Below are 144179 nucleotides of genomic sequence, written 5' to 3'. Positions count from 1 at the left end.
ACTCATTTCCTCCTCAACAGTGCAGGGCTTGTTGACATGGCCGGAGATGCAAAACAACTTAGTACCTGAGTTGTTCTTACGGCCAAAACTTGCAAACCACTCTGGACCCCGCCGCAGGATGGTAGGAGAAACGGCAACTGTCTCCACATTTGTCACTGTGGTGGGGCAACCATACAGTCCAGAATTGGCAGGGAATGGTGGCTTCAGTCTAGGTTTTCCTTGCTTACCTTCTAAGCTTTCCAACAAAGCTGTCTCCTCACCGCAGATGTATGCACCAGCACCAAAATGGATGTGCACGTCAAAATCATACCCAGATCCACATGCATTCTTACCCAATAGACCTGCTGCATACGCTTCCTGTCGTGCCTTTTCGAGAGCCAAGCGTTCATTTACGTATTCACCTCTGATGTAAATATATGCAGCTGAGGCGCGCATGCCTACACCTGCTATAAGACAACCTTCTAGAAGCTTGTGTGGGTCATGTCGCATGATCTCTCTATCCTTGCAGGTGCCAGGTTCAGACTCATCAGCATTAACAACCAGGTAAGAAGGGCGTCCATCAGATACTTTGGGCATGAAAGACCATTTTAGCCCTGAAGGGAAACCGGCTCCACCACGGCCTCTTAGGCCCGATTTCTTCATCTCACTCACAATCCAGTCTGTCCCCTTCAATACAAGATCCTTGGTGCGGTACCAATCACCCCTTTTCATGGCACCCTTGAGAAATGGGTCATGGATTCCATAAAGGTTGGTGAAGATCCTGTCTTCATCTTTGAGGCCACCAAAATGGGTCTTTTCTGGAGGTGGGGGTGGGGGAGGAGCTTGTGGGGTTGCCGCTGATGTGGCCCCAGCCTGTGTGCTGAACTGGGACACGTATGTGTAAAGTCCCTGAATGAATATGAACTGTCATTTTTGTTTGCACCTGATAGGATTTCATGATGTTTACTTATGATACTGGCATAATGCTCATATAAAAATCTTCAAGTTAAGCATGTCTTTAAAAAAAAAGAAAAATTGATACATCAACTGTTGTTGTGCATCTCAGCTTTTAAATTCAATAACCAATAATATGAATAACTTGCTTCAGAAAGAAAAAAAAAAAAAAAAAAGGAAGTACAAAACTCAATAAATTATTTTCTATTTGTTAATCAAAGCCTTAGATATAGCTGGAAACTAAGAAATTTCCACACAAGTCAACTAAAAACTCCAACAACAACAATTCAAAAGTAAATTGTGGTTTATTCGCTAACCAAATAGCAAACATACGTACCTTAGATATACTCAATCTTGCTTGAGATATTAACTAACAAATCATCAATATAAAGCCCAAATGGCTTAAAATATAACCAGATGTCGGCAAAAAACACCGCAAGACTTGGTACCAGACTTAGAGGTACTTAATGCCTTGCAAAGGTAAGAAGCAGTAAAAATAAATCTTAACATTAAACAATGACACAGAGATAGAACCGCAATTGATTGAACAACATATTCCACAATGATTCCAATCTGAGCTATTTAACATTTTTTTTTTTAAAAAGAGGCAAAAGCCCATTCCATTGCTGAAATTGAGTTAAATACAAAGTTACAAACCAGTCATGAGTTCTTAAGGCGCCAGTAACCTGGACCACCTCCCAAATGCAAAATAAAGAAAGGAAAACAGGTCATACATCAACCAAATCATAACAGACGCCAAGTTCCAAAAGTATTTAAGATGAGCTAATACTAAGCCACTTTGTAAAGGGCTGAGGCTACGTAATCTACTAGTGCAAAACAGAATCTTGGACTTCATCATCTACTGAGCTATTTAACATGACTATCTAATTATAGAAAACTTCATTCAATCTCTACTGAAGCAGCCAAGTATATCCACTTGACATCGTAAAGATCGCCAAGCAATTACCATGCAAAACTAGGGTTTCGAACCCAATTGTAGGCTCCCAAAAATCAAATCACAAAACAACTGTTAAAAGCAAAACAAGCTTACATAAGGTCCTAAATCGCTCATACTAGAAAAGGTCGAAACCACCTGCTATCCACTGTAGTAGAAGCATGGAAACGAAAAGGGTCATAAGAAAAAAGAATCAATGGGAAGGTTAAGGACTCGACCTGGTTGACGGAGGTCGAGGGAGATCGGACCGACGGGGACCGCGCCGCCACGGAGAGGTTGCTCAGAAGCTGTCTCCTGATCGCCATTGCCAGAGAGAGAGAGAGAGAGAGGGGTTGATCTAATTCTCTCGAGCTATTAGGTGTAGGCGTGGTAACGAGCGAGGCCGTAGAAGTGTGGCACGTGCAACGCAGGTGATTCTATATGGGTCGGTTCTGGGCCGTGTTAATGTCCAAATTAGATCTTCTCTTCTTCGTCATCATGAGCTACATAGTAGTCCGACCTGAGTCCGGATCCCCTGAGGTAACTCAAATTCTGAGTTTAAATCCAGATCATCCGATCAGGATTCGGACCATTCCAAGTCTCCATCTGAGATGGAAATATGGAATGTATGGGATCTATTTCATATTCGTGTCAAAGCAGATCGGACGATCCAGATCTAAACTCAAAATTTGAGTTACCTTAGGTGATAGAATTCGTCTGATCTGAGTTCGGATCTTCTGATGTAACTTAAATTGTGAGTTTGGATTCGAACCATCTGAATTTTTTTTTTTTGCATTGAAAACGGCCGTAGGCCTAAACCATCTGAATATCGATCAGAATTTAGATCAATTCATTCCGGAGTAAAATTCCAGAGCCCTTTAATATTTGTGTCAAAGAAAATTAGACTTGATCTCAACTCTAAATTTTGAGCCATCACTGGATCCCTCCAGTATTTCAGCGCAGTAGAACAAGCAAACGCATCAGACAAATTTCTAATTCAGTTCCAACGTATTTCTCAGAAAATATTATGTTTGTACCAGAGAATAGAATGTACCAGAGAGTCACGCAAATGCAATTGAAATGTAAAACTTAGAGTTTTAGTTCTATTTAAACAGCTTCATATCTTGTATCTGTAATCAATTACAAATGAATAAAAAGCAAGTTATAAACTTCTTCCTCTAGCCTTTATAGGGAGGATACAGACTTCTATTGTGTTTACAATATCGTATCAGTTAAACGCTTTTTGATGGAATTCATATCTCCTATCCCGATTGCAGACAGGTGGATTTTTAAAGGTTTGAGATTAAATATACACGAATCTTAATGCGATTGGATGGCTTAGGCTCCATGCTGGATGAATATTATTGTGGAACAGAAAAACCAATAATTTTTTTTTTTAGCTTTCCTTGCTTGTAGGCACCAATTAACACTTGGAAAACAGAAGGTACATTACGAAGTCACGTTAAGATCACATCAAGATTGGGACATTACATCTAATGACGTATTTTGGCACGAGTTAAACTAATTGACTAGAAACCCCTACTAGAAGTAGATGATGTCATCAGTTACAAGCAGACCAGAATATAAGTTAAGCAATATATTGGAGAAGTGATCTGAGGCGGTCCCTATACAGCTCTTGATGTGCCTCTGATATTCGAATAATTTGTTTTTTTTTATGATGGCGAACCGAACGATAAATTATTCGAATTATTTGTGAATTTTACGAACTTTTTCCAAATTTTACGAACTATTTGCGATTTTTTTTTTTGCTCCCTTGTGGGACTGAGATCTCCGGTTATCCCGAATTAACCCGAATTATTTCTAAATCACAATTTTTTTATCCCGTTAGATCGAATTTGAACAATTCATTTGCCACTATGATTAATATAGGATTGCTATGTATATTATTATTATCACCACATCCTTAATTGTGGTTATGCAACACCATCTTTAATCAGTGCCGTATATGAAACTTTATTTTTGGATTTCTTTATAGAGTAGGCGGGTTAGTTTTTTCTTAAGTATAAAATTTATTTAGACTGGTTATTAGAGAAGTCATGTCATTATTTTAATAATAGAATCTCTTCGTTTAGAAGTTTAGGTGGATATATTTCAGACCACATATAAGGAAGTTTGTACGGTTGATATCTCAAATGGAATTAATTTTCTTTTACTTGTGTTGTGCTAAAAATTTTAACAGATTAGTTTTGGCTTCATGCAGCGCAATAACCATATTAAGCGCTGTTTTGGTTCTATAGTCTGTGCGCTGCATGAAGATAAAATACCCGAGAAGGTTGGGAAGGGGGAATTTGATAAAATACCCTACTCTCTAAAAACATCAAACAAAATACCCTTCTTCTAAATTTTTTGACAAAATACCCCTGTGGGACCCACATTTACTCCTCCTTCCCCTCCCTCCTCTTTACTCTTGCTGCTTTGGCACAAAATTAAAAACTATTCTCTCGCTCTGTAATTCCAAATTTGATTCACCTCTTCCTTCTTAACTCCGTATCTCTCTTCCCCTTCTAAATAGATAAGCATCCATACTCATTGAATTCAGATCTGTAGTCATAACATGATAATTTGGTTAACTTAATTTGGAGTCCTTACCTTTACTTAGTAATTTCTAATTGCTAGGATGTATATGTCAAAATTAAATATTTTATTGTTAAATAAGTTTTTAAACTGCTTTTCTCGAAACAAAAGAAATATTATGTTGCTAAACCATAAGCAGTTTCATTTACATATGTTGATTAATATATATTATTTTATTTGTTTTTGCTCTTAGCAACTGACTATTTGATTAATTAGTTTATTCTGCATTAATGTGATTCAACCTTTGTTTGGTTCACCTATGTTTGTAAGGATATGACCAGTACGCCCACGACAATGGTATGATTTTTCACGGAACCCACCAAGAACAGAGTCATAAGAATAATAAAAAACAGGGTAATTGTATGTGTAAGAGAGATGATATGATTTTTCTAAACGGATTCGGATTCGAATCGCCTCCATAATTCAATTCATTTTCAATGCTCAATAGCAATAATTAGCAAATGCCTACCCATATACAATGCTACCTTCGCCACTATCTCGGGTAGTCTTAAGCATCCAAATAAAATTAAAACTGATCAATTAACCTCAAATAAGAACAAATATTTGGAAGAAAAAAGAGATGAAACCAACAAATTGTAATAAAAAAAAAACTTATTACACCAAGCAAAGCACATCATCAATGGAGGTCTAGCAAGCCCTAGAAGAGCCTTCAAACCAGAATGAGAGGGGAAGCAAGGTAATGGACATGAAAAAAAGGAGAATGATCAAAGAAAATGTTTGTTTTTCTGTGGCGACTCTATGCTAGGTCCTTGATGAACAGAAAAAGTTGAAATTGAGGTATGATTTTGTTCATTGGATGCAAATCTATTTAGAAGGGGAAGAGAGAGACAGAGTTAATTAACAGCAAAGAAGAAGTGAATTAAATTTAAAATTACAGATCCAACTGCGGGAGTAAACAATTTTAAATTCTGTGCCAAAACAGCAAGAGTAAAGAGGAGGGAGAGGAAGGAGGAGTAAATGTGGGTCCTACAGGGGTATTTTGTCAAAAAATTTAGAGGAGAGATATTTTGTTTGAAATATTTGGAGAGTAGGGTATTTTATCAAATTTCCCGTTGGGAAGGTTTCTAATAACAAATTACACTTCTCAATACAGAACTTATTGTATGTGTCTAAATTAATATGGATCAAGGTATTTTTCCAAAAAAAAAATGTTCAGAACTGACGCAGAATGTCAGAAGTGTACCATAATTTTATGAAAGCAACCTGTAACAGCAGTTCGTGCTTAAACATTCACTGTTATTCCTTCCCTTTTCACGTCACCATGAGTCAAACAAAAACATTCACTGTTATTCCTTCCCTTTTCACTTCACCTTGAATCAAACAAACGCCAATGCCACAATAACTAAAAGCCCCAAAACAAAAGCACAAAAGCACAAATTCAGGAAAATATATTTCCAGAGCTGATTTGACTTCATACAGTGCACTAGTCATATACCTTTTCATTTGACTCTATTATTCGTGCACTGTATGAAGCCAAATTTACTCCGTTAATATCTTTACAAATTCACTTTAGTTCCAATTCCCCCTCCTGTGTGTAGTCTACTGTGGCAGTTGTTGGAGGGTACCCTATGCCACGTCTATTGCAAGGGAACACCATGAAAGCACTGCTTGCTACGCTTCCGATCACCGGTGGAAGAACCTCGATCATCATCTTTTGTTGCACCAACATTGCTGAGTCGAAGCATGCGACGGTGTTCGTGTCAAGCACCGCAACCACAGAAAATACGGCCAATGATAGGAATGCATGCACAAAGTCTCCAAATTGCAGCTTGTATCTGCGAGTTTTTAGCGTCAAATTTTGTTATCATTTTTGAGGATTTCTGTTATTTACATAGAAAAAAGAATGAAAAATGAAAAATTCTGTTATTTTTTTTCATGATTTTTTTTCTTATTTCTATTATATATATACTCTATATGATTTTAGCCATATTATTCTGATACATGCCTTCTTGCATGTATGTATATATACTTTTATATGACCTTAGTTCACATAAAAGGAAAATTACTATACAATGAGATTGTACATAGCTCAAAATTAGTACCTCGATAGATCGATGGAACTGGCATTTGGATCAGAGAAAGACCAGAGCCCCTTCCTTGTCACCATGCCATAATAAAGCTTCCCGTCGGTACCGATGTAACTGTCGGTGAAGGAAGAGAAGCAGCAGAAAAAGCTACAAGCGAATAGTAGAGTTCCACCGAGGACCTTGTTCGTTACGGTGCATTGTCCGGAGTTGGTTAGCAAAGGGTTCAAGAACTGGAACACAAAAACTGTACCAGTTGGCAGAAGCTGTACCAGATCTCCAAGCCCCTGAAAAGCCCTCTCTCCTATGCTCTGGTTTTGATTTTGGTCTTTTCTTGCCATTTTTCTCAGTCTTGGTTTACTTTGCTATATAGGGGATTTTCTCTGACCTGTTATACTTGGTTCCACCTATATTTATACATAGATATTGTTATGGTTATTGATTATTAAATTATAAATTATGGGTTGGCGGCTGGTTTGGATTGCTATTAATTCATATTGGATCCGTTTTGGATCGGATTGAGTATGTATTGAATGAATTACATTAAAATGGGATTAGAGTATTAGACTTGGACACAGCTCTACTCATCTGATTTTTTTTTTTTTTTTTAAATAGAGAGAACTTTGCGCAGCGCAAATAAATTAAGTTAGCCAAAAAAAAAAAAAAGGAGAAATAAAGAAAACATAGAAAGAGTCAGAAATTATTAGGATAATAGATCTAGATAGACAAGTGCCTCCACAAGATCTATTAAAATAACTTTTATCTAGTATAATTTTGTATTATAAAAATAATTTTACCATCTAGAAATTTCGAAGGTATATTATATCTTAGCATAATTCTAAATTATAGCTGTTAATTCTTAAAAGATTAAAAAAAACATTTTTTTAATAATATCAACAAGAGAGTATCTTTGATAATCCATTAATCAGTCTAAATTTATGACCTCCAAAATGTTTTTCCATTAAATTATTCATCTATTGCAACCAATTTGTTTCCATTATCCAATAAGTGAACCGACATAAATATCATTTTTTTCTAAACCATATTTTTAAAATATATCAATTTTTCAGCCATTACATATGCCAAAATAAAATCTACTTTAGCATTTGAATGTATACTACAATCTCCCGTAAAATATATATATATATATATATAGAGGTTGGTTACTCTACTTCCATAAGCATATAAGGGTATATGCTTACAAGTCATTTTTTCGTTTTCAAAATCCAAAAAATCGATCTGAACCGTTAGATGTGATCTCTATATTGAAATGTGCTTGGAGATCAAATTTTACATTTTTCTGAATTTCTTTACTATTTATTAAGCCACTTTGAAAATCGCTGATCCAACGATAGCTTCTGATTTTACTATTTTGTTAAACCACCGTTGAATCAGCGATTTTCAAAGTGGCTTAATAAAACGTAAAAAAAATCAGAAAAATATAAAATTTTGGTCTCCAAACACATTTCAATATAGAGATCATATCTAACGGTTCAAATCGACTTTTTGAATTTTGAAAACAAAAAAATAACTTATAAGCATATAAGCATATACCCATACTTATAGAAGTAGAAACCTCTATATGAGTTTGGCTAGTATAACATCAGTGTCATTTCAGCCTATATAACACCAACTCTAAAACCTATAAAATCGACTTCGAATGACTAATCCAAACCGTTCAAATCGATCTACTTCATTAGTTGTGCATTTACATGCAAAATTTATAACTTTTCGAATTTATTTAGTATTAAGTCAAGCGATCAAATGTGTGAGTTTTTAAGTTAAATTTAATACATTAATTTTTCAATATTTTTACCGCTTGATTTGATACTAAAATAACTCGAAAATATAAACAAAAAATTGTATGTAAACGCATCACTCATAATCTAAATCAGTTTGAACGGTTTGGATTAGTCGTTCGAAGTTGATTTGATAGGTTTTAGAGTTGGTGTTATGTAGGATGAAATGGCACTGATGTTATACTAGTCAAACTCCCTATATATATATATATATATATATATATATATATATATATATATATATATATATATAAGGTCTGTCTAAATTGCTGCTGGCAGCATTTCAGCAGAGGTGCTACCGGGGCTATATTTAGCCGTGTGATGTCCAAACAACAAATCCAAACCGTTAGATGTTTAATCTATATTATAATCTACTTGGAGACCAAATTTTACATTTTTTGGAATTTTTTTACTATATATTAAGCTGGTTTGAAAACCGCTGATTTCAGTAAATTTCTGCAGCATTGAAATCAGCGGTTTTCAAACCAGCTTAATATATAGTAAAAAAATTCCAAAAAATGTAAAATTTGGTCTCCAAGTAGATTATAATATAGATTAAACATCTAACGGTTTGGATTTATTGTTTGGACATCACAAAATAAAAAAAACAGCGGCAGCACTGCCGGCAGAAATGCTGCCGGCAGCAAATTAGCCACAGCCTATATATATATATATATATAGGAATATGCTAGCATGCTACACATAGCATAGAGGGCCTCTGTGCAACGGCTCAATATTCGACTTTTCAAGATCCTAACGGTCGATCCGAACCGTTCATCTTGTTCTCCATATTAATATGTGTTTGGAGACCAAATTTTACATTTTTTGGAATTTTTTTACTATTTTTTTAGATTTATTGAAAATCACTATTTTTTTATGGTCCAGATTTGCATGAAAACAGCGATTTTCAATAAATCTAAAAAAATAGTAAAAAAATTCCAAAAAATGTAAAATTTGGTCTCCAAACACATATTAATATGGAGAACAAGATGAACGGTTTGGATCGACCGTTAGGATTTTGAAAAGTCAAATATTGAGCTGTTGCACGGAGGCCCTCTATGCTATGCATAGCATGCTAGCATATTCCTATAAATATATATATATATATATATGAGATCATTTCGGGTCAAAATGATAATATATACAAAAGTGGTCAAAATATTTGTCTATAAAAATATATTAGATCATTTCGGATCGGACTTGCTACAAGAAGTAAGTTGTTGCTTGCAAGGATCTATTTAGGTAAAAAGTTTAGTTTATATGATGACTCTCTTTTTTTTCTTTCTTAATTTTAGGTCCCAAGGGTCGGCTATTGTTACCTTTAAAGGGAAAGCTTAAAAAAATTTCAGTTGATGCTTTCAAGTAAAACCAAAGCCATATATCTCTGTTGTATTATTTGCGCTCACGCATCTTTGCTAATTCATGTCAAACATACAGAATATATAGCAAAGTAGGTAAATGTCTTTTCTTTTTTTTTTAAAAAGGGTCCAAGCGTTTTTGAACACAATCTTGGCAACTATGTAAAGCTTAAATTTTAAGTTGCATTAAGGAGCATCCGGTCGACAATTAAGTTAAAAAAAAAAAAATTTTAAAATAGTTTTAAGTATTAAAGAGGTGACATTAAGTAAGTTTGTTAAAGGAGGTTGTCTAAGGACGCAATATGTCAAAAAAAAAAAAATTTGATATAGGAGGAACCGTTCGTTGAACTTAAGACTCTTTAGAGCACTAAGGAGTTTTAAACTATAGTTGCCGAACAAACTAAAAGCACTTTTTTATATTTCTCTTTGTGTTTCATCGTAAGTATGATTTTTTCTTTAATTGATAGTCCATATTTTCAAATTTCAAGCAAAAATATATGAACCATTAACATAGCTCTTGCGTATTCATATTAGATAATTAAGCACAAAACATATGTTTTAATACAAATTGGATACGCGAGCTGACGAATCATCCAGATCAGGAAAGAGTCTGGATTCTCTGGAAAAACTCAAATGTTGAGTTTAAATCTGAGATGTCTAATCAGAATTCATACCAATCCAGTCTGATTCTACCGTGTTCTTTTAATATTTGTGTCAAATTAGACTGTTTGAATCTACACTCAAAATTTGAGTTACCTTAGGTGATATGAATTCGTCAGGGAAACCCTCTCCTTGAAAGTTTGTGTGTATTGAGCAAAAGTTTAAATAGTGTTTTGCGTCATAGCAAATTGGTTAAAAAAACGATGTTATGATCATATAATGTTATTATAGTGCAGAATAACACATTATGATACTAATATTGTTATAGCTTTTATGATCCGAAAAAATATAGCGCGCTATTTAAAACCCCGATACTAATTCATTGGATTTCATTCAGTTTGTGCCAGATGTAATTTGTGCGGTCCAAAACGTTGAACATTTTAAATTTGATTCCCTGTGATACAGACTGCGTAGCTATTACTGTTGCGAATGTAATTTTCTTCTCTTATTGGTGAAATGGTCATCTTTCAGCGCCGTGCTGCACATGTGAAGCCACATTAGAACGAAGGTGCACGTGGGTCAGCTTACTGGACCTGGAGCAATGGACATTCTGTGGACCACTTGATCTACCCAACCGGGGTACTGGAAGCTCTAGTAGTCCTTCGATCATATCTGCTCCTTTTCATTTTGTTTAAATTCTTATGTTGTATGACCCGTACAGCTAAATGTGTAGCAGATAATATTTACAGTAAAAAATGACTCATAACTCATAAGTATAGTGACAACTGAATAGTTCAGGTTTGATTCAGTGAAGTCAAAAATTAGTGATTCGGAAATGATTCAGTACCACAAAGAAGCAAAAATAAAAAAAATCCAAAATAAATAAATAAATAATTTAAAAAAAAATCGTGTTTTTTTGCATTTTATTCGTGAATAATTCTTGATTTGCATTTTATTCTCAAATAAAACGTATAATACGTTTTTTTGCGTTCTATTCAGTGTTCGGTTCAAAAACATCAAAAAAACGCATTAAACACAAATTAAACACGAAGTACACGCGAATTAATCACGAATTATGTTACTATGCTCATAAGTATCATGCGTGGTCCTTTTTTTCTGAAGAAGCCACAGAAAACACAAACATATCTAAAGAATTACAGTTAATAAGAACTTGTACGTTTTTTTTTTTTTAATTCCGTTTCTATTGTGGATGATTTAGTTTAGTTCTTTGCGTTGTAACATTAAAAAAAAGGTGATTTATTTTTTTTATATTATCTTACTCTGCATTTGCTACCAAATGAGAGAAACGGAAACCATACTAAATTTCAGCAAAATTTATAACATTTGTTCATAATCATTTAATAGTTTTCAAGATTCTAAATAGCGTTTATCGCGTCATAGCGGGAAGTCTAAAAAAAAAACTATAGCGAATAGCGTCGCTATAGCGAAAGCTATGCCACATAGCGTTTTTTTATTTTTATAAAAATTATATCATATATTTGTACTAAATATCAACATTATCTAAGTCTCATAGAATGATAAATAACATCAAATTGATTAAAAAATTATAATATTCATATTGAACCATTACAAAATCCAAATTGCGACTCAAAATATCCATAGTGATACTAATATCATAAACTATCGATCTTTTTCTATTCAAAATATATTCAGCATCATGACATAATCTATCTTTTTTCTACTTAAATTTCAAAATAACCTAAACATTATGGCATAATTAATTATCTTAATCTATTCAAAATATTCAAATTACCATATAGTAAATATCATTTTGTTATTTCAAAAAATATCTTAATATATTCAATCTGAGTCTTTATTTAAAGCCCATATAAATTGAAAAGAAAAAAAAAACAGCTCATGTTGCATAGCGCGCTATAGCTTTCTTATTTGATTTCGTTTGATGGATCTCTCATTTAATAATTAATAGTTTACTATAAAGCTTAATATGTCAATTGCACAAAAAAAAAAAATTAAGGTTAAAATCCAATCTGAGCATTTATTTAAAACTCATATAAATTGAAAATAAACAAGAAAAAACAGCTCATGTTGCATAGCGCGCGCTATTTGCGCTACACGCTATGCGCTATAGCGGACCACTATTACCGTTATAGCGTCCGTAGCTCAAATAGCGCATTTTGATACCATAGTGTAGAGTTTAGGGTCCAAAAACGCTATAGCGTGCTATTTAGAACACCGATTGTTTTTATTTGGTTGGTTCAGTTCTTCATAGCACAATGATGAAAAAGAAAATTATTCGAAGTCGTAATTATTTTCAATATTTCGCAGAATGTATTGAACTACCTATCATCACAAATGAATTCCACATCCCCTCAGAGCCTCTCAGAGGTTCCTTGAGGTACAATAATTAAATCTCGATCATTCTTTAACCTGGCACGAATCTCAAAGCAAACATATATTGTTACAATTGGCAATGCTTTTCTTTTGACCTGGCTGAAATTAAATCTGAACCGTTCCTTGCAACATTCTCCGTTAAAAAAAATTCTGAGATAAATGCTCCAATAACAAATCAGATGAGCTGCACAAAATGGACTTCTCCGTTAAAAAAAATTCTTTATAAAGTGTCATAAATATATTTTTGCTTTTCCATGGAACATGAAAGATAAGGTACCATAATAATTGATAATCAAAGGACTATATATTCTTTAAAAAAAATTAAAGGACTAAATAAATATATTGATATGAAAATTTTGTTTTCTAAATATAATGTATATATTACATTATACTAATGTAGAGACAAGACAGTGTTAATATAATTGCTACAAACCATTAATTTAAATAAAGAAATATCAAACCACAACATATTTTAATTTACTTCCTTAATTTCGGATGTCCTAATTCTCTGAGATTTGAATATTGAATAGTATATATATATAGTGTAGTGACTGTAGATAGAAACTTAATTTCTACAAGAACATTCTACATTTTGCTAGCATGCAATATTTGCTTGGTTGACCAGGTCACAATCAGAATTTGGAAAATTAAATGAATTCACACAGTTTAAACAATTAACTTCAAGCATTTTTACATAACTGAAGAAGCAAGGAAAAACAAATTAAAGCACTAAACCCACAATTTTTTTAAGTAAAAGTTGAAGATCAAGCTATTTAACTATTTAATACTTTTGTTATTACAATAACAAAAAAATTTATTATTCAGATTTGAAACTCATGACTTTTCACATTAGAGACCGTGTGTCTTTACCACTAGACCATAAATCCACAATTTACAATAGAATATTCAGCAAATTAACCAAGGCATCAAATTAACTTAATTTTATTCCAGAAGTTCCTTTTATGCAAAGCTTTGGGAACCTGATTCCAGTAAATCCTTGTGCAGATCCTTTTGTGTGAAGTTTTGAGTTGCCTTAGATGGTGGGTACCCAATGCCATGTCTGTGATCAGGAAATAGCATGAACACAGCACTGGTCATTCCGCCGACTACGGTTGGTAGGACCTTAAGCAGCGTCGCCTGATATTGCAAAAATGCGGGGTAAAAACACTCAACCGTGTTTTTGTCTAGCATCGCAACAACTCCGAAAATAAATGTCGAGAAAAATGCGTGCACAAAATCGCTGGTCCTCAACTTGTAACTGCAGTTTTTCATAGTCAAATTTAGATCCAACCGGGTCATTACGTTGATTGATTGTCAAAAAAAAATTAAACTAAACTGTTTAATTTATATATGTAATGTATGTTATTTCATTATACTAAGTTATTTATTATATGGTTTAATTCATTTGATTGGTGATTATATTATGTTATGTTATTAAGATTTTCTAAAGTTAAATAAAAAGATATACAATTAATTTTGTTGTAATCTATATTTCCTAGTGAGCATTTTTTTTGGTACTAAAAAATAGTTTTGAAAGCAAAACAAATATTCACTATTTACTCTTATCTTGATCAGATGGTCAAATTAATTATTAGATTTTAATTGTCCCATAAAATGTAGTATAATTGAGCATTGTTGAATTCATCTGCATCACTAGTAATCATTTAAAAATGATTAGATGTTATTCATATCATAACAGTACCTTGACAGATCAAGCGACTTTGCATTCGGGTCATAGAAGCACCAGAGGCCTGTTTTCGTGGCGATGCCATAGTACAGCTTCCCGTCAACACCGACATAACTGTCTGTAAATGACGAGAAGCAACACGAAAAAGCGCATCCTACCAGCAACAAACTGGTAAGGACCTTGTTGAAGTCATTGCAATTGCCGTTGTTCGTTAGCAAAGCACTGAGGAATTGGAACGCAAAAACGGTACCAGTTGGTAGTAGCTTTATCAGCGCGGCGATCCCTTTCAGGGTTTGTTCTCCTGTGATCTTGTTGAAGCACAACATTTTGTGTACTAAAATTATTTCTTAATTTGGAAGTGTTAAATTGTTTGTCAAGAGATGGTGGTTTGAATTCCTCTGTTGGTACCAGTTCATCTCCTTTTGTAGAGGTTGGAAACCTGGATTGGCATTTGGCACAAGCATGCATGTTGATTGGCAAATTATTTGGATCATATTTGGATCGGGTCGGTTATCATTTTATAAACCCAATATAAAATGTGGCATGTGAGTTTTAACATTATTTTATACATACTTGATGTAATGATGTCATTGTCAAACCATTGGAGCAAATAACATCCACCTTTAATAAAATAGATACAAAACCTAGAATTAATTTATGAATTAGGAATCGGATATTCCAGTCGGGTCGGGTTTAATCCAAGTGTGTTGCTTGCAAGCATTAAATTATTACATTAGTATGGTTATGAGGAGAACAAATATTTTGCTTGCACGATTTAGGAGATGAGTTCACGTAGGTCCCCTTGTTCTTTTTTTTCTTTTTCTTTTTCTTTTTGCTATAGGAGAACTCTTCAGGGTTCAGATGCACTGTGATTTTGTGTTCCAATATGCTCCACATCATTTATCTCCGTTTTTAAATCTCAAACAGTCAATTCAAACCGCTCAATATGATCTTCATTATAAAATATTCTTTCGAGACTAAATTTTATATTTTTTTAGAATTTTTAAATAGGTACAAAATCACTATTTTGAGAAGATTCTGGACCATTTGAAAATGTAATATTGTACCTATGTTAAAAAAATAGTAAAAAAAATCTAAAAATATATAAAATTTGGTCTCCAAGAATATTTTATTATGAAAATCATATTGAGCGGTTTGAATCGACTGTTCGGAATTTGAAAACGAAAATAAAGAATGTGAAGCGTATTGGAGCACAAAATTATGATGCATTTGAACTCTCCTCATAACTAAAAACCTAAATATATACATTCCTCATTTATGTTTATACTTGTATACTATATCAAACATGCATACAAATGTAATCCTATATAACAAAATATAATTAGTTCTTTCTAAATAATAAATATAAATAACAGAATCCGTCTGATATTAATTGAGTATCGAATATAATGTTTTGTTCGGAAGAATCAATAATTTAACAGAATAACAGAAAAGTTGCTATTAACTATGACTTCACAAGATCAAACATTCTCCTGTTTATTTTTGTTTTAGGTTGACACAATACCCATTAACTGGATAAATCAATATATAGCCATAAAAAGTATAATTTAGTTATACATGCGCACTTCAATATTTTATTACTTTAGGATAGGATTCAGGATTCATGATGATAAATTAACTTCACAATTTCGATAATAATTAAGGATAATTCAAAATTTAGTAGTCCGATAATTAAAATGTAATTATATATTATGCATTGAAGTTATGTTACTATGTATAGCGCATGTCGGTTTGTACTATGTAGTCATATCTTCATTTTTCAAGTCTGAACAGTCATTCCGAGCCGCTCAATATGATGTACATATGAAAATGTATTTGGATGTCAATTTTACATCATTCAAAAGATTTCTTACTAGTTTTTTAAGTAGGTGTAAAATCACTTGATCTCGAGGTATGGGGAAATAAATCTGCTGCGATTCCACATCCACCCCTGCATTTGCTTTGAGATTCATGCAGAGAAAATAACTGCTCTTTGAGATTCGTACATTTCAAAAAATGAATGGTGAGATATGAAATTGCAGGGACCCTGCGATTCTTTAGAATTGCAACAGATTTATTTTCCAAGATTTGAATTATCATAAAGTAGTGATTTTCTATCTATCTAAAAAATAGTAAAATAATTCTAAAAATATAACCTCCAAGTGCATTCTCATTGAGACATAACGTTGAGCGGTTCATATCAACTATTTGAATTTTGAAAATAAAAAATATGAATCCATAGTATAGATTAGAGGTTTGCTAAACCCCTAACGGGTGGAGCCCGTTTTGCCCGGCCCGTACCCGTTACCCGTGGTACCCGTACCCGTTGCCCGGGTACAAACGGGTAGACGGGTACGGGTAATAAACGGACCGGACACCCCTATTTTGAAATAAACCCATTGTACCCGTACCCGTCTACCCGCCAACCCGTACCCTCCTACCCGTACCCCTATACCCGCCTACCCGTACCCGTACCCCTTTACCCGTACCCCTTTACCCGTACCCGTATCCCTTTACCCGGTTGCCCGTACCCGTTACCCGTTACCCGTACCCGTTATCCGTTACCCGTACCCGATCCGTACCGCAAAATTCAAATTTTTTTGAATTTTCCGCCGGTTCAAGACGGGGCCCGGGCCAGGTCAAATCAAACCCGGCCGGACCCACCCGGGTCACCTCAACCGGTGGTTTTTTTTTTTTTTTTTTTTTAATTTCAAATTTTATTCCCTCTCCAATTTTTTTCTTTAAATACACCCCTCTAATCCTCTTCCTCTCCACACTCAAATTTTCAATCTCTCAAACTCAATCTCAAATTCTCATTTTTCATTATTCTAAATTTTTAAATTTATTGTTTGAAAAACATATGGTTGTAATTTAATTCATTTTACAAATACGCAAACGGAATTAGAGGTTCGCTAAACCCGTGACGAAATTACGAAGGTATCGAAATTACAAAGTTGTGCACCTCCCGCAAGATTTCTCCGCGAAATTTAAAGGTTAGATTTATTTTATGTTAGATTAATTTATTTTTGTAGAGTAATTTAAAATTTCATATTAGATTAATTAATTTTTGTAGAGTAATTTATTGTTGTAGATAAATGTATAATTTAAATTGAATGTTAGATTTAGTTTATGTTAGATTTGTTACATTTATTTAATTTATGTTAGATTTGTTAGATTTATTGAATGTTACATTTATTTAATTTATGTTAGATTTATTAGATGTGATTATGTGAACTTGTGAAATAATTAGATTTATTTTGAATATGTTAGATTTTATTTTTGAAATTCGGATTTATTTTTAATAGGTTAAAAAAATATGTTAGATTCATTTTTGTGAATATGTGAAATATTTTGAATATGTTAGATTTATTTTATGTTAGATTAATTGATTTTTGTAGAGTAATTTAAAATTTCATATTAGATTTATTGTTGTAGATAAATGTATAATTTAAATTGAATGTTAGATTTAGTTTATGTTAGATTTGTTACATTTATTTAATTTATGTTAGATTTATTAGATGTGATTATGTGAACTTGTGAAATAATTAGATTTATTTTGAATATGTTAGATTTTATTTTTGAAATTCGGATTTATTTTTTATAGGTTAAAAAAATATGTTAGATTCATTTTTGTGAATATGTGAAATATTTTGAATATGTTAGATTTATTTTTGAAAATGATAGATTTATTTTGAATAAGTTATATTTTTTGAATATGTTAAGTAATTGTATTTATTTTTGAATATGTTAGATTTTTTTTAAAATAGATTAGATTTTATTTTTGTTTTTTCAAATTCTTTTTTTTTCTGTTTTTTCCGAATTTTTTTAATTTTATTTTTTTCTGTTTTTTTTAAAAGAAGTTGTATTTGAAATTCATTATATAACTAGGTTAGATTTATTTGTTGAATATGGTAAGTAATTGTATTTATTTTTGAATATGTTATATTTATTTTTAAATAGATTATATTTTTTTTCTGTTTTTTTTTTAAATAAGTTGTATTTGAAATTCATTATATAACTAGGTTAGATTTATTTGTTGAATATGGTAAGTAATAAACCTTATTTTTGTGAATAGGTTTACATTTTTTAAAAATGTCATCTCATCGTGATTCGGTGCAAGAAGATATCGCGAGAATGTCGGCCGATATTTTTGGCCCCGAAATACCAACTACAAATTATCCACAAGATTATCCACAAGGACCACAACCTTATTTTGATAGTTCCTCTCAAATGCCGCCACCTAATTATCCACAACCTCCCCAAAATTATCAAAGAAGAGACCAAATGCTACAAACAAATTATCAACTCAACCCCCAAACGGGTGCACCGTATTATACTTCAAATGATCCAAACATATTCATTCCACAAGAATCACATCAACTACCACCACCGTATGCATATGGAGGCACTTCTTCTGTTGCATCGTCGAGTTGATAATTTGTTTGCTGTACCCGTGTCAACCGTCCCGTGAGGAAGTTGTTTTAGTTCGGCGAACAGGATCCTCTCCGACAAACGCAGTAAATTGGGTCCACATGTTTTTGAAAGACTTGTGTGCTTGAAAGATTGGATTAATGCTGACGAGCGCAACCAACATCAAGCTCAAGAATCATCTTCTGCAGCTGATACTGAAGAAAGCGTTACCGAGCCTCAGCCTCAACCTAATTCAGATTCAGACGGTGCGGAAGAAAACGAACAATGGTATATGAATCCAAACTACTAGATAGGTAGTGTCGGTATAATTTTCTAACCTCTTTTAATATTTATGGTTATTTTAAAAATTATAATTTCTAAACATTTCAATTAGTTTTTAAATTATTCATTTTAAAGAACAATTACTAACAAAAAAAAAAGTTAGAACTCCGCCTATGTTATTTTACATAGCCGGTCCCAAGCCCGGAATAAAGGAGGAGGGTAACTTTTATTTTTTAATCTATTGTTTTCAAATTATTCATAATTATTTTTAATGTAATAAATTAATTTAAGATATTATTATTTATATTTTATTGTTTTAATTATAATGAGAATTTGAAAATAAAATAAAATGACTTGCTTAAAGAAATAAATAAATAGATTTGTACTTAGCCGTATAAATATACAAATTTTCGTACGAATAATTTTTATATATAAGGTACAAATTTTATTCATTTATAAATTATAAAGACGCGAGTTGATAATTTCATGTATATATATACTCTATTTGATATCGAACTATTCATATTATAAAAATTCAATTATAAACACGTAATAATATTTATACGACACTGTAAAAAAAACAGAAAAAAAATATTAAACAAAACAGAAAAAAAAAACAGAAACAAAGACAGAAAAAAAAAAACGGAAAAACAAAACAGAAAAAAAAAAAAAAAAAAAAAAAAAAAACTGACAAAAAAAACAGACAAAAACCGGAAAGAAAAACAGAAAAAAAAAACGGAAAAAAAAAACGGAAAGAAAAACAGAAAAAAAAAGGAAAAAACAGAAAAAAAAAAAAAAAAAAACCGGGCGGACCGGACCCGTACCCGTCAACCCGCAACGGGTACGGGTAATAAACGGACCGGATATATGTTTTGGGAGTTTTACCCGTCTACCCGTTACGGGTTTTACCCGTACCCGTTGTACCCCTTTACCCGTCCTACCCGTTACCCGTAACGGGTAACCCGTTAGCAATTGACTAGTATAGATCAATGTGCGCTATGCATAGTACCGTCGCACTCTTGTGCCCATTGTATATATATGAAAAAAAAATATGAAACTTAAAACTTAAAATGTGGAACAGTTAATAGTTAACATCATTTCATGGATTATCAAATAAACACTCAAAGTGTTAAATAATGCACAACTAATATATAATACAAACAACACACACAATACAATGTAAATGTATTTTAGAAAAACTATATGCGTAATACTTGATGAATCTCTTTGATTTTTTGAAAAAAAAATTATGAGTGTGTAGAGAACATTTATTTGATATTATCTCTCGATTTCAGTAATCTTTGAATTGTAAATGTAACTATAATTTATTTAAAACATCAACAAACACACATTTAATAATTATATGTGTAATTCTTAATATTTCTATTTGTTAGCTTGTTTTTACTCGTTTATAAAGGTTTTGTTAAGATTATGGAGATAAATAATTGATCTCAATCTTTAAAAATATTTTCAACCACACTACAGAAGTAATTATTTTAATAAAAATGGGCATAGCCACCAATTTCATAGATGAAATCACAAGCTGGAAAGAGGTATCAGAAAATGGTACCGACTTCTACAGCTAAGTTCTTACATTATCCTAGTTATTACAGCGTACCAGCAAACTTATAACTTTTGCATATAAAATCAGATAAAGCAGAAATATCAGAATACCAAGCAAAGCAGTCCATACAAAAGAACAAGTACTAAAATACTGAAACTGTTGTTTAGTAATAACAAAAGCATGTCAGTCTGAATCATCTTCAATTCTTGAAATCTCCTCCATACATTAGACGCCTGGTATTGTTTCCAGCCTCCATACCTATGATAATATCCAAAATGTCTCCATGGTACTCCTCTGATTCCACCATGATCAGAAGAAGACCAAGCTCCAGAGGAAGCGCCAGAACTTTCTATGCCAGAGTCAGAGTTACCTGTTCTGATAAATCTTATCCTTATTGTCGAACAGCCCAGTAGAACTAATAGTATGCTTTCTAGAGACTTGGAAATTGGTCCTCTATTTCAGCTACCTCCATGAGAATTATTTCTAAATGACATGAGAGCTTAAATCCTGTACAATTACTGTTTAAAAGAGCCTTCTTTAGCTCCATGAGACCCACATGTCAGTGACTAATTATTTTTTCTTATTCTCAGGTGTGTTTTTGGATTGCGGAATAGATGTTTTGGTTTCAGACCCCAGATTAACTTTCGAAAGGCTGTCCAATGTTTTTTTCCTTTCCTTTTTTTCTTTTTTCTGAGTTCATTTTTTTATTCCTCAAACATTTTTGGCTCCCTGAATCACCATTTTATTTCATTTAATTTGATTTTACGGATGTCAACTGCTTCGGATTCGGTTGGTTCGGGGTTTGCTTATAGCTTAAATACCATATTATCATTCATGTCAAGTTGTCAACTATGCAATTTTCCACAACGCTTCCTAAATTTGTATTACTATTGTTGACCTTTGAAAGAGGAATATGCTCTGTGCCTCTTTGCTTGCTTATCTGATAAGTTTACTATTGGACAATCATCAGTAGAGTAAGTTAAATCAATTATTTTTTAATACATTATCTTTAATTTTGCTAACATTAATCAATTGCATCTAGATCATTTATATCATATATTTTTAGGGAAATATAAAATTAAATATCTATAAACAATATTAAAATCAAATTTCAAATTTGTAATAAAAGACATTATATTAGTTGCCAGAGCAAAAGTTGATTTTTCATGTAAACGATGAATATTACTTTTAATTACAGATATTCGATTGCTATTCAATTGCTATGCAGTGTCTTCACCTATCATTCAATATTTGAGTTATACTTTCATCTTTCATATAAAATCGCATGCACGTTGGGCTTTTATATTTTACTAATCTGAGATAAATCTAAACGGTTCCTCTTTTACAAAATGTAGAAGCAAAGAATGGCAATTTATTGTGCGGTAATAATTTCAGTATTTGAATAAACCTGAACTTAAAAATGCTTTTATTGCCAGTTCTTGTAGCTACTACCATAACTCGGATCCAAATCTGTAAGAAAAGGAGCACCCTGGTGCACCTTTTCTTTCATCTGAATCGTTCAAAATCCATCACACGGCTTCAACTTTTTTTTTCTTTTATATCAATCTAATCTATTGAAACGATTCAGATGTAATTGAAACCGTATAATGAATTTTAAACGATTTAGATGGAAGAAAAGGAGCAGATTTGGATCCCCATAACTCAACTGGAAAATATCAAAGACAAACATGTACACAATCGTACAGTATATACATGTCTGCATATTTGGCCTATGTTTTTGTATACTTGTATATATAGCAAAATTAGGGTAAAGTTGTGTGTACCAGTTGTAGGCAAGAACGAGGCTACTATTACCACCACCAATTTCTCACCCATTAGCAAAAAGAATAACGAACCCTCCCCTTGTTCATAAAAAAAAATGATAAAAATGTACAAATTAAACTCTATTATCAATACTAGAATTTAAGCCTGCATTCCAGAGAGGCGAATCCATGACCGGTAACGATGGGCCTCCATATCTCCGTAATAGTGATTTAAACTTTTCATTTCCCGGCCGGAACATTGCAGGTAGCGATAATCTTAACCCCATTCGCTTACACATTTCGTGCCTTGGCAGAATTCGATTCTCCAGGCTGCATGAGAAATATTCTGGAAAATCTCTCAGCTCTTCTAAACCTGGAAATGCAACTAGGATTGAGTCAGGTGTAAAATACACTTGAATATTTACTTCAAGAAATCTTTTCCAGTTCTGCATGTAGTCTCATTTCCTGGCATATAACAAAGATGTTGTTACTTTGTCAGGTCAAACTAGTAGCAATCTATTATCTATTTTAAATTACTGGCATATCCTTCTCAAACAAATCAACACTTTACTGCTCTTATATAATGCACCTATTTTAATTTCATTCTATCAATATGGACAACAACAATTTGTTAGCAGTGTATTCAGCGCAATCATTATCAGCTCTTGCATACATATCATGATCTTAAATGTAGTAGTTGTTGTTTTACACAGACTAATCCAGGAATTAGTATTATTGTTTGAAGTCCAAATGCACAGATTTGTTAAATCAAATTAAACTGCAACAACATATGTTCTAGACTACGAAGAACTCAGTCAAATTCATTGATTCCAGCATCACCATACTAAAGTTCTGTCCCAGTAATGTTTATTTTTTAAATACCTTTTTTTCAGAAATTATTGAGCACCATGTCACTTGTTTTTGTGAAATTATATAGCTATATGAATCATATCCTTTTTAACAATTACATACCAAGTCTTATTTTGATCAAATATACGTCTTCTCATTATGGCACCCAAGTTTAGTTTGTGCAAACACACTATACATTTCATACATCAAAACCATGTTATCTAATACTGGCTTGATGCATACCAATCACCAAAAGCAATCTGCTAAGTGGCCAAAGAAAAGAAAGGTACACTAGCAAGGGAGTCTAACCTCGTCTCATGTCTTTCATCAAGAATTCGTATTTTGGCCTCATATTCTTCTCAATTGAATATTGAAACAATACGGGAAACCTTCTAACCATGGATCTCGCCTCTTTGTGTGAAAACCCTATTTCTCGCAAGAAATCCAGTCTAGGTAGGAATTTATCTTCCACAGAGAAGCAGAGAAGAAAAGCGTAATCCTTAACTGGGGTCAGATCCAGCGAAAGTAGGAAGAAGAACGCAGGTCTCAACCTTGTCTTCACAGGAGATAGGAGGAGGCGAGGCCGTCGTCGTAATAGATGCGGAAGGTTCGACGGAGAGAGATCGACGTCAGAGAGGAGGAAAGAGATAGCGGCGGAAATGAGGCAAGGGCTCGAATGGAGGAGCTCGGGGCACATATCGGAAATGCGGCGGAGGTCAGACGGAGAAAAATCAACGCCATGGGAGTGGAGGAGGTGAAGTTTCTGGTAGAAGAGGGTTTGGGTAGAGGGTATTTTGGAAATTTCGTGTGGAGAGAGGGGTATTTTGGGTAGAGTAGGGGCGCGGAGGGTTGGCGTGAAAGCCGAGAGCTGGAAGCGGGAGGAGACGGGCTGAGGAGGGGTAAGTTGGGAATTTAGGGCTTGGGGGTGGAGAGGGAGGGAAGGGGATAGAGGTGAGAGAGTGCTCATTGGAGGGCAAGCGAAGAAAGTGATTGCATAGTGTAGTGGAGGGAACGGAGAGGGGTGAGCACCGAGGGTAATTTGGGAATGGAGACGATGAGATAAGGCGGTAACTGGAGGATTGGGAAATCGGAAGGATGAGGTGACATTGGTCACATTGCCCTACAATGATTTGGATAGAATTTGTACATAAAAGATAGGGACATTTTTTCTTAACCATGACTTTTCATTTCAAAACATTTTGATTTTTTTTTTAATTATCTGAATGATTTAAAAGTAAAGGACTGTCTCTAATTCTATTACTTCATTATGTGCAACAAAATATAAATAATAACTGGATATACTTTCTTTCTTTCTTTCTTTTTTAACTAAAAATTTGGCAAAAGATGATATGTTTATGTAAATTGATTGTAGTAATTAGTCCATAATAAACATCATTGTATATGATCACATATTTCATGTGTACGTTTAATCATTATACATTGTTTATAAGATAAAGGAACTAATGTTTGAGACATAACTAGAAAAACTTCATAGAAGCTAAAATTTAAAATGCACAATAAATAGTTAGTAGAAATTAAAATCAAGTTATCTACAATCACAAAATAAACATTAGATTACAAATAAACATTGATATATTATGAAAGAGTTAAGTATATAAAACGTTCTAAAAAAATAAAATTCAATTAATTTTCAATGTATATAATTAAAATCTAAAAGTTATAAGAACAGTTTAGCGCTCCTACAAATAAATGCATGTGCTATGAGATTTAATATGTGATAACTTATGTCATATACTAAAATAATATAATAAAATAGTAGATTCAGTCATTCAGACTCCAATTTATCACAAATATGAAACTACAACACTAACTGTTGTATTCCATTTGATTAGAAAGAATAATAAAAAAAATAAAAAAGACAATTGCGGGTTAGATATTCTACATTTGATTATTGTAGAGGAGGAAGGATCCAATAATAGAGACTATCCTGGTTGAGTAAGGTGATCTTCTGTTGCGTCTACTTCGTTGCCAATCTTCAAATGAGCTGTTTGTTGCGTTGGGCGCTCTCGGTCTCAGATATCAGAGTGCCTAGAAAACGAACGATGTGACGGGACCAAGGCGTACCAAACCCAGCATACGGATATTACACTACGTGTACTATAGAAGATCCAGTTTCCAGATCAGTTTGGATAAATGTAGCAGGACAAAATCTGTGTGGCCGGTAATGATTTCTTTTAAGGAGACCCTGAAGAGCCGATTTTTTTATTAATAGAAAATAAATTAAAAAAAATATCGTAATAGGGATTGTTTATTTTATTTTATCGAGATATAGGTAGACTGGGATCTTTTATTCCGTTCAAGGGACGGAACTAATTATCTCGTTCGATTTATTCAACTGCTAATTTTATACTAATGTTAATTAAATGGGACGGTAGGAATTATCTCGTCCGCAGCTTAGAAAAAAAAAAAAAATACAGGAAGCTAAGGAAAATTCCGTCCGCAACTCAATGAGTCAAATAGACGATCTTATATATATTGGCATTATGCATGTTGATCCCTGTTTACATGCCAATATATATGCTTGTATGCTCACCGATGTTAAAAAAAACAAAGAAGTGGTAACGACAAAACATACGTCGATCCAAGTGTAGATGTTAGTTCCAAATTTGTTGTCTTTGCATTTTTATAAGAAGTGGTGGAAATGGAATAGGGGTACCGGACGGTATAAACAAACCCGTCCGCAGATTTTTTTTTTTTTTTTTTTAAACTCCGGACGAAAATAATTGTACTATTTCCGTTTTTTTTTCTCTCCGCTAGGCTTAACAAGTGGTTGAGGTGTATTAAGCCGGACATGACAATTAGTCCCGTCCCTTGGACAAAATAATTGAACCCAGTCTACCTATATTTGAAAAAATTCAAAAACAATCTCCTATTCCGATATTTTTTTTAATTTTTTTTCTATTAATAAAAAAATCGGCCCTGAAGAGCTGTGACCAGAAGTTTGCGGAAGAGCGTTCTCAGAGTCTTTGTTTTAATGCTTTGTATCTACCCAGCCACGTTTTCTCATCGACGTGTTTAATTCTAGGTTTTTAGTATGTACATTTTTAAATACTTAAATAATTAGTTACTTCTATTATATAATAAAAAATATTTAATGGGTAATATGTTTCCAAATATTAAATGAATTAGTCGTAGCAAAATATTAATTTTATAAAAATACTACGTTTCTTATAAAAGTTATTATTTTTTTTTATTCATATGATAACTATTCGAAAGCCACATAGATGAACACTTTCACACTATCATGAGACACCTTAAAGTTTACAATAATAATGTTTATGTTTTTACTGGAAGTAACTAATTAAATGTTAAAAACAGGCGGTCACTCGATCAATTTTTTTTTTTCCAAAAAATAACTAGCTTATTATTTCAAACAACTAATTAAGTATAGACTCGTTAAATATTTACATCTAAAATGTGTACATTGGAAAGCAAGAAATTTTCATGTTAAAGACCAGATTATAAACATGCCAGTTACCAAAAATAACAGAGCGAGAGAGAGACTAAAATACCAGGAAATCATTAAGCACACAATAATATAATTCAAAAATAAAGAGTTACAATACCATTATGTACAAAACGGCTATAACTAGATGCAATCTTGATAATTATGTAGGATAGATAAAAACCGCAAAAAAATAACAAAAATATAGAGAGAATTGTACATGCTACCACATATTTACTCTCACCGTCTCACATTTGCTCCGCGTGACAACCTTTCTATTTCCTTAACAATTAGCTCTACCTCTTCTTCTAGTTGCTCATCTTCACCTATGAACAGACATAAATAAGCTCGCATGAAATTGAAATAAAATGTCATTGCAAGAGAGCAACTAATCACTCGGTCATGACCAATACTCCCCAGGTACCCTTTATATTTACTTTAAAAATGGCACACTTTTCACAGTTGGTTGTACAACTCAATGATGGTGCTGTTTAGGAAAAAATAAAAAATAAATTTCTTCCCTTAAAGCTAATGAATATTAATTATATGATATTGCAGTGCTGGGCTTGGTTACCATATAAAACCTTGCTATCGGTTCTTACAAGTAATAACTGGCTCAGTGCTGATTTCATGATAGGTAGGTGCAGTCGTGCAGGTGAAAACAAAAAAAATTAAAAACATAGTTTATAAGTACCTCTAGTCATTGGGAGATTATGTATTAGTTCTAACAACTCTTCGTGGTTTTCTACTAACACTGCTATTATATCCTGGGACTTGTTTGGATTGGCCACAAACACCTGTTAAAAGAAAAATAACAATACAAGAACACAAATGAATAGATGATGAATATTTCGTTTTCAATTTAGTTCAAAACACATGTAATTCAGTGACTTGAAACAGTTGAGTACAGATTATACCTTGAAAATGTGAAAGGCACAAATCTTTATATTTTTGCTTGAATCCTGTACATCAGCAAATGATAAGTATACATGCAAAAATCAAGAGAATCAGTTAAAAGACAATCAACTGATTCAAAAAGGTCACCGACCTTTGATTGGTTCCCTCTCAGGAACTTAAACTTTCATTCTGTTAGAATTAGAGAATAATAACCAAAAAAAAAAAAAATCTGCGATGCTGGTTTATTTTATTACGTGGATTTGATACGATCCACTCCGAATGTTTACAAAGGTGTGCATAGGGTCAGTGCAATACATAATACGGGGACTATTAAATTTGGGTTCAATTGGCCTGCATTAAACCTAACATTAAACAATAGAGAGGGCAGCCCCCGTTGAAGCAAAGTTAATATGAATGGTGCAAAATGGGGCTACTTCCAGACAGTTAATTCAAGAAGGCGGCTACTACCACTTGATTATGCATAAAAAACTAGGAACTGTGAAAGGGAAAGAATAACTAAGATGCTAACAGTACCTTGAGCAATGCCATCACAGGTTTTAAATACCGAACCTCCAAGATGTATCGCTTCATAATATGTGAATTGGGAGGCTCCAATAGAAACTCAGATAAAAACTGCACATATAATAAAATAGTTTCATAAGTTAATATTTTTATGGACAGTTTCATGTGTAAACGCAGAAACTTTCTCACTCCTAGAATGGGAAATACCATCCATACATTAAAAAAATGTCTCCAAACTTTTTTCTAAAAGGATCTCCATGCTCACTATTATTCTAATAACACAAATGAGGGTAAAGGACCAGATTGTTTCTGTGCTTTTAATCCCTATATATTAAAGAAACATTCAATAAATTTCTTATATGGGAAATGCTTTGGATAAGAGAAAGCATCAATAATCCAGATCTTAATGTTTCGCTCCGTAATTTGGTCTATCATACCATTATCAAACTTAATTACCACTTTGCAGCAGTTGTGATGGTTTTTTTTTCTACATTGTACTCCGAGGCTATAAGCAGATCAATTGTTATTGTGTTATTTACACAATTTTTGGAACTTCATAATGAGAAACATGTTATTTACACGTGGATATACACTATTTGAGGTTTCTAACCTTCACCGATTGTCTTCTTGTGAGATAATTTGTAGAGCTCAGTAACTTTGCATAAAGCTCAAAGAACTGAAATATTGAACACAAAAAAATGATCAATGCAGATTCAGGAGTAATTAATAAGATGCAGATATTATATAATTTCATTACGTTGCAGCAGAATTTATAATTTCAACAAGAGGGTTCCAATACCTCATGCTTTTCATACCTCATCATGCCTCACAATTTATATCTTCATTTTCAAAGTCCAAACTGTCGATCTAAACCGCTCAACATGATATCCATATTAAAATATGCCTGAAAACCAAAATTTTATCATTTTTGGAAAAAAAAATTACTATATTTTTAGATAGGTAGAAAATCACTGTTTTTGAACGGTCCAAAAACAATGATTTTTGTACCTATCTTAAAAAAATTCAAAAAAAATCCAAAAATTGTAAAATTTTCATCCCCAAACATATGTTAGTATGGATATCATGTTGAGCGATTCAGATCAATAGTTTGAACTTTGAAAACGAAGATATAAAATATGACGTATGATGAGGTATTGGAACCCTCAACAATATACCAAAACAAATAATCATAACCAACAAACTCTGTTCCCAATTTACTTGAAACATACTAGAAGGACCTTCATTCCTCAGAATATCTCTAAGTGAGAGGGGGGATCAACGTAGGTTGTTTGAAGACAACTTGGGGGGGCATGGATGACAGTGACACAAGTATTACATGTGATATTTGTTGTTTTTTCATGCTTTCTAAAGGCAATGAACAAATTTATTTATTTTTTGTTTCATGATAAAAGCTTGACATAAATGCTATCGGTACAAACCTGTTCATAATGGGAGCCCAAAAATTGAGATACTACCATCTCATGCTTTGTCAGCAAATCCTGTTAATTTGTCAAACAAGAACTTTCATACCAGATTTTGATAGTATATGGATTTATTATATCACTCACATACAGCATCAAATACCAATTCAGTGTGCAACTTATTATCATTACATTTATAGGGCTTAATAAGGTTTAACACGAAGTTCCTCAAACTACCACAAGGTCCACAACAGTAGCTCTACTGAATCATTCATGTATTTGTATATACATGCAGCATGGCAAGTACTGTGCATTCCAGAAACTTCGCTACCAATATTCAAATTTACCTAAATGAATCACAAACCATTGTTAAAATTTGTGAAGTGATCAGCTCAACTATATAGATTAACAAGTCAGGCAAATATAAAAGCTAATATAACATCAGTGTCATTTCAGTCTATATAACACCAACTCCAAAACCTATCAAATCGAGTTAAAATGGTGAATCCAAACCGTTCAAATCGATCTACTTCATTAGTTGTGTGTTTACATGTAAAATTTATAAGTTTTTGAGTTTATTTGATATCAAGTCAAGCGGTCAAATATTTGAGTTTTTAAGTTAATTTTAATACATTCATTTTTCAATTTTTTTGCCGCTTGATTTGATACTAAAATAACTCAAAAATATAAAAAGTTTGCATGTAAACGCATCACTCATAAAGTAAACTAGTTTGAACGGTTTGGATTCACCATTTGAACTCGATTTGATAGGTTTTGGAGTTGGTGTTATATAGACTGAAATGACACTGATGTTATATTAGCCATACTCATTAATGAATAGATAATGAAACTTAACCTTGAAAGTACAGAGAGCATCTGAAGCAATGTCAAAATTAGGCAGCTCGGCATACTTAAAGAATAACTCAAAGCTAGCTGACTCAAGTATATATCTGAAATGCACCACTAGAATTAAATCAATTTGATCAGAAATAAAATCACAAACATTGTGGCCTGACAATACCGTTGGCTAAATGTGGTAGCACTTATAATACACTCAGCAAAAACATGGATAAGTACCAATTTTCCTAGTTTACTTGCATTGGTTTAGTTTCACAAATCAGGGTACATTGAGGTTTATAAAGGAAACAAGATCGTAACTAGCACTGTTGATTGTGCAAAATTGGATTAAATTGCCACTTTGAAGCATTTATTATTAATTTAGGCCTCCTGTTAACAGAGAAAAACAAAAAATTAAAGGGTGAAAAAGATTGAATAAGAAAACACAATCAGGAAAATAAGAAACTTACTTAGCAAGAGATTCATGCTTGATGCACTCCCTCAACATGTTGCCACAATTCAATGCAATTTCAATATTATTGTAGCTGGCATATATACAAGAATTATTGTTATACACAATTCTTCTATAGAGTGTCTCAGGATAGTAATAGTGCATACACACCATCTTTTCATTTATTCACAAAAATCACCACATCATTTATTAACAAATATCATTTATGGGGAAGATGGATTTAGGGTTTTTTATTGTAGGATTTCACCATTTTAAAGGTTTTATTGTACATGCAAATATCTCAGAAGAATTGCATGTCAGATGCAATTAGAATAAATATTTTGTTATCTGCACATATTGCAAAAATGTTGGGTGTAATTAGAAAAACAGACATTTTGTACAAGAATAAACAAACTTACCATACAACTAGGAAATCTAGAAGCTCGACATGGTTCTCCAAATATTGAACACAACAACAGTTCAATCCTACCTTCTGCCACAATAAAACACACCAGCAATTCACCAAATCTTTTCTTGCCTACATGAAAAATAATATAATTATATTTAATAGTTGTGCAACAACAAAGATAATGTTCCAAGAGTAACCTCCCCCACTAGAACACCACAAGTTAGTATCCAGAGTTTTTGTGCATAAAGAAAAATCTTCCAAATATCTCACATCTGAACGTTTCCTAAAATACATTTCATTAATTTATTTCTTTCAACTTCAGTTGCTTTATATTGGTACTGGAAACTTGTATATAACTATCTGACTATACTTTTCTAGGTAGACTTGGTATCATTACCTTAAAGAATATTACGTGACATAATCTTCCATAGCATAGTATTTTTTGACAAAAATATAAGCATTAAGTTTCTTGAACAGAACCAAAAAATAATTATATTATACAAAAGGTAAAGGTGGTACATACTTCCCAACCCAAAGAAGGCAACTTGTGCACAAATAGAGAAAGCACATCCTCTTTGCAAATTTCAATGGCAATTTGCATGACTAATTCTTGATTTGGCTCAGTTTCTCTATCACCGACAAGTGTTTGTCGCAAAAAACTAATGTTCTTCTCTACATCCTCCAGTGCCTATAAAATTTACAGGCTGTAATATAAATGATGATTGAATTATATTGCAGTTAAAAAATAATTTCCAGTTCATATTTTTAGTGCAATCTTGACTAACCAGAAGTTTCAGACAACATAACATAATTATCAATCTATTATTTAATTTTGTTTGCGCTTAATTGCAAAATTGCATTAAAGACGGTGATTTAGATGAATTTAAAGACCTAAAACCTACACTTAAGGTAGGTTGTTTTTTTCACAATACTTCCAGTCCCAACAAAGTATTACACTATTACCTGAAAACTGGTTTTTCAGTGATGAACACGTCAACGGTATAATAATACCAGGTAGTTTTTAAACACCCATGGATTTCACTACCAGTCTGCCTCAATGTATAGTTGCATACCCAGTATGTACCAGTTTGACTTCTTAAAAATTTTCCTTTTTGTCCTAATTGCTCTGTTTTGACCTTTTATGTGCTTAATTATACAACTGACAGATTTTGAAGTAGTAAACAAACACCAACTAATTATACGACTTACAGTTAATGAGAAAAGTTGGGTACTAAAGAGTGCAAAATCGTTTTAAAGGGATTGCCATATGAATGATATTTTGAGGATTTGTATGATCTAATGATAGTAACCAAAGAAAAAAGCAAATCCACTAAGCTCAATCACAACTCACAACCCACAAGCAGTGAGCAAAGGAACTTCCGTATATGATCCAAGTAAAAGTTGAATCAACAACAGTAAAATTCTTGTCTAGGACGAGTATATGTTATCCCGACTCAAGTCACATTCATGGCAAAGATTGAAATTTACTAACAATTAAATTAGGCAGTACACTGGTTCATCATTGAAATTTACTAACAATTAAATTAGGCAGTACACTGGTTCATCTACTTTCAGAAAAGAAAAGGGAAGAGAGAAATCATGATCTAGATCTCACCCCATTACAATGACAAATTGCATTACAGAAACAATAGTGCACAAATCAGATCCCAATTAAGAATAACATTAGCATGATTTACTGAAACTGATCGAGGTATCATGAAGGGGGTAAATTGAAAAGGTTGGAAACCTTGGCAACTGTTTTAGTGTCCAGTGCGAGAAGGGACTCCTTGATTAGTTTCACGATCTCGACTGGAGAGGTGGGGCGCCCCTTGGACACCGCAGCTTTGAAGAAGAACGACATTGGAGAGGGAGGGAGAGAGAGAGAGAGAGAGCAGCGTATGGAGAGATTTGGTTGTTGAACCAAGGCTTTTGTTGTTGTCTGTCCCGTCTCCTTCACGACAGAAAAGTCGCTCTAAGGGTCTGATCGGAATCTGTGAAACAAGAAATGGAATTGCCGAATTCTGTGGGGTCTCCTTGTATTTATATTTCTCTCTCTTTGAAATAAAAATAAAAAAATTGGATAAAGCCCCTGGTTTCATTAAAACACAAAACGAAAATACAGGAGCTTTCACCTTGTGTAGTGATGTAAAGACATGAAGCAGTTCAACGTGAGCAATTTTCAGTATATATTCAAAAACTTTAATGCTATTATATCTATCTTTTTAATTTTCAAAAACTCACATATATATTCACGTTATTTACTCAAGATATGCATTTATTTTTCTATTAGAACTTATTTTAAATTTCACGAAGCAGGCCTAAAAAGTAAAGACTACATATCCAATTTAAAGCCCCACAATATATACTTTTCCAAATACAGCCTTTAAGCCCAGGCACAATATCAAACAATGGATTAGTATGATAGCCCAGTAGAAGAAAACTGAAGCTTAAATAAATGGCGTTTTTAGAAAATCAAATCTAGGCAACAGCCCAAGGGGCATTTGCCAATTTAATTGATATCGTATCAAATTCGGTCGGAATCCGTATCCTCTTAGGTAAGAGAATATTTCTGTTTGAATCAATAGAAATTCGGGCCGAGGTAAAAGTGTAGAACGCAAGGTACTCCTTTAATAATCGTGTAGATTTTGATTGGACGGTTCAGATCTAAGAGCATCTACATCCCTAAAACTCAAGAGGATTTCTAAATAACTGTTAACTACTTTTTAGAAATTATGGTCTCTAAAGTTTCTAATTCTCACATCCCTAAAACTCATTTTAGAGTTTCTATTAAGCCACATCAGCAACAAATTAAAAAGGAGAAACAATTTGAGCCAATCATTTAGCCAACATAGAGTTTATAAACAGTTTCTTAATAAGAAACTTTCATGCATAGTTTCTAAATAAGAAACTCTCCCACATCCCTAAAACTGAATTAGAAACTGTCACATCATATTAGAAACTCTAATAGTTTCAGGGATGTAGATGCTCTAAACAGAAATATTTTGTCACCTTAGGTGATACGAATTCATTCGGTCGGAGCTTTTTCAATAAACATCAATATCAAGATTTGTGCTGATTAAATGAGCATGGATTCTGACACAGATTGAACGACTCCAATCGCATTCAGTCTCATGTCGAACATGAGACAAAATTTGTCTCTGGTCTGATATCCAATTTTCGCTTGGGGCGTTTGCTCTTCTTCCTTACGAAAGAGAATTGGAGGCTATTTGATGGACATCAGACCAGATTTTGTCTGATGTCCGATTAAAGCTTTAAAATTCGTGTGAATCAAGTACATACAAATCTGCTTCCAAGTGTGCATCGGACTGCCCCGCTCACCGAGTGATGAAAAAAAACACTGTATTTTTCTTATTTTCCAAAAATATATATATATATTTATGCTTGTACTAAGAAAAAAAAAACTAAAAAAAATATATACCACATTCTAAAATTTTGCGCCAGATGTGTATTTCCTGCCTCTACACGAAGCTGGCCTCTTTGTTTATTATGAATAGTTATGCACATGATTTTTTCCCCCAAAAAAGCAAAAATCTGAAAAGTTGTAAACCTTTTGTGTGGAGTTTATAGCAACTGTAATGTACAGAATAAGGTGTTCTTTTCCTTCTTTTTTTTGTTTTAAAGAATCGCACGAACTCAAGCTCGAACAGAGACATTGCTATCATGACCTAGAAGCTAGTAGTACAAAAAAATGTTAATTTGCAAGAGTAAAGTGAAAGAAAAATTAACCTTTGCGGCATTTCTATCACGGACTGCAACAAGAGATTCCTTGGTGCATCTGACAATCTCCACTGGAGACGACGAGCGCCCCTTGGATGAAGCCGCCTTGAAGAAGAACGCCATCACAGTCACAGATGCGCGAGAGAAAGATGAGAGAGACTCGCAGAAATAATTAAATAAATAAATAGAGGAGAGATTTGGTTACTCGGTGACGGTGGATCTTGGAGAGTTAAGGTCAGAGCTGTGCTTTTCAGTTTTTAATATATTTCTCTCGAACGAAGAACAATTAATTAATAAAAGCATGAGTTTGCAGGATCCGGATCCTCCCAATTACTTGACTCAACACAATTAAAACGGACGGTCCAGATTTAATATCAGCTGCTGCCTGTTCGGGATGGCGTGGGGCAGTATTTTTGTGCTTTGAGATTTGTGCTAAGTTAAAAATTTCAATTTTGAACCGTCGCATTCAATTGTACTCGGTCAGTTAACCTGAGGTAGGGGTGAGTAAATCGCTCATAACTCGTGAGCCGCTCATAACTCGCTCATTAAAAGCTCACCTAAACTCGCTCATTTATCCGCTCATTTAAACTCGCTCATTAACAACTCGCTCATTTACTTAATGAGCGAGCATGAGCATGACCCAACTCGCTCATAACTCGCTCATTAAAAATTTGTCACATCTAATCCCTGTCACATTTAATCCTATGTAATTATGTGTAACATCAACCTTGCCTCATTAAAATTGATAGATAGTGAGCATAGTTTCATATTTAATCATGTGTAATATAGTGAGCACAATGTAACATTTAATCCTGTGTAATATACTAATATTCATAGTTTCATATTCATTTTTTTTTGTAAATCGGCAGAACCAAAACCTTTGTCTAAAGCCCAAAACAAATAATAGTCATAACAATTCATTTAAATGAATTATGACAATTGGTTGAATTTTGTTATGATGACTTTTAACAAATTTTGTTATGCGTGGGCATACTATATAATTTTGTTTTGAGTCATAAGTCATAACTCGTGAGCCGCTCATAACTCGCTCATTAAAAGTTCGCTCATTTACAACTCGCTCATTTATCCGCTCATTTAAACTCGCTCATTAACAACTCGCTTATTTACTTAATGAGCGAGCATGAGCATACCCTAACTCGCTCATGCTCGCTCATTAATCACCCCTAGTCCTGAGGGGATGTCAATTCGAGTTTGCAAGGGGATGCGTATCCTGAATTCGCATCCTCTGAGATATCTCATATTTTGCGTGACTTTTTGGAAAATCTCAACCGTTTTAATACGTTATGCGCGAATCTCAAAGCTCAAATAATAGTGGCCCCCTATGTCACCCCCGAATAGGCACCAGACACGTCGGTCACACAAAAAAGGAGATATCTCAGAGACCTGTTCGGCAAAGTTGGAATAGAGGAATTGAATGGAATAGAGTGTCTATTCTTGCCGAACAGTCAAAATGTGAGTTGGAATAGAGAGACGGAATAGAAGTACTTTTCCTCTTTTCTCAATTTCAGTGAGAGACTGGAATAGAGAATTGCGCTGAAAAAGGGATAGAAAAATATCATATTTACTCTCTATTTGACTGATGTGGCACTTCAGTCTCATTTTAATATTCTCCCGCTCACATCTCTTTCTTCCTCTCCTGCACATGCTCCAAAAGAGAAACACCTTTTTCTCTCAGTTTACTTTGATCAAAATTTCCAACGAACTACTGAAAAATCTGTAAAATGAAAACTACGAGATAGATGTACGCGATTTTATCTTTCATTTAATATCCCTCTCTCTTGACGAGTTTTATTTTCCTTCTTTCACCCTTTTTTTTTTACCAATTTAGTAGTTAAATTGCCATTGATAGCTTGCTTGTGCTTAAGCATAACCTGGTATTGTACGGTATTTGTTATTTGTTGCTTCCTCTTACCTATTAGCTAGTGCTTTGAAATTTGTACAATACTCATTCACCATTTACCGCGTAACCTAGAATTATTTCACTCAAATTGCTTTTAGATGGTGTCGCTTTGTTTAGAAATTAGAATTTAGGAGCATAAATTCGGATAAAAAAATGGATTACAGAAATCTACGAATTGCTTTATTTTTTGGGGGGTGCTTGATACAGTGAAGTGTTTTGACTGGATATTACAAATAAAGGTGTGAATTCCTTTTGTAATGTGCGCGTGAGGTGGGTTCTCAACCATGGCCCATTGGTAGGTGTCATTAGTAAAAGAACTGTATTAATTTACATTCACCATTTTATTGAATATGCATTTTAATCATGCACTTCACATGACGTTGGTGCACTAACCAAACTCAATAAAGATATAAGAGTCATTTCCAATTATTATTGTATTTTAATAAGTGTTCACTTTTATTATTCCAATAGTTGAGTTTGCTAAACACAATTGGAATAGAGAAAAAGAGTGGTCAATTTCTAATTCTACAATTTCTCTATTTTTCTCTATTCTCATACTATTTCATAGTTTGCCGAACAGGCCAAGAGGATACGCGAGATATCTCAACTTTTGCGTGACCAACGTGTACGGATGTCTATTTGAGGATATCACATTTGTACTTTGAGATTTGTGTAGGACATATTTGAACGTTTCAAAGTTTCAGATATTTTAGATGATACGAAATCTAATATTAGCACTCTCCTTTATTTACAATTTTCACACTTGTGTTTTTTACTTTTTATAATGATACACCGTACACATCTTCATTAGAATGAAATTATATATTTTTATATTTTTTTTACTATATTTTAGATAAATAAAAAATCACTTAATCTGGAAAATCTGGACCACCTAAAAGTAGCAATTTTTTATATCTAAAAAAAAGTAAAATAATCCTAAAAAGAAGTGTCTTAAGTATATTTTCATACAGAAAATATATTTATAATTCGAATTGATTGTTCAAATTTTAAAAATAAATGTGTAAATTTATAATACGAATTAATCCGTTATATGCATGTTACTGTAGCTTCACTCTTTAGTTTATTTACTAAAAGTATTGAATGGTAACGGTTGGAACGCATGCTTTACATAATGTTTTTGAGAACAAACCAATGTTATCAGAATCGGACCGGACATCGACCCGGTAATATTCCGGATCAATAGTTTACTGGTCAGACCAGTGGGTCAACCGGTTCAACCGCTGATTTTTTAATAACACTGAATTTATTAATAAATATAAAAGTTATTCTCCGAATAAAATAAAAGTATTAGCTCTTGCACTTAACTAAAATTAACCAACTAATATATAAAATAAAAGTCTAATTTATCTAATGGCGGAGAAAAAATTCAATCACTAAGCTGAAAGAAAATTGCCAATAATTAAGATGTAAAACTTTTAATTTTTTTTATAGAATTGAATAACTAAATTTTCAACTCCATATTTTTATGATATAAAATAACAGATCCAGATTAAATTTTCTGCAACTTCAATTTTTTCTAAGTAGAAAAATTAATATTATGATGACTTTTCAGGTTCAAATACATAATTATTTAGAAAAAAAGTTATTGTTGCTTCACAAAAGACAACATGGATATGCTCACATAATAATACATGGAGCTACTTTTACCTTTCTCTGCAGAAGGTAGGAATAAATGGGCCCCACTATTTTAGACTTGGGAATCAGAAAAAAATCAAAGAATCGGTTTGAATTTTTGGAAAAACCGGCCGAGTTGTTTATTTATTTCCCGTTTAATTTCATGTTCGGTCTTTAATTAAAACCGAACCGGATTTGCTTCCGGGTCCGATTTTTTTCCGGTTCACCCGCCGGTCGGTCCGGTTTTAATAACAGTGGAACAAACCAAAAAGGATTTCGCCTTTAAACAGTTAAAGCCAGATGGCAGAAGGGAACTCGCATCCTCTCAGATATCTCAACTTTTGCGTGTTTATATGGAAATCTCAACCGTTAAAATATATTCTGCACGAATCTCAAAGAAAAATAATACTGCCCCTGCGTTATCCCCGAATAGGCACTGGACACGTCGGTCACGCAAAAATTGAGATCAGAGGATACGCACTCGAGAGCAGGAGCACATTTGAAAGCAATTGCTATGAACTGTGACATATGTGTAGTCCAATAGATATGGACAGAAAGAACTGACAAACTCTCTATTGAAGCAAATTAAAAGTTGACTACCTCGTCCTCGTGAGCTGACAAATGAATTGAAGTTAGATGTCACTTGTTTTCCAAAGTCTAGTAACCTAGGCACAAATCTCCCCCACCCCCAAATAAAAAAATAAAAAAAAGCGCAAACCAACAAGGCAACAGTTTTTGTTAACTCTGCCAACAACAATAAATGAATCAATTATCATACACAACATACAGTACCGAGTTTAAGTTCTGCACATGGAACCTTGTTGACTTCTCAAACCTAAGCATAGCTAATGCCAAAAAAAAAAAAAAAAAAAAAAAACCAATTGCACAACAAGAGGTAATGTTAACCGGTGTTATAAAAAATAGCCGTTTAGCCCAATTAATCATCCAATTAGCTATTGACGATGACTAAACCATTACGAATCATCTATTTCCGTTTATATATTCAATTAGTTGGTAATTTTATTTTCTGTATGTATTTTTGTTATATGCATTATACTCTGCCTCGTCTTATTGAGTTTTTCTAAATAACAGTTTCATAAAAATTTATTAATTAACAATCAAACTAAGTTAAAATAAATTTATTTGATAAGTTTGATGAGTTAAATTAATCATTTTAATAATTACAAGTATATGTACATAATTGATAACTTTAATAAAAAGTTAAAAACACAAAATTATGATTATCGGCCGCATATCGATTAATTGCTTAACGGTACCTTGTCCGTCCAACGAGTGCATACTGTTATTTACATCCCTGATGATAACATCATAACATATCAATAGACAAACAAAGCAATCAAGCATTTCATCAAAAGTTAGCATTAGATTACACCATGTTTCTGTGCAACCAAAAATGAGGTGGAATCTGTGAAAACTAAATGACTCAGACTCCGACCTCTAGAAACTGCCAATGAATTACACATCACACCACCTAAGTTAGAAATACATCACTGCGAAAATTCGTGTTTGCCCGTGAAAAACCTCAAAATAACCACCACACTTAAAAACACCAATAAAACATATTATGCATTATTAAAGCCCTACAAAACTTGAGAATGATCACTCATCTCCTTTGAGCAATTTTGTTAAAACTCAAAATGTAGGTGTGTGTAGATATTTCCCATGCCACATGTGCGTACATAGGATATCTATCTTGTTTTGGAGATTGCCAGATTCTGAGGATATAGAGCGTACTTCAAATCTTTCTCTGACGCTTTCAATAATCCTTTTTTTATGAAGATGGCAACAAATGAGAAGTTCCTGAAAATAAAATTTTCAAAAAGCAAACATCAAGGGCTAAATTTATGTAAATGTAATATTCGGCCTTCTTTTGGTACAGTATGTCACAATAAAGAATCAGTAAGTTAACCAGTGACAAGTTCAATTTGAAGCAGAAATTGCAGCTTAAAGCAAAATAAAATCAAGTAATTTTCAGATAAACTAAACCCTGCCAGATCAAAAATGATAACGGATTTTTTCCAAACTATGATAAAATACAAGTCAAACATTTACCAAAATCAGAAGTCAAGAGTTCACCTAGTTCACGATTTGTTGCCAGCCGGAGATGAGACACCTGAGAGGCTGTGTTCCTTCGGGAAATCACTCAAAGGCAAACAAGAGTCCTTCTCAATGGAAGCTTCCGGAATCTTCTGGAGTGCAAACCCCTCATCCGTTATTTTTGTCTGAATTACTTGGTGGTGATTCTCAGAAGAACCTGACTGATCACATTAAAGTTTGTTAAATAATTTTTTTTGTTTAATCTACAAAACACGGAAGATATGTCCTTCATTTTTGTCATCTTTTCTTTGTAGTAGGTGTCTCACCACCAAACCATACTAACCAACTTTACAAATTCTTAATGAATAAGTTTCATGTCTAATAGTCCACGCCTACAAAAAGTAAGTGAACCACCCCATTTTCTTATTATATGGAAGAATAACCAAATTTGAAACTATATCCTACAACCAGTTACTATTCTTTTCCATAAACTGATCAGACTACCCTTCCAAGAGTGTAAATGATAAGACTACCTTTCCAAGAGTGTCTCTCTTAATTACATGAAAGGTCAGACGCTCACCGAACTGTTTCCGTGCTAAAACATTTTGTCAAAGAAAACTTTTCAAGACTACTCTGTGTGTGTGTGTGTGTGTGTGGTGGGGGGTGGGGGGGGGGGGGGGGGGGGGGCACGCCTGAAAACAAGAACATTTCCATACCAATAAAAATGCGTACCAACAGAAACAGCGTGTTAACTCATGATAAATGTGGTTTGAAAATTAGAAATTAGGTCAACAGAAGCCACTGGGAGTTTGTTGCAAAACTAAAGATAGTTTGATGAGGCTCAATCGAAACTAAGCCACCGTGAAAGAGATGCAGGGATTAAGAAGGTTTAACAGTTATAATTGGGGGTAAATTACTCATTAGGTAACTGGTAAATATGAAATAACAAATATTAATTTCCCCAAATTATTTAGCAACATAGAAGAAGTAAACATACTTCTGACAAGTCTTGGATATGCACAACTATTATTGTTATATCATCTGTTCTTGATTCGTGCTCTAACCAAAGCCGGTATGATTCTGAAACAATCTCTGTGCATGCTTCTCTCGGATCAGAAAATTTTGACACCTAGATCAAATAAACAAATGCTGTTAACAAGGCTGTTAAATTAAGCAAGAAAAAAAAATGACCACCAAAGAAGTGGGGTACAAATGCAAGTACACAGCACAGCTGGCTACCTACCTGTGCCCATCCATTTAATTGCATTTATTCTTTGCCTTTTGATTTACTATTTTTATTTGAGATGCTTTTTCTAAGTGTCTTCCATGTGTGCTAATTTTTAGTCGAAAGTTATTGATACTTGGCAAGAATTTGTATACCAAAGTGCAAAAGGCAAAAAAAAAAAATTAAACAAGATTATGTTTTTATTTTATTTTTATATTTTGAGAGATTCAGCATGGCCCCCTTAGTCCCATCACTTGACAATTAACATATATATAATTATGGAAAGAAAATCAATTGAACCAAAAAGTAAAGGCTTAGGGCACTAGCCGCACTGAAGTAAACACATAAAAGCAATCAATTAGACTGATAATTACTACCATATCAACAACAGCCTGGCTTGACAAAAATTCGAAGACTCCATCACTTGCCAGCACGAAAAAAAGATGAGAAGGAGAGATCCTGACCACACGCACCTCAGGATACGCTACCACACCGATCCCTTCAGCCGTCAAATCTCCTACACTCCTAGTGAAGGCGGTACCAGGGTACATTCCATCCCGTACCCAAAGCCTTGGAGGGTCCCCCTCGTCAGGCTCAGAACTCCCACCTTCATTTGCCTCTACCTCTGGAATGGGGGATCCGTCTATAGCTGCCGCCATCACTGCCTCAACCTGTCCAGCTGTTAGGACACGGGCCCCGCATTTCTTCACCCTCTCTTTCTCATCTTCTCTAAAAGTATGTTCCAAATGGAAAGCACTCAAAACCAACATTCCAATTTTTCCTTAGCTACTCAAGACTATTTAATATGATTGGTTTGACCTAATTTGATGTTTGATGAGACCAAACAGAAATTTAAACAAAAGAAAAAATTCCAAAAATGCCTGGAGATGGACCAACACTGATCTCGTGTTTGTTCCCCACATAATACATGTATATAACTACAGCTTACCTAAATGGAGTCTGATCACTGGACAGGTCCTCAGCCAAAACTGACTCGTCTCCTCTCAAAACACCAGCAACCGCACGGGAGTCACCCACATTTGCCACATAAAGTATGTCCCCACACACCAACACCACTATGGCAGTGGTCCCACTCATCGAATCATCTATATCGGGATTGTTATGGAGCTCTATATTAACTGTGAGGAAAGCTTCGTGGAATGACTTTTCGGGGTCCGCTTGTAAGGCAGCAGGGTCAGCACATAGGACCTCAGGTAGCCGGTCTCGCACAAACCTAATAATTCAAGTAGATTTTGACACGGACCTAATTCAGAAAGTTCCCAAATGGAAAGAAAACTTCAATTCCATTCAAAATTTATGTACTCCTGATACTTAAATTGATTTAGTTACAATGAATTGAATCTACTACTTGGTATAGGTAGCAACATTGATTGCCTTTCTCTTTATCCATCTAAAACAGTGTCGCCACAGAAGGCAACTGTCATTATATACATCTGATTTCCAGACCCCAAATAAAAATTGTCAGATTACTCAACTAAATAAAATTAACCTATCAGTCTCTTAAATAAACAACAATACAACAAAAATCAATGAAAAGTTGGTCAAACCTTGCACACTGGGTACCATGCGCACCATGGCCATCAAAAACTCCAAACAGATGCAAATTTGGGTTCGACAGGAGTTGGACTTTGATTATGAACGAGTCTTGATTCTCTCTCTCTGGCGAATCAGGATAGTGACCCTTATGGGAGAGAGCGGAGTATTGTAGAACAAGACCGTGAGAAGGGACTTGGGTGGAGCCCAGAGTGGTGGGGTCTGTGATGATCTGGCAACGGGAGGAGTTGACGTGGCCGGATGAGGAGGGGTTCTGAGAGTGGGACCCGCGACGACGCCGGCGTAAACAGCACTTGCCATTGACACAGCCCATTGACAGTGGAGCGTAATTAGGGTTTTAGTTTGGGTGTACCTATCCTCTGACCTCTGTTTTGGAAAGCACGACAGGTGTTTGGGTTTTTGCTTCAAAGAGAGAGAATAGAATTAGAGAAAGAGATAGAGAGGAACGGAAAAAGAGAGCGAGGAATCAGCGTTTCGGCGTTTCTTCCAGTGATATATTTTGATTCTTTGAATGTGGTACAGTACGACAACTGGTGTTACTTTCTTTTTGGAGGGAGAGAAAGAGAGAGGGGAGAGTTAGTTTTGTACGTTTGTTTATGTTTTCTTGCTTGGTACCTTTTTAATGGTCCTTTCTCTGAGTCAAGATGAAAAGTAAGATGTGAGGCAAGAGAAAGCAACCTGTAACTGTAAGGCACCAATAAGGCACCAAGGCCTAAGCTGTAACGCCGGAATTCGTATTCTAATCTTTTGAGTTAATAAATCTGGACCGTCCGATCTGTTTTAAGATCCGTACAGATTAGATTCACATTAATATTAAAGAACCCTTGAATTATAATATTGAATTATAATATGTGGCCGGATTAGCTCCGTTTAAAGTTAGATGGCCGAGATGTGTTTAACTCGAAAAATGCTATTTTGAGTCAATGCAGACGATACGGAGCCGCCTAGAGGCTGGAGGCTGGAGGCTGGAGTAGAGTTCATATCCTCTGAGGTAACATAATGTTTCTATTTAGATCCGGACCGTTCAATTATAATTCAGATCAATTTGATCTGAAATGAAATGTACGGAAATTATTTTAATATTTGTGCACATTTTGATCGGACGGTCCGAGAACGAGATCGGTTCAAAAGAGATTTTATAATTAGCTTGTTTGATTTTGATTTAAGTTATGAAATTGGTTTGGAAAGGTGTAATTAATTTGTTACATCCAGATTTGATTTAGTTTAGTTTGAACTGGTTTGATTCGTTTTTAATTCATTGTTGAGAAAACATGAAGTTATTTGTCTGACTTTTTTACTATATTTTTTGTACTTAACATGAAAGGATGAAGTTTTTTTTTTTTTTTTTTCTCAGTCTATAAGCGACCCGCAACATCAAATTCGATAATATTTTTATTTATGTGCGGTTTACAACACGAACAAATATTAACGAGTTGGCTCAGTTCATTCTAACACAGGTCGAATTTAATTTGAGCTTGATTGGATGATTCAACTCAGCTCGTTGACGAGATATTTGTTTTTATTAACGACAATAATGTGTCAAGAATCAGTCATTAATCTAGTAACAAAATAATATTCTTTATTTGAGATTGCAAATTTAAAATCTAAATAAAAAAAATTATTGTGAGTATTAAATAGTTAGATTGTTCAAAAAATAAAAATAATTTCAAGAAGCACGGTAAATATAAAATGTAATTTTTGTTATGAAGATATAATGAGATATCCCACAGTCACACAGTTTAGTTATTAAATAATTCATGTCTGTCAATTTTATATTTTACACGACAGTTGTCTAAAATATTTGTTTTTTTTTTTAATTTCTTTCATAATTCTTTAGCGATTGGCCATAATGTATAGGGGTATACACGGATACGGATTATCCGCTCCATATTCGCTCCGTATCTGCAGATTATCCGAATTCAGATTAAACGGATACAGATAATTACGGATACGGATACTATAGATATTTTTTTAATATGGTGAAATAATGACGGATACAGATACAAGTAATTTCCGTACAAATATTATATTAAACAGTTTAAATTTATTATTTAAATTTTAATTATAAAAATATGAATCCATATTACATACTGGCGTGCACTTTGCATAGTACCACAACCTCAGTCGTTATCTATATTTCAAATATATTATTTCATTTGTTCATATATTTGTATTCTTTTTGGCACGTATTACAGACGAATAAAAGCACCCAAGCCTAGCTCTTTCATTGGCATTTTTTATTTGGACAGCTGTTCGGTGAATGCATTTTAAGATATCCAATGCCTAACAAATCTTTTGAAAAGGACATTAAAGCCTTTGCTATATTTTTTGAACGGGCATAATTTATCCACAGATAATGCCGATTAAAAAAAAATGATGATCCAGATCATATCGGACAAAAAAATCATTAAATATGTTTTTATCGCTTAAAAAAGATCCGGATCAGCCAGATTAATTTCAGTCGAGTCAAACCCAATCTGATATCTGTTGAGACAATGAGTCCGTGTCACCTCAGGTACCGGAGGTGCAATTCAAAAAAATAGACGGCTCAGATCAATTTCATTCATATCAAATTTAATTTGGTGCATATTGAGGTGTAGGGGGTCTGCTTTGAGATTCGTGCAAAGTAAAATGAACGGTCAAGATTCACCACATGCACCTCAGGTGATACGGATTCACCAAACGAATTCGAACGGTCACAAGTACCCAATTGTACTAAGGTGTATGCTATGGATTTATTTATGTTTATTTTTTTAATTATGAATAAAAAAATCGGTTAATAGACCATAAGCAGACATACAAATTTGTCATCAGTTGTGCAATTAAGCACATAAGAAGCCAAATATTAAAAAAAAGTCCAAAATCACAATAATAATTACAAGTAGAGTTAGGCTAATATGACACTAGTGTTATATGAAACTAAATAACACCACATCTTAAACCCTTAGATCGGCTTTAAGATTCGTACTATCCGTTTTTACTGTTCAAGCACTTCATTTTGTACGAATCTTAAAGCAGATCTAAGGATTTAAGATGTGGTGTTATTTAGTTTCATATAACACTAGTGTCATATTAGCCTAACTCTTACAAGTAACAAGTACGATGTCATCCTTTTGATTTTTGTCCATAATTATTTGCAAAAAAATAAATTAAGATAAAAAAAGCCATATAATAAACAAAGTAAGGCCATCTCAATCACCTGGATCAAAACCAAAAGGTAAGACTCACAACTTTATATAATCATGCAAATAAGAAGTGAAAGATCATTTTATTAATTAAATCTTCAAACTATAATGTCAGACATTTTTCAGATGAAGTGATTTTAACAAAACATATGATAAACAATTACTTTTGGCTCTCCCCAAATAAAGTCAGCATCTTCTATTTCACGGAACTTCAAATAATCCAATTCATAACACAACTCAGAGAATTAAAATAAAAAAAGTTTGTTAATCTTTCAATAAACTTTCACAATTTTTAATTCAATATATGATTATTTAGTGTTTTGGTTTTTAGTCTGTATAAAGGATGATTTTGCACTGATTCAAACGCTGATAGATCAGATTGAGACTTTGTCTTTTACTAAAATTTGCGAAAAAACCCGTTGGGAAAGATAACAATCCTGATGTTGAGATACTGCATTTAAAGTTTTTTTTTATTTAAAGTTGTGTTATGAATTTGATTATTTGAAGTACCGTGAAATAAAAGAAGATGCTAACTTAAATTGGAGAGGAGGAATTTGAACCTATCAGTGATTTTCTTAAATAATATTATCATACTGTCAAGCATTTCAATAATTATTTTCTCAAATATTTTAATCACTAAAACATATTTAAATGTCATATATTTTAGATATAATTTGTTAGAAAAATTATAGCAGCTTATTAACATTAAAACCAAAAAACATAAAAATATATTCATTGAATTATATGGTATGTTCTATGTGTAAAAATCATTTTTATAAATAAGACAACACACAATAATCATTTAATCATATCATTTATGTTGTTCACCTAAATATTATTTATAAGCATACTGTTTTTCATGACTATAAAAAATTTCTTCATAATTATAGCATTTTCATACTCAAAGATGATGATCTAATTGTTAGTACTTGGCCTAGTATAACAAAATACGAAGCTCAATTAAGATCATGTCACATTAGATTACAATACAATATTTGTATTGGACTACCATTTATCATTCCACACTAGAGAGCATAGAATATTAGGTTAGAACTAGATTTTCTCTTATGGAGGCTATGCAAAGGATATAATAGTAAAATAACGAAGTCTCTATTAGAAGAGAAGAAAGATGTAAGATCTGAAGACGGTGTACATCAGAGAAGAGACAGCATAGGTGTTCTCTTTCCATCTCTCTCTATTACTCCATTTTTTTATGTCTTTTGTCTCTTTTATTGTTGAATCCGCCATGAGCGGCTAAACAACCCTTTTCTAGGCTAAAGAAAATCTAAAATATTTAATTTTGTGAAGAAATCTTGTTGTCTTTTGTTAAGGTGCAACATTGACTATTGGAAAAGACAGAGAAGTGGCATAGGTAAAATTCACAAAAAAAAAAAAAAAAAAATTGAGGTGCTGATGTATAACTAGTTAACTACAACGCTATTAAAAATAATAATATATATTTGTATTTTAAAAAGATTATAACTTTATCGCTATATGTATATACATACACGTGTAATGGAATGAACAGGGCTACAATAGATTTGAAAAAATAAATTAAGTATCTAACTAGATTCAGAATATATTTTTGTAAAATAAAATAAAAAAATTAGAGAAATACCTTAACAATTGTAGAAAGAGCAAGGTGCGTAAGCCAAATATATGAATCAATAGACGAGAATTGTGAGGAAGAATCTTAATATGGATTTCTGTCTTTTTTGAAAGGTAAAATTTTCAGTGTACCCATCAAAACTTTTAAAATAAACAATTTTTAGGAAATTATTTTAATATTTGTGTATATTTTGATAGGATAGTCCGAAAACGAGATCGGTTCAAAGGGGATTTTATAATTAGCTTGTTTTTGATTTTGATCTAAGTTATGAAATTGTTTTGAAAAAGGTATAATTAGTTTGTTAAATTCAGATTTGATTTTTCACCAGCGAGTTCAAGTTTGATTCGTTTTTTAGATCATTGAGAGAAGATGAAGTTATTTGTCTGACTTTTTCACTCTATTTTTTGTACTTATCATGAAAGGATGAAGTTGTTTAAAAAAAGAGTAAACTTTTTTTTTTTATTTAGTCTATAAACAACTCACAACATCAAATCGATAATATTTTTATTTATGTGCAGTTCACAACACAAATAAATTGTTAACGAGCTGGCTCAATTCATTCTGACACAAGTCGAATTCAATCTTAGCTTGACTGAATGATCCGACTCGGTTTGTGTACTTGAAAAATATATATATTTTTACTGAGGAGGGATCCAATTACATCTCTTTTAGTAACACTGAATTTCACTTTTTATTTTTAAAATTTTTAAATTTCAAACAATCGCTATATTCAGACCGTTTAACATAATGGATATGTTAAAATGTGTCTGCAGATCAAATTTTATATTTTTTGGAATTTTGCTTACTATTTATTAAGTATTTAACAAAATCCCTATATTCAGACCGTTGACTTTTTGTACCCATCTTAATAAATAGTAAAAAAAATCAAAAAAATGTAAAATTTGATCTGCAAGCGCATTTTAACATATCCATCAAGTTGAACGGTTTGGATTGAGTGTTTGGACTTTGTAAACATAGGGTGTAATCCGGTGTCACTAAAAAAATGTGTAATTGGATCCCTTCTCATTTTTATTAACGATAATAATGTGTGTTTTATTTTTAAATGGAATAAGGGAACAATGTCGAGAATCAGTCTTTAGTCTAGTGGCAAAAACAATGCCTTCTATGTTAGAGATCGTAAATTCAAAATCTAAATAAGAAAATTTACTGTGAGTATTAAATAATTGGATAATTAAAAAAATATTTTCAAAACGCACGGTAAATATAAAATGGTATTTTTGTTATGAAGAGATAATGAGATGTCCCCACACTCTTACAGTTTAGTTATTAAATAATTTATGTCTGTCAATTTTATATTTCAGACGACAGTTGTCTAAAATATTTGCCTTTTCCTTTCTTTCATATTTTTTTTTTAGCGACCGGAGATAATATATCGAATGAGTTGTTTTTAATTATTTTGAAATAAAATAGTGAACAAAAAACCATATAAATAATTACAACGAACAAAAGACGTGTAAAAAAGGGAGAACTTAGCATCTCTACTCAAAAGTCTCTAATTACAAAAGCGCCTGTATTTTTTTTAAAAAAAAGAGAGGTATAAATACTCATTCATTAATATAAAAAAGAGTCTTACAAATTATAAAGCCAAAAAAAAAAATCTTAATTATATGTCTCATAAAAAATCTATATTACCAATAGGTCTCACGAACACACCTAGCATCATCAATTAGATACTGAACTCTGAAACTGATCTATCCAAAAGCAGTATCAAGGCCTGTTCGGCAGCCCACTAGGAAATAGGAATGGGTATAGGAAATGAAAATTTTGAATTGGATTTTACTGTTCATGTGGGAAAAAAAAATTCAGTTTGAGTGAAATTTTTTTTTTCCACGTGAACAGTACTTTCAGAATTACTGCTGAACAGGACCTCAAAGTTTCAACTATTTTATTTTTAACATCATTGACCAAGGCATAAACTCAAGTACACCCAATTCTAAAACAAATTAAGAAAAAGGCACTAAACAGTGTGCCAGCAAATGCAAATATTAGTAGGCAATAACAAAAGCAACAACAAGACACTAATGGGGCTATTCGGTAACAAGAGATTATAGATTGAAGGATTAAGGTCATGTTTGGTTGTGGAGTAAAGTTAAACCGAATTAAATTTTTTACTCCAAGCTTCGTTAATCATGTTTGGTGGAGTAAGCTAAACCACCTCTCTAGGTGGTGTAAGTTACTCCGGTTTAGCTCAAATTTTACTCCATCTTAAACTGCCTATGTTACTCCTCGTTTGGCTCCTTAAGCGTGGAGTAAGGGGTTTACTCCACCTCTTACTCCACAACCAAACATGGCTTAAGAGCTTAAGGAGCGTAAGAAACCGATGTTCGGTTGTCTTAATTCGTGAATAAAAGCTAAGGAGACTAAAGGAAGGGGTACATGTGTCTTAAGGTCCGGGCAGATAATTAATATCCGGGCAAAAGGAGGCTACAAGAGGTGATCTTAATATGTGCTAAGGAGCCGGTGTTCAGTAGGAGTAAGCAGCTAAGGAAGTGGATTAAGCCTTAAGGAGGCTTAATCTATGGTTGTCGTACAGCCCCAATAAGTGTGCCAACAAAGAACTAGCATTTGGTCTCATGGCAAAGACACACGGTCTCTATATGAGAGGTCATGGATTCGAAATCCGGATAAAATAAATTATTTATTGTAACAACAAAGATATTAAATAGATAGATGACTTGACCTCCAATCTTTACTAAAGAAAAAAAAAAGACAAATGTGCAAACAAAAATTACTTTATGAAAACACCCATGATTATTACAACTAAGCAAATAAGCACAAAAACATCTAATAAGTAAAACAAAGGGTGTGAGTGAAATGTCATGTTTTACTACAAACACTGCCATCCTAATTGGCAAGTAACAATAGTACCAGTTAGGGGTGCACAAAAAATTCGAGATTCGTGATTCGAGTTTGATTTGAAAAAATTTGAAAAAAATTCGATTCGAAATTAATTCAATTTCGAATTCGAACCAGGCCCAATTCGATTCGTGTAGTTCGCGAATCTGGCCCAGTTCGATTTATACTTAATTGGCGTGAGGATTTTCGCAATAAATTGGCCCAGGCCCAGTTCGATTTTGTGTAGTCCAGTTCGATTCGAAAACCAAGGCACGCATCACGCTTGCGGAGTAAGAAATAAATCTGCTGTTATTCTAAAGGAATAACAGGAACCTATTATTCTGATCTCAACCGTTCAAATCTTTTCATATACGAATCCCAAGAAAGAATGTTTTTTATGCACGAATCTCTATGAAGATCAATCGTTGAAATTGCAATAACAGGTTCTATTATTCTTCTGGAATAACAGCAGATTTATTTCCTGTGGAGTAATGGTCCCCACTCCCCACTCCTTCTTCCTCCCACGCCTTCTTCCTGAAGTTACAAGCCCGAAAATTTCTTATCCCCTCCTCTTCTTTCATGAATTCGAAAATTTTAATGCAATTCGAACTAAGCTTTCCCTTTATGCTGCTTTAAGCTTTCAATTTAAGCTTTTTTTTTTCCCTTTAAGCTTTCAATTTCGAACTAATTTCGAATCAAATCGAACTAGTTCGAATTGTACCGAACCGAATTCGAACTAGCCTTTTAGGTTTGAAATCTATTTCAATTTCGAACTGAGTTCGGTTAGAAATAATTTCGAATTCAAATTCGAACTAGGCCAAATTCGATTTGGTTCTGTTCGTTTGCAGCCCTACTACCAGTGATACGCTAGTACCTATTTATCTCAAGATAATCCTAATTGTTTAAAAGTGGCTGTGAAAATTAATATGATAATTATAATTTAAATGTAGATATGTGAATTAATTATAATTTTATAATTTTTATTAGCAAAATGTCTAAAAGTGTCGATTTTATTGAGCATGTAAATTAATGTGATAATTGTAATTTATCGTTATAAGAATGTTAAATTTGGAGAACCAATCTTCAGTCTAGTGACAAAGGCAATGTTTTCCGTGTAAAAGATTACAGGTTTAAAACCTGAAAGAGAACCTCCAACATTTACTCAAAACAAAAGTGTTAAATTAGTTGGGTAGTTTCACATATCAGTTATACTGATTGTTATTAACACCACACTAGTCAATTCTTTTAGTTGGTGGGCGATTAAATATTTATTTAGTTGTTTTTCAGATAATGCAATATCTTTCTTTATTAATATTAATGTGTTGATTTAGTTTCTTTAATATTATATCCCGTTAAAATACAAAATCTCTTGTTTGAGACAATCTTTTTAAACATCGTAAATTGGATATTTTTCATATCTACATTCCACTTTTCCTAAACTTTGTACTCGGTTAATGACCGATTTTTTTATTTATATCCAAAAATTAAATCAAATTACAAATAATAACCGAAGCACTGTTGAAATTCGAAAACTACCCAATCCGGTTATCCAATAACCGGATTTGGGATAAATGTCCGGTTATCCAATAACCGAACTCAACAAATATAACCGGTTATTCACTAACTGGAAAGTTTTTTTTTGTTGGGGTTTCGGCGGTGCTGTAACCAAAACCCGTTTAGGCTTAAGGTGGGGAATGACCGTAGAACAAAAATTTCTACAGCCAACTTAAGCCAAGGATTAAACGGGGCATGTCAGGAAACTTTCCAAGGCGGTCAACCTTCAGTATTCCTTTGGCATCAAAACCCAATTTAATCCTTTTACAGATCTACTCCATGATTGATTTCTAAAACTTTAATCTACTTACCAATTAAATAGATTAATATAACATATTTATACCTTGTTTCCAAATCACAGTTGGAATGCAGACCGAGCGAGTAGAGCCTCACCAGGGAAGGAATCGACTCGGAGTATCACACGTGTGATACCTCTATCGGTTATCCACCAGGACTAACCAGAGAGCTGTTTATTTCTTTTGCCAGAAATACTATAAACCGCGGAATTCTGCAAAAACACTATTCATGGGGAAAAAGATGAAAACCCGTAAACACAAATTTTTGGTTGCTCAGTTTCATCAATATGCAAAACTGACATACCGCTAAATTCGGTAAAACACTATTCATCGATCCCGTAAATATTCTCCACAACAACCCGCAAGATTATACGTCAACTACGTATAACTTTCTTTTCTCAACCGAAACACTATTTGGGAGAGAAACCGAGAAAGAGAGAAAATACCGATTCGATTCTGCACGAAACGATACAAGTGAATTAGTGGTTTTTCTCTCTACATGCACCCCTCTATTTATAGGCTTTTGAGGAGGTTCGCAAAAGACTGAAATACCCCTCAACATATGCCTATTTACAAGATATGTCATCGAATGGATAAGGATGATGACATGTGGATAAGATCGATGACGTGTCATCTGGATAGGATCGATGACACGTCATGCGGATAAGCACGAATCTGAAAAGACCCGAATGCCCTCGGCCCGAACACAAATAATGTTTGTATAATTATTCTGAACAATTATATATATTTTTCTGCGGTTGTTTGTTTCGGTATCGATGACGTGTCATCTGGATATGATCGATGACATGTCATGCGGATAAGACGAATCTGAAAAGACCCGAATGCCCTCGGCCCGAATACAAATAATATTCGTATAATTATTCTGAACAATTATATATATTTTTCTTGCGGTTGTTGTTTCGGTTATTTATACAACGTGTCCTGCACATTTATAAATTAACCGGTTAACTTTTATACAACGTGTCACATACGTTTATAAATTAACCAATGTTTTTGCTTGTTATTTTTACATAACATTTATAATTTAATTATAACACGTATAATTAATTATAACCATCTTACTATTGATCATAACCAATTTATAATCAATCACAATAAGATTCTCCGATTAACTCCTATATGGTGTGACCCAATAGGATCTGTGTTATGTTGGTAAATAGAGTTAAAACTGTTTTAACTTCTATAATCATGAGCGGTATCTGGCAACACATCATGACCATCCAATTACACAGATGATGTTGTACAGTACAATATCACGATCCAGTAAACAATTTACTTGTGTCAGTTCTTTTGTCACATAGCTATCAGATTAGTTTCAAGGTAGGTGTGTGTCATCCTTGTAAACTTAATATTTTCTTGATCTTGAGCAGATTATCAAATATGATTACTCTTGTAATCATACCGCGCGCTGATAATCTTACTCTATCAAGGGGCCCAGTGATGCTATAGCTCGTATAGAGATACGAGGGACAATAGTACTTTTGGTAAACCATCACTACCTCAGCTAAGCCATGTATACCGAAGAGCTACCGTTATAACTGCATTTTACCGACAGCGTTTGATAACAATCACACATATACATTTCTTAGTAGGAAAGATGAATACCTCATACTTTAGAACTTAACACTGAATGAAAGCATTAATGACACGAACACAGTTCCTTATAATGTTTCATTCGGGGTCTGTCAGATATCATGTTCCTGGAACATATATCTATGTGATTAAAATGACAACTCCTTGTCTATGGTATGTAAAACTTGACCATCATTTAATCCATATACTAACCTTACAGCGGTAATTAGTGTTCCTGCTAATTACCTTGGTAAGTGACCTTTTAAGAGTATATATCATCTATATTATGGAGTTTCACAATTTCAGTCATGAACTCGAAATGATCCATAAATGCAATAATACTCAAGGCAACAAAATGATATTAATCATCCAATTCATGAACAAAGCTTTATGATAAATTATCGTATTATTGACTTCTAGATTATTACACTAACATTTTTTTGTTTTTTTTAAAAAAAAAAACCGGTTAATAACTAACCGGAAAGTAAGTTTTTTTTTTTTTTTTTTTTTTTAAAACAGAAATTTCGATTTTTTTTTATTTTTTATATTAAAATATTAGAAATATTGAATATATTTCTTTGAAAATAGATGAAATACAATATAATTTGATTTATTAGAAAGACTGCAACAAATAACCCGGATCAATATTTTTCAGGCCGGATTTTTCGCTGCTGTAAGAAAAATTAATATATTTCTTTATGTGCTATTGGAAAAAAATAAAAATGCTCAGATTCTGAGTTATTGATCCCGGTTCAAAAGTCACTTCTAGGTAATCTAGAAAATATTGTGATCCATCTAGTACATTTAATTAATAAAAAATTGTTTCTATTTTAAAAAAAAAATAAAAACTTTAATTTATTTAATAATTGTTTTTCAAAAAGAATTTTCAAAATAGAAACAACTTTTTATTAATTAAATTTACTAGATGGATCACAATATTTTCTAGATTACCTAGAAGTGACTTTTGAACCGGGATCAATAACTCAGAATCTGAGCATTTTTATTTTTTTCCAATAGCACATAAAAAAATATATTAATTTTTCTTACAGCCGCGAAAAATCCGGCCTGAAAAATATTGATCTGGGTTATTTGTTGCAGTCTTTCTAATAAATCAAATTATATTGTATTTCATTTATTTTCAAAGAAATATATTCAACATTTCTAATATTTTAATATAAAAAAAAAATCGAAATTTCTGTTTTTTTTAAAAAAAAAAAAAAAACTTACTTTCCGGTTAGTTATTAACCGGTTTTTTTTTTTTTTTTTTTTTTTAAAAAAAACATAACTTTCCGGTTAGTGAATAACCGGTTATATTTGTTGAGTTCGGTTATTGGATAACCGGACATTTATCCCAAATCCGGTTAATGGATAACCGGATTGGGTAGTTTTCGAATTTCAACAGTGCTTCGGTTATTATTTGTAATTTGATTTAATTTTTGGATATAAATAAAAAAATCGGGTTAATGATTATATTATACCTGAAATAAATAATTAAATTATATTTGGGATATATTATTACAAGTTTATATTTTATGCCTTTTTTTTTCTTCTACTATTAAATTGAAATATTTTCATTACTTAAAGATTGGCTTATGTTGATGAAAGTACGGGTTGACATTTTAATTTGAAGCATTTTTCATTACATTATTTTAATGAAGTTTGAAATTTATATGTTAAATCAAAGAGTGGACTTTTTATGGATAAATATTTGTTTTTTCAAATATAGATGAAAAAATATTAAAGTGAAAAAGAATTGATAGGTACACGTCCAACGTTTCCAATGTTTTTTTTTGTTGGATATTGAATTTGGAATGAGACCGAATTTCTGCCCCCAGTTCAAAAATTAACAGTGACTGATCCCACTCGACAGTAACCGAGGGAGCAGGTGATCACCTTCTATTTGGAATACTGTTTTTAAGTACACGTCTAATCGTTATAAAAATATTGATGGATATTTTCTTTCAGTTATTATATTTGTAAATGACTGTGCATAAAAATATCACTAGTTGATTACTATTATTATTATTATTATTATTACTATTATAAATGGAGCACTGCTGTTCTGCTACTTACATAAGCCATTTTGTATATGTTGACTCATACAAAATGTTGAGCACAATGATCATGAAAAAACAGACGAAAAATACCATGAAAAATAAACTATAATATATATTCTACATCAGAGTTTTAAATAGTTGTAGATTGAGGTTTAAAAGTTGGAAAATTTAAAGTCATCATAGAATTTACTTTTAAAAAAAATGATTTCAAAATAACTCAAAAATATTTCTTTATGGATCTCATTTGAAAGAGAAAATCGAGTAGAAAACACTTGTATTTTTAGATTCGTAAAATTTATCACGAATCGTTGAAAAAATATACGAGAATGATTAGAGAAAAATAAAAAAAAAGTGGGTAAAAAAAATCTTTTTTTTTTCTTTTTTAGTTGAAGACAAAAGTAGTTAGGAATTAAAACTACACATATTTAGAATTTAGTTTCTTGCAGGTAGATGTTTAAGTGCTTGCGAGTAGCATTTTAAAATATTAAATAAAACTTTAAAAACTTGAATTTGGATGTTGAAAATGAAAGTTAGACAAAATTGGAAGACTTTTTTTTGTTAAACTAGTTGAGGAACGCACTCAGGTATGATGGTTTGAGGGACCAAAATTCTCTTTAAAAATATCTAATCCCAAATAAAAGTTTTTTTTTCCGATATTTATAATCTAATTTAACATATTAACGAAGAGAGATAACGTTATTTAAAAAATAATTAAATGGGATATAATTGTTCGAAGTTAGTGTTGTATTGTGTTAATCTAATTTTAAATTTACGTTTTATCCTTTAAAATAAAAATAAAAATAAGTATTATGTATAAGAGAATGTTCAGTCTTTTAATAAAAAGACCATAAATAGAGTAAATTTAGCAGCTTTTGAAATTTAGAGAGATAAATATGGAATTATAAATTTTAGTGGGGAATTATATAGTTTCATGGTTTTTGGAGGGCTATATATAAAATATATATTAGATATACTGAACACAAGTACAATTCACATCACAAAAAGAACACAAGTACAATTGGAGCTATGAAGGTTTCCCGAAATCTTCCCGTCGATGTCGCCGAACCAATCGCCAAGCGCCTGAAGGTTTCCCGATGTCTTCCCCTAGATCTCGCTGAACCAATCGCCAAGTGCCTCCTGGCAGATGACGTGGTCGACTACATCAGCTTCCGCGCCGTATGCAAGGGATGGCGATCGCGGACTGCCTCCCCGCGGAGTCTCGCCTCATGCTTCCGCCCTCGGCACTGGTTAATGCTCACAGATGGCGATGCTAATCTCCACATGGCCGACCGCCGTCGCTTTTTCAACCTCCGTAGTGGCCGATCCCTCCTCCTCCGCCTTCCTGAGCTAGATTCTCATACCATCTTCACAACCACCGACGGCCTTCTTATCCTGGTTGATAATTCAACCCGGATTGTTCGGATCTTCAACCCCTTCACCCGCTACCTAATTGATCTTCCACCTTTGCCTACATTGACAAGTTCTTCAAAATTGGAGATTCTTGCAATGATTAAAAGTTTTAATATTTCAATCTCTGGCGGTGATTGCCCCACTGCCGTGCTATTCTCCCTATTTTGGAAAGCTGTCTACTTTGCTAAACCAGGAGACCTAAGTTGGGAATCTATTACCCTCGAACACTTTCCTAACAGCTTCTTGTTTTTCAACGACCAGTGGTACTTTACGGATTATCAAATTGGGATACATATATTTGAGCCAGACCTCAAGTCTGTCAAACTTCGGATTCCTAAAAAGATCCCGGATAGTGGTGGCCTTAATAATACTTACTATCTTCTGGAATATAACTCAGATATCTTTCTCATACATAGGAATTGGGGTGATAAGAAGCCCATTGAACATACAGATTACAAATTCAATATTTTCAGGGTCAATTTGGAGGCTAATCAGCTTATTTTGATTGATAATATTGGAGACCTAGCTCTCTTAGTCGGCTTCAGGGGACGAAACCTTGTTCTCTCTTCCAAAGACTTGCCTTCGATTAAAGGCAATTCCATCTACTTCTTGACTGGAGTACTGGCAAATCCCATTGCTGAATACAATCTTGATGATCGACAAATCAAATCCATCGCAATAGGCACTGTTTTACACGATGGTCAGAAACGGATTGGTCCTTCAATCCGCCCCTTTACCCTTTTTCATCATCTAGCAGCATATGGATCGACACTAATCTGGTAAAAGTCAAGTTCATTGTTTTCTGTATTTTGCAAGGTTTCTTTTATGTTTTCATATTATCAGTTGAACTAATGATTATTCACATTCCATATTGAATCAATGCTGTGCCATTTTAGAATTCCATTAAAAAACGTTATGGTAAGACGCTTAACCAATCGGTATTTACAAATTACTATCAATAATTAAAATAAGGTCTAGGAGGCTCCATCCAACAATAATATTTTTTTCTTTCTTTTTGGTGTTAAAGTATAATGTTTTTAGTGATTCTTCCACCTTATGTGAAAATCTACTTGAAATATCCTAAATTATAGAAAACATTAGAAGGTTATGGGTGTCATCTTTTTCTAATAGATGCCCTTTTCCTTCTCTTTTATCTGTGCCATTCTCTTTCTCCTCCTGATGCAGTTCCTCACGATATGACGTATATAACAGGCGCATTTCCATTCCCCACCTGATGCACTTTTTGGTCCCCGTGTTCTTCTTCCTGCTGTTCCTCTTGTCTGTCGAGCTGAGGCCGCCTTTGATATAATGGTTTATTGGGGCGAGTATCCTCTGTAGTAATCCACGGTGGGGCCCACTACTTTATTGTTTGAGATTTACTCTCAGCCCCTTTGAGATTCAGGCTAGCACAGGGGCAGTATTATTTGTGCTTTGAGTTTCATGCAAAGTTAAAAGAACGGTCCGGATCCACCAATTAGGGAATCATTCTAAAAGATTCCCTTGTGCGGGACCCTACTGGATACGAATTCGGTTTATTGACCCTCCTGTTTCCCCTCTAACATCAGGGCAGTCCTCAACTCTCTTCCTGACGAACTTAAAGTAACTTTCTGAGCCTCACCAGTAAAAACATTGATTAATTATCAAGCTCAAACCAAAGTCTTAGAATGAGAAGACAGGTCGTTGTTAGTTTAATGGAGAATTTAATAAAGTTTTGGGATAATTATACAAGTCCCCAACTCAGGATTTTTTCCTGCACTACAAATAGTTATCTGAATATAAGAAAGTCTGTTCTGTTATTGTTTCATTCCTCTTTGTTTTGAGCCATAACATACACTGAAGCTAGTCTTTTCAAAAGTAAAAAAGTAAATATTTTGCAAATGATTTACATGAAGAAAAAGAGCATTTTGGCTTCAGTGTGAATTAATGGTGAAAATTTACTGAAGGAACTCCCATTTCACTCTTTATTCCTCCGGCATTGTGTACTTCAACTAAATCACCCTTAAAGAGAGAAACCTTGAAACTACCAAAATAATCCAACTCAATCATGTCATTAATTTTTCCATACTAGCTAATAAACTCCACATCGGTGTGATCTAGAATGAATTAGATAGCATTTGCACTGTGCCTCGGATATTTAACTTAATTTTAATATGTACCTTAAAGACAGTAAAACAATTATTTGTGCTATATAATAAAGAACCTGAAATTTTAAACAAGCTTATACCTAAATTTTTATTCTGCATTTTATTGTTCGATGTGCATTCCCAAGGAAACTGATCATGCTTTATTAGTGTACTTCTGTAAAAACTAAAAACTAAAATTATATTATTGTTGTGCACGAGGTTTAAATAGCAGTTTCACAGTCCATGGCAGCTGTCCTAAAAAGAGCATGGTGAATAGCAGTGACTATTTCGGGAAACTATACTACATCAATTTCCATTTAAATATATTTTTGAAAAACACATACCACCGATTTTGATAAATATAACCAGAATGATATTTATAGTTTGTAATAGTCTTTTGTTTTGGAAAGAGTTCTCTGGTTAAATTTTTAAAAATCTTTTTGAATTGCAGGACTACTGGAGTGATGTATCATGAGTTCGTGGATTTTCCAAAAAGATGGTTTTCTCCTGGTACTGAAGTGGGGGATCTCCGAAAGAAGTACAGTCAATTTTAGTATATCTTGTTAATGCCTTCTTTGTAGGGCTGAAAACAGAGAAGGTACTATCTATCTTATTCTATGTTTATGTCCGCATATTATCAGTATTAATATCCATCCAAATAAGAGTTGTGCATAATTGTTTAAACTTTTTTAATTCTGCCCTAGGTTTAGTAAAAATAACAATGTTTTGCTAAAAGAATAAAAACCAAGTGTTGAATTTAACACATTTGTCCACAAGTTTTTCTGAACACATGCACCCAGTTTTTTGTATCTTCAGATGCGTTCTCCTAAATCATGTCCTGAACACGTGTGGTTAGAATTTAGACATAGTTTTGTTATTGATATTATAATGATATTATTGAGAAAGGGGAGGTAGCATAGTTGGCTAGGAAGAAGTCCTAGGACTGTTGGCTACCCAAAGGTCGAGAGTTCACAATTCTTCCATCAAGTTATCTCTCTGTCTCTCTCTCAAACTTGGCAGTGGTTGCCAAGAAGGACTCTATATGTTTGAATTCTTGGCAGCAGCTGCCAAGAAATCTCTCTCTCTCTCTCTCTTTTTCTCTCCGTTCAGAAACCTTGACAGTGGCTGCCAAGTCTCAAATTTCTCTCTCCCTCTCCTTCTCTCCCTCTTCTCATTATTTGTACTGAACTTCAAGCTATTAAGCTTCAATTGGCAATTATATGTCTTATTTGTATCCAACTCACCACTACACCCGCCACTCACACAGCACACCCAGCCCCACCCCGTGCTAACCTGCGACCTGGCCCCACCCCGCTCAATCTGCCCACGTCGCACACCCCCATCCTTGCATCTGCCCACACCTTTGCCTCCCGTTGCTCGCTTCTCTACTCTTTTTCCCCGGATCGGACAGTTGGAATAAGCTTAGGCTGATTTACTGATATTCTTGGCTATTAAACTGATTCCTGATTCTTGGCTTATATTTCCTAGACATTCTACATTATGCCTATTAAACTGATACCTGATTCACCTTACTTCCCACCATTCCCTTGCATTGCTTGAGTGCTTGCGCTCTTAATATATTCTTGTTGCCTTGCCTTGTTGAACAAAAATATAATTTGTTCTTGCTTATTGATCTCTGGTTTAGGGCTATTTAAACGAAATTGAGTTATGGCAGTAGCTGTGTGGTAATTGCTATTTATGGTCACGATCAGATCAATTTGTTTGTTGGTCCTTTCATTCGTTTACGGTTTACGTAGCAAAATGGCAAGGATGACAATGGTGGTCCCTTTTTAGTATGCATGCTACCTTAAGTCTAATTGACGTCATATACCTGTCTATAAGCTACATAGATTACATGGGTAATTTAGGTATTTTGATTAACAGAGGCTAATTTAATTTCTTCCATGGCATCACTCAAAGCAGAATAGTTAGTTCTAGACTCCTAATATAACAACTAAATTTGCGTTCTTAATGTGGTTGTTATATCTGTACATTTCAGAAAAGAAAAATGTTGACCTTTCTATACCATTTCAAGCTTTGTCATTGTCTACTATCTGTCTCCCCAGGCACAATTCTTAATAATTTTCCCTTGCTAGTTTGCCAGTAGAATCTTTGTCTCGATCTGTTGCCACCAGAAATTAAGTCTTAGGTGGTGTTTATTGCTTGTAGGGATTTTGTATAACTGCATGCATTTTTTATTAACTGGACAGAGGAACTGAAAGTACATGCTGAAACTTTGGTGATGTACTGTAGGTGATGCAATCTTTTCAATATTTTTAAGGTCTATTTAATTTATATGGTGAAATATACCGCCAGTGAGCATGAATGCAATTTCTACTTTTACGATCTATTTTTCTTTTCCATTGTTCCAGAAGGCAATTACCTTTCATCCAGTGGACTAGATGCTGTTGCTAGAGATATTTAAACGATTGCTGCTTGACCTGAGTTATTTAGTGTGTTATTAGACTTCATATTTATATGTTTGCGGAATATTTATTTGTCATTGTCATTGTCATTAAATAGTGTGTTATTAGACGCCATAGGTAATGCTGATTGTTATTCAACTTTTGTTTCCTTCTTTAGTTTGATCGGAAAATTTCATGTGGCATACGCCAAACACAATTTCTGCCAAACAAAATGAAAAGATTTACAACAAACATATCTCTTGTTTCACAATTTCTGCCAAACAAAATGAAAAGATTTACAGCAAACATCTCTTGTTTCACAATTTCTGCCAAACAAAATGAAAAATTTTACAAACATATAACAACGAACATCTCTTGTTTCACAATTTCTGCCGAACAAAATGAAAAGGTTTACAAACATATCTCTTGTTTTGCAGTGGCACATGACAATTGATGTTGTGCATGTCCAAAATTCTGATTTAAAGAAAAAGGGTGAAGTGGTTCCTAAAATCAGCTCCTGGGTGAACCAGAGATTAGGCCCGCCGTTTACAAGTACCTAAACACGCATTAATTTATTTACACATTAAATTTTCAATTAAACCAAGGAATTTCACTCAATAGACCTGATTTTTATATTCATAGAATTAAGAAAATATAAAAATTAAATCCGTGGCATCATTTTTATAGAATGACCAAAACTAGCAATATGCACCTTCTAAGGTGATCTTTAAGATTCAATGTTCTCTTAAATTACAAACAGAGACCAATAGCCAATTCATAAAACAACTTTAAATGTGGTTCCTTTGACATGCTATAAATGAATCTTATTCATAATAAAAAAAAAAAAAGAACTTTTAAATAAAGTACCTTTAGCATCAGCATTGGTATCTTCCTCCTCTCCATCAGAACTGTCAATGGGTTCTTCATTGGTGAAGGCAAAATTTCGATTTCATCTAGCAACATTTGAATCGGTGGAAAGAAATCCTATTAAAAACCACAACGTATTTAGTTAAAAATTATGAAAATTTCTTAAAAGATTTAACCGCCACTATGCTTTATTCCAAAACTGCAGCATCTTTTATTGTGACAAATGAGACTCGTCGACTCCTAACAACCTATTCCTTGATCATACCTATCCCATGCTTTCCACTCACCTGAGAAGACAGTCCTATACATGTAAATCAACCTGTGCTATCTGGGGTGAATACCTGTCGCTATTAATTAAGTAAGAAAAAGCCTATTCCGGTGCTTACTCGGCATTTGCCTATACTTTTACTATTCCTGTCCCATGCATGCCTATCAAATATGCCAAGCTCACTAGCTTATAAGCTGTTACCTTTATAAATAGGCCTAGCTAACGCCCTCAAACCTACTCTATGTTATGCCTATTTCTATCACTAGCAGAAAGCCGTTCAAGAAATTCATCCCTTAATTCTAGATAAAGTAAAACATCATCTAACTTAAACAGATTGGTTACTAAAAGAATAATGGACAATGTTAAGAAAATGAGAAAGTTACCTTAGTTCTTTGAATTTTGTTATTTGCTGTCAACTAATACACATTTCTGATGGTGGGTAAATAGAGTTCCAACTACCAAAAGACAGCAGCAATAAAGAGTATTACATCATTTCACACAAGGTATGAACAAGATTTAAAAAAATGCAATAGAACACATGTTGCTTCAAAATGCTGAGTTTGCTGCTGGCATAATGACGTAACAGTTGACATATAACTGACGAGTGCTTGAAGAATCGTTGGGTCTCTTCATCATGTGTTTGCATTAGTCCACCCTAAAACACAAAATATTGAAAAAAATATATATCAACTCCTAAATGTTCTCTTCATACTTACAAGGCCAGAGAACAAAAAACTTTTAGAATTAACCCAATTACTTCACCATATTGCAAATTATGCATGAAACCCAACTCATGAAACCAACAGTATACCAGGCAAAAATAGACTATATTGCCCTTGACATTTCGAAATAAACAAAATGACATGTCTTCATGGCTAGTTCACATAAAGTCAGGACCAAAACTCTAAATTTGCTGGTTGGACTATCAGTTATCATTATTTAACAAAAATAGTTGAATAACTAAGAACAAAAACTGCGATGACCTTACCGTCTTGATGAACAACTTAGCATGTGAAGTCTTATCATCCCATACAAGCAAACAAACTCTGACACCCTCCTGAGACTTGTACTTGAGCAGCTCACCAAGGGACATGTTCATGAGCTCATCAGAAATTGGTTGATTCGGCTCTCGCACCAGCTTGACCTTGTCATACACTGACCAGCCTACTATGTATATCAAGTGGTGTGCTTACAGTATGGCATGGCATATATCTTCCCAGTACCTGTACATCCTGGATACCAGTACTATACATCCTGAATACAAGTACCTGTACAAGCAAATAGCAACATTTAAATGCCCAAGCTTTCACGACAAACCAAGTCATTTCACCATGCCAAATATTACACAAGCTAAATTATGCATTCATGGTAATTCTTATATTATAAATTAATGTCCAACAAAACCAGATTCAATTTTACTGAATGGTAATTGTTACATTAGAAATTAAAACCAAGAATAGCACATATATTGTGCTGGCCAGATTACCATATAAAAGTCAAAATATATAGATTCTGTTTAAGAACCAAGTCATGAATGGAGGCTAATTTGGGGCTGATTCAAATCGATTTTACTCGGGAGTTAATTGAATTGAAGGAATAGTCTGTGTAGGCTCTAGCTATGAAATAATTTACCCATATTACTTTTCAATATATATATATATAGGAATATGCTAGCATGCTATGCATAGCATAGAGCCCCTCTATGCAACGCCTTGGATTTCGACTTTTCAAAATCCTAACCGTCGATCCGAACCGTTCATCTTGTTCTCCATATTAATATGTGTTTGGGGACCAAATTTTACATTTTTTGGAATTTTTTTACTATTTCTTTAGATTTATTGAAAATCGCTGTTTTCAGCAAATCTGGACCATAAAAAAAACAACGATTTTCAATAAATCTAAAGAAATAGTAAACAAATTCCAAAAAAATATAAAATTTGGTCCCCAAACACATATTAATATGGAGAACAAGATGAACGGTTCGGATCGACCGTTAGGATTTTGAAAAGTTGAAATCCAAGGCGTTGCACGGAGGGGCTCTATGCTATGCATAACATGCTAGCATATTCCTATATATATATATATATAGAGTCTGTCTAAATTGCTGCTGGCAGCATTTCAGCAGAGGTGCTGCGGGGGCTATATTTAGCCGTGTGATGTCCAAACAACAAATCCAAACCGTTAGATGTTTAATCTATATTATAATCTACTTGGAGACCAAATTTTACATTTTTTGGAATTTTTTTACTATATATTAAGCTGGTTTGAAAACCGCTGATTTCAGTAAATTTCTGCAGTAGATTATAATATAGATTATAATATAGATTATAAAAAATAGAAAAATATAAAATTTGGTCTCCAAGTAGATTATAATATAGATTAAACATCTAACGGTTTATATTTGTCGTTTGAACAACAAAAAATAGAAAAAACAGTGGCAGCACCGCCGGCAGAAATGCTGCCGGCAGCAAATTAGCCACAGCCTATATATATATATATATATATATATATATATAGTGTTCTTCACAAATTAATCTAGTTATTTTTGTAGTTTGATTTTTCGACCAAACTTCTGTTGAAATTTTGTAATCCAACTGTTTATATGCATCGGAAGTTATTTAATATTTTGTATTTTGTGTATGAATTTAATATAAGGGTGAAAACGGTGTGGATAATATTCAATTTCGAAAAATTAGATGTGGATATCTGATATTCGAATAACTATTTGGATATGGATACAAAATCACTGTTTTAGATGGTCCAAAATTTCTGAAAAATTGTGATTTTACATCCATCTTAAAAGATGGTAAAAAAATTCTAAAATATATAAAATTTGATCTCCAAACACATTTTAATGTGGATATCACGTTGAGCGGTTCGGATCTTCTGTTTGAACTTTAAAATCTGAGATAAATATGTAGAGTATGATTAGAGTACGAAAGCAATAGGAGGCATTTGAGTCCTCCTCATATACCATATAGTTTAATATATATTATGATAAAAAGTATGTCACCATGATCATTATAATTAGATAAATATTATGAGCTATAATAGTTTTTTAATAATATTTTTATATTTCCAATCCGATCCGTATCCTTATTCATATCCGTATTTTTTAATAATATTATATTTTTCAATAAATATTCGATCTATAAACGTATCCAAAAAATTAAAATAAGTATGGATATAGATTTGTCGATATCCGTTCCATTTTCACCTCTAATTTAATATGATTGATCAGTTATCGTTTAAAAAGGAGAGTAACTTGATATTATTCTCATGTTTTAAAATTAGAGGATGTAATTAAATAGAAGAGATGAAAAAGAGAGAAAATGTGAGTGTGAATTTGAATCCCATAAGAACAATCTATCAAATATTTTAGAGGGGTATTTTGACAAATTATTCAAAAGAGCAGATTGTCTTATAAAATTATACGTCATAGATATCCGAGACCGAGAGTCCGAGACTATTCGTATCCGTATTTATCCGAGACTATTCGATACGTATCGAGATTATTTGTATTCTTTGTTTATTTTGATCGAAAAATTCATGTGACATGCATGCGCCAAACACAATTCCTGCCATAAGCTTGATAGAGTATTCGTATCCCCTGTATAACCTAGCACCGATACTCAATAATTACGTTACATGCCTTGGAAATAATTGTTGATGCTTTCTTAATTTTAACGGTAATTAGCGCTCCTCAAAAATTTAATATATAACCTACCTAGTACCTTCTTCTACAAAAAGAAATAAATAGAATATTGATTAATCAAAGAAAGAGAAGAATGAATAAAGAAAAGTATCTAAATATTAACTTTCAGAGGATACTCAAGAGCAGCGGCTATACACATTTTAAGTAGAGGGGACAAACACAGTGTAATATAAAATTATTAAACAAATTTGTAGATATTATTAAACAGATTTTCAGAATAGTTCGCTATGATTTTTTTTTTTTTGTAATAATCCTATAATTGAGTCAATGTATATTGATTATTAATTATAGGACATTCTGTAATACTAAACATTTTGGTCCCTTTGGTATAATTAAAAGTTCCATTTACAATAATAATTAAAAAAAAAAAATAGTGACTTCGGTGAAAAACTTAAAAAGAGAAAAGAATTAAATAAAATCTAGGTTCTTTCTCATACGTCATAACTTTAAGTATTAGTGAATTTATAAAACATGTTATATATATAGAAGCAGGTCGTTAAATAACAATTTTATTATTTTTTTTTCTCAAAATAAAAAAGAAAACATGTTATTGGACCTTTTCAGCTGTTTTTTTTTTTTTTTTTTTGAGAACGTCGGTTGAAGTTCAACGGAGAAGTTCATTTTGTACAGCCCATTTTTCTCATTGATTCGCTATTGGAGCATTTTTCTCATTGATTCGTATTTGATCCAAAAGTTGTGGCAGAATTCCAAGATGCATTTGTGTTGTTACTTCAATTAATAGCCCAATTGGAAATTGCTTTGGAGATTTTCAATGCGTCATGGAGACGTGGACTCCTGCTACTGATGCCCATTTTCTTTGGGTAAATATTTAACAGAGCAGTTTTAACTTTTTACAACGCATAAATCATATGCAGTGATGTCTGTACTCTATAGTATCTGCGCTGCACGAAGCTAAAACTGTTTCGTTAAATTTTTACCCTTACCTTTTTTCCGTTGTATCATTCGTTCAATTCAATGATATGTTAATTCATTCACTAATTGTACCGTTACACCATGAATGGTAATTTTTTTTTATGGGATTTTATTTCAGCAATAACTTTCACTGGTCAATAAATCTTTTGCTATATATAGGACCCATCATTCAATATATACAAAATGGAAAGAAAACAAATAGATTATTTCCTTCATAAAATTGACACATTTCAAATTTCCATACTATGTTATATTCTGATACATTCTGCAAAATATTATAAGAAGTTATTGTCGGTCAATTTCATAATTGTTCCATAATAAATAATAACTTCGAATTATCTCGATGACGATTACAAATTGTCTTCGACGTATAGAACAAAATGTGTTTTAGGTAATATTTCACAATGCGAATAACATAATTTCTAATTATATATGTATTCAATTAAACTATCCGAATTTTATTTAAAATTATTGCGACACATATTTCCTCATTACTGGTGTGCACATTACCTTGCAATTGAAATATTTATGTCATCCACTCCCTTATTGCATTTGCAGATATGAAAATTTTCCTTTTGCCCTTTTTATTATCTTTAACTAAAATAAAAGTAGCATAAGCTTAATTAAGTGACCTTTTAGGTTTCTGTGGTTCAATCCAAATCGAACGAACCGTAATTTTTATTTATAGCAACAAAAAAAAAAAAAAACTAGAATACCCCTTTCTGGAAGAATTCGATTCAGATTTTGGATTGGATCCACATAACACAACAATTATAAAATGAAGACATGTGCACAAAGAATACCCACGTTTCAGAATTGTTTTTCTTGCCGAAAGCAGGTTTAATTATAATTGTGAAGCACCAAGCATGTTTGATTATTAAGCAAAAATTTATTGTATTTTTCACGTACAATAAGGACACACTTCATGTTGTTTATGCAGAAATAAATTTAAATACAATAAGACTGCATATGCGAGGCACACTTTATGATGCTTATGCGGAAATAAATTCAAATACATGCATATAAAGCCGCATACCGCATATGCAGTATGCAGTGACCTTCTGCGTGCATAAACAAAACCACATTTTAAAACATTAGTTATAACTATGGCATGCAAAATAGGTTTACTTATATAATGATATGCTCTTTTAAAACCTTACAAATGTAATAACAATAAAAACCTACAAGGCTAAAATTTATTATGAACATTTCTATACATTGATAGCCTTACACTTGTAAACTCATTAACGATTTACCAGTGATTTCATCTTCACTCAACAATGACGGGACTAGGGGTGGCAACGAATCAAACCGAACTTACCTTAGGTTTGAGTTTGGTTTGAATTAATTTCGAACCGAACCTGGTTTGATTCGTTTCAAACTGAACCCATTTCGAACTACATATTTTTCGAATCGAACCCGAATCGAATCACGAACTAAATTATTTTTTAGCAGTCCTAGTTATACCGGTAGTTTATACATTAATTTTTTCTCGTGGGACAATTCACATGGCTTCCTTTTACAGGTATGAATTATGAAATGAGTGTTTTTAAGTTGAAAAATTGTTCATGAAAAAATATATTAGAGACGGCTTTCCTGGTATGAACTATGAGAGACGACCGAAGAGAGAGGAGAGACAGTTATCTAGGCCGGAGAGAGGAGTGACAGCCGGAGAGACAGCCAGTCGCCGAGAGCGTCAGCTAGATTTTAGAGCTAGAGGGAGAGTGAGATAGGGAGAGGTGGAGAGAGAACTAGGTTATTGAGATTTGAGAGCGAGGGAGTGTCGGCTAAATTAAATTATGACTCTCTATCTTGGATTTTAATTTCATCAGGTAAATGGACGACCGATGTTATTATAAGATTCGAACCATAAAAATGATCGAACCAGACTAGGTTTGGGTTTGGTTTGAATTAATTCCGAACCGAACCTGGTTGGGTTCGTTTTAATTCGAACTCATTTTGAATCGAATTAAACTCGAATCAAATCCGAATCGAATCACGAACCTCGAATTTTTTTGCCAGCCCTAGACGGGACAACCAAAATTATCTTTTCTAAGGCAAAACTAGCCTTTTTACATGCTAACTCTAGAAGGCCTACTTGGGCCGGCCCATCTGGGGCAGAAAGCGACCACGGCCCCACCAGGTACGCACTTTCAGTGAACTTTGCAGCTGCACCTACACTTCTTGCCACCTCCACTATTTTTATATTTAAATCCCCAAGTGCCTCATCTCCAAACATTTGTTTAATAGATTTGCCGAAAGATAAAACAAAAATAAATATATAAGATTAGACCTACGCATTTAGCAACAGAGTTTGTATGGAATTTGTTAAATTAGAAAAATACATGTTATATTACCAAAAAAAATATTTGACATGAAAAATACATGTTAAATTACAAAAAAAAAAAAACGTTATAATTATTTGACATAGAGAAGTTGCGATTCATGAGATTGACAAGTTCTTTGTAATTCTTTTCCAAAGGGATATTTTTTACCCTTTAAATTCAGCTCAGCAACCTCATTTATAGATGAAATAATAAACTTGTCACCATCTAACCATCTCTGCCAAACTATGCTATGCACCTACATTTATGAATGGTAAAAAAAAGAAATTATTAAATAGAACAAAATATTAAACTTTTTTTTGGAGAGAAATTATTCAAACCTGACCTTGCCAGAATCACTTGGGTTCTCAGCATATATGAGAAACAGAGAAGGGAGGAGGTTCACATCCATCGACTTATAAATACCGTGCCCCAATTTATCCATATTTCCTTTGCCAAAATCCTTATAAGAAAATTACAAAAAAATAATAATAAGAAGAAAAAGCAAATTATTAGTGAACTTTTGTAAAATTTGCTATAGCTTTCGACGAGCTTCGTTCCAAATCCAATCAAATTGGAGAGGTAGTAGACTATACATTTTCCATTGCGATCATCAGAAACTATTTCTCATCCTTTGCAAGGCTAGCTTACATTAACATGATTTAGATCAAGCATATGGAAATTACATCAAATTCTTGCAATGTATGATTATTTTTTATCTGTAAATGTACATAAATTCTTCTTAATAGGAGATATCTGGACTTGACTAGGCAAAACAACCAACAACAACAATGTATTTCATTCTTACAATACTTAAGATTTTTTTTTTTATATATATATATAATATGATCCATTGAGAACAGGCATGATCATATCTTGATAGTTGCTTTAAAAATATATATAAGAACAAAATCCATACCATGAAAACAAGGCCTCCATAGACTTGCACTACTCGGTCTTGTAAACAAGTTCTTTCTCAGCACTCAAAATCAAATTAGGCCTTAACCTTTACTTGATGCCTCACATTACAGAAATCCAGTAGGCTATTTAATGCTTACATACAATTGCACTTGAACCTGATAGAATATCCGTCTGAACAAATTTCAAAATATAAAAAATAGAGATTAAAAATTTGAAGTCAATCATGCATGAACTAAGTAATTAAAATATCAAGTAAGAAATAATGCAAACCTGACGAAAGAATTAAGTTACATTAGAAATTTTTATATGCTATCTTTCCATCACGAATTTTAATACTGATTCCATTTTTTTACCAGTCTCCTTGTGTCACTATATATTGTCCCTTTCTGATTTCACTCCATCTTCTCCCGACGTTTACCAGTACCAGTTCGGTACCGTCTGTTACAACCAGACTTTCTAGTCAGTGTACCACTTTACCCTTCCTCAGTCTTGTAACAGTTCAGTATTGCTTTCCTTTGTACCAGTCTCGCTGGTTTTATGCTTGCCAATCCAACCTCAGTTCGGTATATTTCCCTCATATTGAATTTGACACTAGTACAAAATACCAGTAAATGCCATACACCCTTTAAAAACCCTTTTACCCTTATATATTAGTTTTAGATTGATACATCAAAGTATTACATAGATTGATATAATTCATTAAATAAAAAAAAAAACTAAAATAGCTTCATTCCATATCTTGCTCAGATAAAAAAAAAAACTGAGCAAGATGAAATAATAAGTTGGATTGAAAAAAAATGTCATGATCACTCTCAGAGCTCATTACTATGAATCTCTGCAGTTCATTATATTAGGTGAAATAAATTGGATTGAAAAAAACTCCAGTGTTATCAAGTTAAGGATACTGATTTTGATCACCTACGAACCCAATTCACTATGTCGTTCAGTATTTTACACTTGACATAAAAAAATCATACAAAGTTCACACTTGAAGTTCTGCATAACATATTGTTATCCCATGAACTGTGATATATGTAACAATAGTCTTAATAGATCTAACTATAAAAAAAATCAATGTCTGTAGTAAATCTTAATTTCGATATTACATGATTTACTTTCATTAAATATAAACAAATCAATAAAATTTACCTCAACTGATTTACATCTTCCAATCTGTATTCTAGCAATTCATTGAGTATATTTGATGGGTTTTTGCTTGAATTTCCAATTTGAGAAACTTGACATATGCTGCCAAAGAGCTATGCATATTTGTGTGATTGTTTTTGTATGCTCTAGGTTAAATAAAGAAAACGTATTTTTGTTTCTAGAAGAATTAAAAAAAAAGCTAAGTGTTGAATTGAAAGAACACTGTTAGAACTTTCTAACAAGCGTAAAATTTACGCAATGTTGGTATACAATGTCAGATGCATGGAAAAGAACATATAACACAAAAGTCTACAAGGAAACGTTAGAACTTTCAGATTTCGAACATTATGGAATGAAAATAGATAAAAGATAAAAAAAAGGTGAAAATATATATGATCCAGTTTGAGAGACAATATTCCAAATAAACTAAAGAATTATTATTCAGAAAAATAGTAAACTAAAGAACTATAATGCTATTACATTGAAAGCCATGATAAACTAATTGTTCATAATATATTCCGTTTATTTTTTTATGTAACCCAGCACAAAATATTACATAATGTTTCTAATGAAAATCAAAGAAAAAAAAATCTGGTATAAAAAATAAGAATAATTATTTCAATCCCCACACTCCAGTACCCGCATTATACCCCCATCTCTTAAACAGATTTTAACTTTCCATAAACTAACTTAACTAGCTAATTTAATTAAATTTATTCAAAACACTAGTATAAATACTTGGAAGATAATAAATTAATGCTTGCAAATTAAGATATTAATACTTGCATGTATAACTATATGGAGAGACCACTCAAACTATATGGGGAGAAGAATCATACACATTTTTAGAGGTGGGTTTTTTTTTTTTTTTTTTTTTCAATATCTTCCACATTTCTCATGTTCTATGAGGAATTTTGCGAATCTAAAACCACGAATGTATTCTACGCAATTTTATCTTTCAAATGAGATCCATGATGACGTACTTTCGGATTCATCGTCACACAAGTATTTATACCTCATTGTGCAAGTATTTATACCGCATCGTACAAGCATTTATACCTATAATTGTAAGTATTTATCCCCAATCGTGGACCCCGCATCTCCGCATCACATTTATCTAATCGTCCATGCGTCAACCATTCTCTAACAAAAATAGTTGACCACATAGGTATAAATACTTCAGTGCATAGATATAAATACTTGTAATACTTGATATTAATACTTTTAAAGCAGTGTCATATGTGAAAAATACTATGTATAAATACTTAAATGACAAGGTATAAATACTTGTGTGATGACGAGCTCGAAAGTATGTCATCATGGATCTCATTTGAAAGATAAAATTGTGTAGAAGATGTTCGTGATTTTAGATTCGCAAAATTCCTTATAGATCATGAGAAATGTAGATGAGATTGAACAAATAAAATTGAGGGTATAATGGGGGGATGAGAGTGCGGGTACTCATATCATCTCCCAAAAAATAAAAAGACACCCAAGTAATGTTAAATTTATGCATCTATCATTATGAAAATAAATCTTTATATTATAATGGGCCAAACAATGGAACCTAGATATTGGTTAAAAACTTAATTTGGATCACCCAAGAATAGAGCTATTCTTGGGTTAGCTCCACTATTCTCAAATCTTGGTGATCCAAACACAAATTTGGAAATAGGATTAGCTCAAGAATAGCTCTATTCTACTAATCCAAAGAAATGGTGGGTTAGCAAGAATAGCTCTAGTGGGGTTAGTGATATTAATAAAATATTTGATTCCTCTCAATTAAAATATGTTTAAATATTAAATTAGTACTAAATATAATATAATATAATATTAGATCAGTATTAAATAAAATATTTGTGTAAATATTAAATATAATATAATATCAATTTAAAATATAGATTAGTATTAAATAAATATAATATTAAATAAAATATTAGATTAAATATCATATCGTAGTCATTTAAATAATAAATATAATATAATATTAGTTTAAATATTATATTAAATAAATATAATACTATATTAGATTAGTATTAAATAAAATATTATATTAAATATAATATAATATTAGTTTAAATATTAAATGTAATACAGTATTAGTTTAAATGTTAAATGTAATATAATATTAGTTTAAATATTAAATGTAATATAATATTAATTTAAATATTAGATTAATAATTAAATAACTATAATATCAAATTAGATTAATATTAAATAAAATATTAATTTAAATATTATATTAGTATTAAATAAATATAATATAATATTTTTTTGAATATTAAATAAATATAATATAATATTTTTTTGAATATTAAATAAATATAATATAATATTTTTTTGAATATTAAATAAATATAATATAATATTTTTTTGAATATTAAATAAATATAATATAATATTTTTTTTAATATTAAATAAATATAATATAATATAATATTTTTTGAATATTAAATGTAATATAATATTACTTTAAATATAAGATTGGTATTAAATTAAATATTAAATTAAAAATAAAATAATATTAGTTTAAATATTAGATTAGTATTAAATGTAATATTAAATTTAATATTAATTTAAAAATAAAATAATATTAGTTTAAATATTAATATAATATAATATTAATTTAAATATTAGATTGAAGTATTATTGAAAAATATGATGCTTTATATATATTTAACAAGTCATTATAAATATAAAAGTTACTTGAAAAAATAAAAACAAATAAATCATTATTATATTTCTTCCTTTCATTTGCTATTCCTAACATACAATCCAAACAACATTTCTACAAATTCGGAATAGCCAAAGTTAGTGCTATTCTTGAATCCCTTGGATTAGCACTATTCTCAATCACTAACCCAAAAATCGCTATTCTTGAGCTATTCCTTGCACGATCCAAACGCACCCAAATAGCATGATAATCGACACTGCACAAAGTTTTGTTCCGTTCTAGTTCTTCGGATGTCAATTTGATCTCTAACCCTAGTGCCAATCGGAATTCTGATCAAAGTAAATACCCCTTTGGAGCGAGCACAAATTCAGAAGGCAAAAAAAGTCTGGGACAGTTGTATTGTTTCAGTGGTCTTCCCATCTGTCAAGTACTCTTTAAAAGTCTAATGCAGGCCTTGCTATGTTAGTACTAGGCCAGAGCGAGGAAATAGTAGTTGAAAAGGTTGTCAGCTGTGGGTCCCAGCAAGAATGCACGAAATTGTTATCTTGGAGAATATCACTATTACTGATAAGACTATTTGTGATGATCATTCTCGCTTGATCTTCGCAGATAAAATAAATTCTTATATTGCTGTAGAACGTTGGTTTAAATTTGCACGTCAGTGATCCATAAAGGACAAAAGGATAGGCGCAACTTGTTATTTTTTTTTCAAATAATAAAAATTCCAAGTCATAATGTGTAGTTTTTTTTTTTTTTCTAAATATGGTTCTCATATTCTGATTTCTGACATTAACTGTACGTCTGTCAAAATATTTTTATCCCTCGAGCAACAGCATTACGATACATCCTTCCTCCCAAGTTGTAACTAGAAAACCAGTCTTGGGGTTGTACTTGAATAGTTGCATGAGTGGTTGTTTTGCAAATGGACCCTTTGGATTACCCGATCAACGAATCAATTACTTCTTGTTTAACAAACACATTTTTGCAACTGAATGAGCATCGCAGGAATGGAACAACCTCATTATCTGGTCAGAAACAAGGCAAAACATGCAAGCCAGATGGTTCACAAGTGAGGTTCGTTGATCAAGCTAAAGAAACCCATGAACTGCCTCCTGGAATGAACCCTCTTCATAATAATTTCTCTATCAGAGAATACAAAGCACAAAGGGCGGGCCTAATTTATTCATCAAAGACCAAATGACATACTTGCAAACACATAAAAGGATAAAGGAGAAAGAAAAATGAGAAATGAAAAGATTGAAAAACATATAACAACAAGGATATCATCTACTACAAAATATCACCAATTATAAATGAAACCTAGATCGGGACAAAAAGATCTGCAAGAACCGCTTCCTATGGATATAAACAATGTCTATTATTAAGCAAGTTTGCCTTCCTAACAACATTCAATAATATAAAAAAAAATCCAAAACATTTGGGAACAACTTTATGTATACCTTAAGCAAAATTTTAAACATCAGATGTATATACTCCAACAATGAAACAAACAGAAAAAAGATCACCCTGCATACCCACAAATAGGAAACATCACATGTGCCTTTTGAAAGCACCAAATAAGACTACAACTCTTCTCTTCCCAATTTATCTCTACATAAATGAGAAGAAAAGGGGTTTCTATATGGGTGCTATATAAATTATAAGATCATGTATCATGTGGTGATCTCCATTTGTAGAGGGCATATGAGATGTCTCTGTTTTGCAGTGGTACATGACATTTGATGTTCTGCATGAAATAATTTATTCCAAAATTCTGATTTAAAGAGAAAGGGTGAAGTGGTTTCTAAAATCTGCTATGATAATCGTCCACAAAGACGCCAGTCAGCTCCTGGGTGAAAGAGAGATCTCTCAAACACCCATATGTCCTTTACAAGTACCTACAGACATTGTTTCTAGAGTTAGAAAATAAACATGAAATTCTACCCAAAATCTACGTAATATGAACCAATAATGTACCTTTCCCAGAGAAAAAATTAGTCAAGATTAAATAATGCATCAATTTATTTACACACTAAATTTTCAATTAAGCCAAGGAATTTCACTCAATAGACCTGATTTTAGATTCACAGAATTAAGAAAATATAAAAATTAAATTTGTGGCATCATTTTTGCAGAATGTCCAAAAATAGCAAGATGCAACAAATCCTAACAGTCACAAGCACCCATTTGTACTGAGGACTCCAGCCCTTGGGCCACAATGAATCATTGCGGCCTTGCTAGTTTGGACATTTTATAAAATGATTCTTCGGATTTATTTATTTTTATTTTTTTAATCTATGAATAAAAAATTCGGTCAATAGACCATAAGCAGACATACAAATTTGTCATCAGCAGTGCAATAAAGCACATAAGAAGCCAAATATTTAAAAATAAAAAATAAAAAAAATAATAATTACGAGTAACAGGAACCCATGTCACCCCTTGTCTTTTGTCCTTAATTCTTTGCAAAATATAAAATAGATAATAAATTGAGATAAAAAAGTAAGGAAAATAATTAAATAAATACTTGCCTGTTTTGTTTTGTCTCCGGATACAACTTCTCCTTTCTTATTATATGCCTCGAATTTCTAGAGAGAATTGAGGTCAGCGAACTTAAGATTGCATGACAAATTGAACAATAATTTGTCCGAAAAAATAGAAGTATCAAGTGATCTTTAAGATTCAATGTTCTCATAAATTACAAACAGACCAATAGCCACACAATGAAATAATTATCTTCTCATTAATGGGACCTTTGTCAAAAGGTAAAAACTATTGAAATGATATGAAAACTTTCCTATTCAGATGATAAAATGATTTTCGTACTCCACGTTATTTATTCATCTCAGATTTATAGTTTCATTCTTTCTGTGGGTTATTTTTGTTTTTTCCCTTTTTTCTTTTTATTATTTATATATCTATCTTCGTTTTAGGGGGGAGGAGGCTAGGGTTCAACCTGCTTGCCAACAAATTCTATTGTGAGTTGGATGTAAGCTTTATCCAGGTCATTTTTATCTATGGCTATCTGCAAGTGACAATAAGATAAAATATAAAACATAACTTATAATAAGCACTGTTAAATCAGTTAATATTTGATTGGAAGAGAAAAGAGTAATGTTAGTTAACTAACCTTGATACTTACATAACAAGCCTGACACTTAAAAACAAACACAGGTGCCATAATATACATTACTGGATTAGACCAACAGTAATAAAATAAATCTAACAATCTAAGATGATTGTTGCTGTTTCTAAATCCAGGACTGTAAACATCTATCATTGCCATCCAGTCAACCAGTTGAAACAATGACAAGTTGACCCCAGATAAAGGAACCAGACTTTATCTGCCTTTAATCAAAGGATGAGCAATACAGAAATGAAATCTCACAAGACTGTTATCAACATGAAACGAGAACAGAGGTGACCCAAAACCAACAGAACTAAATGGGCGCTAATGAAATAGTAGAACTCACGAACCAAAACCTGAAAATGTTGCATCAATCAATTACCATGCGAGCCCGCAATGTCCTTAAACGCAAACCAGACCCCTCCAGCTCCCAGTACACTGAGCTCCATACAGCTTCTCTTTTCTTCAGTTCATTCTTCAGAGTCTAAAATATAAAAAATGAAACATAAGAAATAATAAGAACTTTCCTCTCACAATACAAAAATAGAGTGCATATATGCCCTCTATATTAAGTTCGCAAAAGTTGATGTTTACTGCCTTTGGCATTTCATAAGCGATAGGGAAAAGGGGTGCCAGGTACATTCCTGATGTTTCTTAGGGACATACGGGAAATGTCTTGTCTTGTATGGGTCAATTAGACGCTTTTTCAGGAAATAAAGTACAAAAGGAGAGCTTACAGAATACATTTTCTCTGTTACAACTTTCCTAAGAGCAGATAAATCTCCATTCGCCATCAAAGTATTGATCTGGAGAACAAAAGAAAAAAGAAGAAGTTTTTCAACAGAAAAAAGAATGAAGAAAAAATAAAAATAAAAAGCATGCATGAGAATTGTTGGACAAGCACGTTTCAATGTCAAAGATTTAAACTACAGAAGTATTAACCAATTAAAGGTAACAAGCCTGGAAAACATAAAAACAAGCAATTGAATCTCATGAACTGAGAGTCTGAGACTGTTTCAAGTAATGTTGTTCATTTTTTTTTGCTTTCTTCTTGGATTCAGTGGTGCTTAATTACAAATTATGGTAACTGAGGCATAAATTGTTGCGAAACATTGAGGAAGAAAGGACTACAGAGTTCTTGAGATAAAGTTAAGTCAAATTGTGACTAGTTGAGGTCTAGTTTTGGCAATTGGCGTTTCTACACAATTGAGAGCAAACTGAGGGTATGCAACTTATCCATATTTGGCAACTTAAGTGAGGAGTAAGAGACTTCCTCATCTGTGCTTGGACCGAACATGATCCTAAAGGCATAAAGTCTGAACTAAAAGCTAAGGGAAATAATAGCTTCAAAAGTTGTAACTACTACATACAACAACCACCACCACATCCAAGTAAACAAACCAACAAAAGATCAAAGTAAAAGGAAGAGAATGGAACGTACCTCCTTGTACAATCTAACAGCTTGTTGATAAAAAGATTTCTTGGTGTAGCCAGTTGTCTTCCTTAACTTGTTAATTGCATAAGCACTTTTCATCTAGAAAGAAATGGAAAAGAGAATTTCCCATAACAATAAAGATTTTAACAAAACGAAAAAAAAAGGAATATACAAACTTGAAACTTTCTACATTATATACGTGACTCAGAACTTTTTGTTTCATTTAACATGGAACGGGCTTTATGCCTTTTATCCAAAAAAAATACGTGACTCAGAACTCAAGAATGACTGTCTCAGATGTTGATATGAAAATGCTGGCTCCATAAAATCCAGCAATCCCAGTACAATAACTAGGTCCGCAAAGCACAACCTCTAATTCTCAATAACTAAAAAGTACAATGACAAAAGGAAACTTATGATATATTACCTCCATAATGAGATCTTCCTTGGTTCTTCTCCAGCCAATGGGTGTGAACCATCTTATTCATGTCAAGAAGAACTGTTAATGGCAATGATACGATGCTATATATGACGCCACTGTAATTGAAATTTTGGTACACTCCATAATAACCTTATTTATTATCAATTTAGAGGATCCCAATTCAGTTAAGTTTGCTATGTTCCTTCTTAACTTTTATTTTTGTCGTTTCATTGCTTGTTTGCTTCGCTGAGGTTTCTACACGTATGAATCTGGTACCATTACAGCCTGTACCAAGCATCAAGCATGTACTGCTTGTCAAACCTAAGGGTAACCAGTTCCACTACTGAGCCAATTTAGCAGAACTCTGTTTTTCTATTAAGACCCATATAAACACAATATAAGAAATCAAACAATTAAATATAACAATAAAGATAGTTGTAAAAAACTAAAATCTTGTAATTGAAGAAGTCGTACCTTTTCCAGAAACTAATACGCTCGCGGGGCTCGTATGGTTCATAGACAAAGCCCGGGCTCTGCATGACTATCTTCAAAGTCGACTGTATTCTCAAAAATAACAATTAAGCACATGAAAACACAATCAATAAGATTTAGATACTAAAAGCTGAATCAAAGGCATTAACAAAATTCCAGTAATAGTATAAAACAACAAAATTCCAGTATTATAATAAAAAACAAGACAAGTGTGTCAAAGATTGCATGAAAGGAGTTCAGTATCATTTCAGTCTAATGCAGTAAGAGCTCGAATGGTGCCATTCTAAAGGCAGTTTTTCATTAATAGTACTTTACTTTAATTTGGCTAGTTCTGGCAATCCACAGTTGAGTATTACTTCAGGCTAAGGTTGTTAATATGGTTCCAAGCAGGCCATTTTTTTTCCTTTGTTTGATTCTTTCCGTTCTTTAAATAAACTCTAGTAAAAGACACTATAAGTGAACATACCAAACTAGAGAAAAATATTTACCTTTTTTGTACTACCTGGAACTTTGACCGACATTGATCTCAAGGAATTCAATTGCATTGCCATCTGAAGCATCTGCATCAACTCAATTTTGAAATGGAAAAATAAACACAAATAAGAGGACAATTTTAAGATACCAGATTTTGATATCATAGCAGTCAGGTTTAAAGCAAGGATATACCAGCTTGACCTTGAAAAGACTGCTTGGTATGGTCTATTTTTTTTTTCTTGTTTCCTTCTTGTTGGCTTGTAATAGCACCTAAATATATCTTTTAGGGTAAATTGAACAATTGACACATTACAACAATAAGATTTAGGAAAGCTTGGGTCAATTGAGTGCAGAAATATGAGTATTAAATTGAATATATGAGGTAATGATAGCATCACATAAAAATTATATCCGTCTTTTTGGTATTAAATTGGTTCTCTTCTCAGTTCATTGGTGCTTATGATGGAAACATGGAAGCTAGATTGGTTTAAGTCAAGCATATTGATATGTAATTGCTTATTGAGCCTCAATGGGGCAATACTGGTACAATTGCACATGTGAATGAACAAACCAGGAGGCTAAATATAAATATTCTGACCTTCACGGTGTACACTGGCATGGAGTTGTGTACATTTTGACTTAAAAAGTCATGAATCTTGTAAGAAGAACTCATCAATCCTCTTTCTTTACCAAACCCTAGACAAAGACAATGTGTGTTTCCATCAAAAGATAAAATTTAGCCACACAAAATATGAGAAATCAAAGCTAGCAGAACAACGTAGCACATAAAAATGACAAATATCAACTTTGAGAGGTTTTAGACAATTTTCCTTTATTCTTTTCAAACAATAAGATAAAACAAATATAACAAACTGGACTCTCCATAGACTAACAGTTATAAGTAAATGGCTTAAATCACAGAAACAATGCTGAATAGTTTATTTTATACTCCTTGAAGAACAAGCAGCAGACAGATAACATGAGCAAACAAATAGGCTTATGCAGTATTACATTTGCATAATAATATTAAAAAAAAAAAAAAGAAGCATAACACATGCATACCTCTGCAGCTCCAATCTAGAGGCATTTGATTCGATGGAGCACCAAACCTATAAGAAAGGTAATAAATGGAAGAGATGATTAAAAACAAGTCAAGCTATCACTTAAAAATTTATGAATTCAGCTGTAAGAGAGCAGGTTCGGGATTTTTACCTCGAAAACAAATACGACGGCTGGATCGATTTATGGAGACGACGAATCACGCTACTGCGAGCTAGAGCCATCTCAACAAGCTGATTTCCTCTTTTAACTGTGGCGGATCGAGATCGAAGAAACCAAGTAGAGATGGGAAAAACCCAGACGAAGAGGTTTTAACCGAGAGGTTTTTCTTTTGTTTCCCACTCTTCTTCTTCCTTCTTTCTTTCTTATTTATTTTATTTTTATTTTGGGTTGGGACTGTAGGAGATCAGACTGATACAACATTACGGGCCGGGTCTTTAGATCATTTATTACATTGCTGTTTTGAAGGCAGGGCCTTTAACCCTCGCGATTCAGAATACAAGGGATTGAGAATTTGAGATCTCTGACTGTGAATCTTTGCTGAGAGAAGGGATCAAAATTTTAATTTTTTTTATTATATCTTTATTTATTTTTTTAATATAAAATATAAAACTTAATATTAATATAAGAGTAAGGCTTAGGTGATATGGATAACATAAGACCTTCCGTGCTATGGTATCAAAAATCTATCGTATAAACTTTAAACTTGGATCTAAGTAGCTCAATAAATTGGTTATACGATGAACTTGTAGAATACCAACTTTTACTATTTTTTTTACTATTTTTTATAATTTATGAAAGGCTTAAAAATAAAAGAAAATTGTTAATGTTTTAGGCCATTTTTTGTCATTTTTCATAAATTAAAAAAATAGTAAAAATTAGCATTCTACAAGTTCATTATATAACCAATTTACTAAGCTACTTAGATCAAAGTTTAAAGTTTATATAATAGAATTTTCAGACCATAGCATTGAAAACCTTATACTATCCATAGCACCTAAGTCTTACTCTTAATATAAAATCACGAGATGTGATTTATATTGTTTTTTATGTACAGAAAATTATGACATTTTAAATATGTTTCAATTGTTATAAGAGCCTGTAAAATATATTTTTGTGAACGTTGACCTTTTCAACTTATTGATGATTACAACAATAAATTGAAAAGTAATAATTTTTAAGGTGTATGTAGAGCAAATAATAAATAATAAATCACATATATTGTAGAATATAAGTTTTATAAGTTTAATTATTTAAAAAATAAAAAAACGATCACAAAAAAATAAATGAAGGAACCTCCTCCGTTATAATCTTAATAACATATTTAAAATAAATTTTATAAAGTTTCAGAAAATAGAAAATAAATACAGACATTGGTGGACAACAGGACAAGTCATTGAAGTTCTGTTTCTTCAACTATACGGTATCTGTATAACAAGTCATTGCAGCAGGAAATTTATATTAAGAGATGAAACCCGCTACATTCATATGTTTCACTGCTATTTATGTTTACTAAATCCCCTTCTATAAACGATTGGTATAACGGGTTACTCAACCGCCCTGACTTAGACATGTTTCGAATATCGACCCGCATCATTTCTTAACATAACTTAACAACCATATTTCTTCTCTCTTCTTTTATTCTTCTTCGCTTACTTCCCCGTCGGACATCTCCGACTCCATGTTTCCCATCTCTCATCATACTCCTCAGTCCTAACCCTAGATCCCTCCCTGCCCCACCCTCTCTCTCAATGGACTTCTTCAAATCCGTTTTCTCACCGGATCTCGATCCTGAACACGATCAGTCCTCCGATAATACCGCCTCCGCTTCGTCAAATCCTAATCCGACTAGCGGTGGCTGGAACTTGGGCGGATTGATCAAAACCGTGGCATCAAAATCCGAATCCGTAATCCAAACCTACCGTCGAGACCTAGAAGAGTTCGGGTCGGGTCTGAAGAAAGAGACTGCAGTAATCCGAGAAGTCGCTGCACGATCAGTTGATGAGATCATCAAACATGGAAAGGAAGTCCTGACCGTTGATTCAAACGATGATAGTTTTACCAACGCGCATGGTAAGAGGTACACACGTCTTGAAGCTCAGATCATGGCAATTCAATCTGATGAAGGTACATTCACAACTGATCCAGAGGATATGAAAGATTTTGAGAATTGGAAAGTCGGGTTTGATTTGGAAGAGAAAAAGGAAGAAATTGAGATGTTAATTTATGACAGTAACGTTGTAGAAAGTATGTCTGAGAAATTCATTCCTGATATAGTTGATTATTGGACATTTTGGTACCGTTACTTTTATCGGGTCTACAAAGTCAAACAAGCTGAGGAGGCAAGGGCTGAGCTTGTCAAAAGGGTCATTAGTAGAGATGATGAAGAAGAGGAGCTGAGTTGGGAGGTTGAGGATGATGAAGAATCAGTCAAAATTGGAAGTACACATGTGGAAAAGACACCAAAGGACGGAGAGGAGAAGCAAGAAATTGATAAAATCAGGAGTGAAGAGACCCCCGTGGGAAAAGAAAAACAATATGGTGAGAAGAATAGGCGGTTCGATGAAATTGAGAACATGGAAGGGACCCAAGTGGAAATGAAAAAAGAGGGCGAGATGAAGAGAGAATTGAATGAACTCGAGCAACATGGAGATGACCCAGTGGAGAAGGTTGAAACAGATCATAAACTGGGCATGGAAAAGGGTGGCACTTCAGAGACCCAAGAGAGTGGATCTTTGAAAGAATTAAAAAACAAGCAAGAAGAGAAGGCTACAAATGCATCAGTTGAGAAAGATACTGCTATACCAGAGTTGGTACCAACAAAGAGCGCCGAGGTTCCAAATGAGGTTAGCACTAGCGCAATTGTCAAAGATGAGAAACTGAACTTGAAAAGTGAAGCAGAGGAGGATCTTGACTGGGATGAAATAGAAGATTTAGGAGAAGGAGACACAAATAAACCTAGTGGGTCCATTGCAAGTCCTAAGTTAAAAGAAGATTTCCGTAGGAGGCTTAGTGTCGCAGAAGATGATGAGGATTTGACCTGGGATATTGAAGAAGATGATGATGATGTACCGGCAAAGAAGTAGAAAGTTTGGTACTGTTATCATAATAGTTTTTTTTTTTTTTTTTTTTTTTTTGGGTTCAAGTTTCTTTATATTTCCATTTTTTTTCCAAATCAGAAAGTTGGGGCTTCCAAATAAAGCTTCTTGTTTTTTGTTGTCCTGATGGTTTGTTTTAATGTGAATATGTATATCCACTGTCAAGTGAGCACAAGGTTTTGTGAATGCTCAGGTTGTTTCATAAATGTTATTGTTCTTTTTTCTGGTTTAATTTTAATATCTTTTCATCACTTTTTCTGGTTGTTTCATTACTTGGTATTACAATAAATGTTATTGTTCTTTATTCTGGTTTAATTTTAATATCTTTTTCATCACTTTTTCTGGTTGTTTCATTACTTGGTATTACAGTGTACATATGCTAGCTTAATTTTGCTGCATTTTATGCATAATACAGGGTTGCTGCATTTTATGCATAATACTGGGTTGCTGCACTAAATAAGTATAATCTAAGTGCATAATACTATGTTTATTAGGAATATATATTAAAGACTTATAGTCTTATACTATGGGGGTCAAGTATATAAAATTTTTCTACTACGAATGGGATCAATTTCATACTATCCATAATATTTTAGATTAAACTATATTAAAATAGAGTATAAATACAAAATAAATTGAAAATGGATGGGGGTCAATTGACCCCATTCATTAAATGTGGATTCCAGATGAGGAGCGCTTAATCTGGAAACGGATTTGGAAATGCAAAGAGGTGATTCCCCATGTCAAACTCTTCTTTTGGAAGGCCATGCATAACGCAGTACCTACGGCTGAGGCATTGGCAAAAAGGATTTCGAGCATTCGTCCAATCTGCCAGGTATGCAAATCTTCAACAGAAGACGTGGTACCTGCTCTATTTCTATGCTCACATGCTAGAGCAACTTGGTTTTTATTACCATTGGGTCTAAAATCGGATACGCTACAGAGTCTTGGTTTCAAGGAAATTTTACAAAAGCTCTGGGAGCAGGTGCAACCTAGGGATTTATAATTTTCTTATCAACAACGTGGAATATTTGGAAAGCGAGATGCTCCTTCCTTTTTTGCTGGTAAACCATGTCAGCCTCATAATACTATGTCAGAGGCATTAAATTTGATCAATATGTGCACACTGGCTAGTGGAGGATCAAGAGAAAGAGTAAGGGTGACGAATGAGGACCTTCCTGAGACGCTAGAACGGCACTTGGGGGGAAATTTTTGCTGGGTAGATGGTTCTTTTGATGACTCAGGACAGGGGGGCTGCACATATTGCTACTACAAATGGCCGTTTACTGTGTTATCAGGTACAGTATCAGCACAGCTCAATATCTCATTTCCATGCTGAAGTGGTAGCATTAGGGGTGCAAACGGGTCGGATATTACCCGTCCGAATCCGGATCCGTATCCGAATTTTTGCAGATTCGGATACGGATAGTTGCGGATTCGGATACGGATACGGATTTTTTTATGCGGATTCGGATACGGATACGGGTTGAGTTTCGGAATCGGATACGGATACGGATACGGATAATTATCCGGATCTGGATATTTTAATTTTTCGGATATCCGGATAGGGATATGCTAGCATGATATGCATAGCATAGAACCCTTTCATGCAACGGCTTGGATTTTGAGTTTTCAAAATCCTAATGGTCGATCCGAACCGTTCATCTTGTTCTCCATATTAATATATGTTTGGAGACCAAATTTTACATTTTTTGGAAATTTTTTACTATTTCTTTAGATTTATTGAAAATCGCTGTTTTAAGCAAATCTGGACCATAAAAAACAGCGATTTTCAATAAATCTAAAGATATAGTAAAAAAATTCCAAAAAATGTAAAATTTGGTCTCCAGACACATATTAATATGGAGAACAAGATGAACGGTTCGGATCGACCATTAGGATTTTGAAAACTCGAAATCCGGGCCGTTGCATGGAGGGGTTCTATGTTATGCATAGCATGCTAGCATATTCCATCCGGATATGTTAAGATTTGAGAAAAAAAATTTGTGTCTATTTATTTTTTGTATTACAATATATTTTGTGTTGGTATTTTTAATTAAAGTTATAGTTATGTTGGTGAATTTTAGTTAATCAGATATATATTTTGTAATGGTGTAACAAGTTAATTAGATATATATTTTGAATTAGAAATCCGAATTATATCCGTATCTGTATTCGTATCCGAAAATATCCGATCCGTATCTGTATCAGTTTAATATCCGATCCGTATCCGTATCCGAAAAAAAATACGGATACGGATATGGGTTGAGCACTATCCGATCCGTATCCGATCTGTTTGCACCCCTAGGTAGCATTATTGAATGTGATACAGGCTGCAAATACAAGGCGTTTGGAGGATTGTACCTTCTTTTGGTTAACACAATAGAAGGGAAAAGGAAAATGAAGGCAGCACAAGTTGTAGATTGGCGTTCGTATCATATACTGGAAATAATTCTATATCTCATAAACAAAAAAACCGCAATATCGATGTCAATATATCCCTCGAGAGGAAAATAATCAGGCCCATCGTCTTGCATGTTTGGCACGAACTAATAGGATTTTTTATGAGGGATATACATACCCACTCTTTAGAAATTTGTAGAATTGGGTATCAGGGGTACCAGGAATGCATAGATGTTACTGGTACGGAATGAGGGATTGTATGAGTTTTTCTTTTTCTTTTATATGACTCTTCCTGTTCTTATGTAACATTATGTACTATATTTTCTGGTTAATAAATCTGTGCCTACGGGCTTTGATAAAAAAAAATGTGGATTCGCCTCTGCTTTTATGAATTGAATAATCTGTTTTGTAACTGACCTTTCCTCTTGATGTTTCTGCCAATTACAAAATTGCTAATTTTTCCGTCCCGGGTTGATTGTAACGCAAATTCCTCTCTGGTTTTCGTGTCTATTATCTCAGTAACTCTTTATTGTGCTTATGAAGTCGATTTTTTGTGAACATTAATCGAGCTTAGTTGTACATTAAAATATCAAAATTGTTCTTAGCTCGTCCATAAATGTTTTTACAGAATGTGTATGTGACAACGTATTATTGGTGGAGGCGCCCAAGATAATTTTGTGCAAATGGAACGAACTTGGAGCGAATAGGGATAAAATTATATCTACATTTTATTAAGCAAAGATGGATACAAATATGAATGTTAACGGCAAGTAATGAAACAACCAGAAAATGAAGTTTTAACCAGTATTACTGACAAGTATACACATATAATAAAATAAGTACTTTTAGAATAAATAATATAAAAAGTCAAATATGCACATAGTACCATAGTTTATGCTGTAGTTGTGTGTTAAGGTTGCTGTCCGTTTTAAATAGATAGATGCCATGTGTTGTCTATTTAAAAAATGCAATCCCTTGATCAAATTTGAACTCCAGTACTGGCAGTTATTTTTCATTTTCAAAGGAGAGAGAGAGAGAGAAAGATGCCACACATAGATCATTTGATTTATTTATTTCTTTGTTACAGCAACTTATTTCCAAAGATATCTGCTGCTATTACCGCTAATGCTAGAGGCCGATCATAATCCCAGATTGGCCGAGTTCAGAAGAATCATGTACCAGTTTCAGATGTCACATGAAAGCCACAGTGGCTCCTGAAACTGTCCCCGGAGTTTGTCCCCGACCGGCTCTGCAAGCGAAAGTTCCTCCAAGCTTGCAATTCCACTTTTCCAAGCGGGCGTACCGTTCTCATACTGGTTACAAGTCAACCAAACTAAACCCGACCCATCAACCCGGCATGCATACAAGTCCCCGTAAGGCTGGAACTGATTCGGACCCGAGATAGTTTCAGCCAAAACTGCCCCAAAGTTGGCCGTGAAAAGAAGCCATTTGGAGTCGGGGCTGAAGCAGACATGGTTGATCCTCTCCATTGCAAGATCAGCATCTGTATCCTGTCCCTCTATATGAATCCTGCACACGCCAGTTCCATCAGGTTGCACTAGGTACAACCCAAAACCGCTAGGGTCAGCTGGGTCGTGCCGGTTGGAAGAGAAGGCGATGAGTTCACCATCCGGTGACCAACTCGGCATGGTATCGATCCAGTCACCCTCGGTGAGCCGAAAGATCCCCTCACCATTTTCTCCTTCTCCATTTACTGCATCAACTATATACAGGTTCTTGTACCCTGACCGACCTGATCGGAAAACAATTTTCTTACCATCCGGTGAACAGGATGGAAATGCATTGTTTCCTTTGTCCGTGCTTGTCAGTATTTTCACAGACACATCAATTTTGTTATCTGCATCAGCTATGGATTTTGTGTTTTCCAAATCAGAGATGTTGAATGAGACTCGGGCAATCTGGACTGTCATTTTAACAGACTCGAAGATGGGCCCCACTGAGGTAAAAATCACCCCGGATTCTGCCGGGCTCCATGCAGTGGAAAAGACAGATGGTTGATCCATCAAAATCCACCTTTTTGAACCATTGGAATTTAAAAGCATCAACCCAGGTGTGTCTTGCAAATCACCATTGATTGCAATTAAACAACCATCAGGAGAAAATGAAGAAAAGGTGCCGTGCACACGTACCATCCTGAGGTTCCTTACTGGGCTATAAACTGGCTGCAGATGCGGCACGATGCAATCCCCTTTGGCTGACTCGCCACGGAACCGGTGATAACCCAACCTGTCTGAATCAGCAGAAAAGAAAGGATTGTAGTGATGCAAATTAGGGTTTAATTTCTCTGTCACTGGATAAAACTGCTCGGTTTTGAGATCAAATAGCTCGATGTGGCGGTATTGTATTCCCTTTCGTCTGGTGGCCACTGCTATCCATCTCTTATCGTGGGATGCAGCCGGAGTGAGTGCGTGCACACCTGGTGGAGTCACTCGTGTTGCGGATCCACCGGATATTTCAGACCGGTAAATACTCCACCAACCATCTTCAGCCTTCCGGTGGAAGAACAAGACCGAGTCTCCTTGCCATGCGGGCCACCCACCAAGACCCACCACGACCCTTCTCTTGGTGGGGTCTGCCACAGGAAAGACAACAATCTCCGTCTCTAGCTCACGAAAATCACCTTTCCATCGACCCGACCCGTGCGATGCAACAGCAATAAATTGGCCAGATTGAGACACCGCTGGGCTCAAATCAACTGTACCAACTGGGGTGAGTCGTATCGGTTGAGATTCCTTACCATCGAGTTTGGCTTCATAAACCGCCGCACTGCTCTTGAACGGCTCGGATGGCTTCTCGTGCGCTGAAACAAAATACAGGCGCTGGTTTTTTATCGTCGGTCGGTCGTGAAATATACTGTGAACTCCCGTACGAAGAGGTTCGGGTTCGGATTTCTCATACCGGGTTCGGTACAGCTGAGACGAACCATTGCGCTCCGAAACAAAAACCACCGAACCGGGCTCGTCGTCGGTGAACCCGGCATTAAAATTCGCAGATACGCCGTCGGTGTGGCATGTCTCGGGAGTTGATTGGATGGAGATGTCGCTAGAGTTAGGAGGAAGAGAGACGGAGAAGATGTCGAAGCCGAAGTACGGCACTCCGACGGTGGTGAAGAGAACAGTTCCTTCTGGCTCCATCTGATCGAACGGTGGTAGATGGTTTCTTTGGTAATGCCGTACTAGTGTAGTGTAGTGTGGTGGAGCAGGATTCGGGTAGGAGGAGAGGTTGGTTGGTCAGTGCCTCACTGGGCTTGAGATTCAATATTTATTATTTCTTTGTTGGGTTCGGATAAGGCTTACTATTCATATTTAAATTCATTTCAAACAAAAATTTTACTTGAAACCAAAATTTTAATCTATCCACGCATAACTTAAAATAAAAACTGAAAAAAGGTTATTATTCGTATTATAGCAAGTAATAATTCACAATTTCACATGTTAAGTGATAATTCTCAATACATCGAGTGATAAACGTACATAAATTAAAATCAAAATTACAAGAACTTCACCAAAAAAAATTGAAAGGAAGTTATTATTTGTAATACATTAAAATATAATTCACAAGAATCTAGTGGCAATTTGTGTTGCATCAAGTGGCGAAATTTTTATTTATATCATATTAAAAAAACCTTAAATTATGGGAATTTTCAAAAATACTCCGGCCGCAAAATGGTTTGACTTAGGGCTGGGCAAAAAAACTCAAACTCGTGACTCACTCGTAACTTGCTCATTTACAGCTCGTTTGACTCGGCTCATTTACAACTCGAGTTGGCCAGCTCGTTTAATAAATGAGCTGAGTTCGAGTTGGCCCCAACTCGCTCATTTATAACTCGAGTTACATAGTTTTGGTCACAAAAAATCTCAAAATAATCAAACCCAAATCTCTAGACTGTTATTTGTGCTTTGAGATTCGTGTAAAATATGTTTGAACTTGTATTGTAATACTATCACTGATTAAACGAGTTGTGAGCCAACTCGAGTTGATAACGAGCTGAGTTTGAATTTGTGTTGTAATACTATTACTGGTTAAACGAGTTATAAACGAGTTGTGAGGCAACTCGAGTTGATAACGAGCTAAGTTCGAGTTGGCTCTACAACTCGTTATTATCATCTAAACTCGAGTTGGCTCGCTCGTTTATTAAACGAGCCGAGTTCGAGTTGGGGGTAACTCGCTCAAACTCAGCTCATTTATAGCCCTAGTTTGACTACTCTATTTCTGAAGGAGCCACAAATTGATTTGAAGGTCCCTCAAAAATCTAAATATATTTAATGACACAGTGTATTTTTGGATTTTTTTTGTGGAAATCTCCACAATTCATAATTTTTTTTTTTTTTTTTTGAATATGGTATAAATAAAAATTTCGGCATCAAGTGATAAGCTTCGTTTCAATAAGAACTTAACTTTAATTATTGACTACCATTTTTTCATGAATAGCAACACAAATTATGTATGGGACACCAACTGGGGACCGATAGCAAGATAAGTAATCATCAAAAATGTGTTTCTCATGCATCCATTTTTTAGAATTTAAGCCAATTTCACAACTATGATTAATTCTTTTCCTCAAAAGTGATTGGCTAATGCTTATTAAAACTCAGTATGCTATGTGAAAGAAATAATTAGGCAACATGTCCCACAATAAAGTTCTGCAAAATAATAAATTGAAAATGAAACAAATACAGGAAAAAAAATCTCTTCAACTTTGGCGTTTTATCCTTTATTCGGTAAGTGGATAAGCACGCCACGTGTACTGCCGACTACATTTTTTTGAGAAATTTACTGCCGACAACATTATCAATCACCATTAGAGAACTCAATTTCACATGGCGTCTTAGACCAGCCAACTTCTGAACTGCTGGAATGATAAAATTTTTGATCTGGTTTCTCCTTTCGCATCAACCCACGTTTAATTTGTATCTAATTCGGATACGAAATTTTTTTGGGTCCCTCTAGTTTTTGAAATCTAGATATATAGAGGTGATTGAATATTTAATTCGGTTCAACTAATTTAATACCTGAATATGAGAGGTGGCTGGATAGTTAGTTCGTCCCATTCAGTTTTTGAAACCCAATCGATTATGAAGGATGACTGAATTGATTTTGTCAGTTCAACCTTTTGAAATCCTGTCCGTGACGTGGTGGTATGAAAGGAAGGAGATCAAATTGAAGTTTTCATCAATTGAAACAAAGTTTTGGTTAATCCAAGAATTAGCTTTTGATCTAGTGACAAAAATATATAGTTTTTATGTAAAAAATTATAAGTTTGAAACTTACAAAGTGAGAAAATTCTTATAATATAAATAGAGATTTGAAGGAAGCTAATAAGCTATACCTCCATCTTTCATTTTAAAAAAAACTGTTTTGGTCAATCTATGTATGAATTGAAACTTTGATTCAACTCTTGTTATTTTTGAAACGAAAAACAATCAATCTATTTGCTGAATTTTTCTTTTTGAAAAATAAGTGCTCTCCTTTTTTTCCAAAACAAATCTAAAACTGGCAATCACTTGGCCATCTTTTTACACCTAAAGAAAGAATAAGCTGACAAATATAGAAATAGAAGTGGAACTAATTTTTCTTATTTTTTATTTATTTAGGGGACTGAAAAGTAAAGTGCATAGTGTGTTGTAGATGGAACACAAATTCAAATTTTCAAAACACTGATTTTAAAAAATTCTAAAAAAATAGTAAAAAATTTCTAAAAAAATATAAAATTTGGTCTTCAAGTACAATTTAATATGGATATCAACTTGAATGGTTCAGATCGACGTTTTGAATTTTGAAACTAGAGATATGAACACAAATTAAAACACTCACTTTAATTTGCAAAGCATGGTAGCCTTACTCATATATATATATATATAGAGAGAGAGAGAGAGAGAGAGAGAGAGAGTCTGGCTAAATTGCTGCTGGCAGCAGTTCTGTCCAAGTGCTGCCGGGGCTATATTTAGCCGTGTGATGTCCAAACAATAAATCCAAACCGTTAGATGTTTAATCTATATTATAATCTACTTGGAGACCAAATTTTACATTTTTTGGAATTGTTTTACTATTTATTAAGCTGGTTTGAAAACCGCTGTTTTCAGTAAATTTCTGCAGCATTGAAAGCAGCAATTTAGCCGGACTCATATATATATGTTGGCATCTTAATGCCCGTTAGTACGCAGTTCTTTATTTTCTTTTTTCAACGGCACTCGGATATATAATGGATTATATTTTTGTTTGGAAATTAAAGATTACTATTTTGCTGAAAAGGCATTAAATTAGGTTGGTTTTCGAAAAATAGATAATATAAATGCAACCTTGGAAATACTACTTATATTTCTATGAGCAAATAATAACGTGTTATTTCTAAAATAAAAATATTCTATATAGTTAAATGGGTGCAAGAAAGAAAGAGAGATTGCAAATGTGATTTTATGCACATCGGTGAAACTTTAACAAGTATTGATCAAGTTAAGGCAGTGCAGATAATATATTAATTATTAAAACTTTTTTGTTTTAAGCATAAACCTAATGAAATAAATGAGTAGAACTAGAGTGTTCTTAAACTCACCAAAAATGTTTGGTGAGCTTAAATTCAAAACCCATCAAATTGGTTTCAAATTACGAATCCGAATCGTTAGAACCCGCTTACCTTACGAGTGATGCGTCTACGTGCGAAAATTTTAAACATTCAAATTAATTTAGTATAAAATCCATCAGTCAAAATTAGAAGGTTAATAAATTAATTTTAGTGCATTTATTTTTAGAACGTTTTTTGACCGCTTGACTTTATACTAAATTAATTCAAATGTTTAAAAATTTTACATATAGACGCATTACTCATAAGATAAGCGGATTTCGACGGCTTGAATTCGTCATTTAAAATTAATTTGATAAATTTTAAAGTTAAACTCACTAGACAACACTTTGGTGAGCTTAAGAAAACCTAGTTAAATTTCCAAAGTTGTAAAACAATAGTTGCTAAAAACCAAGAAAGAAATTAAGCACAGGCCCATTTTTCCTGTGGGATGACAAATTTGTGGGCCAAGCCCAAATTGTATTACGGTCTAAGACTAGCTCATTTGACTGGCCACTATAAAAGGTTTGTTTCACTGGCAACCAGTTGGAATCTTCTAGTAAGACACCAGGGTCAGCCCGGCTTAGGCATTTTGTAGAGCACCATCTCCGAAGCAGGTATAACATCTTGATCAATTTCTGTACCTGGGTGGATCGGTGACTTAAGGATGGACCGGGGGCTGATCCTGGTGCCTTCGATCTATTAGTAAGAGGTCTTTGTAAGGATATGATCCATGAAGCTCGTAGTGCTCGACAAAATGCCTAAGCTGGTCTGCGCACCTGATCTGTTCTCCTATAGCACTTTTATGAATAGGCTGTGTAAGATGGGATAAATTGACAAGGCAGCGGTGCTCCTGAATTACTCGTCAGATTCTGTTGATACAAGGTCCTTTACAACATCTTCCCTCTAATTTAATTGACTTTGCCGTCTCAAGATAGGGAAAATGTTGGAAAGGCTCTTGTATCGACAGACTCTGAAGGTAAAATGTTCATCAATTACTGTGACCGGTACATTTCTTCTCTACTTTTAACAGTGAATTTACCTGTAAAACTTGAGCATATGACAGTAACATTTGCGTTCATTTTAAAGCTACATTTGTGGAAATACACTGTAGTCAGTAGGTTTCCTTTTTGTCCTTGTTAACTACTGTATTAAGAAACTTGAACAATTATAAATATGAAATTTACTAGTATAAGTTTAAGTAGTGCTCTGCTTAGATATGAATTGGGATTTGAGTATTTTTCTTTGTCATAGTCTCATGATGGTGTTTGTGCATTGTATCACTTATCTTTGCTATTGAATTGGACTTGATGTTCATATTCGAGCTACTGGCAGGTCATGGTATGAATAGCTTCTATGCTATGGATCAATTCTTTATCTTTTCAATAATTAATTTGGTATTTTTGCCATGCAGAAACTGTACAAAAGTCATTTATTATCTTTAAAATATGGTTTGCAATTTTGATAGTATTTCAGGGCAGCACATATAATAAAATAAGTTCTTTTAGAATAAATAATATAAAAAGTCAAATATGCACATAGTACCATAGTTTATGCTGTAGTTGTGTGCTTAAGGTTGCTGTCCGTTTTAAATAGATAGATGCCATGTGTTGTCTATTTGAAAAATGCAGTCTCTTGATCAAATTTTAACACCAGTACTGGCAGTTATTTTTCATTTTCAAAGGAGAGAGAGAGAAAGATGCCACCGCCAACTTTCCCAAAAAGAGAGAGAGAGAGGTAGAGATACAAACTTAATACATTATGTCACATAGATTATTTGATTTATTTATTTCTTTGTTACAGCAACTTATTTCCAAATTGGCAATCATAATCCCAGAGGCCGAGTTCAGAAGAATCATGTACAAGTTTCAGATGTCACATGAAAGCCACAGTGGCTCCTGAAACTGTCCCCGGAGTTTGTCCCCGACCGGCTCTGCAAGCGAAAGTTCCTCCAAGCTTGCAATTCCACTTTTCCAAGCGGGCGTACCGTTCTCATACTGGTTACAAGTCAACCAAACTAAACCCGACCCATCAACCCGGCATGCATACAAGTCCCCGTAAGGCTGGAACTGATTCGGACCCGAGATAGTTTCAGCCAAAACTGCCCCAAAGTTGGCCGTGAAAAGAAGCCATTTGGAGTCGGGGCTAAAGCAGACATGGTTGATCCTCTCCATTGCAAGATCAGCATCTGTATCCTGTCCCTCTATATGAATCCTGCACACGCCAGTTCCATCAGGTCGCACTAGGTACAACCCAAAACCGCTAGGGTCAGCTGGGTCGTGCCGGTTGGAAGAGAAGGCGATGAGTTCACCATCCGGTGACCAACTCGGCATGGTATCGATCCAGTCACCCTCGGTGAGCCTAAAGATCCCCTCACCATTTTCTCCTTCTCCATTTACTGCATCAACTATGTACAGGTTCTTGTACCCTGACCGACCTGATCGGAAAACAATTTTCTTACCATCCGGTGAACAGGATGGAAATGCATTGTTTCCTTTGTCCGTGCTTGTCAGTATTTTCACAGACACATCAATTTTGTTATCTGCATCGGCTATGGATTTTGTGTTTTCCAAATCAGAGATGTTGAATGAGACTCGGGCAATCTGGACTGTCATTTTAACAGACTCAAAGATGGGCCCCACTGAGGTAAAAATCACCCCGGATTCCGCCGGGCTCCATGCAGTGGAAAAGATAGATGGTTGATCCATCAAAATCCACCTTTTTGAACCATCTGATTTTAAAAGCATTAACCCAGGTAAATCACCATTGATTTTATTTTTATTTTTATTTTTTCTTATTTTCTGATCACCATTGAATGCTATTAAACAACCATCAGGAGAAAATGAAGGAAAGGTGCCGTGCACACGTACCATCCTGAGGTTCCTTACTGGGCTATAAACTGGCTGCAGATGCGGCACGATGCAATCCCCTTTGGCCGACTCGCCACGGAATCGGTGATAACCCAACCTGTCTGAATCGGCAGAAAAGAAAGGATTGTAGTGATGCAAATTAGGGTTCAATTTCTCTGTCACCGGATAAAACTGCTCGCTTTTGAGATCAAATAGCTCGATGTGGCGGTATTGTATTCCCTTTCGTCTGGTGGCCACTGCTATCCATCTCTTATCGTGGGATGCAGCCGGAGTGAGTGCGTGCACACCTGGTGGAGTTACACGTGTCGCGGGTCCACCGGATATATCAGAATGGTAAATACTCCACCAACCATCTTCAGCCTTCCGGTGGAAGAACAAGACCGAGTCTCCTTGCCATGCGGGCCATCCACCAAGACCCGCCACGACCCTTCTCTTGGTGGGGTCTGCCACAGGAAAGACAACAATCTCCGTCTCTAGCTCAAGAAAATCACCCTTCCATTGACCCGACCCGTGCGATGCAACGGCGATAAATTGGCCAGATTGAGACACTGCTGGGCTCAAATCAATTGTACCAACTGGGGTGAGTCGTACCGGTTGAGATTCCTTACCATCGAGTTTGGCTTCATAAACAGCTGCACAGCTCTTGAACGGCTCAGATGGCTTCTCGTGTGCCGAAACAAAATACAGGCGCTGGTTTTTTATCGTCGGTCGGTCGTGAAATATACTGTGAACTCCCGTACGAAGAGGTTCGGGTTCGGATTTCTCATACCGGGTTCGGTACAGCTGAGACGAACCATTGCGCTCCGAAACAAAAACCACCGAACCGGGCTCGTCGTCGGTGAACCCGGCATTAAAATTCGCAGATACGCCGTCGGTGTGGCATGTCTCGGGAGTTGATTGGATGGAGATGTCGCTAGAGTTAGGAGGAAGAGAGACGGAGAAGATGTTGAAGCCGAAGTACGGCACTCCGACGGTGGTGAAGATAACAGTTCCTTCTGGCTCCATCTGATCGAACGGTGGTAGATGGTTTCTTTGGTAATGCCGTACTAGTGTAGTGTAGTGTAGTGTGGTGGAGCAGGATTCGGGTAGGAGGAGAGGTTGGTTGGTCAGTGCCTCACTGGGCTTGAGATTCAATATTTATTATTTCTTTGTTGGGTTCGGATAAGGCTTACTATTCATATTTAAATTCATTTCAAACAAAAATTTTACTTGAAACCAAAATTTTAATCTATCCACGCATAACTTAAAATAAAAACTGAAAAAAGGTTATTATTCGTATTATAGCAAGTAATAATTCACAATTTCACATGTTAAGTGATAATTCTCAATACATCGAGTGATAAACGTACATAAATTAAAATCAAAATTACAAGAACTTCACCAAAAAAAATTGAAAGGAAGTTATTATTTGTAATACATTAAAATATAATTCACAAGAATCTAGTGGCAATTTGTGTTGCATCGAGTGGCGAAATTTTTATTTATATCATATTAAAAATAACCTTAAATTATGGGAATTTTCAAAAATACTCAGGCCGCAAAATGATTTGACAGTTTGACTACTCTATTTCTGAAGGAGCCACAAATTGATTTGAAGGTCCCTCAAAAATCTAAATATATTTAATAACACAGTGTATTTTTGGATTTTTTTTTTGGTGGAAATCTCCACAATTCATAATTTTTTGAATATGGTATAAATAAAAATTTCGGCATCAAGTGGTAAGCTTCGTTTCAATAAGAACTTAACTTTAATTATTGACGGCCATTTTTATTAATACCCCAAAAGAAAAGGTTAATTTTAAAAATAACCCTGCATTTTATTTTTTTTCAAAAATGACCTAACCGCCTGGCCCACGGGCGGTCTGGTCATTTTTTTTTTTTTTTTTAGAGATCTGAGTATTTTGATTTAAATAATTTTGTGAAGAAAAAGTTTTCTTTTTTAGAGTGTATGTCAAAAAAATAAGATATTTAATAAATTTATGAAGTGATGCCGTAACTCTTTATAACTTTGATTTTATTTGTCAGTTAGATATCACCAATCTAATATAACACCAATGAAGGACTTGGCATTTATTCAAAAATTTTCAAGGTCTGACAGCTTGTTGATCTTTTTCTCTTTTTCCAGTTTTTATAATATATGTATAATATATACATATATACATATACATATACAGATATACATATATACATATACACATATACATATACACATATACACATATACATACATGTTGGGTTTTGACGGTTCAAACCCATTTATTTGCTTAAGGTGCGGAAAGAGTAAAACAAAATTTTTACATCTAACTTAAGCTACGGATTAAATGAATCAAGAAGATCTGTTTAATCTTATTTACAGATCTACTCCATAATTGATTTTCTAAAGCTTTAAATCTATTTACCAATTAAATAGATTAATATAACAATTTATACCTTGTTTTCAAATCACAGTTGGAATGCAGATGAGCGAGAAGAGCTACACCAGGGAAGAAATCGACTCGGAGTATCACACGTGTGATACCTCTATTGGTTATCCATCAGGACTAACCGGAGAGCGGTTTATTTCTTTTGCCAGAAATACCGTAAACTGCAGTTTTCTGCAAAAACACTATTCACCGAAAAGGCATAATAACACTATTCACGAACTTTCGGTTAATCAGATTCACTAATAAGCAAAACTGAAATACTGCGAAATTCGATAAATACTATTCACCGATTCGAAAAACCTTAAACCGAGAAAGAGAGAATTCTAATTAACGAAGTAATCAGATAACACGTGAATTAGTAATCTTCTCTTTCACCCTCACCCCTCTATTTATAGGAAAATGAGGAGGTTCGCCGATTACCGAAATGCCCCCAAACTTTGGCATATTTACAATATATGCCATTGCCACCTATGTATGGCGGTTTTGGAAAAATGAGAAAATCAAATTGATTTTGCTTAGTTTGGCGGACATGTTATTTGATTATATTTGTTTATTTTGGATTTTAATTTTTAATTAAGGTTTTAATTTTGATAATGATTATTATCTCAAAATTCAAAACCATAATTAATATTTAAAATCTAAATCAAATATATATAATTGTTCTAAACAATTATATTTCTTTCGGTTCGGTTTCGGTTGTTGTTCGGTAACTTTTATACAACGTACCGTGTACGTTTATAAATTAACCGTTGTTTCTGCTTGTCATTTTCATATGACATTTATAATTTAATTATATCACGTATAATTAATTATAACCATCTTAATATTAATTATAATCAATTTATAATTAATCAATAAGATTCTCCAAGTAGCTCCTATACGGTGTGACCCAATAGGATCTGTGTTATGTTGGTAAATAGAATTAAAACTGTTTTAACTTCTATAATCATGAGAGGCATCTGGCAGAATACATCATAACCATCCAATTACACAGATGATGATGTACTGTACAATATCACGATCCAGTAAACAATTTACTTGTGTCAGTTCTTTTGTCACATAGCTATCAGATCAGTTTCAAGGTAGATGTGTGTCATCCTTGCTAACTTAATCTTTTCTTGATCTTGAGCAGATTATCAAATATAATTACTCTTGTAATTATACCGCATGCAGATAATCTAACTCTACCAAGGGGCCCAGTGATGCTATAGCTCGTATAAAATACGAAGGACAAATAGTACTTTTGGTAGACTATCACTTCCTCAGCTATGCTACACATATGGAAATGCTACCGTTATGACTGCTTTTTACGGACAGCGTTAGATAACACTCACACATACACATCTCTTAGCTGGAATGATGAATACCTCATACTGTAGAACTTTACACTGAATGAAAAAATTAATGACACGAACACAATTCTATTTAATGTTTCATTCGAGGTCTGTCAAATACCATGTTCCTAGAACATGTATCTATGTGATTAAAATGACATCTCGTGTCTATGGTTTGTAAAACTTAACCATCTTTTAATCCACATACTAACCTAGTAACGGTTAATTAGTGTTCCTGCTAATTACCTCGGTTAGTGACTTCTTAAGAATATATATCATCTTAATTATGGAGTTTCACAATTCCAGTTATGAACTCGAAATGATCCATAATACAATAATATTCAAGGCAACAAAATGATATATAATTAAACATTCAATTTATGAAGAAAGCTTTATGATAAATTATCGTATTATTGACTTCTAGATTATTACAAACTAACAATACATACATACATACATACATACATACATACATATATACATATACATATATACAGCAATATGCTAGCATGCTATGCATAGCATAGAGCCCCTCCGTGCAACAGCTTAGATTTCGAGTTTTCAAAATCCTAACGGTCGATCCGAACCGTTCATCTTGTTCTCCATATTAATATGTGTTTGGAGACCAAATTTTACATTTTTTGGAATTTTTTTACTATTTCTTTAGATTTATTGAAAATCGTTGTTTTTGTTATGGTCCAGATTTGCTGAAAATAGTGATTTTCAATAAATCTAAAAAAATAGTAAAAAAATTCCAAAAAATGTAAAATTTGAAAAACCAAACACATATTAATATGGAGAACAAGATGAACGGTTCAGATCGACCGTTACGATTTTAAAAAATCGAATATTGAGCTGTTGCATGGAGGCCCTCTATGCTATGCATAGCATGCTAGCATATTCCCATATATACATATACATATACACATATACATATATACAATCATATAGACAGAGAGTAACAGATACGGTTTGATGGAAATTGTATTATTTCATTATTAGCGTGCAATATTACAAATAAGGTATACATAGGCAATACCTTGTGTAACTATCTGAATCACTAAAACTAAGTAATTACAAATATGCCTTTCTAAATATTTACAGTTATGTCCTAGTTATTTGTCTTAATCAGCTCCTGTGATTTATCATCTGATAAGAACCCCTATCTTTTCAAATTTCAGAAAATGGAGAGAAGGGCTATTTTAGGTCTTTAGAACCTTTTAATTTTATTACTACAGTAGGGACTAGTTTATTTCGTCCACAGAGTAGCTGCAGGTTGTTAGGTTTTTATGTTGTATCTTTGACGTTTTTGTTGTTTAAGGGGTATTTTGTTGCTTCACATGTTGCGACTTACTGTACAATCATGTTTGAACATTCATACTTGTTACATTAAGAATTTAATTTGTGTGTAAATATCCATCAATATATTTGTGTATCACAATAGTGTTACAAATTGATCCCACTCAAATATTCATACATCACCTAAAAACAGAACAGCAAGCCGCACACAAATTAAAAAACAAACAACAAACCAAATTAAAAAAAAAAATTAACAACAAGTAATTAAACATTTAACCACAACAGACTAATGTTCATATTTCAATCGTCTCTTCATCAGATTCATCTTCACTCCTTTCTTCAAATTCATCTTCATCAATGACATATGTCTTTTGCTTACCCTTGCTAGGGCCCTATGATCATTGTTTCCACATAAGCATAATATGATTAGTGACAAATATAATTAAGAAGCAAAAAGATGTATAAAATAATAATGACAGATTATGTAATTAATATGAGTGGCCACTGGATTCAGGCAACAAAATACAATAAGACTAGCTTAAGTATACCAAGTTTTCTACAAAACAAGTTTCAGCAAAAGAAGTTTCTGGATTCATATATATTATGAGTAATCTATAAGACAGTGACACAATAAATTTCTGTTAGAAATCAACCCTCAAACCATTCATGTCATTCTCATCAGTGAAATTCCCCTTAGACTGGTAAATTTCTGTTAAAATTTAGTTGGTGGTTTTCATTATTGAACACTTGTGCCGGATAATTATTCTTTGAGTTACAAGCCCATCAGATATGAAATAACCGAATTAAAGCTACATTTGTGGAAATACACTGTAGTCAGTAGGTTTCCTTTTTGTCCTTGTTAACTACTGTATTAAGAAACTTGAACAATTATAAATATGAAATTAACTAGTATAAGTTTAAGTAGTGCTCTGCTTAGATATGAATTGGGATTTGAGTATTTTTCTTTGTCATAGTCTCATGATGGCGTTTGTGCATTGTATCACTTATCTTTGCTATTGAATTGGACTTGATGTTCATATTCGAGCTACTGGCAGGTCATGGTATGAATAGCTTCTATGCTATGGATCAATTCTTTATCTTTTCAATAATTAATTTGGTATTTTTGCCATGCAGAAACTGTACAAAAGTCATTTATTATCTTTAAAATATGGTTTGCAATTTTGATAGTATTTCAGGGCAGCACATATAATAAAATAAGTTCTTTTAGAATAAATAATATAAAAAGTCAAATATGCACATAGTACCATAGTTTATGCTGTAGTTGTGTGCTTAAGGTTGCTGTCCGTTTTAAATAGATAGATGCCATGTGTTGTCTATTTGAAAAATGCAGTCTCTTGATCAAATTTTAACACCAGTACTGGCAGTTATTTTTCATTTTCAAAGGAGAGAGAGAGAAAGATGCCACCGCCAACTTTCCCAAAAAGAGAGAGAGAGAGGTAGAGATACAAACTCAATACATTATGTCACATATATTATTTGATTTATTTATTTCTTTGTTACAGCAACTTATTTCCAAATTGGCAATCATAATCCCAGAGGCCGAGTTCAGAAGAATCATGTACCAGTTTCAGATGTCACATGAAAGCCACAGTGGCTCCTGAAACTGTCCCCGGAGTTTGTCCCCGACCGGCTCTGCAAGCGAAAGTTCCTCCAAGCTTGCTATTCCACTTTTCCAAGCAGGCGTACCATTCTCATACTGGTTACAAGTCAACCTAACTAAACCCGACCCATCAACCCGGCATGCATACAAGTCCCCATAAGGCTGGAACTGATTCGGACCGGAGATAGTTTCAGCCAAAACTGCCCCAAAGTTGGCCGTGAAAAGAAGCCATTTGGAGTCGGGGCTGAAGCAGGCATGGTTGATCCTCTCCATTGCAAGATCAGCATCTGTATCCTGTCCCTCTATATGAATCTTGCACACACCAGTTCCATCAGGTTGCACTAGGTACAACCCAAAACTGTTAGGGTCAGCTGGGTTGTGCCGGTTGGAAGAGAAGGCAATGAGTTCACCATCTGGCGACCAACTCGGCATGGTATCGATCCAGTCACCCTCAGTGAGCCTAAAGATCCCCTCACCATTTTCTCCTTCTCCATTTACTGCATCAACTATGTATAGGTTCTTGTACCCTGACCGACCTGACCGGAAAACAATTTTCTTACCATCCGGTGAACAGCATGGAAATGCATTGTTTCCTTTGTCCGTGCTTGTCAGTATTTTCACAGACACATCGATTTTGTTATCTGCATCAGCTAAGGATTTTGTGTTTTCCAAATCAGAGATGTTGAATGAGACTCGGGCAATCTGGACTGTCATTTTAACAGACTCGTAGATGGGTCCCACTGAGGTAAAAATCACCCCGGATTCCACCGGGCTCCATGCAGTGGAAAAGATAGATGGTTGATCCATCAAAATCCACCTTTTTGAACCATCTGATTTTAAAAGCATTAACCCAGGTAAATCACCATTGATTTTATTTTTATTTTTATTTTTTCTTATTTTCTGATCACCATTGATTGCTATTAAACAACCATCAGGAGAAAATGAAGGAAAGGTGCCGTGCACACGTACCATCCTGAGGTTCCTTACCGGGCTATAAACTGGCTGCAGATGCGGCACGATGCAATCCCCTTTGGCCGACTCGCCACGGAATCGGTGATAACCCAACCTGTCTGAATCGGCAGAAAAGAAAGGATTGTAGTGATGCAAATTAGGGTTCAATTTCTCTGTCACCGGATAAAACTTCTCGCTTTTGAGATCAAATAGCTCGATGTGGCGGTATTGTATTCCCTTTCGTCTGGTGGCCACTGCTATCCATCTCTTATCGTGGGATGCAGCCGGAGTGAGTGCGTGCACACCTGGTGGAGTTACACGTGTCGCGGGTCCACCGGATATATCAGAACGGTAAATACTCCACCAACCATCTTCAGCCTTCCGGTGGAAGAACAAGACCGAGTCTCCTTGCCATGCGGGCCATCCACCAAGACCCGCCACGACCCTTCTCTTGGTGGGGTCTGCCACAGGAAAGACAACAATCTCCGTCTCTAGCTCACGAAAATCACCCTTCCATCGACCCGACCCATGCGATGCAACAGCAATAAATTGGCCAGATTGAGACACTGCTGGGCTCAAATCAACTGTACCAACTGGGGTGAGTCGTATCGGTTGAGATTTCTTACCATCGAGTTTGGCTTCATAAACAGCTGCACAGCTCTTGAACGGCTCAGATGGCTTCTCGTGTGCTGAAACAAAATACAGGCGCTGGTTTTTTATCGTCGGTCGGTCGTGAAATATACTGTGAACTCCCGTACGAAGAGGTTCGGGTTCGGATTTCTCATACCGGGTTCGGTACAGCTGAGACGAACCATTGCGCACCGAAACAAAAACCACCGAACCGGGCTCGTCGTCGGTGAACCCGGCATTAAAATTCGCAGATATGCCGTCGGTGTGGCATGTCTCGGGAGTTGATTGGATGGAGATGTCGCTAGGGTTACGAGGAAGAGAGACGGAGAAGATGTCGAAGCCGAAGTACGTCACTCCGACGGTGGTGAAGAGAACAGTTCCTTCTGGCTCCATCTGATCGAACGGTGGTAGATGGTTTCTTTGGTAATGCAGCCAATGGGTACGAGTGGAGTGGAGGACTGGTAGAGTTGTAATTGATACTTGTTAGTTGGTACTTCGTACTCGTGGGGTGGACGTCCGGATCCTCTAAAGTAACCCAACTTTTGAGTTTTGGATCGAGGCCGTCTAATTCGAATCTGTCGCTCGAGATTGTCTCGGGATTCAAATTCGTTGCTCGGATGTGTTCACTCTGCTTCGAATAGATTTTCGCAGATTCGAATCTGACGGTCCGATCTAAAACTAAACTTTTGGGTTCACTGAATCTGTATTCAGCAGGATTCGGGTAGGAGGAGAGGTTGCTTCATTAATCATTGCTTGGTCACTACCTCGCTGGGCTTGAGATTCAATATTTTATTATTTCTTTGTTGGGTTCGGATAAGGCCTGCAATTTTATCCTAATTTCATATTTAGAAAATTTCAGTTTAACATCAAATTCATTTCCAACAAAAATTTTACTTGAAACCAAAAATTATATCTACCCACGCATAACTTAAAATCAAAACTGAAAAAATATTCACAAATTTTTTATTAAAAAACGGTAATTATTCGTATTATAGCAAGTAATAATTCACATGTTAAGTGATAATTCGTACATAAATTAAAATCAAAGTTACAAGAACTTCACCAAAAAAAATTGGAAGTTATTATTTGTAATAGATAAAAATATAATTCACAAGTATCTGGTGACAGTTTCTGTTGCATCAAGTGCCAAAAATTTTATTTATACCATATTAAAAAAAAATAACACCTTAAATTATGGGGATTTCCAAAAACACCTTAAAGTTATAATGATTTGGCAGTCTTATTCTTGAGAAGTTGCAGATTGGTTTGAAAGTCCCTCAAAAATCTAAATATATTTAGGCTATGCTCCACAACAAAGGGGTAAACCCCTCATTAAAGGGAAAGAAGGGGAGAGTTCGGAGGTGAGGCAACCTCTCAAACAGTGATATTATACCTCCAAATTGGGGATGACGGAATTCGTCAAAAATCAACACCATGCGATTTCGCTCTTCCCTCCGAACAGTACTTCTTCATCTCTGCTTCATCTCCGGTTTTTCTCTTCTGGAGTAGGGGAAATCATTGATCAGGATAGGTCTGGGATGAGCCTCCCTCCCACAATGATTCTCCCTTCCTTTTTTTCAGCTCTGGAGTACGCCCTTAATAGCATAGTGTATTTTTGAATCGTTAGGGTGTCTCCAAACCAATCTGCGGTCCTTCAAAAATAGAGCCACCAAATTATTATGCAGAATGGATGTTTTTGGAAATCCCCATCATTTATAGTTTTTTAGTTTATTTTTTTAATATGATATAAAGAGTAGAACTAGGGTGTTCTTAAGTTCACCAAGTCCCTTGGTGAACTTAAGTGTAAAACCCATTGAATCGGTTTCAAATGACAAATTCAAACCGTTAAAATCCACCTACATTACGAGTGATGTGTCTACATATGAAAATTTTAAACATTTGAATTAATTTAGTATAAAGTCAAGCGGTCAAAATTAGAAGGTTAATAAATTAATTTTAATGCATTCATTTTTTGAAATTTTTTTGACCACTTGACTCTATGCAAATTTAATTTTAAAATTATTATTTTTTACATGTAGACGCATCACTCGTAAGGTAGACGAGTTTCAACGGTTCAGATTCCTCGTTTGAAGCCGATTCGATAAGTTTTAGACTTGAATTCACTAAGAAACTTGGTAAACTTAAGAACACCCTAGTTCTACTCGATATATATAAAAATTTCGGCATCAAGTGATAAGCTTCCTTTCAATAAGAACTAAACTTTGATTAGTGACTAGCATGTTTTCATTAATAGCAACACAAATTATGCAAGGGACGCCAACTGGTGACCGATAGCCAGATGAGTAATCATCTATGTTGCATGGATACGAGTACGGGTATCGTATTGGATACGATACGGATACGGCGATACAGCAATTCTCAAAAATCAAGGATACGATACGTCTATTATATTATATTATTTTTATTATTTTATATATTATATTTAGATAATCATAATTTAAATCAAATTTGTAGGAAAAAATAAAGATTAAGTTAAACACTATATTTATCCAGAAGATAACACATGTGATACTCTAGTGTAGTGGGTAAGAGTTTTGGCATCGACAAAACCCAACTGGGTTCGAATCCCGTCTTCAGCAGAAAAAAAAAAATTGCGCGGTCCACAGGTGCGGCGCGTGGTCTACGGGCACTGGGATCATATGTGGTCGTATCCAACCGTATCTGTGAGTGTCAACGGAGTATCGGCGACCGTATTGGCTGAGTAAGGATACGTCACGTAAGCCGATACGCCAGCTGACGTATCGGGTGCGTATCTGTATCCAATACGCGTGTGATACGGGTATGGGGCCTAAACTGGCGTATCGGGTAACATAGGTAATCATCAAAAATGTGGTTCTCATGCATCCATTTTTTTAGGATTCAAGCCAATTTCACAACTATGATTAATTCTTTTCCTTAAAAGTAATTAGCTAATGCATATTACAACTCAGTATAAATCCTCAAAGAAATAATTAGGCAACATGTCCCACAATAAAGTTCTGCAAAATAAAAAATTGAAAATGAAACAAATACAGGAAAATAAATCCTCTTCAACTTTGGCGTTTTATCCTTTATTCGGTAAGTGGATAAGCACGCCACGTGTCTGTTGCTAAAACCTGCCGACTACATTATCAATGACAATTAGAGAACTCAATTTCACATGGCGTCTTAGACCAGCCAACTGCTGTAATGATAAAAAATTTGATCTGGTTTCTCCTTTCGCATCAACCCACGTTTAATTTGTATCTAATTCGGATACGAAATTTTTTTGGGTCCCTCTAGTTTTTGAAATCTAGATATATAGAGGTGATTGAATATTTAATTCGGTTCAACTAATTTAATACCTGAATATGAGAGGTGGCTGGATAGTTAGTTCGTCCCATTCAGTTTTTGAAACCCGATCGATTATGAAGGATGACTGAATTGATTTTGTCAGTTCAACCTTTTGAAATCCTGTCCGTGATGTGGTGGAAGGAGATCAAATTGAAGTTTTGGTCAATTCAAGAATCAACTTCTGATCTAGTGGTAGTGATAAAAGTATATGATTCTCGTATAAAATGTTACAAGTTTGAAACCTACAAAGTAATAAAATTCTCTATAATATAAATGAGGAGGGATCAAGTTAATTACAATAATTTTTGAGTAACAACAAGATACCACAATTATTTTCTACATTTTCAAAGTTCAAATCGTCGATCCAAACCGTTCAACATGATCTCTGCAATAAAATGTGCTTTCAAATCAAATTTTATATTTTTTGAAATTTTTTTACTATTTATTAAGATGGGTACAAAATTCAATGGTATGAATTTGACTAATTTTTGTACCCATCTTAATAAATGGTAAAAAAATTTCAAAAAATGTAAAATTTGGTCTCCAAGCACATTTTATTGTAGAGATCACATCTAACGGTTTGAATTGATGATTGGACTTTGAAAATGTAGAAAATAATTGCGGTAATTTGTTGTAACTCAAAAATTGTCGTAACTTGATCTCTTCTCAATATAAATACAGATTTGAAGAAAACTGATATGCTAGTACCTTTCATTTCAAAAGAAAAAAAATTTGGTCAATCCATGTCTGAATTGAAACTTTCATTCAGCCTTTGTTATTTTTGAAAAAAAAAAAAATCAATCTATTTGCTGATTCTTTTTTTTTTTTTTTTTTTTGAAAAACAAGTGCTCTCTTTTTTCCCAATACAAATCTAAAACTTGTAGTCACTTGGCCATCTTTTTACATGTAAAGAAAGAATAAACTGACAAATATAGAAATAGAAGTCGAACTAATTTTTATTTTTATTTTTATTTAGAGGACTGAAAAGTAAAGTGCATAGTGTGTTGTAGATGGAACACAAATTCAATTTTTCACAACCACACAATAAAAAAAAACAAACAAAAAATCGAATCACCAAGTTATAAGCAATCATTAGCATTTTATAAGAGAGCTCAATTATATAAAAATAAAAAAACTTCAGTTAAATTTCAATATACAAATTTTAAATTTTAAATTAACGAAGATAACTAAGAAATTTTGCATTATCTACTAATCAAGCATTGCATTTTTTACGTTCATTGCATTTCCAAAATACAGACATGTAACTCTGCACACCGCAACATTAATTATAATAGTTTAATTATGAAATATAAATATTTCTGTATGATTTTGAATGTAAATATCATATCACAAGGTGTACATCTAATTATTGTGCTAGTTTAAAACTTGACAATGAAAATTCAAATATCACAAGGTGTACAAGGAATCAAATCTATATATGATCTCCATCTGTTGATTCTGTTCTCTCTATATGCGTGTTGTGTGTTTTATTTACCGCACAGAGAATCTTAGGATTTAAGATTGATATTTACTAGAATCTGAATTTAGATTGTAATTCAGTCATAATTAACTCGTTAATTATTGGAACCTCAAACAAACCCAAAGCTAATTAAACCTTGCTCTGTCCTGGACCAACTGATTTGGATTTTGTAGCATTTGGTGTGTTAATATGTTTCTAACAAGGATGTTTTATGTACCTGTTGATGAACTTTGTAAGGAATATGAAATAAGCTCAGATTTTTACATGACAAAAACCAATTGAAGCTACCCATGCCAGTGTACAGATCCAGATTTGCTTTCATCAGAAACTCAGGGGTTCAGTATATACAAGTTAGTTTGTTTGTTAGTTCCTAATCATGGTCAAAGGGGAAGAGAATTTTTGTTCTTCTTTTATGTTTTATAATAGGAGAGAATTTGGTGTATGTAACTAAAGAAATCATACTGATTCATAAAAAAAAAAGGTTTTTTCTCTGAGAGAATGTATATCCAGTCTCTAATTTCTGTATTGATTTAGGTTCATAGTTCCTTGTAGACAGTATTATGCTCTGTGCCATAATGCGGGGAGATTTTCATTGTCAAACGTTAGGAAAAACTGACAAAAATGAACCCAACAGAATCGTCAGAATACTAGCTTAAGTGCCAAAAATAACTCAAAAAGCAAATATATTTAAGCAGAGACTCAAAACTATCAGATACTAATTTTGTGATGCAACTTTCACCAAATTCATCTGAGTTTATGTTTTAATTCAAATTTATTCATCCAAGCAATATCATAAGAAGTACTAGGCAACCAGTCACAGCCTTTCACACACCATCAACAAGTCCAATACAAATTATAATATAGGAATGTACCCATAATTATACAAAGCTTTATCACACAATATATAGTTTACTTGGTAGTTTGAGTCCTTCCAAGTGTTGAACTATTCCTCATTTTGTCCTTAGTGCGGTGAATATAATCCTCGACCTTCTGATTGATGGTCTTCACTGGTTTCTTGTTTGCGGTATCAGTTGAGACTGCACCCATAGGTGGTGCCGGTAGTGGCACGATAGACCCTTTAGGTCGTACCGGAGTCGGTATTGCATTCTGATCAGTGGCCTTCACATCATTTTTAGCAACATAAGGGGCAGCATATGTGACTTTCGGTTTTTCCTGATGTGGCGGAGATGGAGGCTTATGTTTGGCATCAGTTGCAGCAGTAGCAGGAAAATTATTGGATGGAGTTTCAGATTGGGGCTCGGGGTCTTGTTGTCGATTGGTGAGACGACGTAGAGGTCGAAATGTATTATTAGTGTTTAAGGCATTAAAGAGCCTCTCACACATACCTAAGGGGTATGTTGTGGTGGTGGGGGTAGTGGTGTTGTGTGGTTCTTTCTTTTCCATCTCTGACAAAGAGCGAGTGGATTGATGTTAAGTTAGAGATAGAGGCTTACAATTGATGGAGATGAATGATTTATAATGCGATACTGAGATAGGATTTATGTGTGAATGCTTGGCCGGTAACTACGAGTTAGCGTGGAAATGGAGTGGTTTGTTTGGTAGAAATGCTTTGCTTTGTAAGATGCTGTAAACCACTAGCTGGAGGAGCATCTCTGAGAAAAAAATCAGCTCTCTCTTTTTATCTTTTGCATGGAAGCGATTCTGTTTGTTGCATTTTTCCAAAATGTTATTGGTTTTAAGCTCTCTTTTTCATCAAACTGTGTACAGCCTGATTCCTTGATAGGATTCCTTTTCTTTTCCCGGGGGCCAATATTAGCTTGGTGTCGGCACTCAGGAAAGCATGTTCTTGTAAAATGGAGGAATGCTAAAAAAATAAAAAAAAAGATATATGCCACTCGTATCAACGTAGCAATTTGTAAATGCCTTTTGGAGAAAAGGCAAATAATTGATCTACAGGAGATGAAACTGTTACCGAATACTGGTATAGAATTTGAGATTGAATTTCGGGTTGCTATTTCCCATTGAGAAAAAGTCGCGCTGATACTTTCAATAATCTTGTCAGGAGAGTTGCTGCTCTTTATTAGATCTTAAAATTAGATGTAGTAAGATATGACATATTCCATGATATTTGGTATAGTTATTTTGTGTAGTCTTGTTTCACAAATTATTTTACAGACTGAGGAGTTGTCTAGAGGCTTGACTTCTGCCAGAATGATGCTTTTGCAAATTGCAAGAATAATTTGAATCTGCAGTAAGGAGAACAAATGCTGGTGGATTGAAGCAGAACCACTAGATGATGCAAGTTAGTTGTACCTAGATAGACTGACTGATATATTCTAGTTATATGGTTAGGGATGGACCTATGCATATGTCAAGGGATGCTAAGTCATTAAATGATTTTAAAATTTTTAATTATGTATATTAAAATTTAATTTAACTTTTGAGTTTTTTGAAATTTTTTTTATATAGTCTAGCCTCCCTCATAAAATAATAAATGTGTATTAATAGTCTAGTGATTTGAGTTCTAGTTGACATATGTAAGGTCACAAGTTCAAGTTTCACTAATTTACACTATTTTTGTGTTTTTCACATATAGCCCGCCACAACCCCCGCCCCCCCCCCCCCCCCCCCCCCCCCCCTCCAATTCAAACTTTCATGAGAAACAATTTTGAGACTGAAAGTAGGGGTGTGAAAAATATCTGAAGCTAGCTCTTCATTATTTACATGAAAATGAAACAGAAAAAAAAATCATTTAATTGTGAGCTCTTCATTATCCTGGATGTTTGGTAAAAGAATTTTGTAAAGCAATTTAATGTTCTCCGGTATCAATTAAATTACGTTACATTAAGCAAAACATATTTTCAGATGTTACAGTGCAAACCGATGCTTGAAATGGTATCTTTGTTTTCAAAATTCAAATATTTCATATGGAAATGTATTTGCACCCTAAATTTTACATTTTTTTTTAAAAAATTTACTATTTTTTTAAATTAGTATAATATCACTAGTTTTGAATAGTCTATAATTTTTAAATCAAGTAATTTTTAACCTACCTAAAATAAATTGTAAAAAAAAAAATGTAAAAGCTGATTAACAAATTCATTTTTAAAGATCATGTTGAATAATTCAAATGGACTGTTTTAACTTTATAAACAGAGGTATTAATCCACAGTACGAAGACAACGAATCACAACACCACAACTAAAATATATCGCCCTTCTATTTTGGTATAATCCCTTTTCAAGTACTTCCAAACTATTTTTTCCTTTTCTTTACAAACCGTAGGTGGTTCCACACTATCATTTGATATGGAATGAAAGGAAACATTTTTTTTTTTTTTTTAACAATTACCCCTTTAACCTGGGGTATACCGCGCATGGATTTGGAGATTTGCACATGTAATGCTTTAGATGGTTCAGCCACAATTTGACCTATCAAGTTTGTCACGCGGCCACATCAGCAGTAAAATTTACAAGGACCAGTGTTGTTTAGGGAAAAAAACGAATGAAAGAGAAGAAAAGAAAATAACTTGATATTCACAAATTATGAAGACAATTTAACAACCCAACAAACAGTTGGTACCACCTCACTCGGTACAAACAGCTGGTATCACAGCAATTTACACATCCAAAGTTAAAAAGTCAAAGAAAACCGAATGTGCCAAAAATTTCACTCAATCGAAAGGCCCAGAAGCGTGATTCTTTATGTTTTTTAGTGCCTGAAGGTTTTGACTACCTGGTCTATTCTCCTCCGGCACAAGGGGCAGTTTGAAAGGTGAGATGAGCAGGCAATACAGCAACACATGTGGCCGCAACTAAGAAAACATGAAAGACAATTAAATATATATTTTTTAGGTAAATACAAATGAATCCAAGAGCTATAGTACTGCGTTGGTATTGAACTTTCTTGCTGCAGTACTAACAAGGTCTCAGTTTTTGTTGAATTTCAATTGAAGTTTAATTCAGCAGTATGAAGAAATGTGGTTACTTCAACAGAGTCCCTATTGGTATTGGTACCATGTTGCGCTTGATCCAATCACAGCAAGATCTATGCACAAGAAGGTTGTCTCTATCTGTACTGAGTGCTATTGTATTGGAACTCAGGCATACCACGCACCACTACAAAACATGAGAACCCCCTGACCCCCAACAATCCCTTCACCCAACTTATTCAATGGCAAATGTCTAAACTACCCCCACCCAGCACCTCTCCATAGAAAGTGATCTAATAAAAGAGCATTCTTGTTATTATGAAAGAAACACAAATCAAAATCAGGAAGGTAAAAATACTTACGGGACAAAAACAGCATTATACTCTTGTTCGAGGCAAATCACACAAATATCCAGTATCAACCTATCCTTCTTTTTAATGTCCTCTACTTCTTCACTGCTTCCATTTAGGGCTGCACAAAACATAAATGAATCTACGTACTAAAATCAAACAAAACTTAGTCAAGAAAATACAATGTGCTACCAAACAGAATAGCACAACTGAGGGTATGCTGAAACAAATTAGAGTTGCAGTGCTTCAGGTTAAACCAGTACTTAATAGAAATATAGTGGGAAACATGATGCAGAAGTTGTGCTTAACAAACCTTCAGCTTCTCTTGATTGTCTTTGTGCAGCAGCTGCTTGAACCCTGCAATTATAAAAAAATAATTACCAAATAAAGAATTACTTTAGTGAGTAGAACAAATAATAATGTCCTTTATAATAAATAGATCAAGGATGTAATCTCTCATCTGGTACAGGGTTCCTTTCAGGCACTACCATGAAACAGTAAGTTACCAGGCAAAAATTTCAGATCTGGTAGTGCAACAATTAAACGCACATATTATAGCAAGATCTAAATTAAAAAACAATGTACTGAACCACCACACTGGTACAAAAATGTGGAACTGCAATTTCTTAGGGGTAGTACCAACCTCTTCTGCAACTCGTGGCGGCGCCTCCTTTCAAGGACATAATAAAAAGCATGTCTTGCCAGAAGAAAGACACCAACCACTGCTAAACCACCCGATGCAAATTTGTAACATCTACAACACATGAGAAGAAACAAATAAAAAACCATATAACAAATGTACAAAAGAATTAAAATTATTGACCATGCAAAATAAAAGCCTTCGTCTGTATCATCTGGTTTGGTCCAGCATCAGCTAGTAACAGTACTGGTTGCAACCTTTATATTTCTATTTTACACTAATTTTCAGTCGGTTTCACCAGTGGAGAAAAAGTTGGTAGCAAAACTGAGCCCCATTGAGGAATAGTGCATTTCTCAAGCATACTTGAGGCATAATTATGGTTTACTCAGGTATATTTCTGTATATATATTCAGTACTTTTGGCTGAAGGTGAATCGTTTAACCATACAGATACCATAACCATTGTTTCAACACATATAACATTTGATATAGGAAGGTCAACCTGGCCCATTTTCCGAGGTTTTCAATCAATTGGTCAATGCCGTTGGGTGATACATAAAAAGGCCCCTTGTGTGGCTTCTGAATTCGTAAAGTACCAATATCATCTTTTACAGCCTATTATATACAGAAAATAAATAAATGTAGTACACAAACAAATTATGCACCAGTGCCAAAGTGATTGCTAGTTGGCACTAAGCCAACCATTAAAAAAAAATGGTCCAAAGAATTGAGGGTTTGAATTTAACAACTAACAACAAAAACGAGCTCAGCTCAAATTGTACATTGATTGGAATATACTGATAAGTTGTTACAAGTTAGTAATCGCAAGATCCTAAGCCAGTTAATTTATTTTTAATCAAATGAACCTTCTTCCATGTGTATCAAAATGAGCCCAATTCTATACTATGAACCTAACCTTTATGTACCAACTTCCAAATATTGAATGTTTCAACGAGACAGGTATCTCTATGTTGAATGCCCATATATACGTAATTAAATGTTAAACTCAAAAAAGTAACAAGGAAAATGAAAAAGAAAAAAATACTAGATCAATCATATAAATATGTAAGATAAACATGACCATTATTTCAATGGAATAGTGGCAGTCTCCTTCCGGTTGTAGTTTACTCTTCAACAAATTAGCTATTTGAAACATAGCAATATTGCTAAGTCTTTGTGAAAGCTCTGTGCTCTCTACAGAAAATTTAAAATTTTGAATCCTTGAAGACAGGAGTTCTACAAACCTCGGGCGACTTCAATTTTCCATTATAATATGTAATTATTATAATTAAACTTAGATTAGAAAATTATAAATCATGATAGGCAATTGTTATTTGTTTTTTGAAATTTAAGCAATAAATTTGAAATGGTATTTGAAATATCACGGCATGAGGGCATGAATTTGATAATACAACCTATTGAATTAATCTTTCCAACTAAGAAAAAATTGCTATTTGAACTGCACCAACTCAAGGTTTCTGTTCCACACATCCTCTGGAAGTTCTAAATTGCTTTAGTTGTAGTTATACATTCCCTCCAACTTTCCATATTCAATCAAGCACTATGATTTCTTCTCTTTTCTTTTACACTTATTTATCTCCATATTGTCGCCTAAATAGAAGAAAAGTTTCATATATCATAATGAAACCTTTTCATATTTTGTGTTATGCATATCCAAAATGACGAGTTTAACCTTGATGCATAAATATTAAAGAAAAAGATCACAAATCATCAAATGATCAAATGATGGATAACATGTTCCTGCATCATTCTTTGATTAGGAATCTTAGGCCTTTATGTAAAAACTTTGTAAATATTTTTCTTATTAAAATATTTGTTAGTTGGAAATTTTCCACCAACCATAAAAAACAATGATGGATAACAACAGCACCTTCTCAAATTTTCATATAGATTTTTTTTTTCTTTTGCAAGAGTAAAAGAGCTGTAACTTCAAGAAATTGCCAGAAATAAAAGGTAACTTCGACATATGAAACATCAATTTGTAAAATTTATCAAATTATTACCTCACCAACAACGGTCAATGCTGTTCCTGTGAGAAGTGCCCTTTCAGTTTTCTTAAGTCCCAGCATCTACAACAGTTTACCAGTTGTCAATAATTGTGCCTATGAGAAGAGCCCTTTAAGTTATTTCACAAGGTTAGTACCAGTAGACCAATTTTAAGACCTCCTTCCTTGGTTTGTGTGGTGCATAATTGTACATTTATCATTGAAATCAAATTTCAATGGTTTAAAAAAAAACTACACATTAAGGATAATTGCAGTCTTGGATTAAATGAGGAAATATAATCTTAAAAGAGGATAATATGACACTAAGTTTCTGAATTGATAGTAAACTGCAGGATGAATGGTCAAAACTTGTCGTTACTCAGGATCAAACTCTGAATTGCATCTGAAGAAAAATAATAATTTGAGAAGGCTATAGACAAAGGACAAACCTTCAGGCCTTGCAAGTAGTCAAGTGTACCTCTTACAAGCGACCGACCCGACTCTTCAAAGGTCTCACTTGCAATAGTCAAGACAAGCCCTGCTGCATCACCGGCCTCCACAATAAATGCTCGGCCAGTTCCATCATCCTATAAAAAGCACTATATGTATTGTACAATTATATTGGAAAACACATCTCCATAAAATGCATGATGTAACAGCTAACAACAGGGTTGCTAGAGCAATACATAGCAGAATAGTACTGGTATATAGTGGGTTCTAAAGTACCAACTGGCAATATTCAATCTCAATATTACCACGTCGCCTCTTGGATTTTTTTTATTTTACTTATTTTCTCTCTTTGTATTTCTGAGATTTAATTAAACCTTTTTTATTTCAACACATCAATCATCGGAAGTAACCTATTGATGATACTTGTTACTATGAACAAGGTTATGCTGCAAATATATAGTATACTCAAGTGGTGTGTTGAAAAAGATGCATATAGAAGAGTTTTGTGTACCAAAAGGGAACTCTTTTAAGTTAACAAAGAATTTTTTTATCATACCAGATACCATGGGGTGTCTTTCTTAGAATTAATCATGACAGTTGAGTCTTGGATCCATGAACCCGCATCATTATGCTTCAGGAAGTGTTGCTCATGCTATGCATTCCAAGCACCAAAACAATTTCAAAATTAAACTAGAAAAATGTGTTTCAAAATAAAGGAATGGTAAAGGTTCATATATTCATAGTTTGACTGGTTAGCCATTTTCAATGAAGGTTGCTTTTAGCCATGTTCATTTTTCCATTGTTGGTATCCAATTGCACAACTGAGAAGAAATTATAACTATCATCGCACAATTTGAGTTGTCTCTGACAGGACTGGGGTATATGAAGGCTTAATGGCACAATTGGAAGGTTCAGGCTTATTGGAATAGTTGCACAGTGTGTGTGATACCGTTATAGCTTTCTTTTATTTTTTTGAAAAAGTGGGGAGCGCCTGCCAGTCTCAGTGAAACCAAAAGTGTTCTATAGGTACCAAACAACTGGTACCTAAGAATATTAGTGATACCACTATAGTTACATACTAATAACGGAAACATAATACGCACAATTTGTTCCACTATGACTCCTCTCAAGCCGCTTTGCTCACAGATAATGGGTGAATCAGACCCCACCCGACCTGATATGCTCACTATTAGAGGTATGATCTTGCTGGCAGTATCAAGAATATAAGCTGAAACAGGAAAGATTAACAATCAGATAATATAAAACAAAAAACTTTACCAAACTACACTTTTGACAAGTTCTATCATAACCAGATGGTATAAACTGAGTAGTAATCTCACTACTTAGGACAAATCAGGTTTATTTGAACTTAGACTGAGCTCACTTGATCCTCTGGAAAGCTAATACTATATTGTACTCAATATACAGGTAAAATTCATTGCTGGTGCTTTATCAATACATAGGTCTAGGTTCTCATCAGCTTCATATTTTGGAGATCCTCTTTTCAGTTTACAATTTTATCCTTTTTCAATTAACAGTTTGGATGCAAATACAAGAATATAAGAAAGAAAAGAAAAAAAAATTACCCAGATCCTTTATTTCGGCAACCTTGGTGATTGATTTGAGAACATCAGCATCCCTGAGATATAAAGATTTGAGAACATCAGCATCCCTGAGATTTGCTCACAAATGCATATATAAAAGAACAACATACACAACTTTCCTTCCCTTGGCAACAATGTATTACTGTTTAATTTTTTTTAGTTACAAATTTTTGTATCTAATTTTTTGCTTTTTTTTCTAGGTACAAGATTTTGTGTACTTCCAATTGTGAAGAGGCATACTGAAAGAAGTCATTTACAAAATTATTCAAATTAGTAATTTACAGTATTAATTACTAATGAAGGAGATTTTCCTCTCTATAGTCTATAAAAGAGAAGGAGAACGCTTGTAAGAGCATCCCAAATTTAATAGAAGTTATTGATCTTTTGCTTATTTTCTTTTCTTCTTCATTAAGAGCATCCACATAATTAACGAAGATTGCCCACAAAATTCATAAACTGAGAGACAGGGACGTGACATGATCCTGATAAAAAGAGTTTTCTCTACGGTTTCCCATGGAGATATAGAACAAAAAGACACCCAAATGTTCATCGGATCGCTTCAACAAAACCAGTTCAGCCCAAAAGCTCTAGTAAGGAAACAAGTCAAGTTCAAGCTACCACAGAGGAATTTCTACCGGTGAGTATTAAACTGGAAACAAAAATTCGTACCTCCCACTACTTCTTCCCAATACATAGAGAGCAGCAGCGCTCAAGCAACAACCAATCCCTCCCCATGGAATCATCGTCGAGCTCAACCCTAAACGCGGAGCTTTAGATTGAATTTTTTTTTTTTTTAATCGAAATAGAATTGCTCTATGTTCTGTTAAAATTTTGGATTAAGAAAAGAGAAATTGTTTGTAGGAAGGAGAAAAGAATCGATACTAGGCCAAGACGAGAAAGCAAAGACGACGAGTCGACTACCACAGCTTTTCCTATCTCCAGTTACAAACATTTAGATATCTCCATTACTTTCATAATCCATCTTTATCAGCACGAATCTTCAAGCTACTGGAAATTTGCATTTATAAATCCTGGAGACTATTTGTTTCGTTGAAGAATGTAAATAAATAGAGTTAATCGATCTCATTCACCTATGAGGCTATGACCGATGTATACATCCCTTCAACCCATATTATATGAGTAAAGCTAGCGTGTGACATGCTCACCAAGAAAGTTTGGTGAGCATAACTCCAAAAGTATATCGGATCGACGTCAAATGTCAAATCCAAACCGTTGAAATCCATGTACTTCATGAGTGATGCATATACATGCAAAATTTTGAAAGTTTCGAGTTTATTTGCTACACGGTCAAGTGGTCAAAGAAATAATAAAAATTGAATATATAAAATAACTTATAATAAAATATTTATTTCTTTGACCACTTGACCGTGTAGCAAATAAACTTGAAACTTTCAAAAGTTTGCATATATATGCATCACTCATGAAGTACATGGATTTCAACGGTTTGGATTTGGCATTTGACGTCGATCCGATATACTTTTGGAGTTATGCTCACCAAACTTTCTTGGTGAGCATGTCACACGCTAGCTTTACTCCATATTATATAGTACTACTGTTTTTGTGTTATAATCTATGATATAGTTCAGGTGTGGAATTAGACTAGAGATTTTTTTAAAAGAAAGGCGTAAGCCCGTTTCATTGCCATAAAACATAGAGTTTTACAGACCAAACAAAAACATAAAAGCAACATACAAGGAACAGAATGTATATCAGTCATGCACCAACCCACAGAAAGCATAAAACATGCAAGGATTGCAGATCAAATTTTACATTTTTCTGAATTTTTTTTGGGTTTATTCAGATGGGTACAAAAATTCAATGGTCCGAATATAGCGATTTTGTTAAATACTTAATAAATAGTAAAAAAATTCAAAAAAATGTAAAATTTGATCTGCAAGTAGATTTTAATATATCCATCATATTGAATGGTTTCGATCAACTATTTGGACTTTGAAACTTCGAAAATGAACATTGTCATCCGATGTCACCAAAAAACGGTGTCATCCGATCCCTCCTCTTTTTTAAAATAGATGGAATACTATATAATTTGATTTATTCGAAAGACTACTACAAATAATTTGGATCAACATTTTTCATGCCGGATTTGAAAATAATTTGAAAATACCGATCGTTGAATGCCTACCGTTGAACGAAAACTTAAACTGAATTTTTGAGGCACTAAACGACGTTTTTTTTAAATTATGATGCCTCATTTTTTTCATACCTCATCATACCTCATATTTTATATTTTCGTTTTCAAAGTCCAAATTGTTGATCCGAACCGTTCAACAAAATATTTATACTAAAATATGCATGGAGATGAAATTTTATATTTTTTTGGAATTTTTTTGCTATTTTTTAAGATAGGTACAAAATCACTGTTTTTGAACCGTTCAAAAAACAGTGATTTTCTACCCATCTTAAAAAATAGTAAAAAAAATTTCATCCCTAATCATATTTTAGTATGGATATCATGTTAAACAATTCGGATCGACAATTTAGACTTTGAATATGAAGAAAATGAAGATATAAAATATGAGGTATGATGAGGTATAAAAAAATGAGGCATTGGAATCCTCGTTTAGTGCCTAAAAAATCCAGTTTAAGTTTTCATTCAACGGTAGGCATTCAACGATCGGTATTTTCAAATTATAGAATATAAGTATATATATGTATATATAATATAATATATATGTTAAAATGTGCTTGCAGATCAAATTTTACATTTTTCTATTTTTTTTACTATTTATTAAGATGGGTACAAAAATTCAATGATCTGAATATAGCGATTTTGTTAAATACTTAATAAATAGTAAAAAAATTCAAAAAAATATAAAATTTGATATGCAAGCACATTTTAACATATATATTATATTATATATACATATATTATATTATATTATATATACATATTGTTCGCTTACAAAGGTATGTTACAAAGTCTCAGGTACAACAAGTTGTACCAGTTTAAACCTTGAATCTACTCTCGTCTAAGGTTGCAAGTGCACAACCCTATCCGTATAGCATAATAAGGTATCGATCCTCAGGGATGGTTTAATTCGATTCTAAATTTCTACAAATCCGAGTTAAGTACTAGAAGTGTGAAAGGTTTGGTTTGAATTCGTTTCAATTTCTCAATTCAATAACAAAAGATTGCAAAAGAAAGTAAATGTTTGTTTCAGTCAAGTTTAAAAGGATGTTTCCAGGGTTTCAGATTTCATCCTCAGCTTTGCCTCTCTGGACCTTCACTCGACTCGCATCATCTCTGATGCGACCCTAGTGATGCGACCCGCATGGTCTCCCATGCGACTCGCATGGCCATCGAGTGAATGCAGCATTTCACCTGTTTCTGAGTTATTCGATTGTGCAAGGTTCTACTGACCCTACCCACGATTCCTGAGCCTCAACTCTCGTTTATTAGCACCAGTAACCTAGTAGGGAATTGCAATTTCACCTTCTTAGATCTACAACTTTCAACTCTCGTTTATTTGTATTCAATCTAAGTCAATTGATCGGTTTGCTAAAGGTATCCACTATCTCTCAATAAATGGAAATCTCACCTTTCGGTTCAATTGATCTATCTTTTCAGATTTCTAATCTACCTCAAGTGCTTGATTAAATTGCAAGAAAGATCTAGATCAAGATATTAGAAGAGATGAAAGATTCATTCAACAATAGTCAACAAAATGCAATCACACAATCTCAATCAAGCTTTAAAAGAAAGATACACAATCAATTGATCACAAGAACAACTCAAATTCAAGTGAAATACACACAATCAAAGCTTTAGACTACATCAACCCTAGAAACAAAGAAGGATCTACTCAAACAACATCATAAAAGAAGAGAGAAGAGATAAGATCATGATAGAACCAATTGAAGCAATCTTGCAAGGATCTTCCCTCCTTTCTCTCTTTCTTGATCAACACTCCAATTCTTGAGGCTTTGAATCTTCAAATTTCGGAACTCCCTCTCTGGTGACCGAGGCGGGCTATTTATAGACTTTTCAAAACATTTGCTTCAATTCTGGGCCCTTATTGGGCCTTTGCTGTCTGCTCTGGAAGCTCGCGATGCGACCCGCATCAGAGTGTGATGAATGCGCCTCGCATGCAGTGGTGCTGCGACCTGCTGGTGCGGCTCTGAGTGGTTGATGCGCCTCGCGTCAAGCCTGATGAGGGTCGCATCAAGGTCTCTTAACTTCAGTAATTTGCTTGATTTCACCAATTTTCCTGCAAGATAAGAATGAAAGCACAGCAGTACCAATTCTACGCATAATCATTATAATAGATGTTATTTAATGGCTCAAGATTCATGTTTTGGTACCAAAATTGGTCAAAACAATAGGTCGGATATAGCAATATCACATATACATATATTATATTAATTTTTTTTTTCTTACGGCCGTAAAAAATCCGGCATAAAAAATGTTGATCCGGATTATTTGTAGCAGTCTTTCGAATAAATCAAATTATATAGTATTCCATCTATTTTAAAAAATATATATTAAATATTTGTAACACTTCAATACCAAAAATAAATAAATTATAAAAACTGAAAAATGAAAAAAAAGAATAAAAAAAAATTCCTAAAAAAAATATAAATTTAAAAATGTTGATCCGGATTATTTGTAGTAGTCTTTCAAATAAATCAAATTATATAGTATTCCATCTATTTTAAAAAATATATATTAAATATTTTTAATACTTCAATACAAAAAATAAATAAATTATAAAAACTGAAAAATGAAAAAAAAATCCGAAAAAATAAATTTCCTAAAAAATAAATTTTCCTAAAAAAAAAAATCCTAAAATCAGAAAAAATTATTCCGGTTTTAATATCCATTTACCAGAAAAAAAAATTTCCGGAAATTGGTGTTGAAACCGGAAATTTTTTTTCCGGTTTGGGTAGTTTTCGAAATTTAGGCGAGGTTTGGTTAGTTTTTTAAATTTATATTTTTTTTGGATATAAATAAAAAAATTGGGTTCATATATACTATATATGTCTTAATTTAATTTTTCAATATTCCTTTAAACAAGGCTTTACAAAAACTCAATACATAAAACTAAAGAAAAAGCTTGGAAACTTGTTTGTATTTGAGTTTCCTCTATGAGTTCCATACATTAATCAAGTGCATTTCCATGCAGACCATCTTGCTAGAAGGATCACAATATTTTCTAGATTACATAGAAGTGACTTTTGAACCGGGATCAATAACTCAGAATCTAAGCATTTTTATTGTTTTCCAATAACACATACAGAAATATATTAATTTTTCTTACAGCCGCGAAAAATCCGACCTGAAAAATATTGATCCGGGTTATTTGTTACAGTCTTTCTAATAAATCAAATTATATTGTATTTCATCTATTTTCAAAGAAATATATCCAACATTTCTAATATTTCAATACAAAAAATAAAAAATAAAAACAAATTTCTGTTTAAAAAAAAAATTGAAATTAAAATTCCAGCCCGTGGAAAATTTCCACGGGTGGGGTATTTTTAAAATTATTGCTAAACTTTGGTTATTATTATTAAAATAATTTTTTAATGGGGTAAAAATAAAAATGTCGGACAAGGTTGCACACTTGAGATATATTTATCTAAAAAACACAGAATAAAGTATAAAACACGTATTCATAATTTTTATTTTTTATTTTGATAAGCATTTCAATGATCGCTGGTACCAAGTCTCAAGTAATTAATAATCATCATAGTGGTTCATTTCAGGCATTTCCCTTTGAGCTTTAGACCTATTAGAGCAGAGCATGCCATTTTATCATATGTTAAATAGTAAAGTTCGAAAGAGAACTCTGAGTTCTCTGTCACAGATTCTGTTGCCAAATGGGATTCAGCCAGTACCGATCAATGAGAAAACTCTCGTCTGGGTTGGCGGTGAACTAGTGCCATGAGGAATTGCAAAGGTATGTCAAATCAAATTGTTTCTCCTGAAACAACCATCCAAAATATATCCTAAAACAAATTACATGACACAATGAACAATGCAAAAAAGAATCAAAAGAAAACAATTTCACATAAATAGTATTGCTTTTGACGGTGCTTATATACAATTGCATGTCAATATTTGTCTGGGGACACCAAAAGGGATTTACTTTCAAAGAGGCATCATTAAAAAAAAAAATAGTTCATGGAAAATAAAACCCTCAATTGCAATTTAGCTCTCTGTTATTTTGAAGGTTTCCGTGTTTGACTGCGTACTAGAAAGGCGTCATGTATTGTTAGAGGGGCTTTGCGCATACAATGGGAAAGTCTTTAAACTTGATGGACATTTGGAGAAGAAATCAATTATGTATTCTTTTTTGTAGTACAGTGAATTTTCTAAAACATTATTCTCCCTTTTTTGTGTCTTAACATTTTTATTTCCCTGCTTTGGCTTATAATTAATTTGGATTAATTACTATTTGCATTCTTCTCCCACCTTGACATTGGCTCTGTTGTTATCTTTTGTTTCTCTGTGTTACTGTAGAATTTTGTACTATGCCAAAGATCAAGCCATCAACCAAGTTCCAAGTAAGGAAGCGGTATAAACATGCTTTTTGCTTTTTTTTTTAATGCAAGATAATTATCTGACATTTAAGATCTGGAAGGATGCACTACCACGCAGTTAGAGAATTTATTGTAATAATATCAGGGGATGCATTACTTTAATTTTACATGGCATAATAAAAATGTATATAGTATTACAGTCATCTGATCAATATCTTATAGTAATATTGCGTTTATTGTTAGATCAAGGAGGCTCTCTTCAAAACCCTCATTTCGAACGGCATGTTAAACAGCGCTTGTATCAAGCTAGCACTAATTTGTTGCAAGAAGGTAGTCTGCTTTTTTTTTAAAGTAAATATTGGGAATATAGTCTTATAGTCGAAAGTTGTAATCAATCTGACAGCCTCTGTCAGACATCTAAAAAAAACAGAGAGAGAGAGAGAGAATATAGTCATATATATTTGGTTGCACAATATATGTTAAAAGCTTGATAGTTGACTGGTGGTGTTTATTAATTTGGGTTTTGATGGAACTAATTTATTTAAATCCTACATCAAATATATAGAATTAAGACTATATATTAAATGAAACTAATTTATTTTAATGGAACTAATTGGACTATATGCAGCTTTTAGCTGGTTTCAAAAAAAAAAATGGTTTTTTGCACTTAAGACACTCAGAAGGTGAAGGTGTTTCACAGTAATTAGTAAGTATGGCCTCCAGATATACAAAAAGTAAGATTTAAAAAGTGTAAGGTGCAATGAATTCCACTTGACAGATCCATTCAACACAATTTTTTTCCCACAGAATAAACATTAGAAATTACATTATGCATTCCATGTAAGTTCATTAATTGATTCCAAATAGAATATGCTAACAAGAATATGACTCAGGGGACACAGATTACATAAACATTAGTTCACTTAAATTCCATCCAATATTAATGAAATGTTAAGTTTATTTGAATCATTCCCCACGTTGTATAGGAATAGTTGATAAGCCAATTAAATGGGTTTTGCATTGCTGGACAAATAGATCATAATTTTGAAAGAAAAGATGCAACCTAGATGAAATATTTCCTTCAAGAAGGAAAGTAATATACTCAGAGACATGCTTCTTTTTACTCCTGGCAACCAAAGAGCTTCATACTTAACCCCTTGCTTATTTTCCATAAATAAGAATTTGATTGCCACAGATATAATACACCTTCTGTATAGCGTATACCGAGCTTGTACAGCAGCAAAATTAATAAATTATCATATAGTTCATCCATTTTATGTGAAGTACTGATGTCTCTGTATAAACATATGTCGTATATCTCATGGATGAAGATTTTTTTTTTTATTTTCCTTCTAAAACTTAACTCTTGTTCTCATGTTTAGGTTGCATATGGGAAGTGCCTCTCTCGTGATAATCTTTATAAGCGCACCTTGATTGGTACTAATTTAAATCTCTTAGTTTCCAACTGCAATATAGAACCACATTATAGGAAGGTCTGATAATGCTTACTGTATCAGCATATCAGATTGATTCGAGATGGTTAACAATAATACTTTCTATCTGCAATTTATAACAATTTATTTGACTTTTCTAAATTTTTTGAAGTGCTAGTGGAGAGGAAAGAACCTTTTTGTGACAACTCAGCTGGTATGAAGCTCATAACAAGATCACCAATGCTTAACAATTCACCAACTGTAAGATAACCAATCAAGTTTGCAAATTTTTTGGTATTTTAAAAATATTGATCCCAGAATATTAATAAATTCTCAAATTTTATCAGGTTTACTATTGTTGAAAATTTTCTGTGGAGTCTTTTATCTTATCCTTATTTAGATAATTACTGAGTTCATGAAACTACCTTTAACAGCTTGAAGGCAATGTTGGTAAGGCTAGGGATGCTATTATATTAAACAAGGATGGCTTCTTATCAAAAATCAACGCTACAAATATTGTAAGAAACCAACATGTTATGAATTCTAACTATTATAACCATTGTCTTGACTTCTACTGTACCAGCTAGAGCTAGTTTCTTCCAGTTATATTGCTCAAAGATCCAGTCCCATACTGGTATTTACAGCTACTGACAGGCCCAAATTGGTTTGATATTGATAAGTTGGAGTTTAGATGTCGGGGTGAAAAGGTAGCTCTTCAATACATTGGATATGCTAATTCTTTATTTCTATATATAGTTCATGGTGAAAAATGGTGAAGTTTTCACAACGGCCATCGCCAAATGCCAACTTCCCAGTATTACTTGCACAACAGTTAGATATCTTTCTCCTCTCACTATTTAATTAGTATCTTTTCATGACTCTGAATTTTAATGTTTCTCTGTCATTCGATGGCTTATAAGGTAGCGTTGAGATCCAAGATTGAATGTTCTTTGAATTCCAGAAAATGGCCTACTAATTTCTAAAATTTGTTATTTACCTTTCAAATGACAAAATAGGTTATTGAGCTTATAAACAGAGAAAACTTGACCCTGCATGAGCAGAAAATTAGCCCGTCTGAATGTCATACTGCTGATGAGGTATTGCTTTCCTTCTCTTGCTCTATCTCTCTCTCTCATACATATATACTAACGCAAGCACATCATGCACGTGCACACATGTACAGATAGGTTACGTGCAATGTTGTAAGGTACCTTTGAGCAAATAATGCTTGTAATAGCTAGCCATGGAATTCTGCATTCATCTTGTGCAAAGAAAATTGTACTTAAAAATAGATTGCATTGTTGTTATGTTAGATATCTTTAAGGATCTATTTGTTCCATTCCAGGTTTGGACAACTGGAACAATGGGAGAAATAACACCAGTGAGTTTCATCATTTCCTCTTTTCTGCATTTATTCTTCACAAATGACCTTCAAAAGCTTAGAATTTGCAATTATATTGTTGAGTAATATAAATACACAATATGTGGTAATTAATCAAGACCACAACTACAACTAAGGAAAATAAACTATCTAAATGATGAAAAAAAACATCAAATATCAAAATTAGTTTCTGGGAAATGATTTTGGACTCAGAATCAAAAGCAACACTGATATGTCCTGCTATAGAATTCCTCCCAACAGCATACCATATTTGATTTGTGATGCACTTATTATTAGTTTCCCAGTTTGATGTAACTTCCTTCAGTACTTGTTATCAGCTCCTCTCATAAATTCTTTTTGTTTTCTAAATTTATAGATTGTCATGATCGACAGCTGTGTGATTGGCAATGGAGAGGTGGGGCCAGTAACAAAGAGAGTGCTAGCTGCTTATAAAGATCTAATTGAAGAATCCGGTGTGACCATACCTGTCAATCTTGACGGGTAATAGGATACCAAATTCATCTTAAATAACTAATAATATGAATAAAAGTACCTGCAGATTCAACTTCTTTGTTGAATCTGAAAGTGTCAAATAATGTTTGGTTGCATGCCTAATGCGATCAACATCGACAATATAACATAATAAGATTGTTTAATTTTACTTGAAGCAATAAGAGGTCGACTTGGTACCTTGCAAAAGAAAAACCTGATTCAGCTTGTTTTATCTGTTCAGTTATAATATCATTGCTGAGGTCCAAGCTTAAACATGGCAAATTTCCTTTTCGCTCTTTTCTTGCAAATGGTGCGCTGCCATTTTGAATCCAATTTAATGTAGCCTTGTCTCTTACTGCTCCAAGTATTGTCCCTCAGTGCACAATCACTATGCTACTTGACTCGGTATATACTACAGTCTACACTATGCAATTACTAATAGGTTCGATTATGTCCCAAGAGTGGCATGTCTTTACAGTTTTATAATTAAATTATAAAAAAGACAACTAAAAAAAAAACTAAAAGATGGAAAAGCAGTAATAAACAAGTGGCAAGTAATAATTATAAAGAGGAGGATTTAAATATCTCTATTTTTTGTGTTTTCATTATGTTTTCACTTTTTAATTTTCTAATAACATTTTTTTTTAATTTATGTGTCAAAATAAAGGTGTGACTTATATTACTTTTTCTACGTGCACATAAAGATTATTACTTTTCAATTTTGCTTTTATATAAACTAATTAGATGTGCTACTTTTACCCGATTACCCAGATCCAATCCGGAACCGAACCGGACCCGATCTGGACCCGACCCGGATCCGATTAATTTGGATAGGGTATGGTTTAAAAAATATAACCGGTTAAATTATGGGTACGATTACAAAATTAATAATTTAATATCCGACCCGGATCCGAACCGAAACTGATATTGTCATGGATAGGATATGAATTTCATTTAATTATCCAACCCATAACCGAACCCGACCCGATACCCGTATAAATACCTGATAAAACATATATTAATAACTATTAATATATAAAACTATAATTTTGCATATTAATTTTTGCATAAGCCGTGGTGAGCCCAGTACTTTTTTGAATGTGAGAAAATAAAATGCAGTCACATATTTGCTATGTTTATACACATATGAATGCAAAGTAGTAATTGGGATAATGTACTTGCAAATGTTGAATCAATATGATAGTATTTTTTTTTAATTTAGATAGATAACTAATAATTTAGAGTTATTATTTTTATTGTGTTATGTAGCATGATATATTTTATTATTTATGAACAAGATCAATAATATAATTTTTATTTTGCAGTAGTTTTTAATTTATATTATAATGATTTATGATAGGAGATGTTTAAGAAATTATAATTATATTTAAATGTAAATGATTTTTCAAATGCTTTGGAGTTGAAACATATACCCGCTCCGGATTCGGAACCGCCTCGTATCCGAACCGGACCTGATAATCTACAAACAAGTTATGGATATATTTCTACCCGGAACCGAAAGACTGAATCCGAAATATTTACAGATAGATAGATATCCGAATTCGAACCCAGCCCGATTTGAAATAAATAAGTATATGGATCAAAATTCGGACCCGAACACTTTTAGAGTAAAGATCCAAATGTAATAGTACCTGGACCCGATCCGACCTGATAGCACCTCTAAAACTAATAAGTTGAAAAATCAACATTCAATTTATCAGTATTGGTGTGTTTCAGGCTCTTGATACTAATCAAAATATTGTGATCTTTTATGTAACTATAGTGAAAATGATATATATTATATCTAACGGTTTTATTTTGACATTGAAGTTTAAATTTTAAATTATTGTAATTCTAAAAATAAAAATATGATGGAGACACAAAACATGAGACATTTGAACCTTCCTCAATTATAAATGCTTTATCATTGTCCTTTTCCCAGCAAGAGTGAATTTTGTACCTGCGCTTCAATAGTATCAGTTGTCTCACATGTCTTTAAAGCTGAAGACACGTAATTATAGAAAATGAACACAAAACCCAACATATATATATGCAAGTTATAAAACTAGCACACAACTAGCCACACAAGTAAAATAGCTGTAAATGAGGCTATACTGCTTTGCTAGTATTAAGTTGGGAGTAAGCATATCATTTCACTTTTATGTACAACAAATAGCAATCCATGATGCAAAAGAGTACAACAAAACCAACTAAAAGCACTTCTTCTTTTTTCTGTAGTGGCACGTTATGTATGAACTGACAAAAAGGACCAACAAACAAACTTTTCTAACTGCACCATAGTACAATATACTACAGAATGAAAACCTTTTCTCATAACAGAACTCAGCTGTTATTCTTAAAGAAATTAAACCCGAACTTCTGTGTCAATCCATCCATAATTGTACCAGACCGGGTCCTCTGTACCACCAAAGTGGCCCGGGTACCATCATCTGACATGTCAGCGTTGCTGGTAGGGTTGGAATCAATACTAGTATCATTTTTGGTATCTTCTCCGGTGGCTTTTGTATCGCAACTCGGTATATCTGTACTGCTTGAAGAAGGTCCACTAGACAAGTCAGTTTTACCAGAAGGTGAAGCATCCGAGGCGTCCACAAAGTTACTTTTACTATCTTCTTGTTCTCTTTCTTGTGTGCTTTCAACTTTGACATCCTTTAAAGATGCCATAATCGCTTCCATGAGCATCTGTATTTTTTTAATGCAACAGAAAAAGGATTTAACATAGCATATTTTTTTCTCTTTTATCATTATGCCATGATGAATTTGTTCACAAACACCAAATTCCCTCATAGTTTAACACTTTAACTGCTAAAAGGGTTATCCCTGTGCAAAAATAGTACCAGTGGGGTCCGAAACTTATGTTGAATTCACCAAAACAGCTATTGTATAGACAAAAAAAGGATCAATAGAAAACAAGTATAACTAGCAAAAACAATTCATGTACATGGTATTATACACTAAATCCAAAATTATGCATACCCTTTCTTCATCTTCAACGGTACATGGTATGTCAGCGTATGTGTCAAAAGAATATTCCAAGAAATCAGTATCCTCCATCAAATGTGTGAGGTTAGCATGAGATGATAGTGAAGAAGACGGCCCATCAGAGACGTTGGCCTTCTCCTCCTCTGTGGGCGTACCAGATGGCACCTTGAAGAAAAAATATATTATAGACAATCAAGATAATTTTGATATAGCAAAATAAAAGAACGAAAAGAACAAACCTAGATGTTGCATTCTGTAGGACTATCATGAGAAGGGGGAACTATAAAGTTTTGTCTATTGAGGGTTACAAGGAATCTTTTCTACATTTGTTAAGAGTAACTTAAATCATCACAATCTAACAAATTAACCTGCTAGCAGGATGGGCTGGATTGGGGTTGGCCGCTAATGACATAACCCAACATGTTTTGTTCAAGTCCTATGAGAAGTAGATTTAAAAGTGGGCCAGTTTGTCAAGAAATGAGGGAGAAAGGACAAAACAAGGCACTTCAGGCCTGGAATTCAAACTAATGTACTTGCACACAGTCATCCGCATCTGAGAGCAATATGCCTTTTGGGTACATTAAGATAACAACCCAAATAAACTCATAAGTTTGAACATATCTAAAACAATACTGGAATGAGCCATGACCATCAGCTTCTGTGAAACAGGCCACCTCAACCGTCTGGTGATTGGGTTAGCTTGATTCATATAAAAAGATCGTTCAAAATTACACCTGAACTGGCCAAGACACGGGACAATGCTATACCTAAAACCAATTAAGTTTGAAATAACCCTTAATTGCACAACTAGGCTTCAATTAAGAACGAATTGTGTCCTTGCGTCTTAACTATTTTTATGACAATTATGCAACTGAGCCTCAATTATGGCCAAAATAATCTGAAAATTTATACTTAGTAGTGATTAAGGATTTTAATTCTGGTTTTTAAAATATGAAGTGCCAACAAACTAGTACATAAATAATCCCCATATATTCTACCAACCTCGATTCGGCTCATGACCCGCCTTGAACGAAGATGAGCAATAGCATCCTCTGTAGTGACTGCTCCATTACCTGGTTCAGGGAAAAAGAGTACTCAATTTAGCCACAAACAATGTACAAAAAAATATAAATAAGAAGTTACTATAATATGCAAAATAACAAAATATGTCACCTGTAAGCGAGCTGTTGAAACTTGGATTCCTGTAGCCTATGTCCTGCAAAATTCCATTACTCTGTTTTAGCAAACTAACTATCGGAAAATTTCAAAAAGGCAAAGCAAAACAGGTCTTCCAGAGTAGATTTCATATGGACTCCATGACTTTACAAACAACTACATTTCAACAAGAAACGATCTTGATTGTGCCCCTCCAGAACATCAAGTGTCATGCTTGCAACATATTCGGTAATATCTCATATATTCTGTTTTAATGTAAAAAATATCTTCTGTTACCTTCAACATCTAGTTCTTTTCTAAATTCCAACATCACTAGTCTTTTCTTTCTCATTTGCCCATATATAGATAAGCAGTGAGAAAAGAGGGGGTACTCTTGAGTATATATTTAAAAAAATCGAGAGAGTGAGGGGCACACATGAGCCAGCAACATTATTATTACATTTTTTTTATCTTGTTTGTCTTCACGGTGTCATAAAAACAAATTCTGGGACAAAAAAAATATGCACGGAATTTATATACCTGATTAAAAAAATGTTCTTCTGGTAAAATGCGGTCCTCCTCAGGAAGATCATCAGGGGGGTTCAAAACATTGTGAAAGAAAATCGTTACAGAATCAAAGTAGAACTGTGGCCGAGGCGAGTTGTGGTCTCCATCGAATTTTATTATATTTTTGTCTCCCTACAATTTTTAATCATCATAACTTCTATCAAACAATTTGCATCTGTTGGCTTAACATACTTCTCCTTTCCACATAAAGCCTCATGTCTACTGCCGAAGCATGTTTACAACTTCCTTCAGTCAAAGAGTTCCCAAACTTCCTGAACTCACTGTTCTTCTCTAATAACCAGAGGAGGAAGTTTGGGAATTTGTTTGAAGAAGCCAGAAGACTACAATCAATTTTTCCCATGTTTTAAGGGCATGCATGATATTCCTTCAGGTCCTTGGCTGACCTGAACAGTTTGGTAATGGTGTCTTCTGACTTCTGGTAAGATTAGTACCAGTTGATAATAGATTTTTATAAGGCCACGTCATATTGTCTTAAAATTTTATCAAGGTTTCTTCCTTAAATCTCAATTGAACAGGAAAAAGAAAAAAAGATACCAGGAAACCATAAAGAGCAGCAGAATAAGACCACCAGTATCACTCATATTGGTTGGCCAATTGAGTTCAGTATGAAATCCAGGTAGTCATACCCAATGAGTATCTTACCTTACTAGCTTTTGTTCGCCTTTTCCTTACAATTGAAGCAATGATCTCTCAAAAGCTTAAGGATAAATCTTTAAAGAAATAAGCATCTTACCATATATGCATCACAAATGCGTTCTGAATGATGCGGTCGTATAAAATCATCATCTATTGCATGCCCAAACAAGGCAGGAACAAAGCACCGCTTGGCCACCTACACAGACACGCGCACACACACAGAAATTTAAAATGCATCTAACTTGAGCAAGGTAAACTAGTAAGTTCAGAGGCATTAGTTGACAGAGTAACATGAGCACACTGTAACTGATTGAGTGCATACCATCAGAAATCATATTGCAGTAACAAAAACTAAGGTAATATCAAACCTCAACTGTGTCAAGATCCATGATGTCAAAGTTTGCTTTCTTCTTTATGATCTTGCGCATGTGTTGTATTGCAAGCTTCACCTGAAGTTAGGTAATGTGCAAATGAGCATAATCAGTATACACTACTAAATCAAATTGAGATGTATGAGGCAAACATGCAACAAAAAACAATCCTACTTCCTACAAGCTAATTAAAAGCACTAGTAAAATGCACCAAACCCATATCCAAAGGCCTCAGACCTGCAATTACCATCTGAAGTGTGTAATCTCAACCAAAATTGAAATACTTGAAATCCTAAATGAGATCATTATGCAGTAACTTGCATCATTTGGAGAATAAATGTAAATAAATGTGAACATCATCTTTTATTATCAAAATTTGTAAATAAATGTCAACATTCTCATATTTGTAACCATCATCAAACATTGTTGTCAGTCTGCAAGTACTTATCAGAAGCAGAATAACTTGAACAAAACAAAACAAAAATAAACTATCAAAGAATCTTTCAAATTATCCTTAAATATGGGCTCAGAAGAAAATACGCCCTTTTTAGAGGTGGTAGGAGATTCTTCAAATTTTACCAACAGATACCTTTTGATCATACTAGTCGGTAAGTTGGGTATAAATTAACAATATGTGCCTTTTAATCAAAACTATGAGGTATGCAAATATGACAAATGTTAACTGTTATGTGGAAGCATGGTATAAGATTTATAAAGAAGTATAAAAAAAGAAAATATAAAATAAATAAAAAAACCTAAATTGCAATAGAAAAAGTAGTAAGCTTAGAAATAGGAACTAACTGTGAATTTAGGCAAGGGATATTTGTACATGTCAACAAGCTCCATCATCAACTCAACCAAGTTAGAGAAAGGGCTATCTAAAACCATCCCGGCTATGGATGGATCTTCAGCTCCATACATTAAACTGCATAAAATTTCGGTCAATTTTCTTTGTTAGTCATCATCCTTGTTCTCTTTTTCTTTATTTGATCATTATTTTTGTGGTGGGCATTTGGTTTTCTAGGAAATTCTATGCTTAATAGATATCTTGGTCTGTTGGGATACTTCACAAGTCTAAAACAAAAAGGTAAATATTAAAAAAAAAAAAAGAAGGGATAAGATTGTGAGAAGGACCTTGTGACAGCACCCATAGAGCGGCCCCACAAGCCAATACAAGACACGTTGCCATCGGACCTCAAGTGATTTACCACAGCTTTTAGGTCTTCTTTCTGTGAATCAATAAACAATATTCAGGCCTTGGTTTGATGAGGCTACACCATCTTTAACACTTCCACCGGTCAGTTTTGTACTGTACTCTTTTTTTCTGCTTAAATGGATCCAGGAATGTAATAGGATTCTGTACCATACAGGTCAGGCTCAGTAGCTGTACATATTGGTATGAAGTTCATGCCTCGATTTTAAGCAAAATGAAACAATAAAGCATCCATAATAGTTAGAAGAACTTACTTCGTTCCAACCTAAGGTGACATGTTCTCCTTCAGAAAGTCCCGAGCCCGAAAAATCAAGTGTAAACACAGTAATATTTGAGGGCAAAAGTATAATTGCCACCTCACTCGCATCAGCCCTGCAACCACTGAGAAAAAGTATACGCAATTTCAAGAACAGATGACTATGGTAATTATAATAAATTGACATAATCAGACACCAGTCCACTCATACAGCTCAAAACCAAGAAGTTCCATTTTTTCCAATGCCTCAATAAAATCCAAGAAAAAAAAAATAAAAAGACACGACCAGCATAGATCACTATCCACCCCATCACTTTCTAGTAAAGGAGTAGAATTATACACACAGTGACACATCTACCAATAAAGATGCAAAAATCCAGCATGTACCTGAAGAAAAGACATGCAACATTGAGCAATTGCAGGATCCTTACCTGTTGCCATGGCAGTAGATTACACAAGGAAGAGGTTTTCCTTCTGGAATTATAAGGGGCAAATAGTGGCTGCATTTCAGCTTCTTCCCTTGGCCATTTATCACCTGAATGAGATTAATTGCTAAGGTTATGTTGTACTGGTATGTAGTGCCAAGTGTCTCTCATATTTACTGCCTTGACCAAATTCACTCTATTGTTCTCTTTGTGTTATCTCTTGCCATAAAACTCATATTACTTAATCAAAGCATTATTGCGTAATAATTTTGTCTAAATACAAACTTGAGGGATACAAGTTCTGATATTATAACACGGAAGTTGGAAATAAGCTGAAATTTTGAAACCTCTTAGGTCCTGTTGCATATGCACAGATGTAAAGACTTGTTAATTGATGGGCTTAAGTCTCCTTTCTTGCTCTTACCATAACACAAATGGTTGGATTATAAAAAAGAAATTTCAGATCAAGTAGAGAAACAAGGTGCATACCTCCAAATCCTTTCTTCTATACCATCTTCTCCTTAGCCTGAATTCTTCCTCCAACAAATCGTCTTTTGGACTATAATCAGCTCTGTAGTGTAGACAAAAACACAAATTAAAAAGAAATCAAGTCACAGACAAGGGTTGGGGGCTGAAAGAGATTTTCTTTAGATTTTTCCAGGTAAAAGAAATGGAACTGCATGCTCCATAGCCTGCAGACCAATTTGGATGAGCATCCATCGGAACGACAGAGGACAAAGCTCTCTCTTTGTCACCATCACAGGAGTAATAATTCTATTGCAGGTACTGTCTTGTACAGAAACTATATTCATTATCTAGAATAACTCCCAATATACCTAAAGAACCATGCTAATCTTTACAGAAATCCATAAAAAATCCAATGTCATACAAGTTAAACGCATTACATCAAACTGATATTATAGCACTCTATTTACAAAGAAACAGCAAAAGAATTTCAATTCATGTTCCAAGGGAGCCCCTATTCCAAAAATTTGAGGCTGCAAGCTCGTAATTGCATGCTAATTCCAAAATATAGATTCGTATATTGTTCAGAATAATCTGAATGAATCTTATCTCGAACTTAATTCCAGTTTTGTTTCCCAAAAGGGACAGTGTATGCACCAATGAAGTAACAAATAATTAAAAGCTATACAACTATAAGCAGGATAAATTTACAAGTGCTCGATAATTTCCATGATTAGATAGAAAATCAATTAAATCCGACTCAAAGTAGAGGAAATTCAACAAATATAAGAAATTTGGTGTTACCTCGGGGGACGAATGATGAAATTCACAAGCTGGTCCATTAACTGGTGAGCAAACCCTAGACTCACTGGCTAGCAAGAGATAGAGACAGAGAATTGCTTGTATCGCTTTTGGTATTGCAAAATTCGATCCTCCCAAGTTCTCTTTTTCTTTTAATTCTTTTTTCGTTTCCCGGTGCGAGTCGCTTCGGGAGGAAGAAAGAGAATGCTATGAAAAGCTTCTTGGTGAAAAAACCTGTTGTTCATTAAATGCTTAGTCCGAACTGCACTTCAATTCCAAAATTATATGAAATTTTTTTTTAAGACAGACCCGTAGGAAAATTATATGAAATTGAAATTTTAGTAGTAGGAAGTAGGAACTAGGAACTAAGAATAAACTATTCGAAAGATGCGAACCAGTGGTTGGACAAACGTGGGGGGTAATGATTTTAACAGAGTAGATTTGGCTCCATGCAGCGCACTGAGCCATTGACTATAGAATCAAAAGAGGGATGCACATATTTGTGCGCTGCATGAAGCAAAAACTACTCTGTTAAAATATTTACCCCAAACGTGCTGCCTTGCAAAAATACTCCGGTCTATCATTAGTTCATTATCATTACTCTTTGGAATTGACAACTGCTTGGTCTAAAATTAACTAATAATTACTTGTAAACAGTGCTGTAAATTCTACCAACTTCTCTTTTTTTCCTTTTTCTTTTTTATAAACCATCATTTTATTTCTACCACGGGTGATGAAAGTGAAAATATTAACAAAGTAATTTTTAGTTAACGCCCAATATCAATAAAGGTACATATGTTGTTGTAAAAAAAAAAAAATGTTGCCTTGACTTTATGTTTTATTTTTAAATGAAATGTTGTTTTACAGCATATTTTTATTCCCAAATATTTGAATAAACTCAAATACTCAATACCTTTTCATTGTGTTATGTAAATTTAGTTTTGTCGGTTTAGCAAGGAACAAATTTGTCAACATCTACTTGAACAAGAATGACAAGAAAACAGCTATTTCTTTTTTCATTAAAATAAGCTACTTCATTTGTCGCTTTACGACATAGACTGTCATTTAAGTCATTGACACGGTGGATGCTTCGATCTTAAAAATATGATTACATTTTACCTGGATATCAGATCATCTCCAGTGTTATTACAACAGCTTGTCTCCCTTCCTTGTATCATGTATACTAGAAATTGTAAAATTCAGAACGTTATTATGAAAATTTGAGTAGAACTAGGATATTCTTTAAGTTCATCAAAGTCTATTTGTGAATTCAACTTTTAAATATATTATTTTTCAATATATCGGATTGATTTTAAATGGCAAATTCGAACTGTTGAAATTCATCTACTTTACAAGTGATGCGCCCATGCAAAAAAAAAAAAAATTAAACTTTCGAATTAATTTAGTATAAAATCAAGCTATTTAAAGTAGAAGGTTCATAAATTAATTTTAATACATTCGTCTTTTAAATGCTTTTTGACCACTTGACTCCATATAAAATTAGTTTGAGAAATTAAAAATTTTGTATGCAGACACGTCACTTGTAAGACAGACGGATTTCATTGATTCGGATTCGTCATTTGAAATCAATCTGATAGATTTTTTATTTGAGTTTACAAAGAAGCTTGGTGAACTTAAGAACACCCTAGTTCTACTTGTTAGTTTGTAATAATCTAGAAGTCAATAATACGATAATTTATCATAAAGCTTTGTTCATGAATTGAATGTTTATTTATATAGCATTTTGTTGCCTTGAGTATTATTGAATTTATGGATCATTTCGAGTTCATGACTGAAATTGTGAAACTCCATAATATAGATGATATATACTCTTAAAAGGTCACTGACCAAGGTAATTAGCAGGAACACTAATTACCGCGATAAGGTTAGTATGTGGATTAAAAGATGGTTAAGTTTTACAAACCACCTGACACGAGATGTCATTTTAATCACATAGATACATGTTTTAGAAACATGGTATTTGACAGACCCCGAATGAAACATTAAATAGAATTGTGTTCGTGTCATTTATGTTTTCATTCAGTGTCACGTTCTACAGTATGAGGTATTTATCGTTCCCACTGAGAAATATGTATGTGTGATTGTTATCCACCGCTGTCCGTAAAAAGCAGTCATAACGGTAGCTTTTCCATATGTATAACTTAGCTGAGGAAGTGATAGTTTACCAAGAATACTATTTGTCCCTCGTATCTCTATACGAGCTATAGCATCACTGGGCCCCTTGATAGAGTAAGATTATCTGCTAGCGGTATAATTACAAGAGTAATTATATTTGATAATCTGCTCAAGATCAAGAAAAGATTAAGTTAGCAAGGATGACACACATCTACCTTGAAACTAATCTGATAGCTATGAGACAGAAGAACAGACACAAGTAAATTGTTTACTGGATCGTGATATTGTACAGTACAGCATCATCTGTGTAATTGGATGGTCATGATGTGTTGCCAGATGCCACCCATGACTAACAGAAGTTAAAACAGTTTTAACTCTGTTTACCAACATAACACAGATCCTATTGGGTCACACCATATAGGAGCTACTCGGAGAATCTTACTGATTAATTATAAATTGATTATAATTAATATTAAGATGGTTATAATTAATTATACGTGTTATAATTAAATTATAAATGTTATGTAAAAATAACAAGCAAAAACATTGGTTAATTTATAAACGTGTATGACACGTTGTATAAAAGTTAACCGGTTAATTTATAAATGTGCAGGACACATTGTATAAATTATCGAAACAACAAATAACCGCAAGAAAAATATATATATAATTATTCAGAATAATTATACGAATATTATTTGTGTTCGGGCCGAGGGCATTCGAGTCTTTTCAGATTCGTCCTTATCCGCATGACACGTCATCGATCCTATCCAGATGACACGTCATCGATACCGAAACAAATAACCGAAAGAAAAATATATATATAATTGTTCAGAATAATTATACGAATATTATTTGTGTTCGGGCCGAGGGCATTCGGGTCTTTTCAGATTCGTGCTTATCCGCATGACACGTCATTGATCCTATCCAGATGACATGTCATCAATCCTATCCACAAGGGCAAAATGGTCATTTCACACCTATGCCACCTTGCATGTGTAGAAGCATGGAGAAGAATGTGGAAGGGTGTGGAAGGGGTATTTTGGTCATTTCACATATAAAAGGATGAGGTGTCAATGGCATATCTTGTAAATAGGCCGAACTTGGAGGACATTTTGGTCTTTTGCAACCGAATCTAAACACTATAAATAGGGGTGGAGGGGTAGAGAGAGAAAGATATATTCACATATATACATATGCACATTCACATGTATCTTTTCGTGCAGAAACGAATCGGTATTTTCTCTCTTTCTCGGTTTCTCTCCCAAATAGTGTTTCGGTTGAGAAAAGAAAGTTATACGTAGTTGACGTATAATCTTGCGGATTGTTGTGGAGAATATTTACGGGATCGATGAATAGTGTTTTACCGAATTTAGCGGTATGTCAGTTTTGCATATTGATGAAACTGAGCAACCGAAAATTCGTGTTTACGGGTTTTCGTCTTTTCCCCGTGAATAGTATTTTTGCAGAATTCTGCGGTTTACGGTATTTCTGGCAGAAGAAATAAACCGCTCTCCGGTTAGTCCTGGTGGATAACCGATAGAGGTATCACACGTGTGATACTCCGAGTCGATTCCTTCCCTGGTGAGGCTCTACTCGCTCGGTCTGCATTCCAACTGTGATTTGGAAACAAGGTATAAATATGTTATATTAATCTATTTAATTTGTAAGTAGATTAAAGTTTTAGAAATCAATCATGGAGTAGATCTGTAAAAGGATTAAATTGGGTTTTGATGCCAAAGGAATACTGAAGGTGGACCGCCTTGGAAAGTTTCCTGACATACCCCGTTTAATCCTGAGCTTAAGTTGGCCGTAGAAATTTTTGTTCTACGGTCATTCCGCAACTTAAGCCTAAAAGGGGTTTCGGTCAGCACACCGCGCAAAACCCAACAGTGGTATCAGAGCACAAGGCTCTCCCGCTGATTGATTTTCTAAAAGTTATAACTTATGCAAATTAGGTGCATATACCGCATATCAGTTTAATTCTTACATTTGCAGCTTAAGTCCAAAACCGATTAGAAATGAGATTTTCTTGGATCGGTTCTACCGACTAAGAAAGTTAAATTAGATTTAAGCTTTCTTTATGCTTTATTATGAAATGTAAACTTTTACATTTCTTGGATCGGTTTTCCGACCGAGAAAGATAAAATAGGATTTTATGCTTTCTTTATGTTTTCGTTTTCAAAACTTTTGATTGCGTTAAAGTTCATCTAATAATGTGATGAAGCAATAAAGTACCTGAGTAAGAGCTGTTAATCTCCACCCGTAAAAGACAAGGTTAATGACAAGAAAAGTCTCGGCTTTTCGTCTAACCCTCTTTTACGTGTCCTGATAGCTGGCCCAAAGGGGACTTTGTCACGTTACCAAATTGCTTTAACGCTTTTGAAATGGCAAAATTTAGTGTAAGTTTTTCGCCTTTTCGAAAACCTTCGGATAAATAAAGTTCATCGAAGAATGTGATAAAGTACCTGAGTAAGAGCTGTCATTTCCACACAAGAAAGAGATGGTTCTGTCTAGGAAAGATTGAGTCTAAGCGGTCCTCGTGACCCCAATCTTTCCTGGGAGCCCCTTTCACGTGTCCTAATGACTGGCCCAAAAGGAACTTTGTCACGTTACCAAATTGCTTTATGGACCGAAAAGAATATCTGATTTTAAAACATATAAATTGTTTATGTGCTTTAAATTATATAAATAAGAACCGAGCATAGCTGCAAAATAAAGAATTGGTAACTGATAGATTATATACCGACTTGGTCCCGTATATAAGTAAATTAGATTTACAGCTTAGAGTAAATTAGATTTACTGCTTTAAAATGAAAAATGAGTAAAATTAGATTTACCATCTTTCTAAGGAACCGTGAAAGAAAACTTTCTTTGAAGAAAAATATGAATGTGGGATCACATTTGACATTGTTTCTTTCTGACTTCCTTTCCACGACTGCTTGCTGAAGCATATGAAAGAGGTCTTTTAGGAAAATGTAAATGAGATCATATTCACTATTCTTTCTGTCTGACTTCCTTTCCACGACTGCTTACTGAAGCATATGAAAGAGGTCTTTGAGGAAGATAGGAAGTGGATCACAATCGGTATTTTTCTGACAAGTAACTTTCACGTGTCCGTAACGCTGACCAAGGTCAACATTATGAACTGAAAGAAATATACGTGACTCGATCACATATATAGGTAAATCAGATTTACTGCTATCATATAAAAACGTATAGATTAGATTTACCGTTTTTATAAGAAATCATATAAACTACCTCTACAAGATAGACGGTAGCTAAAGTCAGTTACAAGAACTGACTGCTTAACAAAGCTAAGCATATCAAAGAGGTACTGATAAGAACATAAACTAATGGAGATCACATTTCATATTCAAGACTTCCTTTCCACGACTGCTTAATGAAGCATATGAAAGAGGTCGTTATAAAGATACGAATAGAATCACATTTAGTTATTCTTACATATGCTGAGAAAAGAAAGTAATGGGGATCACATTCGATATTCTAGACTTCCTTTCCACGACTGCTTAATGAAGCATATGAAAGAGGTCGCTATAAAGATACGAATAGAATCACATTAATCGTTCTTTCTAACATAAGATAAGAAAAGAAATGGAGATCACATTCAGTATTCAAGACTTCCTTTCCATAATTGCTTAATGAAGCATATGAAAGAAGTCGCTATAAAGATACGAATAGAATCACATTAGTCGTTCTTTCTCACATACCCCTTTGGAGATTGCTGGCACTGTTAAGCATAAACACCAACCCATTAAATACTAAGTAGTATGCCCTTCCCACTCTATCCTCCTCAAACCATTGTTCATTGGTTGATGGGTAAACTACTCAGTAGACATCGCCTTTTACCTTTGGTGGTCGAGGGTTATGTCCGACATATCAAACCAAATAGAGTGAGGTTACTTACCGATGATTTCCAAAACAGTTTTGGGCTCGGGGCAAAGTCTTCGTTAAATACACGTGATGTTTTAACGAAACTAAGAATCACAAAGAGTTGTGATTAGCATGTTTGCTTACCTAAGAT

At 33.8% G+C, this 144179-nt stretch overlaps 15 protein-coding genes and 1 pseudogene across 24 annotated transcripts in view; 3 read left to right on the top strand and 13 right to left on the bottom strand.

Moving 5' to 3' along the window:
* The window catches only part of CI51 (51 kDa subunit of complex I), a 3648-nt gene extending 1321 nt beyond the window's left edge, over positions 1–2327 (bottom strand). Inside the window, exons 1-2 of one of the 2 annotated variants that reach the window (XM_078314620.1) lie at positions 2107–2327; positions 1–888 (exon numbers count right to left, since the gene is read on the bottom strand). The exon at positions 1–888 is cut by the window's left edge and continues 449 nt beyond it. In XM_078314620.1, coding sequence (XP_078170746.1) covers positions 1–888; positions 2107–2193 — 975 coding nt within the window. In that variant the 5' untranslated portion in view covers positions 2194–2327. Of the gene's footprint in view, positions 889–1984 lie in introns of both variants that reach the window. The other variant, XM_078314621.1, reaches the window with a different exon arrangement.
* Positions 2328–5846: 3519 nt separating this feature from the next.
* On the bottom strand, positions 5847–6897 carry LOC144565352 (protein DMP2-like). Its single transcript, XM_078315083.1, has 2 exons — positions 6526–6897; positions 5847–6258 (listed from the first exon to the last, which is right to left on the bottom strand). Exons 1-2 carry the CDS (start codon positions 6846–6848, stop codon positions 5988–5990), a joined length of 594 nt encoding a protein of 197 aa, XP_078171209.1. The 5' UTR covers positions 6849–6897; the 3' UTR covers positions 5847–5987.
* Positions 6898–13491: 6594 nt separating this feature from the next.
* LOC144565274 (protein DMP2-like) lies at positions 13492–14743 on the bottom strand. The gene is made up of 2 exons (XM_078314986.1): positions 14340–14743; positions 13492–13895 (listed from the first exon to the last, which is right to left on the bottom strand). Exons 1-2 carry the CDS (start codon positions 14648–14650, stop codon positions 13598–13600), a joined length of 609 nt encoding a protein of 202 aa, XP_078171112.1. The 5' UTR covers positions 14651–14743; the 3' UTR covers positions 13492–13597.
* Positions 14744–22361: 7618 nt separating this feature from the next.
* On the bottom strand, positions 22362–24268 carry LOC144565503 (protein SEEDLING LETHAL 1, chloroplastic-like). Its single transcript, XM_078315280.1, has 2 exons — positions 23502–24268; positions 22362–22716 (listed from the first exon to the last, which is right to left on the bottom strand). Exons 1-2 carry the CDS (start codon positions 24157–24159, stop codon positions 22478–22480), a joined length of 897 nt encoding a protein of 298 aa, XP_078171406.1. The 5' UTR covers positions 24160–24268; the 3' UTR covers positions 22362–22477.
* Positions 24269–26722: 2454 nt separating this feature from the next.
* On the bottom strand, positions 26723–33218 carry LOC144565502 (Mo25 family protein). Its single transcript, XM_078315279.1, has 11 exons — positions 32943–33218; positions 31719–31883; positions 31206–31324; positions 30806–30880; positions 30355–30448; positions 29517–29576; positions 28688–28753; positions 28090–28188; positions 27576–27620; positions 27353–27455; positions 26723–26984 (listed from the first exon to the last, which is right to left on the bottom strand). The coding sequence occupies exons 1-11, from the start codon at positions 33054–33056 to the stop codon at positions 26899–26901; spliced, it is 1026 nt and encodes a 341-aa protein (XP_078171405.1). The 5' UTR covers positions 33057–33218; the 3' UTR covers positions 26723–26898.
* Positions 33219–39807: 6589 nt separating this feature from the next.
* Positions 39808–43846, bottom strand: LOC144565501 (Protein phosphatase 2C family protein). Of its 3 annotated transcripts, none has more exons than XR_013514903.1 (6): positions 43341–43846; positions 42722–43006; positions 42150–42501; positions 41545–41676; positions 40587–40764; positions 39808–40310 (listed from the first exon to the last, which is right to left on the bottom strand). XR_013514903.1 is itself a non-coding variant. In XM_078315277.1 (6 exons), exons 1-5 carry the CDS (start codon positions 43658–43660, stop codon positions 40592–40594), a joined length of 1266 nt encoding a protein of 421 aa, XP_078171403.1. In that variant the 5' UTR covers positions 43661–43846; the 3' UTR covers positions 39808–40310; positions 40563–40591. The 3 variants fall into 3 exon arrangements, 2 of the variants coding, with proteins under 2 accessions (XP_078171403.1, XP_078171402.1); XM_078315277.1 differs by having other exon boundaries at positions 40563–40768; XM_078315276.1 differs by having other exon boundaries at positions 40587–40768; positions 43341–43843.
* A 13645-nt stretch (positions 43847–57491) lies between these two features.
* LOC144565808 (F-box/kelch-repeat protein At1g57790-like) lies at positions 57492–62594 on the top strand. Of its 4 annotated transcripts, none has more exons than XM_078315648.1 (3): positions 57492–58686; positions 60482–60628; positions 62403–62594. In XM_078315648.1, exons 1-2 carry the CDS (start codon positions 57524–57526, stop codon positions 60582–60584), a joined length of 1266 nt encoding a protein of 421 aa, XP_078171774.1. In that variant the 5' UTR covers positions 57492–57523; the 3' UTR covers positions 60585–60628; positions 62403–62594. The 4 variants fall into 4 exon arrangements, with proteins under 4 accessions (XP_078171774.1, XP_078171775.1, XP_078171776.1 ...); XM_078315649.1 differs by lacking the exon at positions 62403–62594 and adding an exon at positions 62200–62394; XM_078315650.1 differs by lacking the exon at positions 62403–62594 and having other exon boundaries at positions 57492–58607; positions 60482–62193.
* A 7620-nt stretch (positions 62595–70214) lies between these two features.
* Positions 70215–72041, bottom strand: LOC144565560 (glucuronokinase 1-like; annotated as a pseudogene).
* Positions 72042–76624: 4583 nt separating this feature from the next.
* LOC144565601 (uncharacterized) lies at positions 76625–82599 on the bottom strand. 2 transcript variants are annotated; one of them, XM_078315398.1, is made up of 13 exons: positions 82565–82599; positions 82445–82520; positions 82295–82341; positions 81831–81928; positions 81247–81318; positions 80741–80823; positions 80273–80324; positions 79852–79944; positions 79148–79216; positions 78793–78894; positions 78240–78308; positions 77815–77871; positions 76625–77181 (listed from the first exon to the last, which is right to left on the bottom strand). In XM_078315398.1, exons 2-13 carry the CDS (start codon positions 82513–82515, stop codon positions 77098–77100), a joined length of 897 nt encoding a protein of 298 aa, XP_078171524.1. In that variant the 5' UTR covers positions 82516–82520; positions 82565–82599; the 3' UTR covers positions 76625–77097. The 2 variants fall into 2 exon arrangements, with proteins under 2 accessions (XP_078171524.1, XP_078171523.1); XM_078315397.1 differs by having other exon boundaries at positions 82445–82585.
* Positions 82600–83966: 1367 nt separating this feature from the next.
* LOC144565547 (uncharacterized) lies at positions 83967–85640 on the top strand. Its single transcript, XM_078315337.1, has one exon. The coding sequence runs from the start codon at positions 84043–84045 to the stop codon at positions 85375–85377; it is 1335 nt and encodes a 444-aa protein (XP_078171463.1). The 5' UTR covers positions 83967–84042; the 3' UTR covers positions 85378–85640.
* Positions 85641–88841: 3201 nt separating this feature from the next.
* LOC144565500 (uncharacterized) lies at positions 88842–91004 on the bottom strand. The gene has a single exon (XM_078315275.1). It carries the CDS (start codon positions 90945–90947, stop codon positions 88977–88979), a length of 1971 nt encoding a protein of 656 aa, XP_078171401.1. The 5' UTR covers positions 90948–91004; the 3' UTR covers positions 88842–88976.
* A 5122-nt stretch (positions 91005–96126) lies between these two features.
* Positions 96127–98274, bottom strand: LOC144565498 (uncharacterized). Its single transcript, XM_078315274.1, has one exon. It carries the CDS (start codon positions 98245–98247, stop codon positions 96241–96243), a length of 2007 nt encoding a protein of 668 aa, XP_078171400.1. The 5' UTR covers positions 98248–98274; the 3' UTR covers positions 96127–96240.
* A 5499-nt stretch (positions 98275–103773) lies between these two features.
* Positions 103774–105919, bottom strand: LOC144565497 (uncharacterized). Its single transcript, XM_078315273.1, has one exon. It carries the CDS (start codon positions 105891–105893, stop codon positions 103887–103889), a length of 2007 nt encoding a protein of 668 aa, XP_078171399.1. The 5' UTR covers positions 105894–105919; the 3' UTR covers positions 103774–103886.
* A 7924-nt stretch (positions 105920–113843) lies between these two features.
* Positions 113844–133634, bottom strand: DAL1 (E3 Ubiquitin ligase family protein). Of its 2 annotated transcripts, none has more exons than XM_078315271.1 (12): positions 133618–133634; positions 119924–120092; positions 119237–119289; positions 118754–118878; positions 118207–118302; positions 117650–117787; positions 117219–117284; positions 115697–115809; positions 115199–115309; positions 114869–114912; positions 114568–114697; positions 113844–114088 (listed from the first exon to the last, which is right to left on the bottom strand). In XM_078315271.1, exons 2-12 carry the CDS (start codon positions 119995–119997, stop codon positions 113986–113988), a joined length of 1053 nt encoding a protein of 350 aa, XP_078171397.1. In that variant the 5' UTR covers positions 119998–120092; positions 133618–133634; the 3' UTR covers positions 113844–113985. The 2 variants fall into 2 exon arrangements, with proteins under 2 accessions (XP_078171397.1, XP_078171398.1); XM_078315272.1 differs by having other exon boundaries at positions 114568–114676; positions 133618–133633.
* LOC144565732 (branched-chain-amino-acid aminotransferase-like protein 1) lies at positions 126018–129349 on the top strand. The gene is made up of 6 exons (XM_078315553.1): positions 126018–126109; positions 127162–127216; positions 127385–128043; positions 128229–128309; positions 128558–128593; positions 128970–129349. Exons 3-6 carry the CDS (start codon positions 127972–127974, stop codon positions 129096–129098), a joined length of 318 nt encoding a protein of 105 aa, XP_078171679.1. The 5' UTR covers positions 126018–126109; positions 127162–127216; positions 127385–127971; the 3' UTR covers positions 129099–129349.
* LOC144565495 (alpha/beta-Hydrolases superfamily protein) lies at positions 131214–138203 on the bottom strand. 2 transcript variants are annotated; one of them, XM_078315269.1, is made up of 13 exons: positions 138002–138203; positions 137222–137303; positions 136739–136842; positions 136306–136432; positions 135973–136067; positions 135640–135763; positions 134836–134916; positions 134565–134663; positions 133784–133942; positions 133262–133304; positions 133091–133161; positions 132083–132253; positions 131214–131788 (listed from the first exon to the last, which is right to left on the bottom strand). In XM_078315269.1, exons 1-13 carry the CDS (start codon positions 138037–138039, stop codon positions 131429–131431), a joined length of 1554 nt encoding a protein of 517 aa, XP_078171395.1. In that variant the 5' UTR covers positions 138040–138203; the 3' UTR covers positions 131214–131428. The 2 variants fall into 2 exon arrangements, with proteins under 2 accessions (XP_078171395.1, XP_078171396.1); XM_078315270.1 differs by having other exon boundaries at positions 136739–136838; positions 137218–137303; positions 138002–138174.
* Between the last annotated feature and the right edge of the window lie 5976 nt (positions 138204–144179).

This window comes from Carex rostrata, chromosome 14 (genome assembly GCF_964058835.1).
Source record: "Carex rostrata chromosome 14, lpCarRost1.2, whole genome shotgun sequence".
In the NCBI taxonomy this organism is placed as follows: Eukaryota; Viridiplantae; Streptophyta; class Magnoliopsida; order Poales; family Cyperaceae; genus Carex; species Carex rostrata.
The sequence above is the reverse complement of the archived record's forward strand: the minus strand, read 5'-3'. Positions and strand labels throughout refer to the sequence as shown.

Coding starts and splice junctions, on each gene's coding strand:
- DAL1 (XM_078315271.1), bottom strand. CDS start 119,997: ATGATTCCATGGGGAGGGATTGGTTGTTGCTTGAGCGCTGCTGCTCTC. Junction 118,303..118,753: donor GAGTCATAGTGGAACAAATT/GTGCGTATTATG, acceptor TGGAATGCATAG/CATGAGCAACACTTCCTGAA. Junction 117,788..118,206: donor AAGACACCCCATGGTATCTG/GTATGATAAAAA, acceptor TGCTTTTTATAG/GATGATGGAACTGGCCGAGC.
- LOC144565352 (XM_078315083.1), bottom strand. CDS start 6,848: ATGGCAAGAAAAGACCAAAATCAAAACCAGAGCATAGGAGAGAGGGCT. Junction 6,259..6,525: donor AGTTCCATCGATCTATCGAG/GTACTAATTTTG, acceptor AAAAACTCGCAG/ATACAAGCTGCAATTTGGAG.
- LOC144565502 (XM_078315279.1), bottom strand. CDS start 33,056: ATGTCGTTCTTCTTCAAAGCTGCGGTGTCCAAGGGGCGCCCCACCTCT. Junction 31,325..31,718: donor TGCCTTCTTTGGGTTGGGAA/GTATGTACCACC, acceptor TTTTTCATGTAG/GCAAGAAAAGATTTGGTGAA. Junction 30,881..31,205: donor CTAGATTTCCTAGTTGTATG/GTAAGTTTGTTT, acceptor TATATATGCCAG/CTACAATAATATTGAAATTG.
- LOC144565601 (XM_078315398.1), bottom strand. CDS start 82,515: ATGGCTCTAGCTCGCAGTAGCGTGATTCGTCGTCTCCATAAATCGATC. Junction 80,325..80,740: donor CGTATTAGTTTCTGGAAAAG/GTACGACTTCTT, acceptor GACATGAATAAG/ATGGTTCACACCCATTGGCT. Junction 78,895..79,147: donor TAACAGAGAAAATGTATTCT/GTAAGCTCTCCT, acceptor TTTATATTTTAG/ACTCTGAAGAATGAACTGAA.
- LOC144565274 (XM_078314986.1), bottom strand. CDS start 14,650: ATGTTGTGCTTCAACAAGATCACAGGAGAACAAACCCTGAAAGGGATC. Junction 13,896..14,339: donor AAGTCGCTTGATCTGTCAAG/GTACTGTTATGA, acceptor GAAAAACTGCAG/TTACAAGTTGAGGACCAGCG.
- LOC144565503 (XM_078315280.1), bottom strand. CDS start 24,159: ATGAGCACTCTCTCACCTCTATCCCCTTCCCTCCCTCTCCACCCCCAA. Junction 22,717..23,501: donor GATGAAAGACATGAGACGAG/GTTAGACTCCCT, acceptor TTGCATTTCCAG/GTTTAGAAGAGCTGAGAGAT.
- LOC144565808 (XM_078315647.1), top strand. CDS start 57,524: ATGAAGGTTTCCCGAAATCTTCCCGTCGATGTCGCCGAACCAATCGCC. Junction 58,687..59,092: donor TATGGATCGACACTAATCTG/GTAAAAGTCAAG, acceptor CTCCTGATGCAG/TTCCTCACGATATGACGTAT.
- LOC144565501 (XM_078315277.1), bottom strand. CDS start 43,660: ATGGGCTGTGTCAATGGCAAGTGCTGTTTACGCCGGCGTCGTCGCGGG. Junction 43,007..43,340: donor CATGGTACCCAGTGTGCAAG/GTTTGACCAACT, acceptor TTGAATTATTAG/GTTTGTGCGAGACCGGCTAC. Junction 40,769..41,544: donor ATATCCAAGACTTGTCAGAA/GTATGTTTACTT, acceptor TAATGTGATCAG/TCAGGTTCTTCTGAGAATCA.
- LOC144565732 (XM_078315553.1), top strand. CDS start 127,972: ATGGTGAAAAATGGTGAAGTTTTCACAACGGCCATCGCCAAATGCCAA. Junction 128,044..128,228: donor CCAGTATTACTTGCACAACA/GTTAGATATCTT, acceptor ATGACAAAATAG/GTTATTGAGCTTATAAACAG. Junction 128,594..128,969: donor CAATGGGAGAAATAACACCA/GTGAGTTTCATC, acceptor CTAAATTTATAG/ATTGTCATGATCGACAGCTG.
- LOC144565547 (XM_078315337.1), top strand. CDS start 84,043: ATGGACTTCTTCAAATCCGTTTTCTCACCGGATCTCGATCCTGAACAC.
- LOC144565500 (XM_078315275.1), bottom strand. CDS start 90,947: ATGGAGCCAGAAGGAACTGTTCTCTTCACCACCGTCGGAGTGCCGTAC.
- LOC144565498 (XM_078315274.1), bottom strand. CDS start 98,247: ATGGAGCCAGAAGGAACTGTTATCTTCACCACCGTCGGAGTGCCGTAC.
- LOC144565497 (XM_078315273.1), bottom strand. CDS start 105,893: ATGGAGCCAGAAGGAACTGTTCTCTTCACCACCGTCGGAGTGACGTAC.
- LOC144565495 (XM_078315269.1), bottom strand. CDS start 138,039: ATGGACCAGCTTGTGAATTTCATCATTCGTCCCCCGAG. Junction 136,433..136,738: donor ATCTACTGCCATGGCAACAG/GTAAGGATCCTG, acceptor ACTTTTTCTCAG/TGGTTGCAGGGCTGATGCGA. Junction 133,943..134,564: donor GCATTTGTGATGCATATATG/GTAAGATGCTTA, acceptor TAAAAATTGTAG/GGAGACAAAAATATAATAAA.